The sequence below is a fragment of the Phoca vitulina genome, unplaced genomic scaffold, assembly GCF_004348235.1.
Source record: "Phoca vitulina isolate PV1807 unplaced genomic scaffold, GSC_HSeal_1.0 scaffold48, whole genome shotgun sequence".
NCBI classification, from domain to species: Eukaryota; Metazoa; Chordata; class Mammalia; order Carnivora; family Phocidae; genus Phoca; species Phoca vitulina.
In genome coordinates this window covers 881244-1003754 of record NW_022589751.1, presented here as the reverse complement: position 1 = coordinate 1003754, position 122511 = coordinate 881244, and the positions used below count along the sequence as shown (strand labels likewise).

At 43.2% G+C, this 122511-nt stretch overlaps 2 protein-coding genes across 5 annotated transcripts in view; both read left to right on the top strand.

Annotated features, from left to right (window-relative positions):
* Positions 1–876: 876 nt before the first annotated feature.
* Positions 877–72255, top strand: ERCC6 (ERCC excision repair 6, chromatin remodeling factor). 4 transcript variants are annotated; one of them, XM_032432322.1, is made up of 22 exons: positions 877–963; positions 4414–4845; positions 5373–5453; positions 6709–6829; positions 8733–8844; positions 12360–13077; positions 27816–27941; positions 32968–33126; positions 40045–40180; positions 50762–50932; positions 51299–51475; positions 56150–56266; positions 60225–60320; positions 62220–62435; positions 62879–62989; positions 63458–63577; positions 63978–64072; positions 65410–65555; positions 65640–66341; positions 67866–68070; positions 68663–68741; positions 69864–72255. In XM_032432322.1, exons 2-22 carry the CDS (start codon positions 4424–4426, stop codon positions 70281–70283), a joined length of 4530 nt encoding a protein of 1509 aa, XP_032288213.1. In that variant the 5' UTR covers positions 877–963; positions 4414–4423; the 3' UTR covers positions 70284–72255. The 4 variants fall into 4 exon arrangements, with proteins under 4 accessions (XP_032288213.1, XP_032288212.1, XP_032288214.1 ...); XM_032432321.1 differs by having other exon boundaries at positions 4410–4845; XM_032432323.1 differs by lacking the exon at positions 5373–5453 and having other exon boundaries at positions 4410–4845.
* Positions 72256–114927: 42672 nt separating this feature from the next.
* Positions 114928–122511, top strand: part of DRGX (dorsal root ganglia homeobox) — a 27043-nt gene continuing 19459 nt past the window's right edge. Inside the window, exons 1-3 of the mRNA XM_032432313.1 lie at positions 114928–114961; positions 119081–119178; positions 120075–120176. Coding sequence (XP_032288204.1) covers positions 114928–114961; positions 119081–119178; positions 120075–120176 — 234 coding nt within the window. The remainder of the gene's footprint in view (positions 114962–119080; positions 119179–120074; positions 120177–122511) is intronic.

The window sequence follows — 122511 nt, the reverse complement described above, 5'->3', positions numbered from 1 at the left end:
CCCCCCCCCCCCCCCCCCCCCCCGCAAAAAAAAAAAAATCCCACAAAGATCCTTCCCTTAGTCACTGAGGTCACTGCTACTCCTCTGGGAGGAGCACTATCTGGCGCTGGCCCTGGAAAATCCACCCTCTTACAGGGCTGGAATCCCTGGGCTGGGAAGCTGCCTTGTTTGGTAAGGCTGACACCCCTCATGGGCTACTCCTTCCTCAGGTAAACCTCAGTTTCCTCCCTTCATTCTGAACCTAGGTGTGGATATTTTGTTTCTTCAAAAGCTCCAAGCAAAAATTCTCATTTGGCTCAAAATCCTTCTTACCTCTTTGATATGAAGACAGATAGTAAATGACTCACTAATGCCATCAAGACATTCATGTAGGCCCACTACACACACACACCACCTCCACCCAGATATGTGTGTAGGAGATGGAGGGGCAACAGAGATAAATAAGGCCTCTCCCTATTCTTTGCGTGCCAACAGCCGTACCAGAGGACCAAGAGGCAGCAACAACGTCTACCGCGCGTGGCTGTTGAAATGTGACATTCAAGCCGGCTCCCTTCCCCAAGCTTATTTTCTTTGGGGTTCACGGAACACACGTACTTCTCTCTCCCTCTCTCTCTTTCTTTCTGGAAACATGTCTTTTAATTCTTATGATCGCTTTACTAAAGAGGTATTTTTTGACCAGGACTGAAGCGCGGGCCTGAAGCCGCACAGCCGGTCACCAGCCCTTAAAACACTCAACACAAATCGTAGATAGAAAGGCGGGGCTACACGCATCCCGCCAATCACGTGGTCGCGCACACTTTTCCAGGGCAGCCTGGCGCATGCGCTGTGGTCGGGTCACGCTTGGGGGCGGTGCTTACGGCGGACAAAAGACGCATGCGCCGCGGACGGCCCCGTGTCTGGGTTCCACGGCTGGTGGCGGCGGTGGAGTCTACATTTCCGTACGGGTGGCCGCGCGGCCCTGGGGTGAGTGTTCGGGCGGCCGGGCTGAACGTCGAGCAGGGGATGTCTGGGCCCCGCTCGGACTCCCAGGCGCCCACGGCCTCGCCTCGGGCATCTGGCCGCCTTGAGGAAGTCCATCCGCGGGGCTGGCCGGGAGCTGGCCCTCGAGTCGGGCGCGCGCCTTCCGTGCCGGCGCACCTGCGGCCGGAAGTGACGAAGCAGCGCGCTCTCACCTGGGGCGGCGGGCGGCACACTACAGTGCCCTCCACGAAACCTCTATTTCTGGGTTTTGTGTCGGCCCCGGAGCGCAGGATCAGCGCGGCCCTGTTTGATTTCGATTAAAAAACTGGAGTTGTTTGTTACTTGAGAGAATCGGGGTAAATACAAGTCAGGCGCTTTGGGCATTGTTATTGTCAAGTGGGAGCGTGTAAAGGAGGATTGAGCAGTCCGTATACGAATGCTGTAACATTGATTTCCTACGTAGCATCCATCTTCACCCTGTTCCAAGCTGCAGTCATTTTTCACTCGTGTGTCTCCCATCATTTCCTTGTTGTACTGTTTCCTCCAATCCGTTGTCCATACAGTAGCCCAGGTGGTCTCTTAGGAACTTGAAATAGGTCATGCCACCGTCACCGTGTTTAAAACTCTTAAAAATCATTCCATTGTAATTGGAATAAAATCCAAGTTCATGTTTTCCTAGGTCCTTTGTGATCTTGACTACCCCTCCATCTTCACTCATGCCCCACTCCCTCCCCAACTAGGCATGTTTACAGCCAAATCTGCAAACAGAATCCAGCTCCTCCCACAGAAGCCCCAGTGCTCAAAGGGGAGGACAGTGAAGATACTGTTTTTCCAGATGATTACGCCTTGCAGAGTGTTAGAAGGTATTCTGTAAGATTTATACAATGAATGGAGTCTTTATCAGCAACTTTAACTCAGTTATTCATGTAGGATAAAGTAAAAAATTCTCACTGCGTTCCATCCTTCTTTCATTTTCCCAAGTGCACCAGCTCTTACCAGCCTTAGAAATTACACGTTTCTTTGCAAAATGTTCATTCAGTTTTGGTCTTATTAATCCTTTTCATCCTTCAGATACTGGCTCAAGTATCACTTTATCAGAGAGGTCTCCCTTCTCATACCTACCTTTGCACTGTCAATTAGGTTCCTCTGTTATTTTGTCCTAAAGAATCCTGTACTTTTATAGCAGTTACCATAATTACATTTGTGGGTATAACTTATACATGAACATACATATTTAAATGTGTAAATATGTATGTATGTAATTCTTAAAATGTATGTCTTCCCCAAGAGACTCTAAGCTCTATGGTGACAGAAACTAGTTAACCTAGTACACTGTCTGGCATAATTGACTATCAAGTATTTGTTGAATGGATGATTTATTTCACTTCTGAAACTGTTTAGCTTCTGATGAGAACCTCCTGGTTTTCTGCGCTCATTCCCAGGAGACTTGCCCTTTGGTCCACCGTCATGCTCCAAGTGGCTTCTTGATGTCTCCCTCTCTCCTTCCCTCCCTTCCTATCCTAGTCCCTTCTGGCTTTTTTTTTTTTTTTAATCTATCCAGCTTGGACCCCAAGTTCAGTTACTTGAACTACTCTTCTCAGCATTTGTATCCATGCCCTTTTGTCCTTCTGTACTTCTGCCTGAAAACTCCCAACAGTGACATTTCCCCTGGGGCTGTTAATTACCAAAGGAGGAAATTGTGCAGCCTTGGGGATTGTTGGGAATCCGTGGTTTTGGGGGGCCCTCCACACCTGTCACCAGTGTTTGTTTCCCATCATTTATTCGAGATTCTCATTCTTCTCCAGCCCCTCCTTCTGCTTCCCATCTGCTTCCTTTCTGCGATTCTCATCTTTATGACTGAATTCACCAGTGATTCAGTTGTCCACATCAGATTTGTTATTTTAGACTCCTCTATGAACCTTACTTCCCTTCAGCATATATGGAGTATCTTTTATGTTATCAGACCCTGGGCCAGGGGTTGAGATCTTAGCTTGTATATGTTTCTTTAGCTCCAGACCCAAAGCATTGTCCCTTCCTCTGTTTCCAGGTGGCCTCTTGTTGGTGCCTCTTCTACAGACCTGCCCTGCTGTGTTGTTATTGACATGTTTCTTCTCCCCTAGAGAATGAGCTGCTCTGGAATGGATAGTGCAAAGTTCCTGGCATCTTTGTATCCTAGGGCTTAGTCGCCAGGACCAAAGTTTTATTTAATGAGAAATCAGTGGGGCTTATTGGGAGAACTTCTGGTATTTTTATATAAATAAAGTTGCGGTGGTGAAAGAAACCTTAGTTTATTCAGTTTAATAAAAAGCAAGGCTGCCTCTTGGTTATTGCATTGCTTTTTAATGTATTTATTGGAGTTACACAGGCAATATAGTGAACACATATTCACTATTTTCATTATTCCCCCCATTCCTTCTGCTTCCTCCTCCCCAGTGGTTGCAGGTTTAGTGTGTTTCTCCAGATCACTTTGAATGCATTCCAAACATACAGATGCAGATATATATTTTTTTATCCAACATAAATGTGTTCGTACTCTGTGATATTTTTTCAGTTTACAAGACTCTTATATCAGTGTCACTGAAAATACTTAATGCCTATACTAAACTATTGGTATGCTACAGTGAACATCCCGTATGTATGTGAGTATTTCTCTGGAATAAATATTTGGTCACGTGCATTTTAAATCTTGATAGATATTGTTAAACTGCCTTCCAAAAAAGCTTTAGTAATTTATATTGCCACCAGTATTGTGTGAGGGTGGATCTTCCTTGTCTGTATTGGATATCATCAGGCCCAACCTGTTTTTGCCAGCCTGATTGGCGAGAAATTGTATTGCACATTGAAATGGGGTTATTTTTGAGAGTACTTAATCTTTCTCAGATTCAGATTTTGGTGGTGATACTGTGTCTTGTTCAGAGTTTGTTTATTAGAGTAAATGTTCAACCTAAGTTTCTACTGGTCAGATTTGTAGAGAAGCTTGTTCCTTACTTCACAAAATTTGTGTATCACAGTTCCTCATGCCACACTGTATTGTGAATCTTTTGTGCCATAATGCAGTGAAGATGCTAACTTGGAAAGTAGTCAAATGACTTCAGTTGATTTGGAGAAGACTCTTAGGGTGTCAGTCAAGATTTTGGTTGCCAGTTTCCTTAGCTGGCACTCCAAATGTCCTTTGTTGTTGATACTGTGTTTTTTTCTTCTTGTTTGTCTTTTGTTTTTGTTTTTGTTTTTTTTGGTTAATTTTTCTTACTTATTATCAGAACTCAAGAAGATGTATAGCTTGTGCCCTTTTAAGAAAAGTAACACTTGAAACATCGAATTTATCTAATTGGAGGATTATTACTTGATGTTTCGAGAAATCAATCTTCTTTAATTATAAAAATTTTAAGGAACTATATAAATATCAACTCTTTATAACCAAAGGCTTATTACATTTTTTTTCCTTTTAGATAGTCTGTAAAGGATGCAAAATGCGAGAATCCCCCACTCAAGTCAAACTCAGGAACAAGACTGTTTGCAAAGTCAGTATGTCAGTGATAGACAAGAAATGACAAGCAAGCAAGAGAATGATGACAATGCAGAGGTGGAGGAAAGTCTCCCCTCTTGTTCCTCTGTTAATGGACCATCCACTTCTTCTGAGGGGTGTTCATCAGAAGTTCCGAGGAGAGGGCCGGCCCTGCTGCACATCGACAGACATCAGATACAGACGGTGGAGCCGAGTGCGCAGGCCCTTGAACTGCAGGGGTTGGGTGTGGATGTGTACGACCAGGACGTGCTGGAACAGGGTGTGCTTCGGCAAGTGGACAGCGCCATTCATGAGGCCAGCCGTGCGGCCCAGCTTGCAGATGCGGAGAAGGAGTATCGATCAGTCCTGGATGACCTCACGTGAGTGTAGACCGTCTTCTCTGATTGCAGAGTTTGTGTTTACATATGATGGAGAAATTCAGATAATAGCTGTGGTATTCCAGAAATCTAGGAGATTTATAGAACCTCTTATTTGGAGGATGGAGTCAATTAGGGCAGTCCTTGACCCTGTGTGTGAACCCCAGCCCTTTCCCTCAGGAGCAGCACTGAATGTCGTAGTCAGGGTCTCAGGCCAGCTCACAACAACCTGTTTATGCATGACTTCCTAGAGAGAAATAGTGTTCTGAGTACCCTAGAACTCACAAGCCTGGGCCCAGAATGGTTTTCAGGAGAAGTGAACCTAAAGGTGTGGCGTGTGCTACTTGAGATACAGGAACACATCACCCTCCCTCCCCTCACATTTTTCTCTTGTCCTATAGTTTCTTTCCAGTTTCCTGTGTCTAAACCAAGTGTCAGTGTTTTGGTAATTTTTCAGATTTGCATTTCTGGAAATAATGTGAAGCAACTCCTTACTTTTCCTTCCTTCTGTCCTACTTGTGACTCTACAGGAAAGATGAAGTCCCATGGAAACTTCATTTGTGTGTTAGAGAAGAAGCAGGCTCTGGACCTGGGCTAGAAGGCTGGGGCAGGTGAAGATTGAACTCCTTCCCTATTGCCAGCCTGCCCTGTCTTGGCCAGTGTTCTAGGCTGTGTCAGGCAAGCATGAAAGAGGAGAGTAATGAGTGGAGGAATGCTGCAGTCTCAGATGGGGGTGGCTGGGGGAGGGGAGAGGAGGGAAGAATGAGGAGCTGTTGGCTACCCTCAGCCAAGGAGACTGTGGTACAGATGGCTGTTGGAACTTAAAGGACATGTTTTCTGCCAGCAGCTTCCTGGTGTGTTCTTTTGGCTGCTTGAGTAGCAGGTATTCTGGAATACTTGTAGTATTCCAGGTGTGAGGAGCTCAACTCCTGATAAGGAGCACACTTTTACATTTGACCTTGGAAATGTGCCTACTGCTTGCATAGGTGACGTCAGAGTGCTGCAGAATTACCACGGAGATGAACACTAGATCCTTGGTGACACGTGGTTAGACTGCCAGTAACTTGCATTGATAACATCTTTTGTCCTGAAATCCACAAAGGATACAAAGAGCAGATTATACAAGTGTCAAGATTGAATTTGTCTTTTGAAAATTGGGAGTTACCATTCGTGGTGTCTGTTTTAGGAGCATTATATTAGAGATTTTTTTTTTTCCCCCTTCAAACTATAAAATATAATACTACAGCAAATAAGTCTTCAGTATTGTGAAAGAAAAATATTGTCACAGATATCTGACTTATATAAAAAAAAAATCAGCATTTTTAGTACTTTACCAAACTTTGGGTGACTTCCAAATGAGCTTTAAAAACCCATGTATGGGTTGTTGATAATGGGGGAGGGTGTATGTGTTTGGGGAAGGATATATGGGAGTCTCTGTACCTTCCTCTCAGTTTTACTGTGAACCTAAAACTGCTCTAAAAAAATAAAATCTTAAAAAAAAAAACCCAAGCCATGTGTATGCATTTTTTTCATCTAAAAGGACAGTTTATTGCACATTGTTTTAGCATAGTCTCTTGAATCTAGTACACACTTAAAATGCTTGTAGAGTGAATGAAACAGCTTACAAATGGGAATGTGCTGATTTCAATCAGCCAGATCAAAGAAAACACTAGCAGTTACCTTGAACTTCTAATAACCCTTCAAGTTGTAGATGTGGCCAACAAGAATATGCATTCTGGTTTAGTTTCTTTTATCTTTTAGTTAATAAGAGGTAAAAGGACATCTTTGTAGCATTTCTGTTTTCACATTACACTATTAAAAAAATGTTACCAGAGTGGAAAATAGACATTTTATTTTATTTTTCAGGTCATGTACAACATCCCTAAAGCAAATCAATAAAATTATTGAACAACTTAGCCCTCAAGCTGCTACCAACAGAGACATCAACAGGAAACTAGATTCTGTAAAACGACAGAAGTATAATAAGGTGATTCCAAATAACACATTAAGTATTGCATTTTTGAAAAAGTCATCAGTTCTGTTCATTTAATATTTGGGAAGTATTCTGAAAAATAGTTAAGACGTGAAGGAAATAGGTATAATAGAAAATTTTGAGTTCCTTTTTTTATGTTTAATATTTCAGCTATTTCCCTTTAATATCTTGTGTTAAAGAATATCTTTTAAAGTACACACATACACATATTTTTGAGAAAAGGTTCCCTTGTTGGCTTTGCATGCCGCCTTATTGATGTTTACGATTATGGTCTTCCTTGCTGTGCCATTTTCTTTTACCCAGCTTAGGCTCCTGTTTGGCATGCCGGCCTCTCCTCAGTCTCTGTGTGTTGTGTGAACTTACTTTTTTGCTTGGCTCTTGCTTGTCCTGATTATATACACTGTGTTTCCTTTTGCTATAGCCATCACCCCTCACACACTCATGCTCACTGTTCTTAGGTATTATGGTCATCACCTGGACACACTGATGGGTCTGCACTTAGGGTTGTACAACTTCAGGGTAGGGAATATCTGTTACTTATGACACTGTTTTTTTGAGGTTTGTAACATTTTTTAGAATTTATGCTTTATGAAAATATATCAGAGTAGACAGGAATGACTAGTTTTGATCATTTTATTTCTGCCATCCAAAATGATGAGCAGATATCCTTGTGCTGGCAATTGACCCACTGCAGTGAGTAAAGTCCTTGCATCTCTTATTTAAGCTTCACTAGTGATGTCTATAGACTCAGTGCCTCCTTTTGCTTTCCACATACCAGTCCATTATCTTCACCATCCCATCGTCTGTCCCCTACCTCCAGAATAGCAGCCCAAAGGTTAGAGCTAGCAGTGGCTTCAGGAAGCTGGGGTCTCCCCAAAGCAGAGAGAGGACATCTGGCCTCTTGTGCGAGCATGTGAATGAATGTTCAGAGACCTCTGACCTTGGGCTTCTGGTGGGCTGAGGTTTCAAGGAGCAGTGAGGACCAGACTTTGGGCCATTTTACGTACTAGTCTAAGTCAATTGTATATTCCTGTCTTTCTAAAACAGCCCTTTGATGGTTGGAGATAGACTATTCAGAGAGAAAGACTGTGTTTAGTTTTTAGAAAGGCTGTTTAAATGAGATGAAATGAGGGAAAACTGAAAGAAAAGGAATTCCAGTATAACATGGCATTTATACTCAGCATTTCTTCTCATCCCACTCTCATATTTGGTGTTCAGACATTCTTGAACTTGGAAGAAGAACCAGGTACCATAGGCCTAGTTAATTGGAGATGCCCTGGGAATGGCTGCATAGCTCAACTCTCGTGATGTAGAGGGAGATAAGACAAAGGGGGGTCTGGGGTGGGTAGGGTAAAAGGGTATATCCAAATGTATATTCCTTTTAAAGTCTAGTAATTGGGTAGAATACTATAAAAGACTATAAAGGACAATTGTAAATATGGTAGATGAGCAGAGGAGGCTTTTTCAAGTGTTTGAACATTTGTGTTTGTTTCTTATCCCTACAGCCATTGACCTCATAGCCTGTCGTTTGCTAAGGTCAGAAACAAAGTTTAATAATTTACCCAGTGTGCAGTGGGGAAAACCAAGTAGAGCAGTTCTACCACCTCTGTGGAGAGTCAGTACATGTGAACTTAAGTGCCCAGGCACATAGAAAGCTGGGCCGCCCAGCCAGGAGAGTGGGTGGGGACAGGGATGCCTGCCTGATGGAAATGCTTTTAGGCCTACATCCTGCTAGAAAAGTGGCAGTTGCTCAAATAAGGTGCTCTATAATAATAGCAACATATGGGATTTCTGTTTTATTTTGCTCTTGATTAAAGTTTTTAAATTTATCTTTTGTATTTAACAATAAAACACTCACTTCATTGTTGGTTTCTGTATTCAATATTTACCACTCAAGGAACAACAGCTAAAGAAGATCACAGCAAAACAAAAACGTCTGCAGGCCATCCTTGGAGGAGCAGAGGTACAAGTTGAACTAGATCATGCCAGTCTGGAGGAGGAGGATATAGGTGAGGATACTGGGAGCAGTGTCTCTTTGCTCTTGAATTGGTGCCTGATGCCTGTAGTGGTGGAGAGTATCTCCTCAGTCCTGGCCTGGGTTTCAAGAAAAATCCCTTTCTTTGCCTTACTGTTAAAACAAATTTAGGAAAATTTTACTCTCTACACCTGCAGAACCAAATATCTTAAGTTATGTGGCGGTTTTTGGAGAATGAAAGTAAATGCTTAACTCCATCTACTAGAGGCTGCTGGTGCACATTTGGTATTATGTTTAATAAATTAGGGAGCTTAACATTCTTGTGTAGTTAATTTTGTAGAGACAACTAACATCTTGATCAAATTACGTTTTTAAGCCCAGCATCATCAGTCAGCATTCATAGAATTGCTTTTACATATGTTTTTGGGATGTATTTGGCAGGTTTTCCAAGCATCACTTCTTCTGTTTAAGAAAAGCTATCTTCATTCAGGTTATACTATGGCTCTGATTTTGTTTTTATTACTGCCCAGGATGGGTGTCTTTTGGAAAATGTTTTGAAAAAATGCGTAAGCTCTGAAACGAAATACCTTTGTAGTCTCTGTGTGTGTATATGTAGGTGCGTGTTTAGAAATTGTTGGTAGCTGCTCAGTCATTTAATACTTGAAATATAGACTAAGGCTTCTTAGCATTTAAGCTTTCCAAGCAAGTATTTTCTACTAGCTCCTGAAGTTTATTCAGTAATACAGGAGAATTATTATGAAGAATTAATTGAGGCAATAGAAAAAAATATTAGAGAGATGGACTTTTAAATTTCAGTCTCTTCGAGTTCGTTTGGCCTGCAACCAAGACTTTCACTGCTGAGGTACCGTGTTTCTTGTTCCTGTCTGGCTGCCTAAAACCTGCTACTGCGTTTTACCTCCTCTTGCTTCATTGGTAAAACTTTGCCCAGGATTAATAGTTACTTCCCCAATTCCAGAAGCCCCTTTTCATCCTTGCTCCACTTGGCCTGTCTGTAGCAGCTGATACTTCTGTGCCTTCCAGGATCCCAGTCTCTCCTGGTTTTCCTTTTGGCCCTCTGACCGCTTCAGTAGGTTGTTTGTTTTTCTTTTTTGAAGGAGAAAGTCTGGGGTGGGAAGTATAGGGTGAGGGTGGGGGCATTAACAAGCTGATTCTAAAATTGATATAAAAATGTATTGGGCCAAGAAAAGTTAATCTTGAAGAAGAACAGAATATCAAGATGTGTTATCAAGCTATAGTAATTAAGACAGTGAGGTATGGGCACAAGGAAAAACAAATAGACCAATGGGACAGAATATAGGGTCCAGCGAACAGACCCACCCATATGTGGTCACTTGGTTTATGACAGATACGGCAGTGCAGTGCTGTGAAGAAGTATCATCTTTTCAGTAAGTGGTGCTTGGTTAATTCACACGAAGGTAAAATGAATCTTGGCCCATTACACCATGTACAAAAATAAATGACAAATAGATTTTAAATATAAATGTGAGTGGTAAAACAAAGCTTTTAGAATATAGCATAGGAAAGTATTTTCATGATCTTAGGGCAAAGACTTAATGAGACACAAAAATGCTCACTTGTAAAGGAAAAGGTTTGATAGGTGAGCTATATCACAACTAAACTTCTGTTCAAAAGATAGCATTAAGAGAGTGAAAAGGCAAGCTGCAGAGTGGGAGAAGATATTTGCAACACATGTATTAATTGAAGGACAGGAATCCAGAGTGTATTAAAGAACTCTTGGGAAAGGGCTAAAGACTTGAACATTTTCTTCAAAAGAGGCTATTCAGAAGGTCAATAAATCTATGAAGAGGTGCCCTAGTTCCTTAGTTCGTAGGGAAATACAAATTACAACCACAAAGTGGTATGGTACCATTACACACGTACCAGAATAGCTAAAATGGCAAGAATGTAGACCAGTTGAAACTCTCAAACACTGTTGGTGGAACTTAAAATTAATAGGACCATTTTGAAAAACTGTTTGGCAGTGTCTCCTAAAGCTTAACATACCCAAAGAATTCTGTAGAAACGTATTACTGAAGGATGTGTACTGGAATATTCATAGCAACATAATTCATAGTAGCTAAAACCTGGAAACTACCCAGATGTCCATTAACAGTGGAATGGAAAAATTATAGCGTAGCTATATGATAGAATACTAACAGCAATGAAAATTAACAACTGCAACTATATTCAACAATAAGGATGAATCTCAAACATAATGTTGAGCAAAATAAGCTGACACAAGTGTACAGACATTTCCACTTACATAAAGCTCAAAGCCAGGGACAGCTTGTTTGTAGTGTTAATAGTGTGGTCAGTCATTATTTTGGGGTGGGGTAGAGACTGGAAGGTGCCATGGAGGGTGCATCTGGCGGTGCTAGTAATTTCTGTTTCTTGTTCTGGATGTTGGTGTACAGGTATGTTTTTTTCTGAAAATACACTGAGCTGTACACTTAGTATTTGTGCACTTTCTGATGTGTATTTTTCTTCACTGCAAGTTCAGTGAAAAACTGGCTGCGGCATTACTGGACTACAAGAAATGTAGATTTTAGAATATGGATTCCTCGTGTAATGTTGCCAGAGATTAAGTTCAGAGATTTCTGGGTGACTTTATATTATTATGACCGAACTTCCAGTTTATGTCCTCTGTTCTGTCAGTTTGCACATCTAACACAGTGCTGTCCAGTAGACCTGTTTGCAGTGATGGAAATGCTGTCTGTGTTGTCCGTTGTGGTCGTCCTTAGCCCCACACGGCTCGTTGAGCACTTGAAATATGGCAAGTGCACCTGAGGAACTGAATTTTCAACTTAAATTTAAATAGCCACATGATGACTATTATATTGGGCAGTGCAGAGCAAACATTTAAGTTTTACCTATTTAGGTACATGTTGATTCTTTATACATTTGCAGTTTTACTGTCTCTTGAATTTTAAGTCTGTGTGGATGCTGGTATTCGAAGTGACATGGAAACTTGGGAGATTGCTTCCTTGGGGGCTATTCTTTGATAAGGAAACAGACACATTTGTCTGTATGTTACATATGAGTAGGTCTGTCTTTGGCTGCATTATTTTAGAAAAAGTTATTGAAAATTCACCTTTTTGAGTAGGAGTATATTGAATTTGGCATGATGAATGCTATAATAAATTCATTCTCTTCTTTATATACAATATGCTTTAGTACATCCATGATATGTTTTAATTTTTAAAAAATTTTAATTTATTTTTCTTAGCATGTGCGAGTGGGGGTTGGAGCAGAGGGGGAGGGAGAAGGAGGGGGAAAGAATCTTAAGCAGACTCTGCACTGAGCGTGGGGCCCGCCATGGGGCTCAATCTCACAACCCTGAAATCATGACCTGAGCTGAAACCAAGAGTTGAAGACCCAAAAGACTGAGCCACCCAGGCACCCCCATCCATGGTATGTTTTTAAAATGTGAGTTAATCGTAGGTGCTGTTTGTTGAAGAAGTGACTATTTGTGTTGTACTCTTGGAAAGGTTTACGCTAGTGCCCACTACATTGTCATCCCTCTTTCAGAACCGGGGCCGTCCTGTCTCGGCAGCATGCTCATGCCTGTCCAGGAGACAGCTTGGGAAGAGCTCATCCGCACCGGCCAGATGACACCTTTTGGAACCCAGATCCCTCAGAAACAGGAGAAAAAGCCTAGAAAGCTAATGCTCAATGAAGCATCAGGCTTTGAAAAGTATTTGGCAGATCAAGCAAAATTGTCTTTTGAAAGGAAGAAGCAAGCTTGTAATAAAAGAGCAGCTAGAAAAACCGCAGCCTCGCTCACTTCAGAACTGAGCGCAACACTCCCTGAAAACAAACCAAATGAGCGAAGCAAAGTTCTCTCAAAAACAGATAAGCGCTTGAAAAAACACATCAAGAAGCTCCAGAAAAGGGCTCTTCATTTCCAGGGGAAAGTGGGCTTGCCAAAAGGAAAGACACCTTTGGAGTCTGACATGAGGCCGAAGGCGGAGGGCGACTCCGAGGGTGACGAGTCCGAGTACTTACCCACGGAGGAGGAGCTGGAGGGGGCGGGGGGTGCCGAGCTCCTGGGAGAGGGCACGGACTATGACCTGAAGCCCGGGCTCACGCCCCGGAAACGGCAGAGAAAAGTCACGGTGCAGGAGATCGAGGATGACTTTTTTCCAAGTTCTGGGGAGGAAGCAGAAGCCGCCTGTGGAGGAGGAGGTCGGAAAGTAGTGAGATGCCGAGATGATGGAGATGAAGATTATTATAAGCAGCGGTTAAGGTCAGTCTGCAGATTGTAAACAGATTGCGCTGCTTGCTTTCTCTTAGGCCACAGGTTTATTAAATAAGAGTTCTAGATTCAGCTTAATGTATTAGACCCCCGTTTATCCAAAGGTTGGACTTCCTTTAGCCTTAGCCTCCTTGGACCAGCAGAGCCCCAGTGGAGCTAATCCCCAATGCTTCTAACTTCTGTATCTTCATTCAGATTTGGGGCAAGTCTCAGAAGAAAAGCTTAGGGGAAGGGCTGGGGCAAGAGGCCTGTGGAGGACCGAAGGCGGAGCCGTATGCCTTTATACTCAGGCCACCTGTAGCCAGGGGCAGGAAAAGGAACAGGCCGGCCTGTGTGGTGTATGCTGCGTGGTTGGTTTTTTCTTTTGAAGCAGGAAAGTAATTGTCCAGGACGTTCCTCCTGGAACGGAGCTGAAATTTAAGCTCTAGTGTATGAAAGAATAAGCTTGTTTTCTAAATTCCACCTTCCTTGTCTTGAGAAGGCGGCCCCCTGTGGAGTTACTAACTCCTGTCCTGCTGCGGGAAAGGCGGTTCACACGCACTGCCAACCCTTCCTTTTCACTCTCGGTTTTGATGCCAGGCACTGACTTTGGCTTTTCTTGCCATGACTCTCTCAGTAGATGATGCAAATAAGATGAAAGGGAAGGTGATCGTGTTCCTTCGGGAAGTTGGTTGCCACATATTTTTTGTAAGTCCTGAGAAACTGGATGCTGCAGGTACCCGGTGTGCCCACCGAGCACGACCCTGCCGCATCTCTGGCCTCCCACATGAGCTCACGCAGCACTAAGAAAGTCCAAGGGAAAGGGAATCTGTTTAACAGATTAGTTTTTAAGTATTTGCTCCCGGGATGGCTTTTTCCCAGTCCTCAACAGTTTTTTCTTGTTTTCTATGTAGGGAGACCTCATTTATTGTGTTTCTTGTAGCTTTCCACTGACCTTTGTGAATGCAGATTGTCCTGATATTTTTTCCTTCTGTTATTTAGAACTGATGACCCACATCCAGACTGTCACCTAATTCCCTAACCCTTTAAAAGCAGATGTGGCATAGTTCTTTTCACACAGAGTTTGAGGACCTGTGACCTAAACCCAGTTCTTGACCTCTTGTAGCATAGTTGAGGAGTAGCTTACATTTGTTACTTCTCATTGCAACTTTAACTTTATTTTGCACAATTAATATCAGTAGAGCTGTTTGAGGGATATCAGCGGGATACTCTTGAACCCTGAGCAGTGTCAGTCTATTTCTTAACTAACTGTAGAGAATGAAAAAAGTGTTAATCTCAACATACTGATTGTAAATGGAACAATATTTTTTTCTCATTCAATATTAAATTTATTTTAAATGTATTAGTATCTTGATCAGAAGCAGTTTATTTTGATTGAATTTTAAATACGGGTTTAATTTAAATTCATGGCAACACTTTTTTCTTAATAATCTCAAGACTGTAGAATAGTTATTTCTAAAGCCATATCAAAGTCAGTTTTTTGCTGAAGTTACAGTAGAATCTTAAATGAATTTCAGAAATATCAATAACTCTAATTGCCACCAAAATACTATAGCTCTTAAAATTTTATGGCCACAGTTATTCAGGCTGTTAAACTGCAGATAACACATTGAAATGTTTGTATTCCATCTCCTTTGGTACTCTTTGGATTGGGGGATGGTAAAAGAAAAGGCTCAGGACTGAGAAGCATTATTAAGAACATTTTAGAACTGCCAGTTGCTTTTTTTTATTTTCTTTCTTCTTGTTGCTGATCTTTGAATACAGATTGAAATTGTGATGGTATTCCCTTGAGTGAACCAAAAAAAAGACTTTAGGTTCCCTTATCTTAGCAGTAGTTTGATGATAGATGATCAGAATAAAGCCCCATAGAGTTTGCAACATAGAAAATGACTTTTTCTCTATGGTTAGAGCTTAGGAATATGTACCTAGGCCAGGCGCCTTTTATTGAACTTGTATTGGTTATAGCCCTGTGAATTATAATGCTCATTTAGACTCAGAAGTGAAAGTGAGTCACTCCTAGAGATCTCAACTCCTTTATTCTCTCAGCTGGAGCATCAGAGGTCTTTCCTTAGCTCTAGCTTAGTCCCAACTATGTATCTTTGTTTTTAGCTGTTGCCAAGTGTGGGAATTTCTTATCAAGCCTTTTCTAGAGCTTAACCTTTTCTGGAACAGGATAATAGCATTTAGGATCCTACTTTCTCTGACTTAGCCCAAGACCTCAGATCAGTCTTGGAAGTGTTACCCGTTTCTTAAAGTGCCCATATGTTTTTTTGCCTTTCCCACATTTGTATCCTGCTTCTGTCTCCGTACTAAGTTGCATTTGGAGGCTATCTCCTCAATGGTGTTCCTTGATTTTCATACCTCTGATAATGTACCAGGATGGGTGAGCCAGTTCGTAGAAGTACATACTCTTTCGGTTCTTACTCATGTCCTTAGTATGCAGATCCTAGAAAACATCCATTATTTTTTAATTTTCATTTTGTAGCAGCAGAGTTTCTATTAGGGTATTGCTTTTAGTTGTGAGGTTCAGCTTTTCTTAAAATACATTGCTGCTTTAGAAAGCTAGGGTCTGGGAGCTCCAGGAGTCAAAGCTTCTTAGGAATGACACATGTTCTGTGTTTGAGCAATAGGTGTCCCTGGTGAACACTTACGTGTCACTTATCTCATCCAGTATGTACAGCTAGGACAGGTCAGGGTGGCCCAGAAGACCTTTCATATGTGCACCTTTCCCCTCAAAGTGATCAAAGATCAGCAGTCCTTGTTACCTCAGTGTTTCTGATTGATTTCCACATGAGATAGGAGGCAGCTCGCATTGCTCCGTCTTTGCTCTCACTGCATGAATGCATGTGTGTGCTCCAGGACCAGGACTAGGGTTTCCGGCAAGGAATTTGCAGTCTTTTAGGGGACATGGGCACCAGTAGGCCCTAACCAGTGTGAAGGGAATAATGAATTCAGACAGATATTTGGGGAAGACTTTGTGGAGGAGATTCATCCGGGCATGGGGCCTTGTCTGTTGAGTAATTCAGATATGTTGAAATAGACCTTAGGGTGCAGGTTATTGAGAAGGAAAATCCTTGCTTTGCTTTGGAGGCACATCATTTCTCATTTGGATTGCCTTGGATAGTGGTGTAGTGGCTGTGGTGTGCAGAGATGCCTGGTTTCTAAGCCATCCGCTGTAGGCAGGCAGGGCACAGGCCCTTGCCTTGCCGGACAACTCTTGGGCAGTGGCCGTCTGTTCAGGGGGAGACCGAGGCCTGGTGTGGACTGTCTGGGAAGGAGTGCTGCAGTCCGTTAGTGATGTCTACCATGGGCACGGGGGCCTCGGGGAAGCAGCAGCATTCATGCCAGGTGTTTGCCAACCTTGAGATACAGCACAAACAAAAAATGTCACCAACCCTGGCCTCCTCCGGCAGCGGTTGGCACTGCTTGGGCCAGGCTTGGGCTGTAGGTCAGGTTACGTCCTGAGTGAGAGGATGCACTTCAAAATAAGTGTCGTCTCCTCCTGGCACAACTAGGGCTAGTGTTAAGACTTTGACTTAAACCCATACCCTGAAGCTCTTCTTTCTATTTCTGTTTGCCAGATGTTACTGTTTTAGTTGCTAACCTGACGGGCTGTATTTCCTTGGCAGTGAGCATAGACTAAAGCAGAGGTTCCTAGCCTATGGGCTGATTCTGCAGAATCACCTGGGAGCCCTACCATTGGAGGTGCTGATTCAAGAAGTCCAGCGTGGGGCTACCAAGCAGTAATTTTTAAAAGCTCTTCTAGGTGGTTCTGATGCACTGTCAAGTTTGGGAACTACTTGATGTGTATAAATAGATTTTATATACTCTTTTTCCTTTTGCGCTTATGGCTTTTGGCAGATTCAGTTTGTATTTGTTTCTCTAAAATCCTCTTATATATACTCCTGCACAAGTGTGTTTATATAGGGGAGGGCTTGAAAAGGAACTTTGAGGTTAGGTCATTCAGCTAGATGCTGTACATAATAGATCATCTGCTTCTTATCAGAGCATATGCTTCAGAATCACCTGGAAAGCATCTTCAGGACTCAGCCTGGAGTGTCTGAGGCAGCAGGTCAGGGGTGGGAGGAGCTGGGCACTGCGTGAGTGCTTTGACTGAGCTCCAGCTGATTCTGAGGCAAGGGTGGTGGCATCCCTCATTATTGCAGGCCCTTACTATGTTCCCACTTAGGAAACCCTGGAGGCGATTGGAAAGAACTGTGGGTAAGGATGTTGGGGTTTGAAAATCAAATGCCTTTTTTTCTCTGCTCTAGCCCAGAGTCAGCTTGGTATTGCTGCTGCAAAAAACCCCCTCCTGCATTCCACTCCCATCTCAGTGAGTGAAACACAGTAGAGTTCAGAAACAGACTCTTGAGTAGGTGGTGCCTGAGTTTCCTCAAATAATCAGGTACTCGGGGACCAAGCTGCTGAGATCACAGCCTGAAACTGATTTGAGTTGCTACCTGCCAATGGTTTGAAGGCTTTCCACACTCCCCACCTTGCACTTTTGGTAATTTCTTTTTGTTTTGTTTTTTTTTGAATAGTGCATTTATGATAACATTAAGATAAAAAAAAAACTACCTACATCTCTATTTTTCACATTATTTGTCTACATTTCATTCCAGGCTTTGATCCTATGTATACATATCTTTCAGTTATTATAATTATAGTAAGCTGTTCAAACATTTGATCATGCCCTGTTCAAGTTAATCAACTTGCCTATGATCTCACTGTTAAGAGGTAGAGCTGGGATTTTTTTTTTAAGATTTTATTTATTTATTTGAAAAAGAGAGCACAAGCAGGGGGAGCAACAGAGGGAGAGGGAGAAGCAGGCTCACCGAGCAGGGAACCCGATGCAGGGCTTGATTCCAGGACCCTGGGATCATGACCTGAGCTGAAGGCAGACGCTTAACTGACTGAGCCACCCAGGCGCCCCTAGAGCTGGGATTTGAAGCCAGGACAGGGTTGTGTAAATGTCATTTCCCTTCCATTTGTGGAATTGGGTGGAATGTGCAATATCTAGGTGTGACCACAAGGTGGCGCCAAGAATCAGCACATAGCTGCCTCCACCTAAGCCAATTGGATGGGGACTTGGGGAGATTGTAGGGAGTCTAGAAGACTTGACAGGATGGGGATAGAATTTGCCTCATGTCTTGTATAACCTGCATCTGTAGTCATGATGCCTGTTGGTGTAACTGGTTTCTAATCCATCTAATAAAGTACCTTTAAACCTTGAAGATTTTTCTTTTCTGCCTCTCCTCTCTTTTTTTACATAACTTTGAATGACTCCATTCATTATGTAAATCTTACACAGTGTCTTCACACTGCAAGGCTTAATCATCTGAGTAAACAGTATCTCCGTTGTCCTTCCCCTTGAGCACTGGGGCTGCTGTGGCCAGGGGCAAGTTGGATCCTGGTTTGGAGGGTTTGACTGTATACATGAAGAGAAAAAGAGAAAGAGACTGAGAAGAGAAAGGCTGTCAGCATTTTCAGATGCTTAGGGGGGTCAAGCCAAGTAGGATAAATGTTGAAAAAAAGTCTCTGGGTTTTGAAAATTTGGAGGCTTTGATGGCCTGAGCAAGGGTGGCGTGTGGGGGATGGAAGGAGGTTCTCTGAGAACTGAATGCATACTACTTGGCAGTGTTTCATGTCAGGTGGGCTCGTTGGTTTAATCCTCACAACCCCTGAGGAAATAGGAACTGAGAGCAGAAAGGTGACATAATTTGCCCAAGATAGCATAAATGGAGAAGGCTGGGGAAGGGGTCTGAAGGTGGATTGGGGTAGGCAGGAGTGATCTATCAGCTTGGTCAATGCAGTGGACTGAGAAGAGCATTACTTCAGCAGCAGGTTTCTGCTGTCACTTGATGGGGACCGCCTCCATACTTTTTGTGGATCCCATTCCTTGCCTGAAATGCTGTGGAAGGCCAGGCCTCCTAGAACCACTCTCCTAGCTGCCTGTCTACATCTTATTGTCCTCACAGAGCCTCTTTGTCTTGTTTTGCCCAGAGCTGGCTCCCTTTGCACTGGGATTGTCTCGTTTATTCTTCAGTTGGATCTTTGTTTGCACTGGATGACGATTCAGCACATTCGGGAAAGTTGCACATAGGAAAAGCCAAATTACATTGTAGAGCTTGTAACTTTTTTAAAAAAATCACTTGATCTCTAAAATCTGAATTTATTAGAAGTTTAACCTAGATTTGATCAAGAAACCTAAACCTAATTTGATCAAGAAATCTAATGATTTGAAGATTGTTCTTACCATCGGTTTCTGGGAGTTAATTTCTCAAAAAATAAACCTTTTTTCTCCCCCCCCCCCCCCCCCCCCCAGGAGTCTATATTTTAAAGAGAGAAGAAAAAGTTATTCCCTTAAAGAGTTTTCTTAGAGAGAATCTTGGCTTCTTTTAAATGACGAAGCTAAGACACAAATGAAGACTAATTCTGCTTCGTGCTCTGCACACACCTCTCATTCCCAGCTCCAGTGCATAATTGTCTACATCAGTCTTAATTTACTCTGTGAGATCTGGACTCCTCACTGAGGGTATTTCATCTGCTCAGATGTGCCAATTAAGTCCACCCAGATAGACCATAAAAAGGCAGATAAGAAAAGTAAAACACTGAGTATCTCAATTTAGCAAATTAGACTAATCTGTAAGGGATTCTTAGCTGTCTGAAATAGAAAACCTATCGCACTACAGAAATGCAAACTATATTAAATACCCAGCTTGGTGCCTTGAATATATTTTTAAAAATCAAATTGTACTCATTGTGCTTCTGTTGTAGAATTTCTTTCATGGATATTTTAATAAGTGGAGAATGAGCCTGAGATTGAAATTTCACCCCGTATTGAGAATGGTTTAACTGTGTGGTGTGTGACTTTTTCCTCATAGTGCAGATCCAAACTCTGGGCTTGGTGGCCCTTGCAATGTGAAAATGAAGGCAGAGAAGTTAGGTGACTTTTGAATTTCAAGCAGCTCAATATATGACTTTCTTGGAGTTTTGGAGCAGGCATGTTCATTTTATTACTAAATGACCTGAAGCTACTAATAATTGACAATTCTTATTGATCGGTATATTTTGCCTTTTTTGTGAGTTGGTATAGGCATTGGTTTGTTTGTTTATTAAATAAATGTATCCTTTGTGTTTGTTCAGCCCAGATCATCTGTAGTGAAAAGAATTGCTAAACAGATTTTACTGTTAAAAGTTGGCAGGCGTACAGTGAAGAATGAGTTTTTTTTTTTTTTAAGATTTTATTTATTTGTCAGAGAAAGAGATAGAGAGCACAAGCAGGGGGAGCGGCAAGCAGAGGGAGAAGCAGGCTCCCCGCTGAGCAAGGAGCCCAGTGTGAGACTCGATCCCAGGACCCTGGGATCATGACCTGAGCCAAAGGCAGACCTTAACCGACTGAGCCACCCAGGAGTCCCAAAGAATGAGTTTTGACTCACTCTGTGCAGTATTGAGGTAGGGAAGGACATCTTTTGAGACAAATTTGAATTGAAGCTTTAGAATTTGGTTTGTCTTGTACAGTTGTTTTCATTGTATAGTGCTTAAAGAGGTGATTATTGACTCTTTGGCTTACACTATGAGACAAGAGGTGGTTTTAGGTAGTTTGAAAAATGTTTTTGAGAGGCAAGATTATGTAACAGGAGTACGGATTCTGGGGGCCTATTATTTGGGTTTGAATCTTCATGTTGGTGATCTTGGGCAGGCTACTTCACCTCTCCCTGCCTACTTTAACTGTGAAAAAGAGATTAAAAATAGTATCTGCGTCATAGGGTTTGTAAGGAGTAAATGAATTAATACAGGTAAGTTATTTAAAACAGTGCACAGCACACAGTGAACATCGGTAGCTATTCTTGTTATTATTAGTATTTGTTTTCTGACTGTAAATTAAAAAAACATATACATAGTGTGGATGTTTGTATGTGTAATTTCAAAACACAGCTGGTCCAGAGCTAGCAAAGGTTACTCAGGAGGCGATATGTAACATAGGGTTTAGAAATCACAGACCATGGAATCGAATGCCAGAGTCTTACCTAGTAGCTGTGAGATTTTCTACATCTCTTCATCTGTGAAATGGGGATCATAGCAATACTTTCTTCAGGGATGGTATGGGGATTATAAAAGATAATATATCTAAGTTATTAGGCATATGTCAGGTACTCAATAAGTATTAGCTGTTCTTATTTGCATGCCCACTAGGTAAAACATTTACTACAGAGATTTCATCGAGCCAGTAGGAGGGTCTGTGAGAATCATGAAGAAGAGCCTATAAATATTGATACATATGAAAAGGTGTCCTCTTTCCAAAGTAAAAGGCAGTTTTACAGTTGGTATTAGTATGCATAGCCAGATCATTAGCTATTATAATACTTAAGTTTTGTTGATGTCAGGCTTTTCTCACCTCTTATACATTTTTTTATTAATATGATAAGTGATAAAATATCTGTACAAATAGGAGCACATTATCAGTAGTTGTTTGGGGAGAAATAAAAAATTATTTCTCCTTTGAATGCACTAGGGGGCACTAGACCTCTGCCCAGGGGGCATCTTCAAGCTTCACAGTCTGCTTGTCGGTTCTAAGTGTGTGTAGGTCAGGATTACACTTTGGTTCCTCATGGTTTTCTCTGTTCTCAGGTCAGTGTTCCAGATTATTCTGTTGTGTCTTGTAAGGCTTGATTTCCACACTCCTTGCTGACCTAGATGTGTAGGACATCATTCCCCAAGTGGACTGTGATAATCTTACTCTTGGCTGATGGCATGGGTGGACTAGCATGAGGGTCTTCTAGACTTGGGAGCTACATCTAACTCCTGCCTGCCCAAGATTGCAGTAGGTGTTTTCACAGTTGTTATTTTTTATTCATATTTAACCTACAATTAACTAGAATGTCTCAATTTTACTTTTTTGTATAATCTCCTGCCAATAATTAATTGTGAGATAGCGTCTGGCATGTATACAGTGTAAAAAAAAAAAGTTTCCAAAGGGTGTAGTACATATATTATCCTGTCGTGCTGTGACAACCTCTTATTTGGCTCCTTCGGTGGCCGAGGAGACAAATGCAGTGATGTTGAATGATATTTCTAAAGTTCAGATCTCCCCTTGCCAGTTATAGACCTGAAATGTAGCTCTCTGCCCACATCTGGTTTTCACTTCTCAGTGGGAATCTGAAACCTGTTTTTTACTGGGTTTTCCTCTAGTGGCTGCCACTGAAGTCTGAGGAACTGTCGGAGTTAGAAAATCTCCCCAGTGACTAACGTACTTCATTTTATTTGGTTGCAGCTGTGACTGTTACATGGGTGGATTAAAGAAAAAGACGAAGGTGGGATCATCAAAAACATTATTTCCTTTCTAGTGATGTCAGTGTAGTTTAGGGCTAGTTAAACTTTTTTCCCCCTCTGTCAGAAGATGAATTCTTTCATTAAAAAAGGTTGAATCTTTTGCCCATCCTTTTCCACCTGGTCCTAGGGAAGCTTGGACTCAAACCCAGGGCTTCTGATTCTTCCTGAGGACTGGTATACAGAAACCAGTTTTGTTGCAAAGTAAATCTGCTGGAAAACCCAAAAAACCGAACTCAGGACTTGAAAATAACTTACAAAATTTTTATTACTCAGTGTAATGAGCTTCCTCTCCTGTCCTTTTTTTTTTTCTCCTTATAAAATTAAGAATTTCTCTGATTTTGTCCTTGCCATGCCTCATTCTTTGTTGTGCACCTTAACCATGTTTGTCCAGTGGATGAATCTTGGAGTGGTACCTTAACATCATACATGTGGAAAGAGGAGGAATGCAGCAGGAGGTAGGCTGTAAATGAGCTAGAACAGGATGATTCTTGAACCCATTTTTAAATGACCTACTTTGACCATTCTCAAGCCACGCTTCTGTCCCTGGTGTCTTCCTTATCCCTAGCCCAATTCTGAACCTCATTCATTCATTCATTCATGCAGCATTTACTGAGTATCTCTGTTGAGGTGGGCCATTGTACTACTGGTCTCTAGAGGTATGAAAATGACTAAAAACAGTCACTGGCCTCAGGTGGCTCCTGGTCTAATGGGGGAGATAGATATGGTTTTCAAATGATGCTGAACACTTGGTGAGTGCTCTAGTAGAAACACCAGGTGTGCCCACGGTGCCGTGGGGTTGGGAAGGTACCTGGAGGACAGGACACCTAACTCTGGCTGGTCAGAGAAGGCTTCCTTCTCTGGAGGCACTGCTTGAGCAGACTTTGAAGGGTCCATGGAGGGTGTGGATGTGTGTGTTTGTGGGAGGGAGGTTGGGGACAGTACAGGAATGCACATGGCACAGGAAGGAGGAAACCACCAGGTCGTGGCATAAAGACAGCTAACTGTGTTTTCCTGCTTAAATATTTTGAACATCCTAGGCATTCTGGAAATTCTCCTTTGAAAAAAAAATTAAGTTTAAATCGTGGCAGCTAGCTCTCAGGTGTATTCTTAGGGTTCCATTGACAAGGTGCCCCAGCACCTGGAGGAAGTGTTGTTCCTAGTATAGTTCAACTGGTTACGCCGTGCGTTGTTGCCAGCAGCCCGGCCCTGGGTCCGAGTTGCTTCTGACAGATCCTTGTGGTCTCCGCTCCAGGCCCCACAGCCTCGGCCAGGTTCTTGTTCTTGCATGAATGTAGCAAAGCCAGGGAGCAGTTTCTCTGCCTGCATCTGACTGGAATTGTCCGTTTATGTTTATTGCTGGGTTCTTTTCTAAGTGGCTGCCGGTGGAGTTGCTAGCAGGCTGCCGGTGGCAGGGGTGTGAGGAGCTAGAAACACTGCCAGGGAACACCGGGCCCGCTTGCTTTTATGTGGCTGCAGCTGTGACTATGACATGTGCGGAGGTTTTTAAATGAGAGCATAGAAAATATGAAAAAGTTTTTTCTTTTCCAAAAATGTAAGTATTGGACTATTTACTGCCCCCTTTGACTTTCAAAATCCATTTTCTAGCTTATTTGTTGAAATAACAGAATTTAGACATTTGGGGACCATGTCTGATTTTTGTGATTTTAAATCACTGGGGTCCAGATCTTAATCTTGACCTACCCCCAAACAATTTTAAGTCATTCTGTATCTATTTTTTTGTTACTGTCACATAAAAAGCAGCCATACTTCAAACAGCTCCCTGTTTACACATCTGTTACAGAATTTTAGAAATTGAGGTATTCCAGCAGGTACCTTCTGATGGGTAGGTGTGTTTACTCATGGTGATCAGTGGTCACAGTATTGATAATTTTTTGAGCATCCATTTGATTCACAAAGGTGGTTTTTGTCCAAATGTATGTGTTCACGTAGTTCTGTTAAGCCGTTGTGGTGCATTGCATTATTGCAGGCAGATTGTATTGTGCTATATGTTGCCTCCACTTCCTTCTCTGTGCGTGAACAGAGTGACAGTGCCAGTCTCTGAGGATCGTGTCTGAGTTTGTGTGAGGATTTCAGTAAGCAGACATGATTATGTAGAACGGTGTATTTATTTGTTGAGTACTCATACTCTAGGCTCGTGCTAAGTGCTTTACATGTGACACCTCATTTAATCCTCCCTCAATCTAGGGAAGTACATGCCATTGTTCTCCCCTCCTCACACTTGAGGAAAGGTAGGTGCCACAGAAGCTAAGTGACTTGCTGAGGGTTAAAGAACTGATACAAAGCAGTCAGGATTTGATTCTAGACCGTCTGAGTGCAGACTTTTCCTGTTTTGGCCTGTGCTTATTCCATGTGTCAATCCCAGGTTATTCATAGTACAGAGGTCCTTTTACACCTCCTGGCCAGACAGATTGCTCAGCCTGCCAGGCTGCAGGACAAGCAGGTCAAGCACACAAAAGAGAGCAACTTTAAGATCCTTGGTGGCTTCTAGGATGGGCAAGGCATCTGTTTCTCTCAGTTCAGGTGACTCTGGCGCCCCTCCCCCTCCCTTTTCTGCCCTGGCGGCCTTCTCAACCGTCAGGACTTGGTGCGGCACTGCCTCAGGGGGCATTGGGTAGACGGTCAGAGGTCTGTTTTGGCTACAAGCCACCTGAGGAATTACTGCTTTCTATAACAGAAGGATGTCTTAGCCTGAGCCGCATATGCATGTGGTTTTATAACCCTGGTATTTTCTGTCTTTAATATGTGTATATGATTCTACTGGGGCGATTTGTCTTCACAGTGGTACAAATGCTTGTAGGCAATAATGATTTTTCCCTACCACCTTTAGTCATCCTTTAGCCAAACTGAATAAATGTTCGGCTCTTTTCATCTTGATGAAGCGGAAGGCACTGGAATGCAATCATTTCTGCAGTGGCTTATGTGGTTTCCTAGGTGCCGTGTTCTGTGGTGACATGATGCCTGTACATTTTAGGAGGGAGGAGAAAGAGGAAGCTGAAGCCCTGTTGACTCAGAGTGATGCAGTGGGAAATTGAACAGCCACAAAGACTTACTGGCTGAGTCTGAGGAAATAGCTATCATCTATCAATGGAGTTTAATAAGTGATACTCTTTATGTAAAGTATTTAATGACTTTATGCCAAACTTCTAAAACCAGTATCTTCTGGTGTTTTTCTTTTTCTTCCTGTAAAATTATCTTTGCGTAATTGCAAAATGGAGTATTTTTAAGTGGATATGGTAGTTTTTGTGATTCTTCTGAGTTTTGTATTATTCATAAATTTGCTAAATACAAGTATCTTTTGTTTTGCAGATATTTGGTTTTGAGTTCTGATAGTAAGGAATTTGGATACTGAGGAATATCTCATTATGTGAAATTGCTTGCTTACTAAATTTCAGATAGTAGGTAGCAAGAATCCAGATATATACACTAGGAAAATGTATGTACATCATTTTGGTTTCTGTTTCAGTAGTGGGTCTACTTATATACCAGGGTCTTTCAGCCTTGGCACTATTGACATTTAAGACCAGATAACATTTTGTTGTAGAGGACTGGCTTGTACATTGTAGGATGTTTAGCAGCATCCCTGGCCTCCACCTGCTAGATGCTAGTAGTATATCTCCCTCCCCACAGCGGTTGTAACAACCAAATATGTCTCTAGACATTGTCAAGTTACCCTGGGGGGTGGGGAGGATGGCCAGATTGCCCCTGGTCAAGAACCACTGCTGTATACCATTGCACTTAACTAAATTTGTAGATAATATGAAACTCAGAAGAATAGCAAAGACGATTATAGCCACCGAGAGGTATTTCATTTCATCAGTTGCACAGAGATAATTTTTAAGGAAGAAAAATAAAAAAGAGGAAGAGATCGCCTTTAGAAGTTAAGCACAAAAAGGTCATTAAACATTTTATATAAAAACACTACCTCATGGTTTTATGACAGCTATTTTTTAGGCTTGGCTATGTACTGCCTCTTACATTTGCTGTTCTTCTCTGGAAACTACCAATAGTGCTTATTTATAGGTACTCTTAGTACCCTGAGAAGCAGCTTCAGATCACCAGCTATCTCTTCTTACTGATCACAGTTAAACCTCAGGTATCCCTTCCTTTTGTTACTTCAAAGAGTTGACATTCTCAACAAGGCGAGACTTTATCAGAGGATGTGCTTTAGGGTCCTCCAGCAGCTGCCTCGGTGGGGTTGCCTGTTGCTCTTGTATTTGGCCTCCTGTGCTTGGTAATTGATAGTGGAAAACACCATTGGTCTAACCGGGCAGCGTGTATGATACCATCCTTCCATTTTCTCGTTTACCTTCCCCCACACATTTTCTTAGTATTCTTACATAATCAGTGGCGGTTAAATGTCATCTTACACATGTTGCTGTTCTCATTCGCTTCCTGTGAGCTTTTTACTTTGAAGGCATTTATCTGTATTGCTTTATTCCATTCCCACCATTTTGTGGAATTCACATTGTGAATATGCATACTGAGAAAGGTCATCCTTTTATTTTGGAAGTAAACAGAATGTGAGGCTATTGAGTTTTGTGTGTATGTATACACACACACACACACACGCACGTATTAACTCACGACACCGGGGTCCATTATAGAGTTATTTGGATGCAGAATTAGTCTGGTTAAATACTACACCTTCCCAACAACCTTAGTGTGTTATTAAGACTTTCGGATCTTTAGACATTTCTTCTGGTATACATACATGGCATCACCCCTCTGAAATAGAAACACTTATTTTATATCTGAAAAGCATCATATTACTAAATTTATAACTTAGATTTTATTTAGTGAACACATTTTTTTCTAAGTTGTTTACTTATCAGTCCTTTGATATTGTTGATGCCCCCATTAAGTAAACAATATGTTAATCTGATATATAGCAATTTTGACCCAAAATTTGCTTTATGTTCAAAATACTATGCTGTTTTATGCTATGACTATCGTATCTTAAGCACAGAAATAGTAATTATAAATAAAATCAATTTTTTGTTACATTGCCATTTTGGAGATAGTTATATTGAAATTTTCACTGAATCTTTTCTAGAATTAAGTTCATATATCTTAGGAAGTAGCAGAGAAATTCCCCCTTAGGGTATGCCAGAAGAGGCAGAAGTAGTTTTGATAATGAAATGGGACCTTACAGAAATATTTCTAAAGCAGCTGTAATAATTCAAATAAGAATTGAATTGAAAAGGAAGGAAAAGAGAATTTTTTTTCTTTGAATATCAGAGTTTTGGGTAATGACGGTAGCAGAAAGCTAAAAGACCATTCTAATTTCCTTCTTTTTCCTGTGCATTATGTAGAACTGTATTTTAATCTGTCTTGTAACCAAAATAATGGAAGTATGACTTTTATTTTCATGGTAGGAGATGGAATAAGCTGAGGCTGCGGGACAAAGAGAAGTGTCTGAAGCTCGAAGACGATTCTGAGGAGAGCGATGCGGAGTTCGATGATTTTAAAATGCCGGGTTTTCTGTTCAAAAAGCTTTTTAAGTATGTGCCATGTGTTCTTTTCTTTATATCTGTCGTCAAGCCATTGTGTACAAATTAATATTTTAGATATGACTCAGTAGTTACCTGTGGGCCCCTAAGGTACTTGCAGTAGTTTATTGCAAATATAGATACTGTCAAATGAAATTTTAGCCACGTGCTCCTCATTAAAGTAGATGATAATAAATTGACTAAAGTGCGCATGGGGCACGTTTGTAAGCTGGTGAATCTGTGTGGACCTGTCTCAGCCGGCTAAAAGCAACACATTTAAAAGCCATCTACATTGAATTATTTTTTTGTTCTTAGTAATTAATTCTAAGGGACCAAACCTCTAATTTCTTAAGTCAGATGAATTAAGTAAGAAGAGTAGTATATTAAAATCAATATTGAGGTTTTTTTTTTTTTACTTCTGTGTAGAAATAAAAACTATTGCGAGTAGTTTGTTTTATATTGTACCTAAGGGTATAATACTTTTGAGCTGACCAAATGTGCTTCTAAATATTTTATGTAGATGTTCTAATGTCAAAAGAGAAGATCTAGGCAAACACCTTCAGCATTAAGTTGCTATTTGAAACTGACTACGTTTCATATGTGAAGTGGCTGAGTGTTCCAGATAACTGGAAGCTGTGTGATAGATGCCTATAGCCTACATGGCCTGGGCCAGTCTCCCGTGATGAGTGTAAATACTGAGGCACATTTTCAGTCTCATCACTCCTGGGATTTACTTAACAAGATACTTTAGGAAGGCTTCTTTGATGCATATAGGAAGTTAAGCCATTAAGTAGCTACTTTCTGTTTAGTAGCATCACTTGGTAGTTGGGTGTGGGATGTAAACTTCTTTCTTTGAGATGATTATGCTTAATCTCCTTCATAGATTCGGTTGTCTGCCATGCCTTAAACTTGTGCAGGATGTCTATTTAAAAATAACATGCTTTTTATATTTCCTTTCAAAGGGCTTATATTATAGTTTTAACTTTTACCTCAATGAGGGGAGGGTGGGCAAAAGGAGTTGAGAGTAGTTATTTTATACCACTAAATGTATAGGAAAGCTGAAATCCTAAAAATGTGAAGTGTCTTGGTTGGGCTGCCGTAACTGGGCAGAAGCCAGCCTATGTAGAAATTCAAATCTGAATCGCTCTAGTGATTTTTGCAGACAAATCATTCTTAGCCCAGAGAGGTGGCTACTTTGTTTATTGCTTCTCCCAAGTGAAAATTAACTATGGAAGGGTATGTAAACAACATTTATTGACAACTCTTTTTATCTTCTCTAAAGTGATTGCTTATTAAGGAACAGTCCAAATAGTGTCAGTTTGTACTAGGAAAAGGAATACCCAAATTATAAATTAAATTGATTTAATGAAGAAGGATACTTCTGCATGTGTAGTAAATTGGTATATATCCTTAAGAGTCGAGTCGAATGTGCATTGTTGTATAAGTGTGAGATTTTCTGCTAAAGAAATTTCAGTTACTAGAACCAAACTTTGCTTACTAAGAGTATATAGGCTTCGGTGTATTGACTATTAACCCTATAGTAGTTAATGTAAATACATGTCATATTTGTTTGTTTTAATTAGTCTTCATTACACATTTCTGGAAAATATTTTGTGTTTCATTTCTCAAAAACAGGTTTTTAAATATTTCATAAGTGCTATTAAACTTCTGTTCCTTTTCTTCTGCTGTATGAAAAAAATTAATAGGATTGATAAGTTTCCATTTTTCTTTTATGATTAAATTTTAGCCAGGCCAGTTTAATTTTAAGCCATAGATATTTTTTTGCTGTATTTACTGCACTCTGTGGAATTAAATTAACAGGGTATAGTTGTACGCAAGGGAGTCAGAGGTACAATTATCCATTTAAGTGCTATTTTCTGCAAGATCATGTTTAACTTTTAAAATTCTATTTTGAAAGTTTGCCCAGCAAATGCATTCATCTGTATAATTTAGCAATCAAATGACAGACTTCAATCTTTTGACCTTACTTTTAGCCACACTAGCAAATGCAATCTTGGGTTAGTGTGACAATGCCAAGATACACCAATTATTTGTGGTTATTTTGTGATACTTCAGTCTCATGGGGGAAGCAGAGTATGGTCATTTTTTTTATTATTGTACAATAGTTTGTAAAAAATCTTTACAAGGAGTAATTTTTTATATGCTTTTCAAAGGTTCTGAAAACTGTATTCTGTAACCTGCTTTCATTTGAAGTATGTCATTGTTTATAGTGTTTATTAGGAAATCAAAGCAACAAAACCTAAGTTAGTTAGTGGCACTGCTGAAACCAGAACCGAGGTCCCCTAACTCCTCCTCATCCAGCGACACACACCCGCCAGCCAGTGTGCTGATGCGACCTGAGGGCCTTTGTAGAAAGGAAGAGCCACTCTTTGCCATCTTTGTACGATGTCCCAGTTGTTGGGGATTTCCATGTAGTGATGTGACTTATAGGGCCACCTAGTAGATATTTTTCCTTAAACCATTTCTTTAGTGTTAATCATTTTATAAACACGCAATCATATGCTCTTGGAGATTACATTTGTTGATGAAGAGACGCCCATCACACTACTCTTGCCTCTCCTGGGTCACATAGGATGCAGTTGTCTTAATGCCCTCCTAAACTCCCTTTGGGATACCGTGCAGGTTGCCACTTCCTTTCATGGTTTCTCAGGGTCTCCTCTAAGGATTTTCCCTGCCTTAAGTTGATTGGCCCCAAACAGAAAGAGGTGTTGGACCTGTGGTAGGGGGAGGCGGTGTGGTGTAGTGGCGGAACACTAGAATGATCACTGGGAGATTTTGGTCCTTACTCTGCCTGGAGGAGTTGCTCCCATATTTGTTCTCCACCTCAGTAAAAGGAGGTTGATTAACTAGTATTTAGTGCTTCTGATCATACATCAGTTTTTTGTACTACATCTTTATCCACAGCTGAGATTGGTCCAGTGTAATGGTTCACAATCAGCTTTTAGTCTAGATCAGGTGTTCTCATCCTCAGCACAACTGACATTTTGGATAGAATAATTCTTTTGTTGTAAGGACTATTCTGTGCATTGTAGGATGTTGAACAGCATTTCTAGACTCTACCTCCTAGATAACAATTGTACTTTATCAGTTTGAACGACCAAAAATGACTCCAGGGATTGCCCAGTGTCCCCTAGGGAGCAAAATAACTCCCCATCAAGAACTGCTGGTCAAGATTATCTCTAAAGTAGAGTCACTTTGGAAGGAGAGGTTCTGGATTTCAGTTCAGGCTTGCTCATTTTTTTCCTAGCAGTATGATCTTTGGCAAGTTACTTAACCTCTACGTGCTTTCATATCCGAATATAAAATGGGTTGCTCATCTTTATGTAGGGTGGTTGTGAGGCTATATCCAAACCACGTGGCCCTCTGCCTCCCCAGCAGTTGGCTTCTTAAGGAGTTGGTTAGCCATTATTCTCTAATTATGTACCATGTATTAATAGAACTCGTCCTTCTTCCTCAATTCAATGATCTTTTATCCATATAAGACTTCACCGTGTTTTGATTTTTACTCCTCTTCTTCAGGGTGCATATTCAGTGTGTATAATATCAAACTTAATAAGCAACAACATTCTCATTCAAAGTTTTCCTTATATGATAGATAGTAATAGCAACAGCTAGAGGTAAACTTCTGGAATTGATTCTAGGGGAAACTACTTCCCCTAGTAGTGATTAAGAGATGAAATAAAACTAGTTCAACAAGGACTAGAGTTCACAGTGAGATTTTAGGTAGACATACCACACAAACTGTAGTAAATATCGGGCCAGTAAACCAACAACAAAACCACCTGTGTTTAAGATGGGAAGCTCATCAGCCTTGGTATTTTCTTTGGGGAAAAAAAAATCTTTAGATTTCATGGTCTTTTTTTTTTTTTTTTTTTAAGATTTTATTTATTTGACAGAGAGACAGACAGAGAGGGAATACAAGCAGTGGGGAGTGGGAGAGGGAGAAGCAGGCTTCCCGCTGAGCAGGGAGCCTGATGTGGGACTCCATGACCTGAGCCGAAGGCAGACGCTTAACAACTGAGCCACCCAGGTGCCCCTAGATTTCATGGTCTTTTAAATATTTTTTGCCTTAGATTGGTTTTTAAACTTGGCATATAATTTTCATACCATTCTATGATGTTGTTTTTCCTTAACTCTCAAAAATTCTTCTTGCATTAATCCTTTTTTTAGCTTCATTTTTTTAGATTATAGATTGAATATGCCATTGATGGAGAAAGGAAAATACCAACTTTGTTTTTAGAGAGGAACATATTATTTTTCTTTGTCTTGTACTCCTTATTTAAAATTTTAATAGCTCTGATCTCTCTGTATTTATGATAAAGCCCTGGAATCAAGTTCTGCTTTAAAAAATTAAAAAGACTTTTTGTATTGTTGAGTCTTTAAACTGTTCTTTTTTGCATCTGCTAATAATACAAGAGAATCATCTGTCATGTACTAATTTTGTGAGCAGCCCTTTTATTCAGACTTGTTTATGGCCTTAAAATTCAATTAAATTTTTCCTATAAAAGATAATACAATTGTCAAGTGACTTTTCAACAGTATATGATGTAAATTGTGGTGTTCTGTCTCTTGCTTTTTGATGCTGTTGAGATAGAAAAAGTAAACGTTAATGCCTCTTTATTCATAGAAAAATTGTTGGAACTTTATAGAACTAAAAGTATTTGAGATTTTTTTCCGGAAAGATACTGAATAAAATATAATAAATTTATGCTTGTTTACCAAGCTATTTCTAATGTTGAAAAAGAAATGAAATAGTCCCTAACTACCCGGGTCATCTATCAGTTTAATTAGAAATGTGTTAACATGTTCTATAAAGAAAAATTTGTGATTTTATGCCTAGGTAATCAAAAATGTATGACCTTATAAATATAATACTCATGTAAAACACACATCCGGCATGTTTCTCTGACTGGTACTAGAACCTAGCCAAATGATTAATTCATGAGTACTTTCTGTTATGATCTGTATCATCCACCATTTGCCATTTTCTCTTTCTTGTTGGTGTTTGTTGTTGTAGGTACCAGCAGACAGGTGTTAGGTGGCTGTGGGAATTGCACTGCCAGCAGGCAGGAGGAATTCTGGGAGACGAAATGGGATTGGGCAAGACCATCCAGATAATTGCCTTCTTGGCAGGTCTGAGCTACAGCAAGATCAGGACTCGTGGTTCAAATTACAGGCAAGTGCTCCTCTGCAGACTGTCAGTCTGTGGAGCTCAATTAATATTTCATCAGCTGTATTGCTGTGGAGGAGGGTCTTGTGAATTATTGATGACATTTCAATTACAATATTCCTTTAATTCTTTTAGTGGGGGACATCAAAGGAAAATTTTTACGAGACAATGGAGCTGTAGGGCAGGAGAAATTAAACATGTAACGCTTTTAATGAATTCCAGGCATTGATGCTTCATTTTGCAGATGAGCCCCACTAGATATTTTGGGTCAATACAGTGTCTAAGGTTAGCTTCTACAAATGGATTGTTTACAAACTCAATTATGTTAATATCGATAGTTTACACAATATGGAATTTTAAATTGGGCATAATACCTTTAGTTCCATTTATTAAATTTTACATTAAAATATTTGTTCTGGCAGGAGACCAGGTGAGCATTACAGTAAATACAAAGTCTGTTCATGGGGAAAGTTGGAGCTTTGGAGAAGCCATTCTCCCGAATTTCTTTTATAATCAGTATGTGCGATAGCATTTACAGATAGTGGTAGTTTTTTTTTTGTTTGTTTGTTTGTTTTTTTACATGACATTGTCTGCTCACTATGGTTTCTTCTCCCTCTCCCAGTCTTCAAGAATTTTATATCAACTCTAAAGCCAAAGCCTAAATGATTGCCTAAAATGATGGAAAATTATGTTTAGATTGTGATCTTTATTCTCTTTAGGAATTTAAATGAACTATTAAAGCTGTGGTATTCAGAAAGAATCAACATTTAAACTGTGTTAGTTCAGTATGTTGGGACTGAAATATTTTATCTTGAAATACAGTGAGTATTTATTTACATACTGAAGCTGTAAATTGGCTTTATGTAAATCAGTATTGGTAAAAATAATACGAGGTGAATTATGTAGGATATTTATCTTGAACCCAGAAAATCTGAGAGCTCCTTGGATTCAAGTAGGTTTATCTAATGAGTAACAGCAAGATATTTACCAGATGGTTATGTTGTAGCAACCTCAGACACTCACTAAATAGGGTTTGGGGACACCTTTAACATAGTGCCAATGTGCCGGAAGCTAACAACTGCAGAAAGTGACTGTCCTGCACTCGGGTTTAGCCCCAGAGAAACGTTTAGTATGGAGCCAAATGCAAACCATAAACTATTGAGTAAAGAACTTTTTTTTTAATCTTAAAAATAGTGCTTTGTTTTTATTTCTTTTCCATTAATTTAACAGATCATACTTTTCATGAGGAGTATTTGAAGTTCTAGAATATTTTAGGAATATTTTATATGATGTAGGAAAGGGAAGAAACATTTAGAGATTTTAAAATACTAAATGCTTTGTTGTTATTACATGGAAGTTGTATTGAAGCAGAGGTTTTCCTTCAAATATTATAATTCTATTGCATATTTTATTTGGAACCGTGAAGACATTCCAGCCCAAGGGAAAAAGAGTTGAAAATGAGCATTTAGTGTTTTCCTATCTATGAGTGTCATTAGTTTAGCATTTGCAAAAGTGCTTTCTCTGTTTTAAATAAGCTCTTTGATTGACTTGGCTCTGCATCTCTACCTGGGTATTTTTTGTTTGTTTTTTTTTTTTTGGATAACTAGAATGCCCCAGGCTGCCCTAGATTGTTTCTAGGAGTGTCTTTCTTTCCTTAAATGATTTCTGGGATTTTCTTATTTCCCATCTCTTATCTTTCCTTCCCTTCCTGTTATCATGAAACTTGTGTGGAGTCTAATACTCTGGGCCTACGAAAACTCAAGTCATCCCTGCAGTGTAGTTTTGATCTAAAAATTAAAACATGCTCTCCAGAGTGGCGGCAGTCCTACTAGGAGTGAAGGCAGGGCTAATAATGAGCAGCAGCTGTAATCAATTAACTATCAATGCTCATATCCTTTTTTCCATAATGAAATAGTGTGGCATGTTGGACGATAGCCCAGGTTGTCTTTATTAAAATAGTATTGGTAGAAGTGGCTTCCCAGAATGCAGATGTATCAGCCAACCAGGCTCTTTATGAATAGAGGTGTGCTGGGGAGCTTGGTCCCCTCCACTTCCATGTGCCAGAGCAAATTGTATCATATTTTTCTCACAATTTTATAACCTGTCCACCTCTGCAACTAGATGAACTTGGAGTTCTTCTCTGTGTTTATGTCCTAAAGAAAAAGAGACGAATCGTCAAATGAAGTTCTCAGTGAGCTGACATGGCTCATTTTGGCTATTTACATTTTCTCGGAACCCCTGTGAGCTGTAGATTTGGGGGCCCAAACTTGAGATGGTCTTCGTGTTACAATTTTATGGTCCATGATCATTGAAACAGTGTAAGTCTCTGGGATACCAAGAAGAAACTTCATGGTAAAGAAGTTTTTTTGGTTTTGTTTTTTAATGTGTTTTGCATGTGTGTTTGTTTTTAAAATAGGGAGAAGCTTATTACATGCAGTTATAAAAATCTATACTGGTGTTTGTGCTCCCAGTTCATCATGTATATACTACTTTCTCTTCCCTTCTACTCCCTTCTCTGCCATTCATACTACAATAGGTCCCCTGAATTTCATGATGAGGAAATAAATTATTTACCTTTCAAACTTCAGTTAACACTTTAAAGCCTTGGATATCATTTAGTAAATTCCTGGTTACAAACAACATGGCCTGAACAAGTTAATGAACTTTCAAAGGTAAATATTTTACTTTGTAATTCCTCGTAATAAGTTCTAGCCTGTGGATAGCAGGATTTCCATCTTGTAGGTTGAAGTATTTGACCATTGGAGCTATTGGCTTGTCCTAAACTCATTAGATAATCAATGCTAATCAAAGATGAAAGGAATTTTAGCCAGTTTGGTAATTGATGCTAATCACTCTAGTACATTTAGCCGTTTCTTATTTTCATCTCACTGGTTTTGAGGGTTGGAAAAGGGTGGTTCAGTTGATGTGACTGTTAATGGATTTGATTGCCCCTCCTGTGGTTCAGGAACAATCTAGGTCTGCTCCTAGATTTCCACTCAGTGTGAAAACCTCTGTAGTCTTCTAATAGCGGGAGAATGGCAGAAATGAAAGGGCACCATAATGCCAGATATGTGTTCAGCTAGAATAAAATATTGGCCCTAAATGACACAGTGTGAGTCATCAGTGTAGCTGTTCGCATTAAGCATGTGGTAAAAAGAAAAAATGCTATATAGCTGAATAAAGCATGTGTATATATTTATGCTTATTTGAAAGTGACTTTGTAAATATTTTAAACAGGTTTTGATTGGTTGTTTCCTAATCCCTGCTAAGTGCATATTGATAATAACTCTTGTTCCCTATGGAGGATATAAAGAAGCTGGTGCATTTAATCCTTTTAGAAAGAAATATTGTCATGGAAGGGGCCAGAGCAGAGTCATGCCATCCCCAGGGAGCTTGAGGGGACGCCTGCATGGGACCTGCCCTTAGTGAGGAGCAGAGCCTGGCTTGGGAATTCTTTGGGAAATGGAAAGTCTGTTGTAGCTTCTACTTCTTGAGCCCTTAATATGGAGCAGAGGGGCAGGGGCAGCAGCTGTAGCTGAAGGGTGAGAGGATTTAGAAGTGGATGGAGGCAGTTTGTCACATTGGAATATAAGGGTGAGCCTCATTTCAGTTATGGCTTGTTTCTGTATTAGAACTACAGGTATTTTTGAGTTGTGTGGAAGATTATTTTTAATATTTCAAGCACTATGTGATTTACTCTGAGTGACTTACAAAAAATTTTTTTAAGTTCAGAAATTACTTACTGAGCTGTAGCAAAAAAATAAAAATTACCCATGATTCCCTAACTCAAAAATAATCTCTTTTAACATTTCAATATATTTTCTAACAACCTTTAAGAAAATGTTTTTGTTTAATAAAGCCAATATTCATTAATTACATCCCGTGGTCTCGGCATTTGAAGAAGAGGCCATTCCTACCCTCAAGGGGCTTAGGAAGGATCTAACGCACAATTACAATACGAATGATGCATGTTATGGTGGGGTTAGTATGGGGTCCTAACTAGTGTGGATATACCAAGGAAGGATGTTTAACTCATCCAGAGAGAAAAAGGAAGGCTGTAAAAGAACCTCGGGCTAAAGCACAAGTAGATGGCAGCTAGGATAAGGGGTAAGAAGGGACAAGGGGAATTTCGAGAGATCAGAGGAATACACACTTTGTAGGAACTGAAGACAGTGCTGGCAGTAGGAGTGCTGAACCACAGAGGCAGATGTTGGGGGTGGGGGCAGTGAGAGAGGTGAGGCTGAAGAGGTGAGCAGAGGTCAGTCCTTGTGGTCTCATAGGCCAGTTTAAGGTGTGTAGATTATTCAAGAGCAGTGGGCAAACATTAAAGCCTTTCAAGCAAAGGGATGAGACATTCAGATTTTGCTTTTTTGAAATGTCTGTGCTAAAAAGTGTAGTAACCTAGGTAAGAGGTGATAGTGGCCAGACCTGGAGTATCAACAGTGTAGATGGAGAGACAGGGTGCCTTTCTTGGAGGCAGACATGACATGAACTCAGTGTAGGTTGAGTAGGTAGAGAACAAGAGGGACAGATAAGTGATGAAGCATGGATTTTGAATTTGGGCACTTCGATAGTGGGTGACAGTTCTTTCCATTGGGTTTGGAAACATGGGAAGAGGGCGAGGTGGGGGAGGATGATGTGTGATGTTGTGGGGGCGTGTAAGTGGAGAGCCAGCAATTAGACATCCAAGCGTATGGTACTTTGGAGTTCAGGAAAGAGATCTGGGCTGGGGACCTAGATTTGGTGTCATCCGTGTAGAGGGGGTAATTGCAACTATAGGAATTAATGAGGTAACCTGGAGAAAGTAAGTGCAGTGTGCACCTAGCTTCAGATATTCAACATCCTTGTTGGGCTTTTAGAAAAAGGTGGGGCAGGGGGAGAGTGGCAGTGATTCTGCCCCAGAGTGAGCGAAAGGTAGGCCCCGTGGCCTCAGCGTCCTCAGTCAGTCTTGGCTCCCACTCGCCTCCTGTAGCACAAGCTGAGCATGAGTCTAGTGCTGAATTCCTGGAGATAGTCTGACTTTTGCTTAATTTTCATCTTATGTACCAACTGGTGCCTAGCTCCCAGCAGGACTGAGGAAGAAGTAGGCACAGTAATGGGACCCTTGACATAGTGGGGTATGGGCTCTGAGGCAAAGGCAAAGGGATTGGTCACACAAGAGGACGGGTACTTGTTCTACTATAATGGGGGGAAGGAAGGCAGGATGGTGCACATGCAGTTACCTGTGGTATGCAATGTATTAGGATATTTTGGCTGCAAGTAGGCAAAACCTTATGTTGAGTCAGATGTTCACAATATATGTGATACACCTAGGAACCTACAGAGGAGGTGGGCAGTAGACATAGCGTGATCCGCAGCCCAGTGATGTCATCAGGGACCCAGGGACTTCAGTTTTCTCGTAACGTCAGTTATCCTGGTGGCCATCAGATCTCCGTGCACTGTAGCCCAACTGCCCGGCAGCCACTGGGCTACACTTCCTTGTTCACATGCGGTAGGAGAGACCAGAGAGACAGCTCTCCCCCAGCCTGGAATGGAAGTCCTTCCTTCCTTACCCTGAGTGAGCCAGTCTTACCAGGCCCCGAGTGGGAGAGTGAGCAGTGCCGGGGTGTGTGTGTGTGTGGGGGTACTGTGTGCTGACAGCTGTGTATGAACCTGGGTTCCTGCTTCTCCCGTCTTTCCACCAAGCCAGGCAGTGGTCAGAATCCCATCAAGTACAAGTGTGGGAAGGAAGAGGGGACACCCGCACAAAGTCATGGTTCTGTTAGGAAGGAGAGAGGGAGAGATAGATGTTGAGATAGTGGCCACCACCACCTATCTACCAGCTCTGTGTGAAAGTGAGTTGGAGTGATTACATAAGTAGTTTTGTTTTTTAAAAGACTTCTTATGAGCATTTTTCCAGGTTTTTAAATATTCTTCAAAAGTGATTTTAATGGTTCTGTGATATTCTATCTTATTTAATAAGCCCTTACAATATTTGCTATATGGCACTGTTCTGAACACTTTATAGGTATTAATTGAATTAAATCTTCATTTAATCCTATGTGATCAGTACTATTATTACTCCCGTTTTAAGATGTGAAACTGAAGTTCAGAGAGGTTAAGTAATGTGCCCAAGATCATGCAGTTAATGTGTGCAGAACTGGGGGGTTTCAGACCCAGGCAGCGCTCCTAACGACTAGCTTGTGCTGAATTAAAGAAATGGAATGGTTTGTTCATCCCTTGTCTTTATGGACGTTTAGGCGGTGCCCACTTTTTCCACAGTGTAGATAATGCTCCAGTGGATATCCCCGTACATCAGTGTTTGTTTGGGACTGCTGGGTCAGTGGGTGACTGCTATTAAGCCTCTCGCTGTGTCGTGCTCTGCTGCTTCCCATAAGAATAGCACAGCTGCACTCTTGCTATGGGCTTTCCAGGGGAAGTGGTCACTGTGATGCGCGCCCCCCCATGCAGAAGCGAGCAAGCCGCAGCGTTCAGGAGATTGACTGTAGGCATTGCTGCGTCTGCTGGTAACCACGGTGCCTTGGGCATGCCTACCTTCAGAGCCCCCGAGCACAGCAGCATTTCTGTCCTGCTTACTTCCCACGGCTGGGAGGTTGACTGAAATCGTGTGGGTGAAAACTGCTAAGATTCTCTTAGGTTTGAAGAGATACGTAATGCTTTCCCTCACCTGGAATAGAAGAGGAAAGGAAAGTATTTTTGTTAGTAATTTTTGTTTCATTTTCTTTTACTTTACTCTAGATTTCACTTACTGGGTGTTAACCTCAACGGCTTTTTCTTTAAAGAAAATATCAATAAATTTCCATAGCTAGGCTTTTCTTTTTCAGATGGTTACCTTTCTATTTGTTTATTTTTCTTGTTTTTTGGCGGTTAATCATCCATGTATTGTCATTCATGGTTGTGTTTTCTTGGACGTTTTGGGTGCAGGTTCAAGGGGTTGGGTCCGACTATAATTGTCTGTCCAACGACAGTGATGCATCAGTGGGTGAAGGAATTTCATACATGGTGGCCTCCATTCAGAGTGGCAATTCTACATGAAACCGGCTCCTATACTCAAAAAAAGGTAACACTACAATACTTCAGTACCTGTTGGTTTGCTTGGTTTTAAACGTCTCCATTTTACATATTTGTTTTTCCTTTGATCCCTGTATTTCTCAAATATATGTTCCTGTGTTTCTTTTATGCATTACTGTTACTGATGTAATTTAGAGCTCTGTATTTTCAAAACAATTATGAATGTAGGCTTTATCATTCTAACAGTTCATAGTGGCCTTGAGACGTGTTTGTTGTCCAGCAAAACACAACTGGGCACAGACAGGGCACCCCGAGCCTGCTAGTGTGAGTGGGACCATACAGTGGGGGCTTTGAGAGCAGTTAACTAGTTGGATTTGGGCCATTAGTGGCTTTCCATAGTTTTAGGAAAGTGTAATGTAATAACTCTTCATTGGTAAATGCATTTAACATGCTTTTCAACATATTTTTAATGAATAAAAGAACAACCTGCCATTTTGAGAATTTCCTAATTTGTTGCTTTTCCTATTGCTTTTTTGTTAAATTGTGTTCTCTGAATCTGTGGTCATCATGTAAGCACAAGCACTGTATTTTGAATTTCTTCACTAATGTGTAATTTTAGTCACATGATTAAAAAGGAGGTTATTTGTGCTCAAATGGGTAGCACAGAGAGGTTGTATTATGCTTTTTTAATTCTCAGCTCTGACCATCCAGACTGTTTGCTGAATAGCTGATAATTTCCCTTCTTCACTGTGGGTTTGCAGGTTGTTTTATTGACACGAAGTGGCAGTTTGCTATGAATTCTTTCTTTCCCAAGTCTTTGGAGCTCTTGAGTGAGCTCTTGTGGACTCACACGAGAGCAGCATGCCTGAAAGAGCTACTGAATGTTTGCCTCACTGAGTTAGACACATGTGAGCTCCCGAACTCCATTGTTTCTGCAGTTTCGCCCAGTACCCCTTTCCTCCAAACTCCCGTTTTGTTCACGATCATGAGTAAGTGCAACTTTTGATAGAAGTCAATCAGGAGTATCTATAATTTGGTAGCTCAAGTTTGGTGAGATGGAATCTTGCTTATACTAGCTGCTGTTAAACCAACTGACTTTGCCCTGAATTTTAAATGATAAATGGAAAACAAACTGAGTTAAAATAATTAATGAAGTAGGGTTAATTCTGTGGACAAAACGAAACAAAAGAAAACAGTGATTTTTAACAGCATAAAAATAACCATTTAGATTGTTTTTCTAGTCAAACCAAATTGTTGTAAATACCTTTTTTGTCACCCTCCTAAAACATTTTTGATGCCTTTTTTCATTTCCATCGTCTGTTGACATTTCTTAATGTTTTGTATTGCAAAATCCAGCAGGATTCGTTACTTGATGTTTCTCTTTAAAAGGCACATTTTCCATATGTTCCCCTTTATCTCTTTTGGGCTACTGAAGGGCATATATTCACTTTCACCTTTATCATAGCTTACCTGCATTTCCTCTTTTATTATAACCTGAAGAACTATCTTCATGTAAATGAAATGTCTCTGTTGGTGCCCTGCTTCCTTGTTTGGAGGGCAGAGCTTTAGAGAATAGATATTTCACTTTTGTTTGCAGTGATTCCATCTTCTGAGGTTGTTTTGCACATACAAACACATGCATATATGTGATTGTTCATAATTTTTTTGGTGCTTTACAGTTTGCTAAGGACCTTAACTTGAAGTTTCTTATTTAACTTTTGAGGAAAAGCAGTAGACATGTGTTTTTCCTCTGACCCTTAATTAACTCTGTTTCTTTTCCATTATAAAGTATCCCCGATCCCTAAAGATGTAAGTTGGCATGCAAAAGACCAAAAAGGTGTTCGTTTGCATCTTACAAACCATACTCCTGACTTAGAAACACAGTTTATTATTTATCATTGTTAATATCAGTTTATTATTTGTGATGAGGACACATTAAAAATACATTAAGTCCTTTGCACAGACCTTGTTAGTAACACTTCCAAGATCAGAGCTCCAGCTGCTAGATTCAAACACCAAAGTGACATTTGATACCTTTGCTCCTTCCTTTTGTTATTTGTTCATGAAGATCTTTGTCACCACCCCATGCACACCTGTTGGCTTGCAGATACTGTGTTAGATTACAGTTAAATATGTTTTTTAATCATATTTCAAATATTCTGTCTGACCTCTAACCCAGCATCTAATGCTTGACTTCCTTTCTGTCCTTATCAGCTGAGATTCTTTTTCTCCATGGGGGAGCTTTCTGTGCCCACGGGCCTGTCCAGATAATGGTGCTCTGGCATAGGGACATTCAGTGCTGGAGAAAATATGGAAGAGAAGAGAATTTCTCTTTAGAAAAGTTAAAAGTACTAATTCAATAATTGTTCTGCTTATCATTCAAGTAGATTGTCTTTATTTTCCTAATGATTTGTTGTGGCTGATAGGACATAAAATTTTGAAAATTAAAAAAAATTTTCATTTAGAGCACAGGCATCAGATGGTCACTTTCTGAATGGAACGCATCCGTCATTCTTCTTCCTTACATTGCCTTTTAGCTTCCTACTTCTCTCACCATGTGACCCTGTATTATCTTTGTTAGTACTCTCTTTGATTGACAGCATAATTTAGAATTATCAAATGCAAACCCAGCAACCATGCAGAAAAATCTGTGGCTAGTATTTTCAACCAAACAATCAAATCAGATAAAGACATTTTCAGTCTTCTGGATCTTCTTTTAATGGTCAATTGAAATCTCATTTCATAGGAATCTAAGATTTTCCTTTTCTCATGTTTTATGATCCCTTTTTTCTAACATAGAGAAACTTGGTACATGAGTTGATTAACATACATTTATTGAGTAACTATAAACATGACATTGCAGGTATTTGAGGCTATTAGGGCTCCAAAATATGGATGTGATGTTTTTAACTGACCTTGAAAAACTAGCCATTTTCTTGGGGAGAGAAAATACCTGAAAAGATAATAAAAGAAGGCAGTTTTGTGGTACTTATCTCATAACTCACAGTGGGTGGTGGCATCTTTACCACTGTGTTAAACGAAGTTTATTTAATTATTAAGGACCCTTTTTTTCAATTTGTTGGAAGATGTTTAATGAGAAATTTCTTGCTTGTATTCTGAACCAGTAGTCACTTTGTCTCTCCCACCTTTTCCTGTTATATCCTACAGATATAGTAATTCTGTGGAATATTTTTGATAATTCAAAGAGTTTTATCGCATTTTGACAAACCTGTGGCATTTAGGGGCATAAGAGTGGGAAATGCAACAATAGCACAAAGGTTCCAAAGGGTAGCTTTTATCATTACCAGATCAGGGTTTGAATCTTGGATTTGCCATTTTATAGCTTTGTGACCTTGAATAAATCACTTAGCTTCTCTGAGCCTAGTTTGATCTCCAAAAAATGAGTATTTTTTGGTAATTTTGTGAAGAGTTGTTGAGGGTAATAGGTATGCATGAGAAGCTTAGTGTCGTCCATGGCGTGTAACATTTACTCAGGTAATTCTTACTGTTAGAAATAAAGAATGTCGTAGACCCATTCTTCTCGGTAGTCAAAAGAAAAGATTGCTGTTTCTGACTGATACAATATAAATACTTGCTAGCTTGAAGGTTCACACTTGCTTTATCAAACATGTTCGTGGGCATTCACGTCTAGACCTTTTTTTTTCTCACATCCAGATGCATCTGGCCCCAAATGGATACAATGAAATAGCATGCTAAAATTCTTTTTGCGAAACACAAGGTGTGACTAAAGACCAAACGACAGGAAAACATGGCTGTTTGATGAAACTGCCATCACGTGTTGTTTAAAAAGGCCCGTTTTCTGGAACACTAGTCAGAGGACTTGGCTTTTTAAAGAGCTGGAAGGGAGTCAGGCAAAAACATAGCAAATAAAAGTAGAAAAGGGCCACATGGTCCCTCAAGCATCCTAAATATTTCAGGCCCATTCCAAGTACACAAATTATAACACAAAGTGATGTAATTCCTATTAACTTGAGAGATGATGTATACACCTGATACACGAAATGATAGATGCTATATGCTTGTTCTGTGAGGTAGATTGTAGAATTATGTTGCTGGAGCCCCTTTTTTCTTCGTTGTCAGCACAAATCCTTGTTTATTAAAGATTTAGCTTGAAGGAAATTTTAATTAATTACAGGTGCCGTAAATCCTGCCCGGGAAGCCGCGCTGTGTTTCCCGTGAATGGCCTTCCTGTGCCTGTGCTGCAGCCCGCTCGCCCCGCTGCCTGACAGTGTGATTTATGGCTCTTGTTTTCTACCGGTCCGCTGTTTGCCCTCTAGGAGGGATCGGTCTCCTGAGCCTCCATAATAACAGCAGCGCTTTCACAGACGTCTTTTAATGACAACCGCACTGCATTCAGTAAGTCAGGCTAATTGCAGATGTACCCTATTAATTGCAAAAACTAGGAGAGGTTACATATTTTACAAGCTTTTAATTTGAAACCGCCCGAGATGATTTGTCTTAAGTGTTTGGATAGAGACGTCCGTAATATTCAACAATTCGCCATTATTGAAACTCCAGTCTAGGCCGTTACAGAATTCTAAGATTGAATCAGGTGAAAACAAATAGTCTTAGGTGATGTTTTTACCCAGTGGCCGTTAAGTGGAAGTTACATTGTCAATAGGGACATTAAAAAAAAAAATTCTTATGCTTCTTATGAAAGTGTCTTTTTGATTATTACTCATCATCATACATCTTTCTGAATATGGTAGAAATTGTGTATTTCTATGGCTTAACATCACAGAATTTTCCAAATCAACTTCAGTCCTTATTAAACATGCAAAAGAAGCTGACCATGGTGCCAGTGGTGCGTATTTGAGAGACTTGGCATCTCATTTGCTCAGCTATGGTGAAGTGGCGTCCAGAATCCAGTTCAGGGTGGCATTCCTTGGTGGGTGGGGGCATTAAGGGAATGGCCGTGGTGAGTCTTTGCATCCAGCAGTTGCAGGAGTTCCAGGGTCCCAAGCAAGTGGACGCACATTTGCAGGGCCTGGCTACGACCCAGTGGACATTTCATAAACGTGGGTGGTAATTTGTCCTCTGTTGGTTTTGAAGCCCCAAACATTGGTAGTTGTTTTCATCCCCCCTCATCTCTGTGTGTGCACAGAGCTCCAGGCCTAGAGGAGAGTTGGGCACGGACATTCTCGGTTTCGGTCCGCTGCCTTCTTGGGTCCTAGCTGCTTTATGACTTCTAGCAGCCACTGCTCTCCTGGCGGGGAAGATGGGGGTAGAGTTGTGGCAGCTGCCTGTCCACAGTCTCCGTGGAAAATTTAGGCGCAGAGGAGCTCTTAGCATCAGCTCTGGCTTCTGAAAGTCCCGGGACTGGTGGGATGAGGCGTGCGAGGTGGAGCAGCGCATCTTTGCACGGCCCGCTTTTCTTCATGGGCACTAGAAGCTGCATCGGGGCCTGTGGTGGTGGATTAGCAGTGTAGTCAGGGCGAAGGGGAGGGAGGCGAGTCCAGGAGAAACCTGGCTTGTGTTTGGAAAGCTGTGAGCCCTGAGGTTTTTACTGTGCATTCACCGTAAGGTACAGAGTTGGGAAATGGTTAATCAGCTGTGGTCTTCAATGTAGGACTGTGCAGGCATTGAAAACCAAAACTGTTCATGAAAACCATGAACAGGAAGACTGCAAAGTAGTGGTCATAATAATAATATAGCTCTCCCCGTTGAACCTTTAATACGTACCGGGTACTGGGTATCGTAGTTGTTCTCTAAAGCAGTTCTGTGAACTCGCAAGTTTTGAGTGGGTATTAGGACATGAGAAAGTCATTTCTCCCTCTTTGTTTTTCTCTTTCAAAATGTTTTTGGCTCTTATTACACCATTTTATACTCTGTTGAGTTAAAAAATACTCCAATCCTAGTTTATTAACATAATATTAAAATCATTTTTGAAGATGTTGAATTTTACAAAATTAGCATAATTGTGATTACATGAATGATTGCATTAGGTTTCCTGATACTTCGCTCTTCTTATATTCCTGTGATGAGCCTTATTAGGTTAATATACGGCTAGATTTTATTTATAAGTCATGGATCTCTAGTAGGGAGTACACGTGTAAGTGTGGTGTGTCTGTTAGTTTTGAAAACAGGGTTTTGCTAGCCTTATAGTAATGAATTGAAATGCGTCCTTTCTTTTCCTGCATTTTGGAATAGTTTAAACAACAGGATGGTTTCCTACATTGCTCATGAAACCCTTTGGGTCTGGTTGACTTTTGGTGAGAAGAGCATACCATCTTTTTCAGGTTCTTCAGTAATTGGTCTGATCGGTTTGTCTCATTTTTCTTGGGTCCATTTTGGTACTTTATTTTTTTTTTTAACAGTTGTCCTCTGTCAAAGTGTTCAGGGTTTTGGCATTAGCTCGCTAGGGGCAGTGGTGAGAAGACACATTTGTGTAGTATCTACATCTGGGTTGCGCTCTTTTGACCTTCTCACGCTATGCAGCTGAGTCTGTTCTTTGGGCTGACTTGACAGAGCTTTGTCTGTTTTGTTTTTTTCAGTGAGCTATTTCATGTTATGCTTTTGCAGTTCTGCCAGTTTTGTTTTTTTTATGGTCCACTAAGTTTTGTTTTTATCTTATTCTCTCATTTTCCTTTTTTAGCAGATTGCATTGACTGACTGCTCAGCTTGCTTTTAGCCTCAGTGGCGTGTGAGGAATGAGTATTCCTTGTGTGGTCAAACTCTGCTGATAGCTCTTAAAAGGAGCTCACGGATGGTGGTGCTCAGATCATTTGTATCTTAATTTTTGACCTCTTGTTTTCTTTAATCTTAACTTTCTCTCTTCTGGTCTGTCAAACTCTGGGAGGCTGCGCCTGGTCCCCTGCAGGTGTGGATGTCCTGCTTCGTCAGTGCAGCTCTGAGGGCTTTGCACCCCTGGTTTGGTGCAGGGCTTGTTGGTAGGTGAAGGTGTGTGGCTCCTCCTCCGGCACGCACTGTCGCCTTTAAAATATAAAATATCCCTCTCTGTTTCTGTTCAGTTCATTTTGTCTGCTATTTGTATTTCTAGTTCTGCCCTGTTTCTGTTTGCATTTCTTGGGTAATTCCCATATTTTCAGCTTTCAGTGCCAGGCTCGTTTTGGTCTAAGGGTTTGGCTGTATGTACCCCCTGGAAAGTCTTGCTGCTAATAACCCACTGTCATTGTGGAGACTTCTGGTATACTTAGTCTGAAACCAGCAATCGTATTTTCTGTTTATTGTATTCTCTGTTTTCCTGATTTTTTTCTATTTTCTTTTAGTTTTTTCCCCTAGAGTGGTTTGATAATTACATAGTCTAATTCTTGTATTTATGTGGAAGTAGCAGCTATGGATCAGTAGATGGGCTTGTTTTTTTTACAAATGTAATCCAACCTGTTTTTCTTTCATAGTTAAAAGGCAGACAGTGTCATAGGGGAAGGGAGGGAAAAATGAAACAAGACGAAACCAGAGAGGGAGACAAACCAGAAGAGACTCTTAATCACAGGAAACAAACAGAGGGTTGCTAGAGTGGTGGGGGGTGGGAGGGATGGGGTGGCTGGGTGATAGACATTGGGGAGGGTATGTGCTATGGTGAGCGCTGTGAATTGTGTAAGACTGATGAATCACAGACCTGTACCCCTGAAACAAATAATACATTACACGTTAATTAAAAAAAAAAAGCAGACAGTGTCTGTCACTTGTGCTCCTTTCTACCCTTGGATGGGGCAGGATTTTTAGTGTACTTTTATTTTCTCCTGTTCTTACTCTAGGTTTTGTTAAATAAGAATTATAGTGGCACTTAAAAATATATCCCTTTTTATACTTTAGATTTATTCTTAATAATATTTACTTACTGTTTTAATACAGGTTTCCCTGCTGTCCAAAAGTAGAGCATTCCTATAAAACCCGAAATGGCTTGAAGTGAAGAAGCACTTACCATTAATTTATATTGAAAAGTTCTTGAGCTTTCCTAGACCCAAACAGTAACCTCTCTTAGGCTTTTCTGATACCTTAGGACACATCTTGATAACATGCACAAAATAAATCGAGATAATGCATAGGTGTTCATAGATCCAGTTCAAAGCTACAGCGCTTGCTGCCCAGACGCTGAGTGTAGTTCCCGGGCAAGGAGCTTGGTGGCGCCACTCTCGTGCTCGGGGTGTGCGCTGCCTCTATAATGGCTCACTGCGAAACAAAGACAAAAACTCACCTTTTTTCATAAAAGTGAAAATCCTTTTTGGCTTTCTTTTGGTCGGCAAAAACAGATACTAACGTAGGTCTTTTGTAAAAGTGAAGAAGCTAACTGAACTTTGGAAAAGCAGAGAATACGTGTAATTTTTTTTAAAGAACTGGTGTATGTATTACATATAATTTTCCCTTAAATCTTTTTATTCTTTCGCGGTTAAGTATGAGGCAGCGTTGCCTAAGATTGAGTTAATACTAGCTTTGGAGTTGGCTCCCTGTCTACGTTCAAATCATGACTCCACCACTTCCCAGCTGTGTGACCTGGTGTATTATTACAGTTTCCTCCCCTGTAGACCAGGGGTTTGTAATAGGACCTCTGTCCTGTTTCAGGGGCTTGCTGGGAGTGCTCTGTCTGTGATGAGCATTCTGGGTTAGGGAGCTCCGCTGTCTGCTGTTCTGCAGGCGCTGTGCGTTCCAGGCACACTTTCTTCTGCCCTTGGAGAGGGACCGTGTTCTTTCAGTGACCATACCTCTGCCCTGGCTGGATATATAGTGTACTGTGCCTAGCCTCTCTCTGGCTGGTTTATTTTCTGTTTTTGCCTGTCTGGAGGTGGAATTTATTTTTTCTGTCAAGCATGACTGCCAGTTTGGATCAGTGCAGAATTCCAGGGTCAGAGCGTTTCCCCTAGAATTATGGAAAGATTGTCTCTTTGCTTTCTGACAGTTCAGAGAAACAGAAGAGTTATCCAGCTCAGGTGGAGTATTTTTCCTCTGAAGGGACTCTTTTCTTCTTCTGTTTTGTTCTGACTAGAAGCTACAGCATTTTCTCTTTACTTTTGGAATTCTAGTAGGTATATGCCTAGGTATAGGTCTCTTTTCATTGTTTCTGCCTGACACTTCATTAACGTTTTGCTCTATAGACTCCTGTTTCTCTTCAGAATTTTTTCCTATCTTTTAAAAAAATCATTGTTTTTATATCCTTTTGTACTCTCTCCTCCTGGAATTCCTGTTCCGTATCAGTAGAGTGCCTGGATTTGTCTTCTTGTCTCCCTGGCTTTTCTCTCATTTTCTTTTTCTGGCTTTAAAATAAAAAATCACTTCCCATCTATCTTGTTGTTTTAAGTTTAACAAGAATTGACACAAAGAATATTTTAGAAAAATAAATATTGGGTAAGTGTTTACATATGATAACTTTTTCTAGTCTTCTTTTGAGGGCCCTCCTCTTTTTTTTTTTAAATTGTTATGTTAATCACCATACATTACATCATTAGTTTTTGATGTAGTGTTCCATGATTCATTGTTTGCATATAACACCCAGTGCTCCATTCAGTACGTGCCCTCTTTAATACCCATCACCAGGCTAACCCATCCCCCCACCCCCCTCCCCTCTAGAACCCTCAGTTTGTTTCTCAGAGTCCATAGTCTTTCATGGTTCGTCTCCCCCTCCGATTTCCCCCCCTTCATTTTTCCCTTCCTGCTATCATCATCTTCTTCTTCTTCTTCTTCTTCTTCTTCTTCTTCTTCTTCTTCTTTAAAACATATAATGTATTATTTGTTTCAGAGGTACAGGTCTGTGATTCAACAGTCTTACACAATTCACAGCGCTCACCATAGCAAATACCCTCCCCAATGTCTATCACCCAGCCACCCCATCCCTCCCACCCCCCACCACTCCAGCAACCCTCAGTTTGTTTCCTGAGATTAAGAATTCCTCATATCAGTGAGATCATATGATAATGTCTTTCTCTGATTGACTTATTTCGCTCAGCATAATACCCTCCAGTTCCATCCACGTTGTTGCAAATGGCAAGACTTCATTCCTTTTGATGGCTGCATAATATTCCATTGTATATATATACCACATCTTCTTTATCCATTCGTCTGTCGATGGACGTCTTGGCTCTTTCCACAGTTTGGCTATTGTGGACATTGCTGCTATAAACATCGGGGTGCACGTACCCCTTCGGATCCCTACATTTGTATCTTTGGGGTAAATACCCAGTAGTGCAATTGCTGGGTCGTATGGTAGCTCTGTTTTCAACTTTTTGAGGAACCTCCATACTGTTTTCCAGAGTGGCTGCACCAGCTTGCATTCCCACCAACAGTGTAGGAGGGTTCCCCTTTCTCCGCATCCCCACCAACATCTGTCGTTTCCTGACTTGTTAATTTTAGCCATTCTGACTGGTATGAGGTGGTATCTCATTGAGGTTTTGATTTGGATTTCCCTGATGCCGAGAGGGCCCTCCTCCTTAATAGTAGATCTAGTAGTCCGTGTTTACCAGTTACAGATTAATGAAACATAAACTTTCAGTGCTGATAATGTATAATTGTAATCATATGTATTATGATTGTGTGCATATTTTAAAAATGCATTAGATTATATCATTGAAAGGTTGCCATTTAAAGAGTCATGCTCATTTAGTTTATTTAAATGAGCTTATTTAAAACTGGCTTTACCATTTTATCATCATTTTAGGAGAAACTAATTCGAGATATTGCTCATTGTCATGGCATTTTGATCACTTCTTACTCCTACATTCGGCTGATGCAGGATGACATTAGCAGACATGACTGGCACTATGTGATCTTGGACGAGGGGCACAAAATTCGAAATCCAAACGCTGCTGTCACCCTTGCTTGCAAACAGGTATGACCTTTTTTATAGCAAGGGAGATTTCCAGGTGGAAATAATGCAGAAAATTTTTTATTCTTGCCCATAATCATGGTTTTAAAAATTCTCATTGTTCACATTACTGACTGTCTCTCGTAGGGGTCAGTCATTAGAATGTAACCAGATCCAACTCTCATCCCTGGTATTCAGCTTGAACAATAAGAAAAATTCTTCCCTGTTTATTTTTCTATATTGCATAAAACGTATACATTTTGGAGATGATTAAAATGATACGTAAAAGTGTTAAATAACCAGGATTGTATGGGAATATTTTGGGGTGGGGATGGTGATCATCTCTGGAAAAGTGAATTTAATAAAAAAGTGTTTTCTTTCCCCAATTAGTTCCGCACCCCTCATCGCATCATCTTGTCTGGCTCACCGATGCAAAATAACCTCCGGGAGCTGTGGTCGCTCTTTGACTTCATCTTCCCAGGAAAGTTAGGCACATTGCCCGTGTTCATGGAGCAGTTCTCGGTCCCCATCACCATGGGGGGATATTCAAATGCCTCCCCGGTGCAGGTAACGTATTAGGCAGGTGACATTTCTAGGTGTTTTAATATTTAAACTGTTCCTACTTAATACTATACTTTGTAGTCAAGTCATTCGTAAGATAAGGGAAATGGCCAAGCTTATAAACTGGTACCTGCCGAAAATCACAAAATTATTTTTGCTTGACACCTCATATTTTTCCAGGTGAGTTTTAAAAAATCATGTAATATATTCAAAACCAGTCAGAAATTATGAAACAAGAATGAATCAGTTCTGGACACTATATAATTTAGTGCATCTTCTAAGATAGTGTCAAAGCTTAGCAAAGGGGAAGCCAGGGAGGATTGAGTTGTTCAGAGAGGACCCAATTCTGGGAAAACAGGCCAAGAAGAGTGGGGGCATTCTAGGTTAGGGCAGTGGTGTGAACACAGCCGTGTTGTGTGGCCACCGGCCACAGTGAAGAGACATGCCTGATTGCACTGGGATGCTTGTGGGGTAGCATGGAAGGTGTGGATGCCAGACATGGGGGCCTTGAAAGGGACGCAGAGGCTCTCAGCCAGCGAAGAGCCACCGAAGGTGTCTGAGCAGGAGGCTGCAAGAGGGCTGCTCTTGGAGGGTCCTTCAGGCTGCAAGTGGTGAGGGACCCCCAGGAATTGTTAGGGGTGAGGGTGATGAGGACCTGGACCTGGACTTGGGTGGTGGTTCTGAGAAAGAAGGTGGAGAGCAAAAGTTCCAAGTGGCATCATTTTCCGTAGAACAAACAAGATGTGGGGGCTGCTAAGATAAAGGAAATGGGGTGGAAGTGGTGAGCTTGCTACAGCTGACCCCTGAGGTTTTAGACCTGGGTGACTGGCAGAAGTTGGGGGAGGGGGTTGTCACAGACAGGAACATCAGGACGCTGACCTGAGGGCAGTCTGTGGCATGTGGAGGCAGACCTCAGCCGTGGTGAAGGGCACAAGCCCTCAGGTGGGGCCTGCACCCACCAGGTCATGACTGAACCAGAAATAAAGCCATCTACCAAAAGAGACATTTACGTGTTTAAAAATACTTAGAGAAAGAATTTTGGACCTTTAAAATTAGGGGATTGTCAAAAATCGTTTTAATACTTGAGATGGAATGACTTATAACTAACTTTTATAAGAGCCCCTCTTCTTCCACGGAATCCCTGCTGTCCTTCTCTTATACCATTCTTTTAGAAATTTTATTTTGAAATAATTTCAAACTTAACAGAAGGTTGCAAGAATTAGAAAAAAACTCCTGTGCTCTTCACTAGATTCACCAGTTGTCAGCATTTGCTAACATTTTGCCACATTTACTTTATCTTTCCTTCCTTCCCTCCCTCCTCCTTTCCTACTTCTCTGTACACGTGCACACAAATTTATACTGTTTGTTTTTCCTGACTCATCTGAGAGCAGGTTGTAGACATTATGTCCCTTTCTTCCAAGTCCTTCAGTGTGTATTTCTTAAGAACAAGGACATCCCCCTATGTAACCACAGTAAAAACATCCAAATCAGGAGGAAATTTAACACCGATACAATTCTGAGGTCTGTAGTCATTCACATCTTGCCAGTTGTTCAAGTAGTTTCCCTGTCTCTTTAATCCTCCTCTAATCTGCAACAGTTCCTCTAGTTTTGTTTTAGCTCTCGTGACTTCGATATCTTTCCAGACTATGGGCCTTGTATTTTGTAGAATGAGCCTCACTTTGGGTTTGTCTTCCATTCTCTGTGACTTGTGTTTCTCCGTGCTTCACTTCTGGAGGCACATGCTGTTGGTTTATCCTTCATGGGTGGTGACAATTGGTGGTATCTGATTACTGGGGTAAGGTGGTATTTACCAGATTTCTAAACTCTTCAAATTAACCGCTTCCTTTGGAATTAATAAATCACTTGTAGGGAGAGACTTGGAGACCCTGTAAATATGGTCTCTTTCGTCCTTATGTTAGAAGTCTGTGTACTTACCTATTTTCCCTTTGTAGGTATAAGGTCTTTGGGAGCAGAACTGTTGGGTTTTTTTATTTGTTTGTTTTGTTTTAAGATTTTATTTGTTTATTTGAGAGAGAGAGAGGGAGACAGAGCACGAGCCAGGGGGAGGAGGTAGAGGGAGAAGCAGACGTCCCACGGAGCAGGGAGCCTGACGTGGGGCTCGATCCTAGGACCCTGGGATCATGACCTGAGCTGAAGGCAGACGCTTAACTGACTGAGCCACCCATGCGCCCCAGAGCTGTTGTTTTATATTCGCTTTTTTAAGTCCATGGTTGCCGTGAGTTACTGAATCCCAAGAAGATCGTCTGTGAGCAGATATTTATTGTGTCAGGCTGGGGCTAAAATGATGAGAGGTGGCTGGCAACCAGAACCTTCCCTTGAATAGTGTTCTCAGTCCAGTGGGATTATCATAATGAGGACTGTGATCAGGGGAGATATCCAATATCAGAGCTTGTGGGAGTCAAGAAAGGCTTCTTGGCAGAGAAATGACTGTGCTAGGCTGAGGAAGGTGAGGGGGAGAAACATTAACTACCAAGAATATGGCCTGCTTCTTGGCTTTGCATGTTAAGCTTAGATTTTAGAACTGAAAAGAAAAAAATAAAGAACTGAAAGAACCTCCTCATTTCTTGCTCAAGGTTATTGAGACTCAGTGGTTTGGTGAATGGCCTAAGGTCCCTCAGCTTTGGAATAGGCAGAACTGGGGAGTAATTGTCACTCTGCCTTGTCAGGAGTAGGAAGGAAACATGGACGTGCTCAGTTGGTCTTCGTTTTACATGGCACTTCATTTTACATGGAAGTTGGGAGTGATAGTTAAGAGAAATACAGTTGGATCCCTACCATGTGTGTACTCAGAGAGACAGGGAGGCAGATGGGAAGTAAATATAGAATTAGCTTTATTGCCTAAAGCACAGGATTGCCTAGGAAAGTTGGACTGAGAACATGGCTGGACATCAAGGCTAAGATTGGGTTTCTTAGTCTTCCTTGCTCTCCCATTCCCACTACATTCTAGAGTTTTAGTTCTTCCTCTGAGGAGAGTTGGTTATGAAAAACAGACCCATCCCCAGCCACTGTGAGTTTGACCCCTGTGAGTTCACCACAGTGGGTCAGGGACAGGGAGGGGTGGTGGAAGGAGAACTCTCCAGAGGGGGTGGACAGGCAGGAGAGAGAGCAGATATGAGCTGCCAGGCCACTCACCAACCCAGCCCTGGTTTTCCAGCATTATCATCCAGCTCACTGGTGCTTCTGGAGGAGAAATATGTGAGTAGAGGTGGGGATGTGGAGATAGTTTCCTTAACATACTGTATATATTTTTAGGAAGATTTAAACAGTGTACTTGCTTCCTTGGTGGGACTGTAAAGTCATGTTAAATTTTGAAATTTATCATCTCTGTATTACAAACCATAGTACGTACCTGATCATCATCTTAAGGGTAATTTTTAATCTGTGTCTGAATGATACATTTACGAGGTTACCTGTAACTAAAAGTTGTTGATTAATCGAACTTGTTATTGTCTGCTATTCCAAGTAAATCCTGTTTTTTCTGTGTATGTACTCACACACAAGGTGAACACACATATATGTACATATGTGTATACATAGTTGAGTGAGGTATACTTAGGGTCTTTTAAAATGATTTTCACTGTGTTATTTTTTTTAAAAAAAAGATTTTATTTGAATGAGAGAGAGAGCATGAGTGGGCAGGGAGGGGCAGAGGGAAAGGGAGAAGCAGGCCCCCTGCTGAGCAGGGAACCCAGTGCAGGGCTCGATCCCAGGATCCTGGGATCATGACCTGAGCCAAAGGCAGATGCTTAGCTGAGTGAGCCACCCAGGTGCCCCTGTGTTAATTTTTTAACATGAATTTTTCTGTATGTGTTATGGTCATGCTTTTTTTATTGTCATTTATTTTGCAGCTAATTTTGTTAAACTTAGACTTTGGTTGGAATTTTTCTTGTTCCATTAAATAGTAATTTACTAGGTTGTTAAGCCTATTTAGATTTTTTTTTTAAGTATCAATAATTTATTGAATTCTTTGTTTGCCTTTAAGTGAATTGCAGAGGGTGTTTTTCCTGAGCTGTGGGTCTTTGTTTTTCTACATACAGTTAATACGCATCTCATGTGGCTATGCTCCATTACAGAACCATATGCTCCATCTCAGGCTAGAGTGACCTTTCATTTCTGGGATCATAGGGCTTTTCTTGAACTTACTCTCCTAAGTCCCCAGTGGGCAGTAATCTCTGCTTATTATCTGGTTGCTCCCATGGCTACAGCTTTCCCCCAGAGTTAGCTTTTGATCTTCAGTCTCACAGAGCAGCAGTTCCTTTGTAGCTTTTGGAGAATGCAAGATTATAAACAGAGATTCATTTGAAAGCCGTTTTTTCCCTAGAGGGTAGTCAAAGACTGAAGAAATCTCTACTTTAGGGTTTAAGAATATAATAATAATTAAAGCAAAGTATGGAGGAGGAATAGGGCACAAAATTACCAGTTCTTTTGTTGTACACTTTGGTTAATAAGTTTTTTAACTGATGATATCTTCTGAAAGGTACCACCTTCTGGAGTATATGGAACTTATCCTCATTTTTCCAAACCATTTTCCAACCATTTCCAGCCAATTTTGTATAACCATAGGTCATTAGAAAAATTTTTTTAACATTGGAATCAATTGAGAAGAACAAATGCATTTGCTAAACGTAAGTAATTATTTGCCCTTTTCTCTTATTAAAGGTTAAAACAGCTTATAAATGTGCATGTGTCTTACGAGATACCATAAATCCATACCTGCTGCGGAGAATGAAGTCAGATGTCAAAATGAGCCTTTCTTTGCCAGATAAAAATGAACAGGTCTGTAAATCCAGGAGTTACCAACCCATTCCTAATGCGTAGATATACTTGTCTGTTTATTCTGCTTTTCATATGCAGAATTGGTGAGGCTAACAGGTGTGGTTGCGGGTGTATACAGCTGGTCTCTGTATACACCTGCATGTGACAGGTGAGCTGCTGTGGCATCTGCCCTCAGCAGGACTCCTCCTCAGTCCACAGGCTTTGATCTCTCTCGTATTAACACACAGATTCCTGCGCACTTTTTGAACTTGTCCATTTTCCTCAAGCCCCCAACTCATTCATGCCACAAATCAGAGGTGCCAGGCATGTTCGTGGGAGATAGCAGTGAACAGAGCAGCTGCTTGCTCTCCTGTTGCTCACCTTCGTTCTTGAGGAGGGGAGACAGTCGTAGGCACGTACGTCACCCAGCAGGCAGCAGTCATGTGGAGGAAACCCTGAGCAGGGTCAGTGGGATGGGGCATGTAGGGCGAGGATTTGGGGAAGTGGGCTTCTTACAAGGGATGGTGAGAGGTCTCCTTTCTGATAAACAGACATTTGAGCAGAGGCCTAAAGAAGGTAAAGGAAGCGAAGCATGGGGTTTTGGGAAGAAGAGCGTTCCAGGTCAATGGAAATGGAAGGGTGTTGGTACCTCCAAGGACCAGCAAGGAGGGCAGTGTGGCCTGAGGGCAGGAAGAAGGATGAGAGCACTTGGAGGGAGAAGTCACTTAGCCGGCCAGGTCACCAGGGCCTGCTGGTCATGGTGAAGACTTCAGATTTTACTGTGAGTGAGGAGGCAGTTCACAGGGAGAGACTGAGCCAAGCAGTGATGTCATCTGACTTAGGTTGTAAAAGGGGCATCCATTTAAGGCCCATCCTGGTGTTCCATTATCTCAACAGGTAACTGCACCCTCTTTTCAACATCTAACAGTAAATACGTTGTAGATTCTCAGTGTCAAAACTATAAAGGATCTTGGAGATCTGTCACCAAGGCTGCTTTCATCCCCGCCTCTTCCCTCCCCACAAACTCATTTCCAAAGTCAGCCCTTGATCTTAGCATTCTCCTTACAGGTCTCCCTTTCCCGCCAGTGTCTCAGGCCACAGTGCTCTGTGCTATGTCTAATTCCATATCCATCAGTTGCTGTGCTGTTTCATTTGTTCTTTTTCATGCTCTCGCTTCTTTGCTCCACATCCTCGTACATTAGGGCAGCCAGTGTTGACTGCTCTCCCAGCCATTGGCACTCTCCACTCCACTCAGTATCACACAGCGTCACTGGCTTAGTTTTTCCAAGGGTTGTCTTCCTGCTGACATACCTTCATGTCCCTCTTCCGAACATCAAGAATCCTGATTTAGCTTATTTGCACCACTTTATTTTCACTATGGAGTCCCAGAATGTCTCTTCTTTGTAATCCATGTAGCAGCCAAGGCACATGGCTTGGAGACAGTTCCTGTTTTCCTGACATGTGCCACTTGTCTTTCCATTTGCATGTGATGTTCCCTCTCTCTGGAGGTTTTACCCCTCCACGGTACCCACCCACCACACCCCCAGGTTTCCCACAACAGAAGTTGTAAGATCCCACTAGGCTCTTTTTTTTTTTTTTTTAAAGATTTTATTTATTTGAGAGAGAGAGACTGAGAGAGAGCATGAGAGAGGGGGGAGGGTCGGGAGGGTCAGAGGGAGAAGCAGACTCCCTGCCGAGCAGAGAGCCCGATGCGGGACTCGATCCAGGGACTCCAGGATCATGACCTGAGCCGAAGGCAGTCGCTTAACCAACTGAGCCACCCAGGCGCCCCCCACTAGGCTCTTGACTAGAACTCCTTGAGATCAGGACTTTGTCTTACTACCCACCTTAAAGTGCCATGTAACACCTAAAACTGATTTGCAGAAACTAAGCATCTGGTGAATAATTAGTTCAGTTAACCTTGTGGTTAACAGAGGAAAGGCTTTTCTCTGTTGCCATTGTATTTAAAAGACTGAAATACAAATTTATGAAATCAGGAATTAGAAATACTCAGGTTCATATTTTCAAAAGATCACTCAGGCAGCATATGAAAGCATTGGAAGGGAAGGAAAATGGAGGCAAAGGGATGAGTTAGGTGGTCCTTCCAGAGTCCACAGAGGGCATGGGCCTGAGCCCCGGAGCGTATGGGGCTGGCAGGTGCTTCCCAGGTTTCCTGTTTAGATGCTGGGACAGATCTGCTGCCAGACACTTCAAAAGGACAGAGTGTGGAGGAGATATTTGTGAGTTGATTTGGGTCGTTTGAAGTGCTCACGGCACATCTGCCTGTCCCAAAGGCAGTTATAAATGGGCCTCAGGTTCTGAGGGGAGAGTTCTAGGCAGGGATGTAGTTGTGACCTCTGAGCAGGGAAGGCGTGAATATATGAGCAGGGATGAGGTTGCCCGAGGCGCATACACGGAACGAGGAGAGCGAAGCTGCAGCATTGTGGAGACGGTACCAGGAGGGGCTAGCTGGGAGGACAGGAGGACAGGCAGAAAGGCAGGAGGTGGGTTCGGGGAAGTGGCATCCTGAGGCCTAGAGACTCAGTGTGGCGGGCTGCTAGGAAGTCATTAGTGAGCTTGTCCACAGCACTTTCTCAGTGGCCATGCCCTCCAGGCTTGTGCTGGGACCAGAAGAGGCTGGAAGGTGAGGATGTGGGGATGGTGATTATACATAAATCCTTTTAGGGAATTTTCCCCATCACTTTTTGGAGAGTCTAAGATGGCGGAGCACTGTCCAGAGGAAGAGGAGAGGGTTTTTAGATCTGGTATGAAGGTCAAAGGGTTGCCCTCTTCCCAAACAGGGAGCTGGCTGTTCCCCTGAAAATAAAGGAAAACAAAGTGAGGTGGATAAAGTAGATAAATTTTAGGGGGTGAAAATTAGGGAATCATGACTGATAGCTTTGGTTTCTGTTTTTGATGTTTTTTCCATTTGTTGTGTGTGGTTTTTTTTTTTTTTTTTAAGATTTTTATTTATTTGAGACCGTGCACGAGCCAGGAGGGTAGGGGCAGAGGGAGAGGGAGAAGGAGACTCCTCATGGGGAGGGAGCAGGGAGCCTGATGAGGGGCTCAATTCCAGGACCGTGGGATTATGACCTGAGCCGAAGGCAGACATTTAAGGTTTTGAGCCACCCAGGTGTCCGTTTGATTTTTTTAAAGTAGAGATTGAATCAAAGGTGGGTAGGTCAGTAGGTGGCTTGGGGAGAATGAGGAGTGTTGTCACAGCCATTCTGGGTTTACAGAAGGGGCTGAGCAGGGAGTGCCTGCAGAATTCTCCCGGAGACCAGGAGCAAGACACTGCCCAGATGGGTGAGGTTCTCCAGCAGCGCTCAGCACTTAGCATAAAAGGAGTAGAAAAGGCAGGTGTTTGAGTCAGTCTTCATTTGGAAGTTTACAAGGCAGATGTAGTGGGTGGCAAAGGGATAGCTGAAGGAAAATGTCTTGGGTTTATGACTAGCCAAGGAATAGAGTGGACATGAAGAAAGAGAGGATTGAGAGGCAGAAAGTCAAGGAACATTCTGGCATGGAGTAACAGGCACAGTCGGGCTGGGAGGTTGGACAGGTCTGGTAAACTCATGGACCTGTGCTTTGGCCTCCAGGATAGGGTCTCTGGTCAGGTGTGCTGAAGTGAAGTGTGGGCGAGGGGCATGGGCGGTGAGACAGTCTGAGCACTTGGAGGCTAGGATGGAGGAGGGCTTGTGCATCTGGTCCTGAACTTTGTTGTGGGAAGGAAGCCAGTATTGGGGGACTGTTGGGATAGTAGGTGGGGACCAGGAGGTGGATGGATGGCAGAAGTGGAGGGGCTGATGAGAAGGGGTAACTGTGTCTTTGTTTAGCTCTGAGATGGGGCACCCTTTTGGCTTTTTAAAATAAGAGGTACATTGTTAAATTGTATACATTATACTTTTTTGATTAGAAAACTTTGTTGATGTTTTAATTATTTTAATTCTCTGTTGTTTTTTTTTTTTTCCTACCTCCATAGGTCTTATTTTGCCGTCTTACAGAGGAACAACATAAAGTCTACCAAAATTTTATCGATTCCAAAGAAGTTTACAGAATTCTCAATGGAGATATGCAGGTCAGAAATGAACTGTAGAGCAGGGAAGCGGGGGAGGAAAGGAAGCTAGTACTAGTCATGTTTCACAGTTACCTCTTGGAAACACTTGGGTGTGAACCATCTCTTAATTCAAAGCCAGAAGTAAGAGAACGTGCAGTTACATTTGAGCACACTTCCTTTTGTCTGCGTTGCAGCATGGTTACACTTGAACCCCACGTCACGTGGTCTAGCAGAAGAGCAGTGCTAGACACAGGGTCTGTAATGGTGAGTCCTGCACGGATGTCTGGTCCTATGCAGCACGCAGGGAAGTGGCCCCGACTGCTGGGGCAGCAGGGACATGAAGGAGGAATTATTATTATAAATGGTGTAAGTAATAACATAAAATAACATTTTATTATTAACAATAATAATAACAGCATTCTTGGCAATACTCAGCAATAGATGTTGGTAAAGGTCTGTTCGATAAGCATATGTAGTAGGTTTATATCAGCATATACTTTGAAGCTCCATATGAACTATTCAGTTTCTTTGTGCTTCAGGGTCTTAAAGTGTAAATTGTGTTCTATTTATTACACACATAGAACTTCCTTAGTCTTGGGTCTGTCCTCATGGGAGGTACAGCTGAGTAGCAAGCATCTTACTCTCTGAAACACACTTCCCTATAAACAGAGGTTGATAAAGAGATGAGTGCGGGTGGCATGGGTGCCTGTGTCCCATCATGTCTGCACGCTTTTTCTTCCAGAGGAAGTCATTTCAGTTCTTTTAGCCATGGCTCACCATTTCTTTTAGTTCTAACATCAATCATTGGCCTCTATTAGAGGTTCTTAAATCATTCACATTTATTCATCTCTCCTAAATCTGCCCTTCACGTGCCTCCAAGTTGTGAAGCCTTAGGTGGTCTAGATTAGCACTGGCCTGTAGATACAGAATGTAAGCTGCATGTGTGATTTTAAATTGTCCTAATAGTCATATTAAAAAAGGTAAAGAGAATTTTGGTAATGAATTTTATTTAACCTGCTCTATCTAAAATGTCATTTTAATACATGAGATATTGTACCTTTTTTTTTTTAAACTATGTCTCCAAAATTGGATATTTTACATTTTCAGCACATTTCAGTTTAGACTAGCCTTCTGTGGCTTGTGGCCACTGTATTGGAAGCACAGATCTAGAGGCAGACAGAGGAGTTACAGATGACTCTGGGGGAGTTCTGAAATACTCCTGATTTGTTCACATTTTTTATTATTTGTTTAACTGTTGTTTGCTAGTTAGAACTACCATACTCTTTGATTATTGGCTTAACTTACAGTTTATCTTTTCTCCTTGAGCGTTTGTACTCATGAGCTTGATTTGAGTCATACTTGGAAAGCTGTGAAGGATGCCCTCCTGCTGGGGCCTGGAGGGCAGGCACTCCCGATCTCCTGTGCCCTTCTGCGTGAACCACCCCCATATCTTTCCCATTTGTGTATTTCCCATGCAGATATGTTTTTGTTTCTAGAGAACTTAACTTATCAAGAAAAGATGAATGAAGGTTGATTTCTTCTAGCTCCTAATATGCTGAGAATAGGGAGGAAGCTAAGAAGCTGGTGAAGAATTACTTTTTTTTTTTTTTTAAAGATTTTTAAAAATACTCATTTATTTGAGAGAGAGAGAGGGAATGGGCAGGGAGAGGAGCAAAGGGAGAGGGATAAGCAGACTCCGTGCTGAGTGCAGAGCCCGTTGCAGGGTTCGTTCCCATGACCCCGAGATCATGACCTGAGCCTAAATCAGGAGTGGATGCTCAACTGACTGAGCCACCCAGGCACCCCAGGAATTACTTTTTAATCTGTGTTACATATCGAATAGCATTCTTCCCTTCCTTCCCAAGTGAATGTTATTTTACATGGCATAATCCAAATGCACGTAATTCTTTTATACCATAGATTTTCTCTGGACTTGTAGCCCTAAGAAAAATCTGCAACCACCCTGATCTCTTTTCTGGAGGCCCAAAGAATCCTAAAGGTATTCCAGATGATGAACTAGAAGAAGATCAGTTTGGATACTGGAAACGCTCTGGGAAAATGATAGTAGTTGAGTCCTTGTTGAAAATATGGCACAGGCAGGGTCAACGAGTATTGCTGTTTTCTCAGTCAAGACAAGTGAGTATACAGACCTCATACAAGAAACAATTTGGTCTTAAGACTTACAACACGTTATTAAGAAAATGGGATATAATCTAAAATAATGATTCTAAAAGCGAATTCACCTGCTGATACTGAGGTGGCAGCCTACAGATCTCTTTGGGAGCTTGGATCTTTCTCTAGAGTTGGTGCCTAGAAGTTGGCTTTTGTGAAAGGTTTACCATGTGATTCTAGGGTGTGAGCAGGTTTGGGTCTGAACTTAGATAGATGCCCTGTAAGAATTAGCAGTAGGGAAATATCAAAAATACTCCTGTAGTAGTTATATTTATCTGCCTCAAAGCAAGAAGCCCTTTTAATTTAAGCCTGTTGGGGAAGGTGTGACTGTTTAGACAAATGTGGACCTCACTGGAGGTGTGTGTTTGATTTTTAAACTCTTATCCCCTTCCCCCTCTCCCAAACAGATGTTGGACATATTTGAAGTATTCCTTAGAGCTCAAAAGTATTCTTACCTCAAGATGGATGGTACCACTGCAATAGCTTCAAGACAACCACTGATTACAAGATATAATGAGGTAACAAGTGAATTTAACAGTAAAGCCAAGTAGTGCTACTCTGTGCAGAGGAAGGAAGAAGAACAGCCTCACCCACCTGAGCCCTGCTTACATTGGGGATGGGCAGAGGGTAGAGGGAGACTTTCCTCTTTTAACTCTGGGCATTCCTGGATGGGTGTGTGTGTGTGTGTGTGTGTGTGTGTGTGTAAACAAAGAATGTATATTCCTTCTTGTGTGTGTGTGTGTGTGTGTGTGTGTAAACAAAGAATGTATATTCCTTCTTGAAAAGCCAACTCTGAGATATTGCCAATATAATTGGTATTAAAAACAGGAGCTGTGAGATGGCATCTTGACTGACCAGCGATCTCTAGGACGTAACCCATCCTTTGTATTAGAAGAGGTTTCCATGTGTAGAATATGTAAAGACAGAGGGGAAGAGCTGTCACCAGTCTTCAATGTGCATACTGAATGTTGTGCGTCTTACTCTAGGACACATCCATATTTGTGTTTCTTCTGACCACTCGGGTGGGCGGCATAGGAGTCAACCTGACGGGGGCAAACAGAGTCATCATCTATGATCCTGACTGGAACCCAAGCACAGACACACAGGTAAAGGAGCGTGCGAGTGGCAGACAGTTGAGTGGCCAGCCCTTGTGAGGGGCCTTTGGTGCCCCTGTCAGCTTCCGCATGGGCTCCCATCTTGGTTGTTGCCTCGTCCTCAGCATGGAGGAAGAATCTTCAGCAGTTTTATCTGTAGCATGCATCGCTACATCTAGGGTACAAAGAGAGTGCAAAGTTACAAACACACGTTGTTTTTCATGTAGAGGTGGCTCAATCTATCTTTGGGACCTGCCTGTTTATCTTCCTTAATGGGCCTGAGGTGTATTTAGTGTCATTAGGCAGAATTTTGGCTTTGGCAGGGGGAGGAAGCAGCCGGCTGTCTCTGTTTCTTTTCGAAAGCGCTTGTCATCGGGAAGGGCGCTTGTTGAAATGCATCTCTCTGCCGTAGGCCCGGGAGCGCGCGTGGAGGATAGGCCAGAGGAAGCAAGTGACGGTGTACAGGCTGCTGACTGCGGGGACCATTGAAGAAAAGATTTACCACCGGTCAGTACAGATGGCGGCCTGCCCCGTGACTGGAGACTGCTCTCCTGGCTGCCGCGTGTGCACGATGTAGCTGTAGAAGGACGCCGCCCGGGTTGAGCTGGGAAGGTTTTAAATGTATTGCTTTAAAAATGTGTTTTTATCTTAGAGCAATAGTTAGTGTAACTTAAAGGATATGTGAGGGGGTTTTGTTGTTTCCTTTTTGTATTTTTTCGTTCTCATTAAGCTTAGATGACTTATTGTGAGTTTTTAAAAAATGTCTTTGAACCTGATCATTTTTCTACCTTATTAAACATCAGAGACTGCTTATGTATAAACTTCATCTTACTTTTTATTTAAGAGAAATGTATATATCTTCTATAGTGTACCATCTTTTTTTCAGAAAAATTTTAAGAAGTGACAAAGTTGAAATACATGTGGGAATTTTCCCACACCATGCAGCTGTGATCAGTGTGGGTAGCCTGGTGGTCTTGGACTCAGATGCCCCCAAGGGAGAGGTTGACTAGGACACCTGTTCTTTTTCCATCTCTGTACAACGAGTAGGGGTATAGACAAGGGTCCCTTTAACAGTGGGGTGGAGATACGGCCACCTTCTCCCCCTCCTCTGCCGAAGACTTTATTCTTGAACTGCACCCTCTCTCTTAAAGGGAGGCTCCCTGCTTTCCACCATGCACTGGGCCACTCCCTGATAGGTGTGTGTTCTTCAAGGCCTTATTCTGAGAGGGCAAGAGACGAGCTGTGTCCTGTGAGGGAGAGCTTCTTCCTCTTAGACATGTTTTAGCCTTGGGGTGGGGAGGTGTGGGGGGAGGGGGAGCAGGACTGCTTTGTGGGGGCGTGTGGGCAGGAGTGACGATGGTGTGGAGCTTCAGCTAGAGTGTGAATCAGCAGGCAGAAGGTGGGTGAGATGGCTCCAAGGGAAAGCTTTGCAAAGGCCAGGTAAGAGCGTTTCCAGAATCCCATCACAGAAGGGTTCTGAGGAGGGCCGGGCAGGGGACCCTTGGTCCAGGAGTCCCGGAATCCAGCTCTTCCAGCTCAGAGAGGCTGTGAGTCACATGATTGTATGTAGAAAGGTGATTCCTGACATGTGATGGATCTTGGAGATTGAAAAAGCTCACTGGGTATAAATAAGATACTCTTTGTGATTTAAATTCTGTCAAGCTTGGGAGACCACCCGATATTTTATGTACTTTCTGAATTGTAATTTTCCAAGGCGAAAAGCTCGGGGATGATTTAGACATTTGTTCAGCTACAGTTATCGTATCTCTCATATTGTTTTAGAACTAGGATTTCGAGGTGCAGCTAAACATTGTTTTATACCAGTTTAATTTTTATCTTTTTAGACAAATTTTCAAACAGTTTCTGACAAACAGAGTGCTGAAAGATCCGAAGCAAAGGCGATTTTTCAAGTCCAATGATCTTTATGAGCTGTTCACTCTGACGAGTCCTGACGCATCCCAGAGTACTGAAACAAGTGCTATTTTTGCAGGTATTACATAAAATAAGCTCACTGAAAATAATAAAGTACAGAAGAATTATGTCATGTAACTTGAGCATGTTTTTCCCCTTTCAGGAACTGGCTCAGAAGTTCAGGCTCCCAAGCTCCATTTAAAAAGAAAACTTCCGCCGGCCTTTGGAGCAGACCCTAATGTTCAAATATGCAAAAAATTTCCTGATTCTAATGTATCCACAAACGAGGCCACATCATCTGAAGAGAAATCTACAGCTACAGGAGCTGAAGTGAATGCAGTAACTTCTGATCCATGCGATCCTTTGAAAGATGCCCCCCAAACCCCTAGGACTCCACCTGGCAGTGATGGGCCTAGAGAAGACATGAACACAGTGTCTAGACGAGAGGAATCATCCGTGATTAGTGGACATGGGGATTGTTCAGATTCTCTGAGAATCAGCAAAATGGACGGGCTGTCAAGTGAGGAAAACATCAATGAAAACCAGGGTCTTCCCGACAGAAGAGAAAGCTGCCAGGCTCAGACAGAGCCTCTTTGGGAGAATAAGCCATCGGAAAGTAATTTTTCTAAGCACAAGTCAAAAACGAAACATAGTGCACTGGAAGAAGAGCCCCTGGAGCAGCATCGGAGGCCAACGCAGAAGCCGAAGAGCCCTAAGCATCCCAGAGATGCCAAGTTTGAAGGAACTCGAATTCCACACCTTGTGAAGAAAAGGCGGTACCGGAAGCGGGACAGTGAAAACGAGAGTGAGACCAGTGAACAGAGCAATGATGATTATGTCTTGGAAAAGCTTTTCAAGAAGTCAGGTAATCTTTTTGCTGAATTTGCCGCAGGTGTGCTAGGAACAGAAGAGGAGTAGGCTGTTGCTAGCAGGGGCAGCCTTGACTCACAGGGCAGAGTGGGCTCTCAGCTGGAAGTATCTTTTCTTCTAAAGTTCAGATTTGAAATGTATCGACATTTTGAAAATCGTATTCACCTCTCTTTTTTGAAGACCTAGAGGAATTTGAAACTCTGGAGAACAACAGTGCTTGACTTACAACCACACACAGGAGGGGTGCAGTGCTTTAAGTAGGTTTGTAGTACTGAACGGTGATAGGAAGTTTTTGTACGTGGTGTATTTACCTGATTTTCCAACCACAGGAGATTAAAGTAACAGCCATGGGGGAGAGGCAGGGGCAGGCCAGGGCAGGCACTCTGGAAGTAGGAAAGCTTGCTCGCTCACATCAAGGGAGAAAACTCAGGAAGGCAGACTCAACAGTTGCTCAGAACCGGAGATGATAGGCAGTCCTGCACAGCTTTGTCATCCCTGGGGGTGTCGTCTTGTTCAGGCCTTGGCACTCACTGGGTTCACAGTGTGATGGCCCCGAGTTACCAGACATCACTGTTCGTGGTTCTTGGTGCGGGAAGGCCAGGTTTCTGTACGGCATTTCAGAAAGAGACCATCTGGGCCTGATACTTTTTTGTAAGGTAGTTTATTGGTAACTTATTTTTTCTGTTTTCCTAGGAAATGATCTCTTTTGTCTAGTTTTCAAGTTTATTTGCACAGAGGCATTGAAAATATTCTTGTAACAGGTTTTTAAAAATTTGTTTCTGTTTCAAGATAATTTCTCCCTGGTCATTTCTAATTTTGTATATTTCCTCCACCCCTTTTTTGGTCAGGTTAAGCTAGGGGTCTCTTTTGTGATTTTTCTTAAAAACATAAACCAGCATTTTAATTTATTAATTAGATCTATGGTTGTTCTCTACCTCATTAGTTTTTGCTTTTATCTTTATTACTTTCTTCTTTGTGCTTTTGTTGTTGTGTTTCGGTGAGTTTTTTTGGCTTAATTTTTGTAAGACTCTTTGACTTGGAAATTTAATTCATTTGTTTTTATTCTTTCATTTTTATTGATATATAAATATTTAAGGCTGTGAATTTTCCACTGATACCTGCATTAAATTCTGATAAGTAGCATTTTCATGATCATTAGTTTTTAAAAATTCTGTAATTCTGGTTTATATTTTCATATTTTTCCCTTCAATAAAGAATTGATTAATAAGAGGTTTTAAAATTTTCCAGATAGCAGGGATGTTGAAGTTGTGGTGACAAAGGCATTATGCTTCAATTATTATAAAACAGGGGTAGTGAGTAGTCCCTACCTTGTAGGGTAATGATGAGGGTGAGTGGCAACGGCATTTGTGAAGTTCCTGGGTCATGAGAGTCACCTTGGCAAATAGCTGAAAGTGTTCATCATTTTTTCTCTACCCACAACATACTAGACTATACAGAAGAAAAATGTAATTGTGTGCAAACTGAAACAATATGTCACGGTTTCCTGTGTTCTTGCTAGTCGGTGTGCACAGTGTCATGAAACACGATGCCATCATGGATGGAGCCAATCCGGATTATGTGCTGGTGGAGGCCGAGGCCAACCGGGTGGCCCAGGATGCCCTGAAAGCGCTGAGGCTCTCCCGCCAGCAGTGTCTGGGAGCGGCGTCGGGTGTTCCCACCTGGACGGGCCACCGGGGGGTTTCTGGCGCACCAGCAGGAACAAAGTAAGAGATCACTGCTCTGCCCTGCTTGGGAGGAGGCCATACAGTCTAGGCTAGGAGTAGAGCCAGGGCAGGCGTGGTGGGGAATCTCTCAGGGAGGGATTGGGTCGGCTAGATTGCAGGACTTGGGGAAAGACATACAATCTTACATTCTTCCTTTACATTGTCCCCTGCTTTCCGAAGCTGGGTTTTCAGGGGAAGGAGACCTGATCTGTTTTGTTTAAGAGTTGATGTTAAAAATAAAAGATACAGAATAGCGATTACACTTTAATGAGATGATTAGCTGGTATTCCGCAATCAGTAATGACTGTGCTATTTGGTGTACTGGTTTAGAATAATCTTCCTACCTAGAATTTGAGGATAGTTTCCATCGTATGTTGAACAAGATATTGAGTGGTTCTTACTTGAGATGCATCAGTTACTTCTTAGGAGAGTAAAGTAGAAAAATTGAAGGGGATGAGCGTCATGGCTATGAAAGAATAACCTTGCAGAAGAAAACTTTTCCAGGAAAAGATAAAGTTGTTGAAAGGACATTTTCATCTCTTAAGTCACAAAAGCAAACATTCTATCTACTGTGATTCTTTTCCTTACTTAGGAGTAGATTTGGTCAGAAAAGGAATTCCAGCTTCTCTGTGCAGCATCCTTCTTCAACATCTTCAAAGGAGAAATGCCAGGTACTATGATAGCCTAGCTGCTTTTCATGTCTGAGACTTGCGTGATTGAATTGCCATGAAAATTTAACCTGATTCGGATGTGAGGTAAAACACTGGCATAATGACACCTGGTATTTGTTTTGTAGGCTCTGATTAATGAAGCATTTTCATTTGAAGCTAAAAGGACCAGCCAACTTTGTAAAAGACAGAGTCTTAAACTCAAATCTGTAGCAGAATCTCTGTTTTGCCCCGAGAAAATTAACACAGGGGATAGGTGATGTGAGTTGCTGCCCATGCAGCCTGCTCCATCCAGAGGTGAAGTACCAGCTCCAGAGGGCACTACCCTCTAAAATGAAGGTTGAGAAAACCCCCTCGAATGTTGTATGTAATTTACTAGCTGCTAGAACCTTGTGCCCGTCTCTCCCTGTCCTGTGATCCCCTGGGCGCCTGAGTGCTTCACTGAGTAAAGATTAGACCAAACTCTGTTATGCAGTGCTCTCTCTTGGGTCTTTTCTGGTCAAGGGTTATGTTGCTGACAGAAGTTGAAGACTCCCAAGTTCAGACTCCTATTTTAGATTAATATGAACACATTTGGAATAGAGAACCTTTTTTGACTTCCCATGTTATGTTCTTTTAGCAGTAGGGATGTGAAAAAAAGATTTGTGTTGTTCTAGGGCAACTCATATGAGGCGTAAAGTGGGAAGAGTCAAAAGATTTAAAAGTGAAGAGAAGGAAGCACAGTTCTGCAGTTGTTCCTTGTCCTGCAGTGCCTAGATCAGGGTGGATTTGGGAGGAGGAATGGGAGAAGCCCGCAGAAGCCGCACCTCCTGGAACCTGCTCTCCCGCCAAAGGGAGGCTTGTTGCCCGCGTGTCCCCCCCCTCCCCACATACACACATAGAATGGTGATGAAGTGAAGAGTGCAGTTTGGGGGATTTGGGTGTTTTCAGAAATGTTCTTTAATGGTGGGTGGATTTCAGTGCTTCACTTGCCCCCTCCCTTTTTGTTCGGCGATCTCATTCTTTCCTGTCAGCCTCATTGCCTTGGGCTCGAGTGTTCGTTTATGGCTCCTCAGGGCTTTTGGGGAAGTAATGGGAGTGTGAACTAGAAGCTGACGTGTTACTGCAGTGGTCTTCTTTCTCCAGGATGGTGTCACAAGAAAGGATGGAAAGGATAATGCTTCTGAGCACTTCAGTGGAAAAGTGGAAGATGCAGAGTCTTCACCCGGGTCCCTCTCTTCGTCTTTACTGTTGGCTAAAATGAGAGCTAGGAACCACCTGATTCTGCCAGAGCGGCTGGAAAGTGAAAATGCGCACCAAGAGGCATCTGCTCCACCATCCTCCACCACCGAACATGATGACCTACTGGTGGAAATGAGAAACTTCATTGCTTTTCAGGCCCGTGTTGATGGACAGGCCAGCACTCGCGAGATACTGCAGGAGTTCGAATCCAAGTTATCAGCCTCACAGTCTTGTGTCTTTCGAGAACTGTTGCGAAATCTTTGCACTTTTCATAGAACTTCTAGTGGTGAAGGAATATGGAAACTTAAGCCAGAATACTGCTGATCAACATTACTTTTTAAACTTTCAATTTCCTAATGGAAATTTCTATTAATTATAGGATTAATAATCATGTTCGTCAACAGAAGTTGGCTGCATTTGATGTTTACTTTGAATGATATCTACCTCATAATTTAAAACTTTAAGGAAGAAGAAATTCATCTCTAAAACTTAAAAGTTTTAAAAATACTTGGGTTGATTTCTTTATTTTGACACTATGAATTATGTTGCAAAATCAGGGACCTAACAGTTAATCCTTGGGTCACATTTGTTCCTTTACCCAAAAGATGCCGTCAGGGAGCACATTACTGCTCATTTAGATGTTTGTAGACTAGAAATCTCAAGAATTATTTTTACTGGTGCTAAAAACATGTCTTATATTCAGTCAGACCTGTTCAATAAATTAGTTCGCCAATATCTGATAACAGATACTTATTTTTGGTGCATAGCTTTTAAACGTTTAAATTTATCACTTGCCACCCATAAAAAAATGAGACTTACTGTCTTTTGAATATATTAATTGCCTTTAAATAGTCTTCCTTTTAAGGTACTGTAAATCGGCAGGTATTTTTCATTAGTAAAGCATGAAACAGCTTGGTAATTAATGATGAGACCTGTACTTGCAGAAGGTTGTAGTGTACTCAGCTTATATTGGCTTACCTTTAAGCAAAGGGCATCTTTTCCCCCCCATGGGGACTGTTGGTTTTAGGAAAATGAAATATATTATCTTAACACAAATCTTAAGCAGAACCAAAAGTGAGTACAAATAAAACAACCAACACACACATGCACAGAAATGTCACTCCAGACCACAGCTGATACGCCATGATTACAGTGTAGTGACCACCATTGTGTCCCGCTCTCTCTGCTCTTGTGCGCTGGGAGGTGACTTTGAGCATTTCTAATTTTATTTATTGTTTGCTTTTCTAAGGATGCTGATTACTTTGTATTGGGCACCATTGTTCTCCTTATGTATTATCTTCTGTCCAGTTGTTTTCACCTCTTTTTGTCCTTTGCATTCCCTGTGACTCTCCTGTTCTAGACATTTGGTTTTCAGCTGTTTTCTGGCTGTTGCTTATGTGTTTTCAGCTGTTTTCTGGCTGTTGCTTATGTGTTTGATCCTCAGTTTGTTTTCCTAGCTTTGATTTTCTTGTTTCCTTCTCTTTGTTGTTTTATCATCTCAGCACTGAAGTCTGGTTTTCTTAAATTCATTACATTGCTTAAATTTCTTCTAGAGCTGTACAATGCAGTTTGTTTCTTGGGTTTGTTCTCTATCGCATGCTGTTTTCCTCTCTGCTTTTTCTGTGTCATGCTTGCCTTCCTCCCATGCCATTTCTTTACATCTTGCTTATGTTGCAAGTGAGCAGCTCTGTCCATATCTGTATGCTCTTCCCTGTGACCTAGAGAGAAGGGATTTGGGTTTGGGGGTTGGGAAGAGCCTCTGCCGGGCACCATGCAGCTCTGGTTGGAGGATTTGCGTTTTACCCCTCTGTTCGGAGATTTTGTTAAATAGCTCGGGCCAAAGAATCCCTCCCTGTAGGCAGGAGATGTCATAGAGTCATGATTCCCACCAGGATTTTCTGCTGCCTTTTTTTTTTGAATTCTGGCTTATTCATTTTATTCTGTTTTTAGAGTGGTTTATATATTAGAGGAAAAAGATTCTATTATTTTCTTCAGTCTGCTATCATTATCTAGAAGTCATAGAAGGGATTTTTAAACAGCTCAATAAATCCTAAACTTGAGAATTTGGCTCAGAAGGGAGTCAAAACTCATGACAGTTTTTTTTCTGGGAAGTTCTTTTTTTATTTTTATTTCTGTAATCATTAGCCTGTAAGAAAATTGCTTCCCCCTTATTCTTAGATTGAATGCAGTTCATTATCTTTCTTTCTGCAATCTGAACTCTACTGAGAGAAGTTTTTTTTTTTTAAAGATTTTATTTATTAGAGAGAGCATGAGCAGGGGAGAGGAAGAGGCAGACTCCCCACTAAGCAGGGAGCCCCATGCGGGGCTCGATTCCAGGATCCAGAGATCGTGACCTGAGCCAAAGGTAGACTTAACCGACTGAGCCACCCAGGCGCCTCAAGAGTGAGAGAAGTTGTAGCCTTCTCATCAGATAGAAAATGCCATTAAAATTATGATGCAGTAAAAGGGTGGTCCTCACTCTCGTTCTTGTCTCAGCTCTGCCACTGGCAAGCTAGGACCTTAGGCAGATCCCTGTCCTGCCCGTTTCTCAGTGTGGACATCTATGAGCATTGTCATCATGCCTCCCAGGTAGAGAGGCTTCGAGGCAGATACTCTAATATTTTTAACAATAGAGAGTAACTTACTCGTTTAGATAGAATCTACTTTTTGGAACTTTAAAAGCTTTGTACAATGTAGACAGATTTAATGTATTTACCGTTAAGTGTTATATTGGTATCAAGCTACAAAAGGATTTTAAAATTTTGTGAAATTTTAAAACTTCCTAGTTCATACGTGAATATACTATCACTGTTTAAAAAATTTCAGGCAATTACTGTCTCCTCACTGTTCTCGTTCCTATTCCAGCGATAAGGACTGTAATTAGTGTGTATTTATTCTTCCCGGCTGTTTTTCCGTGTATTTGCAAATACATGGTGGCAGAGATTGCTGCCGTCATAACATTTCCCCCTTCTTCCTTTACTGACGAGTTTCTGGAGTTTTACCTGGACGCCTGGCAGGTGAAGACCCGGCTTCCCTGCCTCCCTGATAGTTAATTGTGGCCCCGTGACTGGGCAGTGGGATGTGAGTGGAACTTCCAGATTGGGCTCTTAAATAATCTCAGCCTCTTGCTGGCTGAGATTCTGGGGGGACCTTAAGCAGTGATATGGGAGCTACAGAGGTTGTGTGTTGAGGCTGGAGAAGCTGGCCTGCCAGCCTTGAACTGCTTTCCTTCTACCTGTTACTTAAAAGCAAAATAAATTCCTGACTTGCTTAAAACCACTGTCTTTTGGAGTCTCTCTATTACAGAAGTAGCTTTGTTTTATAGGTGTGATTTAACGTGGATGGGATTATATTATCCTTACTGTTTTGCAGCTAGCTTTTCATTTAATGTTATATGCAAGACATCTTTTCATCCCTGAAATTATGGCTCTACATTCATGGAACTGCTGGATTAAAAATGACATAGATTTTTAAAAATTTAAAAAATTTTTTAATTTAAATTCAATTTAATTAGCATACACTATATTATTAGTTTCAGAGGTAGAATTCAGTGATTCATCAGTTGCATACAATGCCCAGCTTTGCCTGTTACTTCAAGTGCCCTCCTTAATGCCCGTCACCCAGTTACCTCATCCCCCCACGCCCCTCCACTCCAGCAACCCTGTTTGTTTCCTAGAGTTGAGTCTCTTATGATTTACCTACCTCTCTGTTTTCGTCTTCTTTTTCTTTCCCTTCCCCTATGTTCATCTGTTTTGTTTCTTAAATTCTACATAATTGAAAAAAATGACAGATTTTTAGTTTTAATGGATGTAGTGAAACCGCTTCCTTCCATTTACACTCTATAAGAGTACCCATTCTCCACAACCTTACCAGCAATCAGTCTCGGGAGGTTTTTGTTTTTGTTTTGTTTTTAACCAATGTTAACGGTTGAAAAGACCTTGTTTGAACTTCAGTTATCCTGATTACTTATACAACCAAACACTTCCATGTTTTTGGCCATTTGTAGATCTTGAGTGATGCCTGCTCACATCACATTTGCCTAGTTTTACAATTGGGTTATAAATCTTTTAGGGTCCCTCCCCCCAAACAAAAATGAAAAGGCGATTGCCCCCAATTATTACTGAAGCTTATCATCATTCTTTTCTCTGTTCATTCTTCTCTCCATCCATCTGAAATGCCAAGGTTATCATATGCTAAGTTGTCTCTTCCTGGACAATGGATCCAGATACCTGTTCTACCAACCACACTCTTCACTGTTGACTTTGAACTATGTTTTGGTATCTACAGGCAAGTTCCTAGTCCTTCCGGCCTCTGCCCCCATTGTCTTGTGTATTTCCTGTTCTGGGTAAATCTTAGAATCAGTTTATTGTGTCACTAAGATTGTGTTGCTCTTTTGATTGGGATTGCATTCGTTTATTCATTGATTTGAGGATAATAGACTTCTTCAAATTAATACAATTTTTCCCATTAGGATCATGATAGGTCTCATTAAAGTATTTTATATTCTTGGATAAAATTTTAATAACGTTCTTCATAAAGGTCTTGCCACATTTCATATTAGGCTTATTCCTAGGTATTTTATAGTTTTTTAGTTTTGGTTGGGGATCTTTCTTACATAAAAATGTGGAGAATTAGAACATCCATGTATCTACTTTGCATATGATGTCATTTATCATATAGAAGTTTTAAATTTAAGTATAGTCAAATTCAGTCTTTTCTATGTTTTGTTTCCTTATTTAAGAGTCCCTTTCCTAATCTGAGGTCATGATTACATTCTCATAAATTTTCTTGTAAATTCCATATGGATAGTTATTTTTCCAACACCTCTAGAAAAAATAGCCCATCCTTTCCCTCTGAATTGTGAAGCTATCTCTATGATTATATCAAACTATCATATAATTATGGAAATATTTCTGGGCTCTATATTCTGTTAAATTGGTCCACTTAGCTAACTTTGCCAATAACTCATTGTTTTAATCATTGTAGCTTTGTAATTGTTTCTCATATGGTAGAATGATTCCCCTCATCTTCCAAAAATGCCTTAGTTCCTGGTTCCATGTAACTTTGGGGATCAGGTTGTCACATTTAGATTCTTGTTTTCAAAATTGTAATGATTTATACAGATTATTTGGGGAGGATTGTTTATGATCTTGAGTTTCTCATCTATGAATAAGACATATTACTCCATTTTTAGTACATATTTATTATGAAGACATAATTCCACTATATCTTTCACTTATAATAAGGTCATGCACATCTTATATTTATGCTTAATTATCCTACGGTTTTGGTTGCTATAGTAAATGACATTAAAAAGACATTTTCTAGTTCATAAGAATACTGTTGATTTTACATATTGGTGTGTTATCTAGCAATCTTGCTAAACTATTTTACTACAGCTGATTCTCTTATATATTCTAGGTATTCTAAATATCATCTACAAATACTGTCAGGATTGTCTCTTGCTTTTCAGTACTATGACCTCTTATTTTTTTCTTAACGTAGTTCCTCTAGCCCAATGTTAGCCAGGAATGGTGAATAGTGTGGCCACCTTGTCTTGTTCCTACTTGAATGAAGAATACTTCCCATATGTCAAGCATATTTGTGCTGTTTCTGGTTGATAACTTTTATTAAGATTTTATTTATTTGAGAGAGAGAGAGAGAGCCCAAACAGGGGAGAGGGAGAAGCAGTCTCCCTGCCAAGCAGAGAGCCCAATGCAGGGCTCGAGCCCAAGACTCTGGGATCATGACCTGAGCTGGAGGCAGAGGCTTAACTGACTGAGCCACCCAGGCACTCCAGTTGATACTTTTTTTTTTTTAAGATTTTATTTATTTATTTGACAGAGCAAGAGAGCACAAGCTGGGGGAACAGTAGAGGGTGAGGGAGAAGCAGGCTCCCCGCCAAGCAGGGAGCCCGATGCGGGGCTCGATCCCAGGACCCTGGGGATCATGACCTGAGCCGAAGGCAGACGCTTAACCATCTGAGCCACCCAGGCGCCCCTGGTTGATACTTTTTAATGAGTTAAGAACTTTTATTCCTATTCCTAGCTTGCAAATTATTTTTATTAAGAATGAATGTTTAATTTTTCAATTGCATTTTCTGCATTTACTGAGATGATAATACTTTCTTTAATGTGCTAGCATTCTGAATTGGATTAGTATAGTAGATCTAGTTTTTGTTGAGTCAACTCATTCAGTCATTCCTGGGATGTTCTCAATACTAGGTTGGAGGTGGGAGATCCCTATTGAGTTGTGATGTATTTTGTGTTTAATATACTGCTGGTTTCAGCTGGCTACTACTTTGATTTTAACCTTTTGGTTCATAAAGGAATTTGTGCTATAGATTTTTTCTCTCATTTTTTGATGTGCTCTCTATGTGTGTATACTTTGTGTTTGTGTGTGTGTGTATGTGTAGGTTATTCTACTCTTGGAAAATGAATTGGGACACTCCTCACCTTGTTCTAAGAAGAGTTCGTACCACATGGGGATTATATGAACATTTGATAGAATGCTTGTAAAACTCTTTGGGTTTGGTACCTTTGGGTGAATGTTTCAGCTTGATCCTTAGGCTCATTAAATTGATTTTTAACAGTGTCAGTTCTGTTAGTCTGTCTATGCCTTGCTGTGTTTCTTTTAATTTCACAGTATATTGTTCGTCTCTAAGATTTGTCATTGGTCCTTCTTTCCTAATAGTCTATCCCTTTGTCATGGATGCATTAGGCTCTTTTATCCCTCAAGTGTGTTAATTATCTTTAATATCTCCTTACATTTCCTCTAGTCAGTTCATTTCCTTGAACTCCCGTGCTGCAGTTTGGTGTTTTGGTACTTCCTTTTTGTGGTGTTGGTTTTCCTCTTTGATGATTGATTCTTCATTATGTTTGTATGGATATGTGTGAGTTCCTCCGTTGTTCTGCTTAGAGATGCTCTTGTTTATCCTAAGCTGCCTTGAGAAGGAGGGAACTGGACTCTGCTGCTGGGGAGGAAGTTCCAAAGCAAGTCTCAGGTGCATATGGGCACCCCATTTCTCCCCACTGCTTCCAGCAGAGGGCATGGTAAAGCCCCTCTGTCCAAGTGCTTGCCCTCATGGCAGAACTGAGGGTGCGCAAAGGTGGGGAGGGTGGGCCCAACCTCTGGCTGATCCTAAGACAATGACTTACTGCTGCCTATGGGCTCAACACGCAGCCACTCCCACCTTGGCAGCCATCACCTGCTCCATGGGAGGTTGCCTTCTCATCCCATTGTGTCTGCCCTTCAGGGATGCTTCATAATTTCTGATTCACAGTGGCCCTCCTTTACTCATCTTCCAACACTCATTGATATCTATTTATCTATCTACCTATCTATCTATATCTTATACAACTATATATGACTATTTTTATATGTGTATATATATTTTGTCTGGAAGGGGTGTCAAGCATTTATGCTCAGTCTACCATTTGATTCAGTCTTCATATAATGACTCTGATTTAACTTCTTTAACCTAAGTGTATTAACACTTAATTCATGAGAGTAATTTTAGAACATATTTTTCATCTGAATCTTAATTTACTGCCCAAGTGGGAAAGGTTCTTTCGAAGTTGCATTTCACTTTCCCATTCAGTGTCCTCCACTGTTAAATCTCCGGGAACTTCATTTATGCAGAGAGGGGAGGGAAGGTAACCTCCTGATGATCCCGTCACACCAAGGGGACATTTTATACCTCCACTGGCACAAGTGTCTGAAGTGAATGCAAACGAAGTAACTGTCCACAGGTGAAGAATGTCACTAACATTTTTAGTCTATTGGATATGTTTTCATCCTCAAATTAACGGAGTATAATTTTGAAACTGTTCTTTTCTGGAGAGTAAAAATTTCATTTTGCTGAGCAAGTAGCCTGAGAGTAAAGGGAAAATATTTTTCACTAAATATAGAAATGAAATTTTGGAGGTGAAGAATCTAACAGGACTGTAATCTCAGTCCATCTTAACAGAAGAAGCTCTTCATAGTTCTATGACCACCTGTCCCCTAGCAAGACCAACCCAGCAAGAGTGCTGGAAACCCTCTGCCCCAAACCTTATGTTTTGCACATTTCCTCTTTTGTGTATTGAAGATTTCAGATTTGAAAACCTTTGTTCTCACCTATTTCCTTTACCTATATTGTGGATTTCAGATTTGAAAAAAAGGTTGGAACCCAGCTTCAATTTAGATTATTGCTTTGGATAACCCTGAGTTTAAGACAAATGCATCTTTGCAACTGTCTACTGCATCTCATTAGTATTGTCACTGTCAAGAATTTCTAAGTTGCTTGTTAGAACCCTCTGCTTCTTTGGAGAGGGAGAAAGGGCAGCACCTTAGCTCGTACCTTGGTTTGAGAAACTGTATCTGAATATTGGCCACCACCATTTATCGTTGTCTTTTGCACAATGAATTTGGTGCCCTCAACTTTGTAAGCATTACACAAGGAAGTCTACAGACTTGCTTTCTTTTTGTTTTTTCACAGCAATCAGGGTAGACCAGGCCACTCCCACTCAGCAGGGGGACTCCCACCGGGCAGGCAGAGGGAGGAGGCCTGGAGAGGGGCGTGGTCCACAGCTGGTAACCTTGACCACAGAGTTGCAAACTAGGAAAACTAGGCGTTTAACTCTTCTGTCTGGGGGATGGGCAGGAGAAAGTTGGACATTAGCAACTGTGGCTATTCACTTTAGTTTTCCCCGAGAGGTGGATACCTCCAGGGCAGCAGTCCTGTTTGGATAAAACACCCTGGAGTGGGAGAAGATCTTCCTGAAGGGGACCGAGGTGCCTTGGTTTCCCTTGCTCCCAGGAGACTTTCCGGACTTATCTCACAAGATGAAGTTTTACTTTAAATTTGGAGCACCAGCTCTCCCTCTCTTCACCTGTTCTTTCCTCATTCTCTCTCATTCGCACCTCATCTCCTTTTGGTTTTTAGTGGCTCATAACCAGTAATCAAAGTAACCAAAGCTCCATTTTTAAACCCACGAAATTGGGAAAACAGCTTTGTAAAGCTGCGCCAGAGTTGGACAGGCTGCTGGTGCTGTGGGTGGAACTCAGCCCCGGGGCACCCAGCCCCGGGGCACCTAGGGGTGGAAAATCCATGCCCTGGGTGACACTGGCAGTGCACAGAACATCCCCCCACCCCTGATGTGGGACAACGTATTTTACTGTTAAGAAATCAGGATGCAAAATTGTATACCGTGTATAATGAGTTTGTATCATGGCAAAGAGGCAAAGGAACAGGGAAAGATGTAAACAGCTGTTCTGCCTTTAAGAGGACGAAATGGGTTTAAAATTCCTTTTCATTAGTTGTACTTTTATAATAGTCACATTTTAGAATAATTTTAATTTGCATTAAAAAAGAGGTGCCCTCCTCCATTTAATAACCACAGTTTGGAACCTCGAACACTCAGAGATGTCAAGGTGGGAAGGTAATATTTTAATAGGGTTTCCTGCTGCTTCCCCCTCCCTGCTCACCTGTTTCTTCAGATATGACAGCCCCTGACCCTCAAGCTTCTCATTCTTGAGGATAAATCTTCATTTGTATGGTGCTTTTCTCTGCTGCATTTCCCCTATTTCTAAGTTACTAGTTTTCAATGAAGTACCTTTTAAGTTATGCTCTTTCATGAAGGCAGAATTAAATGATATTTTGCCCAGCTTTTGCAAATATGAAGATTATGCAAAATTTGTTTCAGATTTTTTTTTTCTTAAAGAAATAAATGTGACAGAATGAACCAACCATCTCAATTCCTTTTCACTTCTTCTCCCTGAAGTAACTAGATACCTAATGTTGACATACGTTAATCTTTTAAAGTTGACATATGTTATTCTAGGCATATTTTTATTCATTGACTATATACCTAGCCATACACTAAATAGAGTATTTTTTAGAAAAAAAAATTAAACAGGATAGTGTCATTCTGTACATACTTTTTGCAACTTACTTTTTCACATACCATATGATTTTGAGATTAGTTCTGTGTTGGTAATGCATTGCTCTTGGTTGTTCATTTTAACTGCTGTATAATATTCCACTGGGATCTAATTCCTTACTGATAGACATTTTTGCTGTTATTAGGAATAATGCTATGAACAGCTCTGTTCCAGATTCTTTGTGCACAAGTGCAAGGGCTTCTCTATGACAGACATCTAGTTCTGGGGTTGCATTTTCAGCTTCTTAGGAACTAACAAATTGCTCTCTACAATCATACTGATTTACTTGGCTGCCAACAGTTATGAGAGCTACACCCTTGCCAATATTAGATTTTGAGAACCTTTATACATTCAAAAAAGTATTTATTTGTTTTTACTTTGATATTAAAACAACATTAAAATATGTCTTAGTTTCCAGTAGAACTTTAATATGTCAAAAGCCATATTGTCTAAATGTGATTCTTAAGCAAATACCAAGTAATGTTTTTTTTCAAAGATTTTATTTATTTATTTGAGAGAGATAGAGCATAAGTGGGGGGATGAAGAGGGGCAGAGGGAAAGGGAGAAGCAGGCTCCCCACTAAGCAGGGAGCCTGTTGTGGGGCTGGATTCTGGGACCTTGGGATCATGATCTGAGCTGAAGGCAGATACTTAAGCAACTGAACCACCCAGGTGCCCCCCAAATAATGTTTTAAATTCAGAAATAGAGCTTTATGATGAACACATAGAAATGATGAATATTCTTTTTAAAGACTTTTTTTCTTTTAATCATACAGTCAGGAAATATCTTCATTTCATGGTTACAGAATGGTGATAAGTAATATCTGTCCTCTTCTCTTCTCTTCTTTCTCTTCATCTTCTCGCTCAAAGGAGATACTATTTTACTTGTTATAGCAAATGCCTAAATGAAAATTAGGCAAGTAATATCATATCTAGCCAGCTGCAACCTCTGGCCTTGACCTGTATACTCAGGGTTTCTTTGTTGTTGTGAGACTCTTGATTACGTGGCCTTGGGGTCATTTTTGCTAGTCATCAGCAAATTCACTTGTATGACATTACTGCCAAATGCAAAGGCAGTTGAATTACTGTGAGTAATTTTGTTGGAGGGTTGTGCCTTCTGTTTGTGGACATTTACCTATGTTCATTGAATTCATCTTGTTAAGTGGCAATGCATATTTAAATGTATTTTAAATGGATGGAGAGTGAAATTGTATCTCATTGTTTTATTTTCATTTCTCCAATTACTAGAAAAGTTGAACATCTTTTTATTTGCTCAAGAGACTGTTCATCATGTTCCTTTTCTGTGAATTGCCTGTTTATATCATTTGCTTATATCCATTACCCTCCCCCCCATTTTTTGTATTTATTTTAGGACTTAGGTAGTCTAGATACCAATCTTTTATCTGTATGTTGCAAAAGTTGCCTCTAAGTAGCTTGTGTTTCTACTTTGTATTAACCTGTCTCTTATCAGAGAAGTTTTCAGCCATCGGTCTCTTTATTTATGGTTTGAACATATTGTGCTATGTTTATGAAATCATTCCCTCTCCCCAATGTCATAAAGATCATCTGTATTTTAAAGTTTTATTTTTCATATTCATGTCTTCAATCTGTGTGGAATTTGTTTTTGTGAATGATGTGAGTTAGGAATCTAATTTTATCTTTTTCCATATAGATAGCTGATTGACCCAGCACTATTTATTTATTTCTCCTCTGACTTATAATTTTACCTCTGTCAGATGACGGGTTTTGCACATATACATACATATACACACACACACACAATATATGTGTATATGATTTTATATATATATATATGACATATATATTTATCATATTGTTCCAATTTCTGTAGCATTATGGTAAGATTTGATATGTGAAGTAGAAAGTCTATCATCTCAGTCTTTAGAAAAGGCTTGGCTTTTTTCTTTTCCATTGGAATTTTAAGATCAACTCTTCAGGTTCTATGAAAAATCTTGTTTGGGTTTAAATTAGAATTGCATGGAATTTATAGATTATTTTACTGAGAACTATTATATTTATGATTTGAATAGACTATTCAAACATGGTATACTCTCCATTTCTGTAGGTCTTTTATATCCTACATGAAGTTTTATACTTTTTTTTTAAGATTTTATTATTTATTCATGAAAGAGAGGCAGAGGGAGAAGCAGACTCCCCACAGAGTGCGGATCCCGATGCAGGACTCGATCCCAGGACGCTGGGATCATGACCTGAGCCAAAGGCAGAAGCTTAACTGACTGAGCCACCCCGGCATCCCTGAAGTTTTATACTTTTACAATAAAAGTTCATATATAGGGGTGCCTGGGTGGCTCAGTTGTTAAGCGTCTGCCTTCGGCTCAGGTCATGATCCCAGGGTCCTGGGATCGAGCCCCACATCCGGCTCCCTGCTCCGCGGGAAGCCTGCTTCTCCCTCTCCCACTCGCCCTGCTTGTGTTCCCTCTCTCGCTGTGTCTCTCTCTGTCAAATAAATAAATAAAAAAAAATCTTCAAAAAAAAAAAAAAAGTTCATATATATCTTTTGTTATTTAGTCAAAGATACCTATAGATTCTATTGCTATTGGGATTAATACCTTTTAAAAATTTACATTTTCTCATTATCAAGTGATTGGATCCTCTGATTAGATCTTTTAGTTTTACCTGTAAGTTCTCTTGCTTTTTCCTTAGCAGAAGATTCTTATTCCTTGTTTTAAAGGTAATAATTTAAAAGTTTCACTATTATGTATGGTATATGCATTAGGTTCTGATAGCTGGCCGTTATCAGACTAAGGAAATTTCCCTCGCTGATTTTACTAATAATCATAATCACAAATGGGTGTTAAATGTTATCAAATGCTCTTTCTACATCTATTGAGGTGATTATGATTTTATTTCTTCCTTTGATCTTTTCATGTGATGAGGCCCACTGCTCTGTTGTCATTGTGTTCCTGTGATAAATCCTACTTTGCTATTTTTTTTATTTTTATTTTTATTTTTTTTAAAGATTTTATTTATTTATTTGACAGATAGAGACACAGTGAGAGAGGGAACACAAGCAGGGGGAGTGGGAGAGGGAGAAGCAGGCTTCCCGCCGAGCAGGGAGCCCAATGCGGGCCTCGATCCCAGGACCCTGGGATCATGACCTGAGCCGAAGGCAGACACTTAACGACTGAGCCACCCAGGCGCCCCATACTTTGCTACTATTTTGGAATATACTGTTAGATTCCATTTGCCACTGTTTTATGAAGGGTAGTTGCATCTGTGTTCATAAATGAATCTGGAGTATGACTTTCTTTTTGTGTACTCTTTTTTTTTAAGATTTTATTTATTTATTTGACAGAGCAAGCACAAGCAGGGGGAGGGGCAGGCAGAGGGAGAGGGAGAAGCAGGCTCCCCGCTAAGCAGGGAGCCTAATGTGGGGCTGGATCCCAGGACCCCGGGATCATGACCTGAGCCGAAGGCAGACACTTAACCGACTGAGCCACCCAGGTGCCCCTTTTGTGTACTATTCTTGTTTAGAACATATGTTGAGTTAGGAGAGTTTTCCTGCTCTTCCAACTCTTTGGAGAAATTTGCATAAGATTATCTGTTCCTAGAAATTTTGAAAGAACCCACCTGTTTTACTGTGTATGTCTGTATTTGTGGAGGAGTTTTAATGATTGATTCTGCTTAAAGAAATAGATATGAGTCTATTCTGCATTTTCATTCCTTTTGTGTTACTTCTGTTGTTATATTTCTGTAGAAAACGTTTCATTTTATCCAGGTTTTCTAATTTATTGGCATAAACTTACTCATCTTATTTTCAAATGGTTTTCAATTTTGACTGTATCTATAATTTTGTTCCTTTATGTTTTTAAGATTGTTTTTGTGTTTTTTCCTTCTTTTATCTCAGTATCATGCTGGAGGTTTGTCTCTCTCTCTCTTTTTAAAACATTTTATTTATTTATTTGACAGAGAGAGACACAGCGAGAGAGGGAACACAAGCAGGGGGAGCGAGAGAGGGAGAAGCAGGCTGCCCGCTGAGCAGGGAGCCCGATGTGGGACTCGATCCCAGGACACTGGAATCATGACCTGAGCCGAAGGCAGACACTTAACGACTGAGCCACCCAGGCACCCCGAGGTTTGTCTCTTTTATGAGTCTCTTCGAAGAACCAGCTTTTAGGTTTTGTCATTCTATTATTTCTTTGATTACTATGTTATTAACTTTCTAATGGACCTCAGGTGCTCAGAATTGGATAAGTGAGAATTCTTGGCTCAGGATGCTCATCATTATGCTGTCATGGTCTGTTTCATTGGTTTATGTATGTAATAATAAGCATGTGGGAGCCCACTGCTCACGATGAGAGAAAGGACAACTCCAACAGTTCACACCTACCATTTATTCCTCCCCCTCCCTCAGCTTTCTCCTCCAACTGACTATCATGATTCTGGATCTTGTGCCTTTCATTTTCTTGCTTTGTGTATTTGTGTGTATTTCTGAAAGTAATTGCTTAATTTTAGGTACTCTTAAAGTAATAAAAAGGGCATTTTGTAGTACATGATATTCTGGAACTTTTTTTTTTGAGAGAGCGTGTGGGCAAGTGGTGGGGGTCAGTGGAAGGGGGAGAGGGAGAGGAAGAGAGAGAATCTTAAGTAGGTTGCATGCTCAGTGCGGAGTCCAACACAGGGCTCAATCTCATGACGCTGAGATCATGACCTGAGCCAAAATCAAGAGTTGGATGCTTAACTGACTAAGCCACCCAGGCGCCCCTGGGACTTGTTTTTTAAAGTCAATATTATGCTGCTGTGTCTCATCCATGTTGCTGCATGTAACTGTACTTCTTCAGTTTTCACCATTGTGTGATAGGCCATTTGGTGAATATTCCATAAGTTATCTATTCACTTATTGAAAGGCATTCGGTTATTTCCATGTTATTTTTGTATTATAAACACAGTGGCTGTCAACATTCTGATATATGCTCCCTGGTATTCCATGAGTAAGACCATCTCTGGGACATATTTTACTGGACATAACCAGGAATACAATTATACCAATTGTTCCAAAAATCACCCTTTCAAGCAAAGTATAAGAAATCCTGTTGATTCATATCCTTTTCAACAGCTGATGCTATTGACCTATAGTTTTTGTGGATCAAATGAATATAAAATCTCCCCCTAATCTTTTTTTTTAAGTTTTATTAAATAATCTCGACACCCCATGTATGGGGGCTCAAACTCACAACCCTGAGATCAAGAGTCATATGCTCTTCAGACTGAGCCAGCCAGGCAGCATTCTCCTCCTAATCTTAATTTGATTTTCCCTTGGTCATTGATTCAGAAATGATATTGAACATTTCTTAATATGTGTTTTCTTCTTCATTTCTTTCTCCTGTTCATTTTTATTGGGTTGTTTGTCCTTCTCATTGATTTGTAGGCGTTCTTCATATTCGTGATACTAACCTGGTGTAGGTTATACATGTTGCAAATATGCTCTCCCAGTCTATAACTTGTCTTTGCTCTTTCTTTAAGGTGTTTACTGAACATAAATTCTTAGTTTGATACAGTCAAATTTATCAAAATTTTAATGCCACTGCTTGCTGTCTCCTGTTTAAAAAATCTTTTCAGAAATTCAGAAAGATGTTTACTTCTATTTTCTACTAAAAATTTCACTTCACCATTTAAGTCCTTAATCCACCTGGAATTCATTTTTATGCACAGTGTGAGGTAGAGGTTCAATTTCATTTATTTCCCCAAATGAACATTTTTTTTAAAAATCATTTTCTTCCCTCTGTGGTATTGGAGTTTTAGCCTATTAAACTTTTAATAATGTCTTGAATTGGGCTCTTGTTTCATGATTCTTCAGTCTTCCTTGTATTTTATTTTATTTTTTTTAAAGATTTTATTTATTTGTCAGAGAATGAGCGAGAGAGAGATCACAAGCAGGGAGGAGTGGCAGGCAGAGCAGGTAGAGGGAGAAGCAGGTTCCCCGCCTAGCAGGGAGCCCAATGCAGGGCTCGATCCCAGGACCCTGAGATCATGACCTGAGCTGAAGGCAGACACTTAATGACTGAGCCACCCAGGCGTCCCTCTTCCTTGTATTTTAATACAGGCATTTAAAGCTATAAATTTCCCTTTAAATGCTTCTTTGGTGCATCCTATAGTTTCTAAGCTTATGTAGTCATCATTATTTGGTTATAATTTCTAATTTCCAATACGATTTCTTCTGCACCTCATAAACTGTTGCTAGTGTTGAACTTTCTTTCTTTTTTTTCAAGATCTCATTTATTTATTTGAGAGAGAGACAGATCATGAGCAGGAGAGGGAGGGGGAGGGGCAGAGGGAGAGGGAGAAGCAGGTTCCCCGCTGAGCAGAGAGCCTGATGCGGGACTCCATCCCAGGACCCTGGGATCATGACCTGAGCCAAAGGCAGACGCTTAACTGACTGAGCCACTCAGGAACCCCAATCAAGTGTTGAATTTTCAAATACATTTGCAAGGTTGACTCTCTTTCTTTTATTGATTTCTAATGTTATTTTACTATGGTCAGAGAAAATGGTCCACGGGGTATTGATTTTTTATATTTGTTGAAGCCAGTTTTGTTGTCCAGAAACTGGCCAGATGATGCTGATTATTAGGTGTACTGTAAATGTTTTTTAGGTCAAACCTGTAAACTGTGTTGTTTAAATGTTCTGTGTCCTTACTAATTTATTCTTTCTCTACTTTATCAATTACTTAGTAAGCTTTTATAAAATTTTCTATTATGATGTGGATTTTTAAATTTTCTTTTTATAAGTCTATTGATTTTTGCTTTATCTGTTTTCTGACTGTGTTGTTAAAAACACACAAATTTGGATTTTTTATATTTTTATGATGAATTGTTTCCATTATCTTCATGTATGATCTTATTGACTCTAATAATGCTTTTTGTCATAATGTCTATTTTGTCCAATGTAAGTAGAGCTTCAATTGCTCTTTTGATTAATATTTGCCTACTATATTTTCTCATCTTTTTACATTCATCTGTTTTTGTGTGTGTCATAGTGTTTACTACATCTCATAAAATAGCATATGGCTGGATTAAAAAAATCCCATCTGAGATTGTTGTATTTCAATGGGAAAATATAGTCAGTTTATAACTGAGATTACTAATAAATCTGTATTTACTTCTATCTTTTTTGGGTATTTGTTTTTATCATGCTTAATTTTAATCCTCAACTTCATTTTTGTCCCGTCTTCTGTGAATTGTTTTTTTCCCTTTAACTTTTTTTTTTTTGTTGTTATTCCCTATAACTTTTATTTACTTGGAAGTTATACAGTTTATCCCTATTCTTTAAAAGTTGAATATGCATTTTTAAAAATCAACATTTTTATACTTTTTCTGAAAAATAAAAGAACCACAGGACCCTTGCACTGTTTTTTTTTTTTTTTTTTTAAAGATTTTATTTTTATTTATTTGACAGACAGAGACACAGCGAGAGAGGGAACACAAGCAGGGGGAGTGGGAGAGGGAGAAGCAGGCTTCCCGCCGAGCAGGGAGACCGATGTGGGGCTCGATCCCAGGACCCTGGGATCATGACCTGAGCCGAAGGCAGATGCTTAATGACTGAGCCACCCAGGCGCCCCAGGACCCTTGCACTGTTATTGTATTGTTTCCACCAACCTGCATGCATGTTGTCTTGCCTTTAGGTCTGTCTTGCTTCCAGTGATATCTATTGATATAGTGTTGCTCCGTACAGTTTATGCTCCCTTAGATGTGCCTAGAGTTCCCTCATTTCTTTGTTCATTATTGCCGGCAACATCTCTTTCCTTACTTCTAGGTCCAGTTTCTCTGCTTTGGAAGTACATTCCTAAATAGTCCTCTCAGTGAGTGAGCAAGTGAATGAGTGTAAATGGCACACTCTACTTGCATGAAAATTACTCTATCCCACCTCTGGGATGATTCTTCAGCAGTTTATCAGGTTTATCAGGTATGTGTTTTCAATATATTGAAGATGTCCTTCTCTTGTCTTTTGGCTTCTTCTATTGCTCTTTAGACACCTGCCATCAGTCAGATGCTCATTGCCTTATAAGGTTATTGGTCTTTTCTCTCTTGTTGCTCTCTAGATTTTCTTTTTGTCTTTGCTTTTTAAATGATTTTTAGTGAGGTATAGCCATGGGTTCATTTTTTATTTTTCCTGCTCAGGACTACTTCTTCTTCCTCAATCTGAGGATTCATATTTTTTATAATTTCTTAAAAATGATGAACCTCTCAAAAATGGCCTCTCCTCCCTCTTCCTTCCAGAATGCCTATCGATGTGTGTCAGCTCATCCCATCCTAGTCTGTAGTTCTTGAACTCCTCAGAGAGTTCCTTCTGTTTCTTTCGCTGTGATGCATGCTGGGTGATTTCCTCAGACTGTCCCGCATCCCCTCACTCATTCTCCTCTCAGAGGCATTTAACTTGCTCTTTAACCTATTGACTTTTTAATTTCAGTGACTTACATCTTTAAATGTTTTGTTTTGTTTTTCTTAGCTAATCTTTTCACAGTTCCTTGTTCTTACAGGATTTCCTTTTTAAGGATTTTTATTTATTTATTTGAGAGAGAGAGAGAGAGAGACAGAGAGAGACAGAGATAGAGACAGAGAGCACAAGTGGGGAGGAGAGAGAGAAGCAGGCTCCTGCTGAGCCCCCTGTGGGGCTTGTTCCCAGGACCCAGGACCCGAAGGCAGATGCTTAACTGACTGAGCCACCCAGGCACCCCTTTTACAGGATTTCTAATCTCTTTAATCATTTAAAATAGTCTTACCTTATAGACTTTTTTTTTCCTTATAAACTTTTTCATGTTTTGCTCACTCAAGTTTGGTGGAGGTAGGAGAAGCTTGTTTGACATTCCTGCTGATTTTTACTCATCTTGTCTTATTCCCTGTATATTTTGGAATTTTTAAATTGGGACCTTCTGCATAACAGGGGTTTCATTTATTTGTTTTGAATGTGGGAATCTTTGGGCTGGGAAGTTATTCCTAAGGATTGGTTTTGCTTTTGTTTCCTCTAGGATGCCTGAGGTCTCACCCAATCATAACGAATTCTCATATTATTTTTTGCAGTTTAGGGATTTCCACATTTCCCTGATTCTGTACATGGGAACTGCAAGCCTATGTGTGATGTAAGCTTAGGTTTTCACTTTCCCTTGGACAATCCTCCCTCTTCCCCAGCCTGCTCCCCACTTCAGAGCCCTGGGCACATACCAGCTACCCTGACTTCATTTTCGCTGCTGGGCAGAATTTTCCTTGTTCCCCTTTCATGGTAGCCCCACACTGCCGCAAATCCTAGCTCTGTGCCTTGGTCTCAGTTCCAGCGCTCGGGCTTGAGTGGGCACAATGAGTTTTCTCCTGTCTCTTTTTGGGATGTTAAAGCATAGGGGTAATTATCTCTAGCCAGCAATAGAAATATTCCAAATACAAGTATGAATCTTTTTAAATATTAAATCAATGGTGACGTGAAATGTACACTCAGTCAGAATGAAGTCCTTAGGCCAGCAGCATGGGCATCACCTGCGAGAGTGTGAGAAGTGCAGGACCTCAGGCCTCAGAACCTGCATTTTGACAAGATCTCTGTGATTCATGTGCATGTTTGAGATCAGTGGTTCTGAACCTTGGGTGGGCATCACTGTGTCCTGGAGGGTTCCTTAAATCAAGAGTGCTGGGCCCCACCCCCAGAGTTCCAGAGTCAGTAGATTTAGGGTGGGGTCTAGAATCAGCTTCTCTAACAAGATCGTGGGTGGTGCTGAGGCATCTGAGGACCTCACTTTGGGAGCCACCTACTCTCTATATATTCTGTAGGATAACAACCAGATATGTCCGTAGGACCTAAATTAGGGGTCAGAGCAAAGTTCTGGGGATTAGTTATTTTGGAACTTATCTTCCAGGAGTGGGGTATTGTCTTCTTTCTGCTCCTTCATACCAGGTCCTCTGAGAGCCATTCCCAAATCCCTACTCTTTCAAATGGATTGGAGCAAAAATCCTTTGAAGGTGGACATGAAAATTACAGGAATGTGAAAAGTCTTTCCTTTGCTCAGAGATGGGAAAGAGCTTCCCAGGCTCCATTCATCATCTACCACTCACCTCTATTCTCCATTCATCATCTACCTCCACTCACCTTTATTCACCTCCATTCACCATCTACTACCACCCACCTCCATTCACCACCCACCATTTACTTCCATTCACCACCCACCATTTACCTCCATTCACCATCTACCACCACCCACCTCCATTCACCACCCACCATTTACCTCCATTCACCACCCACCATTTACCTCCATTCACCATCTACCACCACCCACCTCCATTCACCACCCACCATTTACCTCCATTCACCATCCACCATCCACTTCCATTCACCATCCACCATCCACCTCCACTTACCATCCACTACCATCCACCTCTACTCACTTTTATTTACCTCCATTTCCCATCCACCACCATCCACCTCCATTTACCTCCATTCCCTTCCATTCACCATCTGTCATCTGCCTCCACTCATCATTCTCCATTCATCATTGATGTCCCTTCACTCTCTTGGTCTTTACAACCTGCATGTAGGTTTTCTTCTTAACAGAAGGATGAAGCAGCTGAGGCGACAGGAGGTAAGTGACTCACTTAGTGTTGGGGCAGAGTGGGCATGCTTTTTTTCCCTCTTTTTAGAGGCTCCTTTCAGCAGCAGCATCAAACATTAGTGCAGCAACTTCACCCCATGCTGTCATTTCCTGTACCTTCTTCTATGATGAGTAAGAAGTTGCTGTTCCAAAGACAGAGCTGAATCCTGCCTATACCACACACCCAGGCACTTGGGTCATCAAGCAATTTGAGATCTTAAAGATGCTTGAAAGTCGTCATTCTTGGCTTTCAAAGGTGGTTATACCCACTTCTCATGTCCAGAGAAGTTAAGAAACATTCTTCAAAGCAATATAATGACTTAGAAAACGGGACCAGAGACCTCTAGTTAGAAAGTGTGGCTGAGGTCACAGCTATCTCCCTTCCTTCCTGAACCACAGTGTAGACCCACAAGGGCATGAGAACAGAAGAGGAAAGAGTGGATGAGAATACCAAAAATATTTTCAAAAGACAAAATGCCGATGAAGGAGGGTAAGTAATCTAGCAGAATAAAGCTGAAGGGGGAGGAAGACAATGTGCTGAGGAAGGCCAGAAAGCCTCAGAATTAGAAGGACAAGGGCCCGCTGGAGGCTGAATGTAGCAGAATTTCCTCCAAGTCTGGAAATGCCAGATCCCTTCTGCTACCCAGACAGTGCAGGAATGTGGACCCTCTGCAGAAATGAATTAGAGGAGCTCTGGGCTTTGGGCACCAAGCACAGCAGAGAGTAGGGGTACAGAGATGTCGGCAAGGTAGAAATCAAGTGGACATCTGTAGAGATGGTGAGAGCCAAGCCACTCTCTCCATCCTGGGCCCAGAATCCCAGTGGCCAGACTTCATCCCCTAGGTAGGAAATTGGCAGATTCTTCTGGAAAAACTGAATGACCGAGAGAAAAGACTTCATTCTTCAGGTCCTTCAAGATGGAGGGGAGTCCAAATAGTGGGGGCCCCCCAGGAAGGTCACCAAGCAGCCAGCTCTGTTCTTGCACATGGAGCTTTCACTTTTGATGCCTCTTTATGCAATAAGAACAGGCAGGGAAGGATCCAACATTTGAGGACAATGTGTATACCTGTGTAGTTCCACCTCAATCAAGGCATAGGGTACGTTTGGTTAATGACCAGCTTTAGAATAGCATTTGACTTTTAAAACATATACATATATTGTTTTGTTAAAAAATAAAAGAAAGACAAAAGAGCCCCATTGCTCTGAGGAACTTTCATCTCCTCCAATACACACATGGACTCCTTCGAGTGAGTGGCCCCAACACAGCTTCAGATCCAAGTCACATGTCCTTGGATGTGAGCTCAAAGTGAGCAGAGTATGCTTGGAGGATGGAGAAAGGATGGGGTGTCTGCAGTCCCACTTCCTGTGGCACCCGGGCTGGGTCTCATGACTTTGGCTGGGCTAGTGGTGAGGGTTGTAAGGGAAACCCAGGGCCCAGGGCTTGTTGGTTTGGTTATATTCCCAAATGAGGGCTGACAGTGCATGGAGAAGCCAAGGGAAGCCCCAGAAGATGGAATTTAAGGTACCCCAATGGTTGCTTGGTTTTCTCATCAACAGGCCCTTTCCACCTGCAGTGAGTAGGGCCTGTGCTGGGCTCTTGGGAAGAGCTGAGAGGCTGAGTGTGTTTCCCTTCCTCTGGAGCTTGTGGTGAGGTAGTTGGGTGAGGGATAGGATGGAGAGGAAGGGGCCCAGGCTGACTTCCAGGGTCCCCCTTGTGCGGCACATTAAGGCTGGGTGAGGGGATCTGTGAGGTTTTCCTTATAAAAGAGTGTGCACTGGGAACAGCCATGAGAGGAGCAAGCTGAGTAGAGCAATTATCACAGGGTGAGCAGGGTCTTTGGGGGAGCCACCCACCAGTGATAGGCTGGGAGACTGCTTCCTTCTCTGCACTGGTCCCAGTTGAGCCTGAGAGAGCATGCCTGGGAAGGGATGACCAGCCTTGGCCTGTCTGAATATACTTCCCCGAGCTCTCAGATTGCCCACAGCTGGTGGGCCCAGAGGCAGGTTGGGACTGAGGTTTCTGGTCCCAAGCCCATCTGAGGGAATGCCTTCACTCTCAGGTTGACTGGGAGGCCTGTGGGGAGATTTTGGAGTGAAAGAAGCCATGGAGGGTCTCCTGAAGGAGACAGGGTGGGCATCCTCAGCAGCAGGAATCGAGGTGGCACAGGGTGGGCACTCTGTGTTTCTGGCGTGAATTTAGCAAACCCCTAAGTGCACCTTTCATTTCCTTCCTTATACCCCCCTCTCTCCTCCTTCCTCTCATTTGGTCATGTTTATTGGGTGTCAACAGTATGTACCATTAATCCATTCTCTAAGAGTAAAGACTGTTCTCAGAGACCCTAATCCTAAGGGAGATGGGCTCTCAGTGAACTATCAAGAAGCTGGATGAAGCAACGCCTTGGTAAGAGTCTCAAGCGACAGGTGGATGGATCGCAGCAGGGATTCCAAGGGAGCTGGTGTCAAAGCTGGCGTTGTACTTGTGCAGTCCCCAGCCCTCTCTCGGACAGCATCCCTGCAGAGGTTCCTGCCGTCTGGGCTCTGAGATATGCATAGGTGCTGCTAGCCAGAAAAGGGAAGGTATTATAGAAGGGGGGCAGGGAAGGCTGTGTGGGAACGTGAGTAATCATAGAAGGCCTGGAATGAGAAGAACGGACTGGACTTTATTCCATAGGTAACAAGGAGACATTCCCTCCCTGGAAGAACTTTGGAAGTTTTGTGATGTGTAAAGAACTAGTAACAGTATCCATAATCATACTTCTCATGGGCAGCTATCACTAACTTCTAGATGAATTCACATCCAGTCTTTTTCTCTCGTGACTTTTCTTTGATGATAGATTATATTTTATAAATATATTTTTCATTTGATGTCTTCACTAAATTATTTTCCCATGTTAAGAATTCTCTTGGTCGCATAATGTTGTATCATGCAGATGAGTCATAATTAACATCACTTCCCCATTTTCTCCTGTTACAAATAATACTGATGGACATTTCCAGGCACAAACGTTTTTTTCTCCCTTCTCATTCTGGATTAGTTTCTTGGAAGGATTCCCAGGTCAGTGGCCCTTCAACTTCCCCAGAAAGGAGGCAGCCAGCTCCCTGGTGGTCAGTGCTGTGGCGTTTCTTGGCACCTGGGTCTTACTTCTTAATGGTGCCCAGGGCAGCTTTCCTCCTTCTCTTTTAGGAATGTGAGCACTGCTCACAGCGGGATGCCATATTCTCACGTGTAAGACCATGAGGGCCTGAGATCCACCCCAGAGGGGGAGCGAGGGAGCCTCCTTTCAGCCTGGGACTTGCCTCTGACACCGACTGGTGCTTGATGTCCCCTGGACAGGAAGGGGACAAGGGCCTCCACTCTCTGGGCTGGAGGGGTTTGGGGGCAAAGGAGGCAGCACTGTTGAGCGCTTACGATGTGCCGGGCCCCACTCCCACTCTTCTGTACGCATCATCTCGAATGCATCTCCCCCAGCCCTCTCCAACCTGAAGCCCAGGCTTCTCTGGTTCCAGCGCCCGGGTGGTGCGGTCAGGCTTGGGGGTCCCCGGACGCCGAACGCGGGTGCTGGACCGCAGGGTGTCTGTCGGCCACACCCTCTTTCACTCTTTTTTTTGGGAAGGGGGATCCGGATCTGAATCTGGGACCTCTTGATGTGCAGCCTCTTTTCACTCTTTCAAGGATGCCCAAAGCAGAGAATCTGGGTCAGTACATAAATACCTTTAATTTAAAAATACTTCTATTTTGAAATAATTTCCAACTAACTGAAAAGTTATGAGAATGGCAGAAAACTCCCATGTGCCTTTGACCCAGATTCACCAACTGTTTACATTTTTGCCCCATTTGCTTATGTGCGCGCGTGCGCATGCACACACACACACACACACACACACACACACACGCACACACACACATACACGCGCACACACACACTTTTGCTCCTGAACATTTGAGAGTAAGTTGCAGACTCATGCCCCTTTGCCCCTAAATATGTCCTTGTGTTTTTCCCAAGAAAAAGGAAAATCTCTCAGTTATCCGCAGTACACTTGTCAAGGTCAAGAAATTTCCTATTGATATACTACTGTCACCTGATAGAAAGTCCATCTTCAAATCTCGTCAGCTGCCCCACACTGTCCCCTGCAGCTCCCCCTGCCCACCTGTCCAGGACCACGCACTGCCTTGGGTCTGCCAGCCTTTTAATTTCCTTCAACTGGGAAATCCCGTTTTCCCTCTGCCTTCGTGATCTCCCCAGCCCAAACTCTGGAGGGATTCTCTCCGTTGGAGCCTGTGGGGTAGGTGAAGTACTGTTAGCAGAGGGGGTGTGGTGTCCCCTCAGGGCGTGGCGCGGGCAGGCACAAGGAGCCTCTGGCCCCGTGTGGTTGTGCCGACCTTGACTGCCGTGGGACGGTGGGCTCCTCCACTCTGCATTACTCTTTCTTTCCCCCTTTAGGCTCAGTAAGTAATTTGTGAAGAAATTCTTTGAGATTATGCAGCTGTTTGTCATCACACTTTTGCCCCGTATTTTTAACCTTCATTGATGCGTTTGCCTGAGTCTGTGATTACTCTGATGCTTGCCAGAAGATGTTCTAACTCTGCCCTTCCCTCTACATTTATTATTGGCATTTACTGGAAAGAAGAGCTGTCATTGCTTATGTATTTATTTTCAGCAGAACGGACTCCTAGAATTTTATTTTGTTCAGTAGATTCCATTAGTATCCTCATTTAGTTTGATGCTCAGATATTCCTAGTCTTGGCCAGGAACTGCTTTAAGTGAGCTCCTGTGGCCTTTTGACATGTTCCCACCATTTTTGGCCAATTCCTTACCTCCTGGCATAGCAAGATAGTTCAGGCTCATAGTGTACTTTCCCTGCCTGAGCTGGAATCAGCCATTTCTCTGAGGAGTTCTGCTCCTCTCTCTCTCTCTTTCTCTCTCTCTCAGCCATTTCTCTGAGGAGTTCTGCTCCTCTCTTTCTCTCTCGCGCGCGCGTGCGCGCATGAGCATGAGCAGGGCTGATGCAAGGTTCTATCTCATGACACTGAGATCATTACCTGAGCTGAAATCAAGAGTCAGACACTTAACTGACTGAGCCACTCAGGCGCCCCTCTCTTTCTCTCTTTTATTTTTTACTTTTTATTCTGAAATAACTTCAAACTTACATAAGCGTTTGCAATCTGGCTCCTGTTTTAGTTGGGAATGTTATTTAGAAACCAAGTACTATATGTGCTCATTGCTATTGGAGTATTGTTTTTATTCTGTCCTCATGACCAGAAAGATAATGGGTTTACGATAGTGTTTTAAAGTGTTCATTTAAAATAAATTTGGGGTTACCAATATGAAGCAATTTAAAAAAAAAAAGTCGATAGTAAGACCTGGATTTGTTGTACCACATTGTACAGGTGGGATATGAATCAGTGAAGTTAGGAAAGCCCCAGACCATATAGTCATGGACTTGGTTTTGAACACCAAGGGGCACTTTAAAGTACAACCCCCCAAACACTGAATACTGAGGATGCCCTGCTCATGGGAAAGTTGGGTTAGGCTAAGAAAAACAGCTCATTTATACCAAGTCATATGAGTTAATGCTCTCAGTATCTCATGAGCTTTAACGCTTACTATTGTACAGATGGAGAAACTGAGGCACAAAAGGCTACTCAGTGAGGCAGGTCTCCTTGGTGCTGTAGTAATTCAAGTCTATAATGGTGACCAGGGATGCTGATCTCTGCTTTCCTAATTTGGGATGTTGGATGTGGCACTGCATGAAACTTAAGGTCTCTTCCATTGCTCATATTCAAAGATAAAATGTTTATTGGGGTTGTCTTTCCATTAAAAACACACCCTGGCTTGGGTCTGTTTAAGCAGAAAACCATGACTTGCCCTCTCGGTTTGTCTTAAGGGGAATTGGTACATATTAAGGACTTTTTACTTGTCTCTACGTGCCTCGTAAGTCTCAGATTCTTTATATATAAAATGGGGATAAATATAGTTCTTACTTCTGAGGCTATTGGAAAGATTGGTTTCAGATAATGCACATGAAATATCAAGTGTCTGGTACATAGTAAGTTCCCAGTAAATGTTAATCATTAAAAAAAAATCACTCTGCTAATAAGGGCCAGAGTCAGAGTTTGGACCCCGGCAGTGTGGCTGAAGGACCATCCTGTTTAACCTCTCCCTACCTGTTTGGCCCCTGGCACCTGGATGTTGTCCCCTGGTGACTGTCCGGATCCAGAGGAAAGCTTCAGCCAGGAGCTCTCTGGTCCTGGCCACAAAGAATGTGGGCAAGCTGCGGGGCAGCGATGGCAAGACTGACCAGGAGGGACAGGAAAGGGAATGGGGACTCTTTGCAGGTTGTCTACACCAACAGGAGAAGGAAGAAGCCCCTCGGGGGAGACTGCCTACCCCTGCCCCTGCCGGCTGGGGAGGACGAACCACGCTCAGACTGGGTAAGCGAGAGCTCCGTTGTCAGTGCACTGGGCGTCCCGGGAACCCTCTGACAGGCAGGGGAGGCATCAGACAGGCAGGGGCCTTGGGGGGCCGGGAAGGAGGCCTGGCATCAGCGGCAGGCGGCCCCGCCATGCTGTCCGGCCGCAGTCTGTGGATGGCACCGTGCATTAACGAGGCCCTTCAAGATACCCTCTTGGGTCACACTGGCATGAAAACTCTGCCAAGAGGTGGTGCTGTGTGCATTCTACACTCTGAAACAGAGGCACCAGGCAGCCAGCCTAAGGATGCAGTGGTTAAGAATGTGGGCTCTGAAGCTTCACCGCCTGGGTGCAGATTCTAACTCTGCCATTTACCTCCTGACGATGTGGTTCATCCACTCACCCGCTCTAACCTTCATTTCCTTTTGCATAAACTGGGGTCAGGTTGGGGTCTTGTAGGGTTGAATGGGTTATTTAATTAAGCCCCCCCCCCATACCAAGTCAAATGACTTTAATGTTCCCAGCAGGCCTATGAGGTGTATGCTATTATTATTGCGATTGTATAGTGGGGGAAACTGAGGCACAAAATACCACTCAGCTAGCAAGAGCCAGAGCCAGAGTTTGAGCCCAGGGGGTGTAGCTGTAGGAAGATCCTATTTAACTCCTACCCATCTGGACCCCAGCATGTGGGTAAAACCCAGGGATCACGTCTGACACTTGACCGTGGCTCCCAACTGCCCAGCAGGCAAGACGTGGGCCAGCACCTGGGAGGCAGTAAGAGTGCTTGGTCACAGGTAAAGCCCTGCCTGTACGTACCGGCCCCTGGAGAACAGAGGGGGAGGCTGAGGCTCCGGCCGCCGCTAGGTGTGCTCGCCTCCATCGCTCTGCAGCTGCCCAGCGGCAGCCACCTTCTCGTGTCACCAGCGGCCGCCCCGGTGCCTGTGGACTGTGAGAGGCAACTCAAAGGGGCCTGTGGCCTGCCAGAAGCACCTCCTCCATGCAGACTTCCAGGATATCAGTGAGTAGCGGCTGGGTCCTCCTGCCCCCAGCTACCAGGTCAACTACCGCAAGGTACAGTGTGTCTGTCCACTGGGCCACAGGATCAATGCTTCTCATCACACCTCCTTCATGTCCTTCCCCTCCCACTATACGGGGAACCCCGACATCTCCCGCCCCTCCTGTGTCTCCAGCAAGCTCAATGCTGTCAGCTTCCTCCACGTCAAGGAGCGGAAGGCCGTCGCGCTGTGGCAGCATGCGGACACATGCGTGGAGGGCTGTGGTTGCCGGTAAGGCAGGGGTGGGTGGCAGTTCTTCCTGCAGCCTCGCCCTGGCACAAACTTGGCTCCATTGAGTAGAGGGAGCAGGAAGCGGGTATGGGAAGAAAAAATCCACTTGGAAGCCCAGAGCACCAGATCTTGTGTAAGGATGCATTGAACTTCCTTTGTGACTGACGGGGCACAGATGCTCCCTAAGCCTTGGTTTATCCATCTGCAAAGTGATGCTGAATCTTGATTGACCTCCCAGGATGAGCCGAGGACTTGGGAATGGCACTGGCTGGGGAGGAAAGGGTGGCTGGGTCCATTCTGTGGGGCTGTTATTGCTTGTGTCATCCTCTCCTGCAGGGTCACTCACTGCTGGGTCCCTGTGGACCACACAGGCTGGGCACAGAATCAGCCCTTGATAGTACTGAATCAATAATAAATGAACTGGAAGCTTCTGTAGTCACTCTTCTCACAAGGCCATGTCTGGAGGAAGCAGGAGGAAGAGTTTCATGTCTTCCCTGCCTTCCTCCATCTCCCCCACTGCTTGGGTCCTGAGTCTTAGCTTGGGGCCTTCCCCTCTCCCCGCTGGCTGGACGGTGGATGGTGGGGGCAGTCAGCCTTAGAAGGTGGGTCAGCAGGATGTTTATGAAGCTCAGGGAAGTAGGTCCCTGGCACAGCTGAGGCCTTGCATAGCCAATGAGCCAGGGGCACCGGCCTGTCCGTGCGGCTGACAGAGCAGTAAAGCAGAAGCTGTCTCTGATCCTCACTCTTCTCCCTGACATACTCACCTGAATCCCAGGCGAGATCTCCAGAGGTCTAGTGAAATCAGAACAAGAACTTTGCCTTGTTAGTAAGCTACCACTGTCAACCAGGTAGTGGAAAGAGAAGGAAGTCTTCCTCTGTGGGCCACTGTAGATGCATAGTGTTGCTTAGTGTTGCTAAAGGTGAAGCAAACAAGAAAGAAGAAACTCCTGCCAGCAAATTCTTCAGTATGTTGTCAAGGAGAAACCATTTACTTGAAAATAGGTGTGAACTAAATGTCCATCTATAGGGAACTAACTGGTGAAAGGATGACCTTCCTTCCTTCCTTCCTTCCTCCCTCTCCTTCCTTCCTTCCTTCTTCCCTCCTTCCCCCTACCTCCCTTCCTTCCTCCCTCCCTCTCCCGTCCCTCCCTTTCCTTCCTTCCTCCCTTTCTTTCTCTTTCTTTCCCCTTCCTTCCTTCCTTCCTCCCTCCTCCTCCCTCCCTTTCCTTCCTTCCTTCCTTCCTTCCTTCCTTCCTTCCTTCCTTCCTTCCTTCCTTCCTTCCTCCATCCATTCATCTTCCATCCACTTTTCTGTCTAAGGTATGGAGAAGACATTGAAGATGATGTTCATAGCAAGATGTTCACAACATCATTGGATGAAAAAAATTGCTTATAAAACTGATTAGAAAAATTGATTACACAATTGGTTCGTGAGATCTTGTGCGCTTTTTGTTTTCTTCTCACTTATGTTTTCTACCTTTTCTACAATGAAGATATTAGGAAGAGAAAAAAACAACTATTTTTAAAACAAAGCAGATGTGCTCTCTGACTTGGGCAGCATGGAACACTGACCAGGGGAGATGTGTGTCTTGGCAGGGGGAAGCAGGGAGGGCCAGGGAAACAGGGACATCTCTAGGCCTTGCCTACACACCTGTCGTGGGCTCCTGCCTGGTACAAATGAGGTTCTGGTGACCCCTGAGGCCTCTCACAACTTGGGGTTCCCAGAGCAACTTAAGATCCCATTCAAGGATTATTTCTCGGTGTCCTGCAGACTTAAAGATGAAGGCTGTCGGCTTCCAGTCCTTTGCACACTGAGAATGTGGTCAAAGTCCTATGTTTGAACCTGGCTCTGCCCCTGGCCGACTGGCTGTGTGACTTTAAGAGAGACATCCAAGTTTTCTGAATGGCAGACTCCTTAAGAGCGGGAAATGCCCCATCTCTCAGAGTTAGTGGAGTAGTAAATGCACAGTAAGAAAATAAAAAGTAAAGAGACACTCTAGTGAGGGAGACAAAATAAATACTATTCACTCAAAGGGTGGCAGAGAAAATGGTGCCGGGCCAGGCTAGGAGCATCTAGGAGAAGCTTTCACTGGACCCTCTTCTGTAGGACCAAGCCTGGTTCAGAGCTGGTGTTTGGGACTTGCTGCTACTTAATGAAGACACGGGGGAGATCATGGGGTGGAGAGGAGAAAGAGACGGGACCTATGTGTGCCTGGGGGAAGGGAGGAGTGTCAGCAGAGGGGCCATTAAGGCTGGTCCCTCTTGGCACTCAGTGACTACGTGCTGGATGAATGGATGGATGGATGAGCAAGCTGGGTCTGGACCAGGGTTTCTCGGGTACAGTACTGTTGACATTTGGGGTCAGATGGATGATTCTTGGTTGTGTGTGGGGGAGCCCTCTGCATCGCAGGAAGTTTAACAGTATCTCTGGCCTCTCCTACTAGATGCCAATAGCAAACCCTCACCCCAACAGTTTGTGACAACCAGAAACATCTCCAGATGTTTCCAAATGGCCCCTGGGGGTAAAGTTGCCCCAGTTGAAAACTACAGGTCTAGAGGGATGCAGAGGAGCTCTCAAAAGTAAGAAGGGAGTGGGTGCTGTGGAAGGAGTGCTCAGAGTCTTTCTCTGACTGCCCCCCCCCCCCCCCCGGGCTTGGTCCCTCTCCACTCTCCCAGTCACCTGCCCACCCCATCCCACGCAGTCCTGCCTGCAGGGCCTGCTGGAGACAGGGCCCAGCTCTTGAGCTGCAGAGCCAGGGTGCCAGCCCCGGCTGCTTTCCTGCCAGTCCATCGTGACGGGGCCGGGGGCCACTGGTGGTGCCTCACCCCGGCCCAGCTCAGTCTCGACACAGTCCTGTGCTTTTATCCTCCTGTCCCACCTTCTGTGAGTCTGGGGCCAACCACCAGTGTCCCTGAGCCCCCACCCCAGACGGAAGCTCCATGATCTTGCCGTGAAAGCCCAGCTGCTCAGAAGGGAGTCTTCAGGAGCACTGGCCGTTTGCAGAGCACAACAGGCACGGACTCCTTAGCAGACCTCCGGAGCCTGCTGCTGCTTTATCACACGTGCCCGGACAGCAGGACACGTCTGGGCATGTCTAGGCCCCTCTGGCCTGGTCCAGATTAGTGATTGTTAGATGGCAGCACGCACAATACCCACTGTTTTCAAATAATCCCCTGGCCATAGTTAGGAGCCAAACAAGCCCCCGACTTGGTTCTGTGCCCCTTCAAGGTTTTGTGTGCTCTGGACCAGGCCAGAGGGCTGCCCCAGGAAATCCTGTGTGAGGGGGCCTGCCCTTGCTCGTAGGACTCCAGCTCCAGGGTCGGGGTGGCTCTCTAGAACCCAGTGTCTCCTGAGGCCTCGGCTGTTTCCAAAGTTCCCCCACCTCCTCTGCAGCTGATGCCCCCCAGATCTCACCCTCAAACACTGCCCTGTGGGACAGCAAGAGCTGAAATGCGGCCGCACTCTTGCATTTGCTGACGGGCCACAGGGTGCGGAGAAGTCTTTCTGTGAGCACACACAGCGAGGGCAAGCCATCATGCAGGGTGCTTCCAGGGCTCCTGGGTGTCCTTTTTCTGGATGTTTCCTTTCCCCTTAATTCTCTCACAGAGCGGTTGGTTGGGACTGTGAGTAGACGCACCACCCGCCACTGGCTCATGATAAACCAAGAAAAATGTTTGCAAAGTGGATGTCAAACAGAAGAGTAAAATCTTAGTTGCATCTTGAGTTCTTACAAATCATTAATCCTCCAATAGAAATTATGAACCCTTCATCAGAAAAAAAGGCACGAATGAGAAAACCCCTCTATAAAGAACCTCAAAAAAATACAATACAGTATAAGCAGTATGGGTATGGTAAACTAACCCCATAAAATGATTAAAAAAGAGAGAGAGAGAGAACATAGAAAAAGACGTCTTTTGTGTGTGGCTTGTCAGACTGTCAGAAATTATTTTGAAAGTTGCTTGCTGCCTCCGTGAGTATGGGGGAACACATCCATGCACCTGGCCCGTGGGGAACTTCCATTGTCCCTTTGGTCCCTGGGTTCCCGATTGGTCTCCAAGAGGGCCGACATCCTGCTGGGGTGGCCGGCTCAGAGCCAAAGGCAAAGAGGGATGAATAAGTGATGGGTTTCTGGGCACAGGGAGGCAGCCGGGATTACAGTAAATGAGATCTGAACAGCAAGGCCCTCACTCCCCAGCAGCTCTGCACCGGCGTCTTCTCTAAATGATCTCCTTTTGTGCACCGTTGCCGTAGTTTCATTATGGCCCATTAAACAGCAATAATTAAAACAGAATATATTGGATTTGTTTATCCTGGACTTCATAAGTCTACGAGGTTTGCCACGGTGCCCGTGCAGAGCTAGGACTACAAGGGCTTATAATTAGCAGGGTAATTAAGGAGAAGTTGTCTTTGTAGCAAGAAGGTGCATTTCTCAGGGGCGACAAACTTCTGGTGGTGGAGAGTCCTGCCTGGGCGTGGCCCAGGGGACTGGGAGCTGCCGGAGGCTGGTCCACCCCCGGGGACGAAATGCTGTGTGCCAGGTACTGTTCTAAAGGTTCCATTAAGCTCGCATGCTCTCAGGGAGACGATACTAAGCACATGCCATTAAAACTTGTGGAAGGTGTTGATGGCTAAAAGAGGAAATTAAAGCAGGAGCTGGGTGGAGAGTTGGGGAGAGTGGGGCTGTGGTGGCCCTGGAAATCTTCTCTGGAAGAGATGACTTTGAGCTGAGGATGGATGAAGAGCGGCTCAGAGCCCGAAGCCTTCCCAGACAGAGAGAAGGGCAACGACAAGGGCGGGAAGACGGCTGGCCAGGCTGGGGCTGGGAGGGTTTCGGGAGGGGCTTCGCTGATGGACCAGGAAGCTACTCCGGGGTGGGTATTTCCTGCCCGAGAGGAATGAGCTCCCCCCTCTGTGGTTTGGCGCCACCTGGTGGCTGCTGTTGGCTCTGGCGGACATGGGGGGCGATTCTGGGTTAGGGGGCTCCATATGACTTCAGGACAGCAGCCGTTTCAGAAGTCACCCAGTTGCTTGGTAACTCTTTCTCAAGGAAAGCAGAAACCTGAGAAAACTGGGCTGGAAGAACTGGGGATGCAGAGACCCTCCCCATCCCCTTCCCTGCTTCCCAAGCTGGGGCTGCCTGGCTTTCCTCCACCCTCTTTCCTTCCACTTCCCCAGTATCCTTTGGGGGCACCAGGGTCTAATCTGTATTTAGATTTTCATGGAGTTTACTGGGCTGACCAGTGACCCAAGAAGTATGGTTATAAACAGAGAGCCCCATCTGCTGGTGGCAGCCCCCCCTAGGACCCACCAGAGTTGTGCAGTGGGTTTAGGGGAGGTCCTCAGGACCACCGCTAGATGAACCTGTCTTGGGGAGAAATCGGCCAGTGACCTGGGGTCTTGACTTCCCTGGTATTTGACCTTGTAAATATCTCTTGCCCCAGCCCTGGGAAAGAAAGCTCTAACTTCCTGCCTCTTCCAGGACCTGCCTCCCCAGCATTCCAGCCCACATCCCACTGTCCTTTTGCCTAGGGTTTCCTGACTGTGACCTGTGCCTCCAACCAGCCTCTTTACCTAAGAGCCTGTCCAGGGGTATCAGGGGCTCCATTCAGACTTCCATCCCCTGGCCTGGGGCTTCTCCCCAGGAGTACCTGACATTCCAGACTGTCCCTGAGACCCCGCCGCCTCCAACTTTGCCACCCCCGACTAGAGGGGGCTGATGGATGCGGTTTTCAGTGTGGGGCTATGCTCACTAATGTTTACCACCCATGCAAGCAGGTCCCCTTTTAAAGGATGGAGACCTGAAGTGTGCTCGAGGCAGAAGGGAAGCCAAAAAGCAAAATATTTAAGTGAGTATGACCTTTCACAGAAATGGGAAGAAGTGTGAATGGCTCTTATGAAACTTAAATATGCTTATTCTTTGATCAAAATAGTTTGCCTACTGAAAATTTATCTTGAGAAAATAACAATGAGTGTGGATATTCTGCAATAGTCCCCAAAGTAAGATAGTGGCAGTAATTGACAATTATCCCCCAATATCTATTCCCAATGATAGAACCTGCAATATTTTATCTGGCACATGGATGTCAAGATAAGAACTGTTTCTAAGTCTCCGATCAGTTGGGTGTGTCCTCGGTTCTGGCCAATGGGGTGAGAGCAGAGGTAACAGGTGCAACCTGCAGACCCTGGGCCTCCAGTGAAGGCTGTGTTACCTGCTCTCCTTTTCTAGCCTCCCTGGTGGCTGCACAGCCAGTGTGGGGAGGGGTCCTCCTGGGCCATGCAGACAAGGGCCACACTCAAGCGATAGTGGAGAAGGCAGATTAAGGGAAGTCTTGCTACCTCCTGGAGCACAGCTACTATTCCAGACTGGCCGTCCACATAAAAGGGAAAGAAACTCTCTTGTTTCAGCCACTATTTGGGGTCTCTATTACAGCACCTGGACATACGTCCTAACTACATATAGAACCTCTAAGAATATTGTGAAACCTTCAATGACGTGGAAAGATATTCACAACAGATTGCTAAGCGAATAAGAAACTAAAAAACCAGGTAATGGTATGATCCCATTTTTTTTCTTTAAGAAGTGTGCATACAAGAAATTCATGTAAAATATCATAAGCTATAGAATAACATGTTAATAATGGTTATCTTTAGGTTGTGAGATTATTGATGGTCTTAGTTTATTGTCTTATGTGCTAGTTAAAAAAACGTTTTAACATTTAATTTATTGATGGATTGATTTTTTCCTTTAGAAAACTTTTTCTGAAGAGCACAATAAAAGGCAAGTCAGCCATAAGCCCACTATTTTAAAAAAATCTATCCAAGGGCTGTAAATTCAGATGCCTTCAGAGGTCACGCAGAAATCATCATTGCGTGAAGAGGTGAGATGCTACAAAGGGGCAGGGTCTGGACCTTGGCCAGTTGGGTTCCATACAGTTGTTTTCACATTTTAAATAATATAAAGTGTAATATAAAATGAAGCCAATATCAGTTCTGATCAAACAGAAAAACTCTTACAGTGATAGCCAGATGGCAACCTCTACATCAAGTATGACATGAGGGTTCCCCTCCCCTAAACCCATTCTCCACCCCCATCTCCCCCCACCCCCTGCCGCCCCCCAGCCACTCTTTACTGCTCAGAGGGAAGGAGGTAGGCATCCCTTGGACGGGGCGGAGCTTAGCAGGACTTGGGGCGGGGCGGAGGCAGGAGGGAGAGGGAGGGAGTGGGAATACCCGAGCAAGGCCGGCATGCTGGGGGCTTGACAGAAGCACAGGAGGGGAGGGCTGTGACTCACTCCCCTGCGCATCCTCCTTTAGCTTTATGAAAGGGAGGCCACGAGAGCTGCCACCACCACAGCCACGGAGCACTTTACCACTTCATGACCGACTTCTCCTGAGGTGGAGGAGTCTTTTCTCTTTTGCAGATGGGGACACCGATGTTCAAAAAGGTCAGATGACTCGAGAGTTGGAAAGTAGCAGCAGGAATTTTGGACACGGAATGCCATATCCATTCTACTACTTCAGGCTGCACAGTGGGGAGGCAGAAGGCTCTAGAAGGGGGTGTGAATGAAGTTTGGCAACATAGCGTAGGAGAATGCTTTCATAGGGTTGTAGCCTTTCCTGCAAGATGGGACAGTGTGTCCGCCTTGCTCTGCAAACCGTGAGTCACTTATAACCACCTTGGAGGTGGCCCCTGTGACTGCTGAGAGGTTTGCAGCATCGTTTGGTAAGAGATATGAGAGAGAAGAGATGATTGATTGGCTCTTGATTCGTGTACTTAATTATGCCCCAACTTGTCCCAGAGAGCATCAAAGGACATAAGACTGCACTGCGGGGAAAGGCATTGATCGCCAAATGTCTGTTCATGTCTATGCCCTCTAGACTTGAGCCCACAGATCTTGCCTTATTCATTTATGCACCCAACAGATCTTTACTGCATGTCTGCTAGGTGCCTGCCATTGGGCTAAGTGCTTAGGATATCACGATGAGCCCACGCTGGCCTGCTCTCTACCTTCATGGCATCTACTTGGGGAGACAATAGTAGCAAATACAAAACAAAAGAACAGCACATGCATATATTATATTAAAAGGTTTTAAGAACGGTGAAAGAAAAGACATCTCTTTTCTCTTGCCCCTAGCATCAGACTGGCACAAACATGGTTCTCAGTGAGCATCTGTTGAAGGAATGTTGAAGGAATGTGAAGGAGAACAGGAAGCTTTGGGCTACAGGATGGACACCTGGGGGTGCTGTGCTGGGGACCACCACCTTCCCAGCAAAGGTGAGGCCTGTCCATCCCTGCTTCAGCTGCCCTTCTGCAGCTGCTGGAGCTCATTCCTTCTGGCTGGGACTTCCTGGGCCAAGCAGCTGCAGGGCTGTGGGGGCAGTCATGGACAGCTGGGGTCCTCTCCAGGGGTGCAGCCTGTCTCTGGAGACCTGGCTTTGGCAAGCTCCGCTACAATGCTTATGAGAGGCTTTCCTGACACACTAATCTCCTAGGTCTCTGGGGTCTTGTTTACAGGTGCATTCCCTGAAAGCTACTTGGCACAAAGCTGGTGCTCCATGGTTATTTGTGGAATGAATGAAGAAATGAATGACTAGACAGGTAAACAGTGAAGGCTCCCTAGTGTGTCTCAGTGCGTGGTGCTGAGCTTTGCCCCTTTCCTGGCTGCTCTGCAGGGCACTGGGGGCTACTTGGCCCCGAGGCTGAGAGGTGGAAGCTGCCGGCACCAGCCTTGCTCAGACATCGGTCAATTTCATTCAATAAATATTTATGTTGGGATTTAAGTATACTCTGAGAGCCTGCTGTTGGATGAAGCTGAGGCCAGCAAGAGAAAAGGAGGCAGTGAGTGCCTCCCTGGTGTGTGCAGAGAAGTGCACGGGTATGAACACACGTGACCTGGACATGCTAGGCAAGGTGATGGCAAGCCAAGTCACAAAGAGAGAACCAGACAGTACAAGTAGAACAGTGGGGCGGGCAGGTTGGGGGGGCAGCGTCCTGGAGGGATGGGTTCTGATCGTGGACAGGAGTGGGCTGGTTGAAAGGAAGAGGGAGGGTCCGACGAACCCTGGTTTGCAAAGGTATCACAGAGAAGTGACAGTTACGAAGTATCCACTTTGTGTGGGGGGGTGGAAGGCCGAGGAGCAGCTACTGATGGCTGGGACAGATAACTAACTGCAGGGTAGGCATTGTCAGTCCCACTTTGTAGACGAGGAAAGGGGGGCTTAGGAAGAACCCAGCTTTGACCCCCAGTCCACCTGATCGAAAACCCACTTCCCTCCCACTGGAGATGTTTACATAATTCAAAGTCTATTAGAAATTGGAAAGCTTTCATTGTGTTTACTAATCATTCATGTAGCAAACTTATTTCGTTTCTTCAATAGTCATTTCAATTAAATTCTGCACATTTACTGAGCACTTAGCATGGGCGATCGACTGTGTATTTTGTTTCAAGAGAAGCCTGTCTTATTAAAGAGAATGTAGCGACCAGCACTGGGCTTGGGCTGGGAGGGCGGCTTCCAGTCATGTTTCTGCTGGTTGCTAACTGCACGTTGTTCTCTCTCTGCTCCCACTCTTCACCTTCTACAGCTCTGTTATTTCATTCTTATGGAGAATTGTTTTGCGCCAAAGAGCTGACCTTGAAAGTTATTTTTCCTAGGTTTATTGGTGAGATAATGTAGACTTGGAGACTGAGATCATTCTTCTATTTTTGGCTGGATCTTATTTGAGATTTCCTTGGATTGATTTCATTTTCTTGTTTGCAATTCATTATTACATTTTTAATAATAGTCAGTTAGGCTTACCAAACAAATGTCTATTAAATGATTTTGCTCCAAGCCAGTGACTCCAGGAGATCCATCAGAGTAGTCCTGGATGTTGGGATCTTAGAAATGGAAACAGTAGGTGCACCTGTAGGACAAATCCCAGACTGATGTGTGATCTAGTCCCCCAAGGTTCTCACTGCAGCTGGAACTGGGAAGCAGGGGGCGGGAGGCTGATGCTGAGCCTTGTCAAGACTTCTGGGCCCCCAGAGGACAGAGGGGAGACTGTCTGTGGGCTTTGGGGAAGGAGGGCGCTTCTCCATCTAAAGCTGCATGAGGATACATGAGTGTGGGGATCCTTCCCCCAGTTTGGGGTAAGCTGTATTCTGAGAGCTGCCCTTCCAGAAAGCTTTCTAGGGCAGTGGAAAGAAGGCCCAGTGAATCCAGTGGCTTTTCCTGTGGTACCAGATAGTGCCAGATTCCTTTCTCCCTGCTGTCTCATCTCCTTTCCTAGCCAGAATCTCTGGAGGCTGGCTCCCAAGGCCAAAACCTCAGGTCTGTGTCCTCTGCGCCTAACACAGAGTAAATACTAGATATAGGTTTGTTGAATTGGACTGAATTAAACTCTGGAACTCCAGAGGCTATGGACTTTGTCTCCGCCCCCCCATCCTAACACTTGACAAGAAGTCATTATCAGTCTGAAAATCATGATAGACTCATGCAGAATTTATGTGAGGGGTAGAAAAGTCAGATGCCTGCAGGAACCAGGTGGGTCACACAAATGCAAAAAGTGACATAGAGGAAAGTTGTATGGAATAGTGGGGTTTGTGGCTCAGCAGGGTTGACATGCTCAGTCTAAGGGCAATCCATTTGAATTTCTAAAAATATTTCTGTTGGCCAAATAAAATACCTTTGTTCCAGCTTCAAGGCCCTTGGCTTAGGTTTTCTAGTCAAATAGCTGTGTACTGAGTGCAACTCAACAAACCTGACAATGAAGCATGAAGAAGGAAAAAATATAAGGAGGCAAGTGGGGCAGACTGGCAGATAGGTAGGATGAGGAGCCGCAGAGAAGCTCTCCCCAGGGTGGTGCTTCTTTGGCCCAAAGTGGGCTCATCCTGGAGATGGCCAGAAAAGTCATGTGCCATCTATAAGTAGCAGGACCGGGTAGCACCTGTCCAGGCACATGTCCCCGAGTGGGCTATTAGTAGTGGCAGGGTGGTAACAATAATGATAGTAGAACCATCACAGCTGGTGTTTACGGAGTGGTTGCTATGTGCTGGGCATTGTTTTCAGCACTATCTTTTTTTCCCTTTATTTAAAAAAATAGACTTTATTTTTTCGAGCAGTTTTCAATGCACAGCAAAACTGAGCAGAAGTGTAGAGAGTTCCCATGTACTCCTTGCCCCTACACGTGCACAGCCTCCCCGTTATCAACACCCCTCACCAGAGCTGTGTGTTGACACATCATAATTGCCCAGAGCCCATAGTTTGTATTAGGGTTCATTGTTGGTGTTGTCCATTCTATGGGTTTGACAAAAGTATAATGGCATGTACCCACCGCTGTAGTATCATTCAGGATAGTTTCACTGTCCTGAACATCATCTAGCACTGTTTTGAATCCCCTCACCAGCACTTGATATAGGCATTTTCAAACTCCTTTCTCAGAGGAAGTCAAGGAGTTTCTGAAAGAATGAGTGGCCTTCTCAAGTGCACCCTGTTTATGAAGCTAGTATGCACGGACTCTGCAGGGACTCTGCAGGTGGGGGGGCTGCATCAGGTGCCCGTGCATGCTATGCTATCTTGGGAGGATTCAGCAGCTTTGAGCTGAGCCGCAAGACTCCTGGGAACCACATGGGAATACACTTGGTCCTGTGGCCATTGCAGATGAAGCTATTGGAAGCTGGCTTGCATTTTAGTAGCTGCTATTACTTTTCCATGACAGTAAAACTAATGAATGATAGGAAATTTCCAAGATAATAAAATGCATATCTATCCCTTGTTGTATATATATTTTTTCTGTTCATAGTTCCCTGTTCATCTGGAATTTCAATTAGATGCTGTTTTTTTTTTTTTCCACATATCCTATCATGTTTAGCTAACTCAAGTGTTCTTGGCAATTTCCAAAACTACAAAATGACAATAGATGAGCTGACAAGTAGAGAATACGTGGTGTCCATACTGAGCGTGCGTATGCTTCACCTTCTGCCTTGGGACACCAGGGAGGCTTTAAAAAAAATTTAGTAACAAAACAACATCACAAATCACCCAGTCCCTTCTAAAACACATAATTAGGAATTCAGTGTGGTTTTTTTCCTCCCTGAAAATGGAAATATTGTTATGGTTTTAAACCATGTTTACTGAAATAGTTTCTGCTAAACAAAATTTTAAAAGGAAGGTTGGGAAAAATCTCTTCTGAGCACAACTGAGATGTCAAATCCAACATATGTTCATGTATCCAGGCTCAAAAGATGTTGACGGTGGTATCTTGAAATGTTTTTCCAGTTTCCCCAAAACAGAGCAAACGGTAAGACATGAATGCCACGTGGGATGGTTGAGACATCAACCTGGAGTCTCAAATCTCTACCTTTTCTAAGGATTTGGGATTCTTTTCAGGAATCAATTTAAAATAACTCATAATTCAACTGAAAGACAATTTAGGGCTTTCAGGTATAGATGCTCTAGTTTCCAGCATTTTATTGCTGCTCTCAGTGTTTTTGAGATGACGGTTTTCCCTTCACAGAACAAGCTTAAAATTAGAAAAATCAAACACCCATTAGAGAAAGTAGATTTACTCTGCTATTAATTGATGTAAAGATGTAAAACTCCCATCACCCAGGCGGGAGCCTAGCACATTGCCTGCAGACATTTTCAGGGTCCAGTGGGCCAGCAGCAGCCCACTCGGCCTAAACAGGAGCTGTCTGCCTTTAAGAGTGGAGGTTTGAATTTTCAGTGGTAGAGACGCGCTGGGAAGGGAGGAAGCCACATCTGCACACACATCTTAGGGAGTATGTGACACTCTCTACCCACTTTGTTTTATTTTTAAAAAAGTGAACAACCTTGAAAGTTGAACAATCCACCCTATTCTGGCTTCTCTCTGCTCTGCTGGACAGGAGGTAAAGTAGCTCGCCTATTTAGTAACCAGAAAATGACTCAGAGGGAAGGGAGACTCTGCGGCTGCTGTGAATTAAATAGGGAGAAGAAGGAGCGTTGAGGACCAACCACAGGATTGTCTCCTTTCAGGGGCTGGAAGCAACCCAGGTGGGGGTGGGGAGGGCCAGCCGTGTAAGAATCTGTTGAAATATGACCCGTGGTTTTAACTTTAAATAAGCATTTCCGTCCTAATAGAAACCCCATCTAATGTCTCCTGCAGCTTTGATTTTGGAACACGTCACATTCCTCATTAAAGCAATCACTGTTAAAACATAAAGCAACACAGGATTTATTTCTTCATTAAACTGATGATCCGTATATGAAGCCAATTAACATTATGAGTCTGGTGAACATCAAGTGTAAAGAGGTTAGAGAAAATTAAAAGCAGTCACCTTGGTCTTTAGATAAAGAAAGTACACTTTTAGGTTGTAAATTATCAGAGTGTCCAAGCGGGACAGATCGGTGAATTTGGTTAATTGAAAAATACATTTTACCGCACAAGAATTAAGGAAAAATAACCTTTTCGTTTCGAACGCCCTTTTTGGTGGGGGAGGGGGACCGTAGCGAATACATATTAGTCACCTTTGGAGGCCGAGTGTCAGAGACAATCGGAAGAAAAAAGGGGGGTCGCGTCATCAAAGTTTGCAGTAGGCTTTCGTTTCTACGTTACTTCGCTGTTTGTTTATTCGCTGTTTTGCCAAGAGAAAGGAGTCGGTCTCGCGGCTCAGGGAGAGGGACGTTGGGCGAGGCGAGGCGGAGTGTCCCGAGCTGACTACGCGCGAGGTGGGTGTTTTCCGGAGCCTGCTAGTTGTCCCTCTAGGGAGACGGCCGGGCTCGCGTCGGGGACGCTGGGAAGGCTAGGGTCAGGCGGCGACCTGCGGCGGGCCGCTTCCCGGCTGAAGCCGCCGGGCAGGAGCAGCGCGTGGGGCTGCGGCGCCGAGAGTTCGGTCCCTTCTCTGAGCGCGGAGCGCGCGTCCCAAGTTAACTTCCGCAGGTTTGAATCGGGATAGGATTGGGGTCAGTCCCCCAAAACCTGGGATCCGGCAGGGGGGTCCCACTGCTGCGCCTCACAGAGCCCCAGATCGGCCTTCGGGATCGGCATCTTTTCCCTCCGCAGCCCTGGACGGTCCGGTGCCGCTGTCCAGGGTTCTGACCTGCCCGGAGGCGCGGGGAGGGAGCTGCCCGCAGACTCAGGATGAGCCTGCCCAGTTCCCTGGACATCTCTGGGCCTTGATGGGAATCTGCTTCGGCGGATATGAGGGATGGAGAGCTGAGACTGGGGCTTGGACTCGTTGGCTTTTGGGGCCAATGCAGCGCCGGGCGCCTGGTGCCGCAGGTTCCCGCACGGTTACCCAGGTGCGACTGGAACATCTTGTCCAAGCCCTCCGGGATACCTTCCTCAATTCGCTTGACAGGCACCCGGCTCTTGGAGAGCACAGGGTGCGCAGGCGGGGAGCTGCCGCCTAGGGCAGATGGGAACCTGAGGGGGCTTTTGGCAAACTGGGGAACTCAAGGGTATCCTCGGGCTCTTTGAAAGGGCTCCAGAGGGCAGGGGTCCTCTGAGCGACACAGGGAGGGACACAGATAGCACGCTGAGCCTCTTGGCCTGGGTTGACACAAGGTCCGCTCTTGGGGCTCCAGCCCTCTCTGGATGAAGTGGAAACGGCGCTCTCTGCTGCCCAGCCAGCCCCTCCTGCTACCGCACCCGCCTACCAGACCTGCAGGCGTGTTCCCCGCGGCCGGCCGACTGGACTGGCAGAGTCGGTGACCCTGGCGGAGCTGGCGCCGCGGACTCTCTCCGCCCTGAACTGAGCCAGAGTTTCCAGCGGTTTCTTCCATGTGGCGTGGCCAACTCCTCACTCCGGGGCTGCCTGAACCCAGGAGGGCAGCTGAAGTGCCCTGGGCCCTAACTTGTCTCCGTTGGAGCGGTGCTGCGTCTTCCTCCCACTGGTTTTCAGAGGGTTGTCCACCGGCGGCCCAGGTCCCCGGCACTCTGCCCTTCAGCTCGACAAGCCTCGCCCGCGGCAGGTGTCCACGTGTGGGCCCGCCAGGCCTTTTGTTTCCAACACGCTGTGTCTTTAAGATCAAGGCTGGATCCCAGGCGGTGCAGGGACCGGACCCACCGCCTCGCCAGGGCTCCTGAATGCAGCATTAGAATGTTTATAAAATATTCAATTTATGCAGTCTGTCCAAGAAGCCATCGTCCCAAAATAAAATCAGCAGTCTAGACGGAACACAGACACCAGAACTTATCAACAGTTGTCTGACTTGCATCTTCTGATGCATCTTGAGTGGGTCATAATACCAACTTTATTTTCAGTGGTGCATAAATTAATTACACGCATTTAATAACCAAAATATCATTATATTCCCCCTTTAATATCATAAAGGCTTTCCGCCAGGGAAGCACTTAATAGTGCAGGGGGCCGTAACGGGCTATTATCCTGGTGTAATGCTATTACAGAACCAATTATGCGCCATTAGACTTGCTTTTTTTGCAGTTTATGTGATTTGATCCAATCCCGCGCCCCTGACTTGAAAATTTCAGCCCGGTACTTTAGAGTTTAATTTTCACCCAGGCAGAGGGAAGGGCGGTCTCTCTCCGCTGAGTGTCTGCCTCGGATGCATTTTAAAAGTAATTGCGAAGGGTCCCACCGCATATCATTTGCATCGAGAAGCGAACATAAATTCAGGGACCCCTTGCTGAGAACAAAATCAAACTTTCCTTTTGTACGGTCGCTTGGAAAGGGAAGCCGTGTGCAAAGAGTTCCCCCAAAAACCCATCCGGCGGCTACAATTAACAGCGCTTTGTCAATTTGCAACCCGGGAGTCGCCAGGCCTCTGACAAGGGCGAGCCCAAATCCAAGCTTTTACGGAGAAAGAAGGTTTGAGTCAGATGGGAAGAGGGGTGGGAGTGGGTGGAGTGTTCAGAAAATAATGCCTTTTTGGGGGGTGTTGGTAGTGGTGGTTGTTTCTATCCTCTTTTAAAAGAAGAAAAACATTTCTAATGTTTGCTGAGAAATGATGGATTTTTTTTTTTTTTTTACACCACGTGGGCCATTTGTAAGGCCCAATAGACCTATCCAAGTTACTCGCTGTAGACAGCGCTGGAAATAATCAGATTAAGGCCAATTATGCGTGAGATTATAAAGGCGAGTGCTGAGCGGCGGCGCGCGCTGTAGACAGACAGCAAGACATCTGGCCACTTCCCGAGTCACTTTCTGGTCCTGCGGGCGCCAGGCGCGCCGAGCCCCGCCCGCTTCCAGCCGAGCCCGGCGTGCGGACCGGAGGCGGTCACGCTCCGGCCTTCCTCGTCCGCAGCCCGCCGAGGTACGCGCGGCTCCCGACCCACTCACCCGGCCCCGCGCGCCCGGCCTTGGGGCTCGGCTGCCTTCCCGGCCCGGGCTGCAGCTCGCGCAGATGGCCTGGCGCGCTCGCTGGACCCGGCTGCGGTGGCCGGGGTGGCCGGGCTTGCGGCGGGGACCCCAGAGAGCCGGGAGCTAGATTGCCCGGGTTTGGTGTTGGGGCCGAGGTGGGGGCATCGCTATCTGGGAGGTGGACCCGAACCGAAGGGCTGTCCCACGGGGACCGGGCTTAAGACGGAGCTGCCGTGTCGCCTTCAATCCCCACAGTGGGCTTAGGGCATTGGGAGGGTGGTGGCTTCCGGGAGGAGGGCGCCCAGTGCGCACTAGGGCCAGTCCGGGGCGCGGGCAGAGGGAGACTTAGACTCTATCGCTGTTTGCTTTGCAGCCAGGCCGGAGATACGCGCTCCTTGTCTGTCCAGCGGTCACCCTCCCCAGGCCCCGCTGTCCAGCTGATCCGGCCGTCGGCGATGTTTTATTTCCACTGCCCGCCACAGCTAGAGGGTGAGTAAGCGCCGCGCCTGGGGCCGCTCCGAACAGCCCGGAGCTGGCCAGAAAGCTCCGGAGCGGCAGCGTGGCGGGTGGGTGGGTGGATGGGTTCCCGCTCCGCGAGGGTTGCAGCCGCCGGGGGGTGGGTACGGGTGCCCCTGGCCTCCTCCCTACATCTCACTCCAGCCTTCCGCCCTGTCGCCACCTGCCTCCCACCTCCCTCCCCGCCTGGGCCGCTTGGCCCGGGGCTATTCGCACAGCAGGGACCCGCCAGGTCCTCCCAGCACAGATGCTGGTGTCACGCCTCTAATCGGGTCTCCCGGGCCCTGGGGGCCGCATCAATCTTTCACGGTGTTTTGCAAACATCCCGAAAAACCAAGGTGGAGTAGGGAGTTGGCCCTCATCGTCCTGACACCGACCATGAGCCATGAACGACCCATGGCTAGGCTGCTCTCCCTTGGAGGGCAGGGCCCTCCTGCTCAGGGAAGCTTTAACATCTGTTCTGGGCCACTGCTGCCCTTTGGAACTAGGTGGCCCAGCCCACCACCACCCCAAGTGCCCTGGCCTGGCTCCTTCCCTGTGACTCACTGGGTTTCTTGAGCCCAGACACCAACCACTCCCCACTCCCAGGGGCAGCCCCATGGCCAGGGTTTGAGAGTTTGAGGGTCTCCAGGCCTTAGAAGACATTTTGCCTCAGGATCCCTCTTGTGTTCTCTGCCCTGGATTGTTAGGTGGGAGTAGGTTTGTAAGAAGGAGACAGCTTGGCTCTCTGGTGCCCCCACACAGGGCCTCGGGGGACCCCCTGGGTGGGCATTAGACAAATGCAAAGCCATACCTTCTGGACTTGTAACAGCATCTTCCTCAGAGCAGGATTCTCAGCCGTGAGATATTAGAACTTTTATAACTGGGAGGAATACCAGGATTTGGCTTTGACAACCTACTCCCTTGATTTATTTGTGGGGTGGGAGAATTTTGGAGGCCAGGAAATCGAGGGAGGCATGGGGGAGGGCAAAGGCGGTGAGGCACTGAGGGGCTTGAGACATCAGAGGACCTCATCCACCTTGTCTCCAGTTACCTGGAGCAGTAACTGGGCCTCCGATGGCCAACATGCCCAGGGATTTCAGAAAGTTTGTTTTTGTCTTAACCATGGACGCTTTTAAGAGTTCAGTAGAATTTTCTAAAGGAGGCTAAGGATCCGTGTTTAAGCCCTGCTAGGTCAGTCAGCATTCCTAAGAAGGGAAGACCAGACACTTGTCTGCATTTCACCTCCTTTAATCTCCAAGGACCCGTGCTGCCCAGTTTTAGGAGGTGCATCCCCCGACACTGTACCCCAGGCCTGGAGGGACATTTGCATGTGCGGAGGACACAACTTCTCTGCACTTCTGAACCTGGGGTTTGGACTGATGGGTATGGCACAGCCCACTCCTCAGGTTAAAGAGGGGAAGGTCAAGATGTGGGTATTTAGCAGGTGGTGGGCTGCTTGGATAACTTAGGGGAAAAGCCCTATCTACAGGGTGGGTTGCAGAAGTCACTTAGGGTGAGTCCTGGCCTGGCCGATCATGGCCCCAGTGCACTGAACTGTTGGCTGCTCACCTTTCCTTCCCACACCCCAGGCACATCCCACCTCAGTGCTGATTCTGAGTGCTAGGACCAGAAGAAAGGAGATGTGTCTTTAAGAACCTTGTTATCCCTCTGCAGATGTGTTTCTGAGCTAGTTTTGCAGAAAGGGGTGTTTTTTTTTTTGTCAGTTTAGTGTTGCTGGGGAGGTGATCTGCTGTGCTTTGCAGGGCTGAGAACAGACCTTTGGAATATGACATCTCCCTCAGCTTAGGAGCTTTTTAATTTTTATTCCTTATTAATCTAGAGAGGCATAAAGAAGAAAGCAAAACGTGGTTCATCATCTCACTTCTCAGATAATTTTACTAATATTGAATTAAAAAGTACTACATATACCTGCTTAGGAAATTCAAATAGAACAGAAACCTACACATTGAAAAGTGAAATCCTCCTTCCTCTCCACCTTTTTTTTAAAAAGATACTCCCTATTGTTGGTTTCTTGTGATTCCTTCAAGAAAAACACACTTTTTCTTTCTATATGTTATGCCTTTTTTATGCTGAGATCATACTTCCACATCCTTTGGGACGTTGCTTTTTTTACTTTGTAACATGTTTTGGGGATTATTCCATGTCAATATATACAGATCTACTGATTTCTTTTAAACAGCTGTGTAATATTCCATTATATGTTGTACTGGTGGGAACTTCGGCTGTTCCCAGTTCTTTTTTTTTTTCTTTTTACCGTGTTGCCAGGAATGTTCTTCTTTTTCTATTTCAGCATACTTTACCTAATTCATAGATTAAATATGTATATGTGCACTTAAATCTTTGATGAATATTGTCAAATTACCCTCTAATAAGGCTGCACCAATTAATGCTCCTACAAATGGTTAATGAAAACGCACATTTTATTACACTCTTAACTGTACTGGGTATCATTATGCACCTTATCTTTTTTTTTTTTTGTCAAAATGGTGAAAATAGTAGTTCATTGTTTTGTTTAATTATTGGCAGGGTTTAACATTTTCATATTATCAACATTTCTACTTATTTTTAAGTAAAAAGCCTCTTCTCATGTTTTCCTCTTTTCTATTTGTTCTTATTAATTCGATGGGCCATTGGTCTTTTTTAGGATTCAATTAGGCACACAATGTTTCACTTACAGATATTATGTGCACATGTTGTAGAAAAATTTCGGACCAGCAGGTATAAGTTAGAAGGCTGAGGCAGATAATGTTTGGAGCATCTCAGAGTCTGCATTCCATCCTCACCAATCAAAGAGAGACAATTTGGTTTCCTGCAAAATAATGGAAATAAGGCTGCTTTGAGGCTGTCCCTTTGAAGTTGCCAGTGAGCTGGAGAGAAATCTTTGTAACTAGGGTTTTGAGGAAGAGTGCAATTTGGACAAGAAGCTGGAGGGGAAGGCTTCAGGAGAGACTGGGGTATTGTGGCAAAGGATGGGGCACTAGAGAGCAGAATAATAAGTAGGAGGGACCCCCGTTAGTAGATAGAATTTTAAAAAGTCCAGAGGACCCTGCTTCTTTGGGACTGAGGTCTTTCTGAGGGAGGTTGCCTGTGTGGCTTGCCAGCTCCGAATGCCAAACATGCAGTGCTTCTGAGACCAGAGCCCATGGCAGGTACAGCATTCACTGGCTAATGGGAACTTGCTCATTTGTTTTTCTAAGAAGCCATTGTAGACTGTGGAGTAAATGGTGCATATTCGGAAAATGATCTGAATGCACGTTTGGGGCCAAATTCTGTTCTGGCTTTATATGAGCTTTGGAGGCTGCTGGGGAGGGTGGTGGAAAGGATGCTTTTCTTTTCAGGGAAGTGAGAGCAATGGGTCCTTTATGAGCCTGGCCAGAGGGTGGGATGCCCTTTGAGAGTGGCCCTGCCTAAGTCTCTTGGAATTCAGGACGCTGGCTATTGGTGCAGACCTCTTGTTAATTGACATCTATATAACAGATCCACTATGGTGCTGATGAGCTGTGACCAACAGTAATTAATATTCATTTATAAACTTCTTACCTCCTTGTGTCCTGAAGTTCTAGGAGAAATGTGCAGTGAAAGCGCTTGGTGTTTTTTTTCCTTCCCAACCCCCAGCCGGTCAGCCTTGTTGTTTATAGAAACAAGGGAAAGTAAACTAGCAGGTGAGCAGACAGGAACTGTGGAGGCTTCTATGAAAGAATCCGAGGTAGGGGATGAGTTCAAGGCACATTGGACGCAGGTGCAGCTGGAAACCAAAGGGCAAGTGAAGGCTCTGCCTCAAGCCGGTGATTCTTCCTGGCACAGAGTCCAGAATTTCACAAGAAAAGCGGATTTGGCCTTCTTGGGGGAGAAGGTCGCCACCTGCCCAATGAAATAAACATAGTTGGGGCCTAAAGTCAAAGGTTACTGGAGGAGAGAGAGAGCACGAGAGAGTGGAAGAGAAAGGGCCCCAATGAGAGCAGCAGAGAAAGATGCTCTGGGACAGGCAGGACTCTGCTTGGAGGTGCCTCCGAATGAGCATGTGTGTCCGGGGTCGGTGTGAGGACAGGGAGGCCCTCCGGTCAGGCTGATTCAGTTTGCTCCCTGTAGGCACGGCACCCTTTGGCAACCACTCTCCAGGAGATTTCGATGATGGGTTTCTGCGCAGAAAACAGCGCCGAAACCGGACGACGTTTACTCTTCAGCAGGTAATGACGGCGCTCCCTTTCTGAGAGTCAGCGACTTCCTGCCTCCCAAAATTTCAGAGTTTGAGCAGCTCTTCTTTGTCTTTTAAAATAAAGCCAACTATGGAAACTGGATCTTTCTGTTTTCTTGAGTGCTTTATGTGTCAAGAAATCTGTTTGGGGAGAGAATAGATGACTTGGATCTTCTGATCCCAGACAGGAAATAAAGGGACAATAGTGATCGCTCACATTTGCCCTAGGTTGGTAGTTTGGGGGAACATTTCCACATCAGCAATATCATCTGAACGTTGAGAAATGCAGGTAGGACATTCTTAATCCCGGCAGATAGATGGGAGGACTGGGGCCCAAGAAACTGACTGATTTGTAGAAGATATTGCCGTCCATAAATGGAAGGGCTACTAGTGGGACCCTCAGACTGTATTTCCTGGACCTGGGTTCTTCTTAGATCTGTGCAAACTGGAGCTGTCAGGAAGGTGGCCCAAATACCTCTTGGGAGTTTCTGGGGGCCTGACACAGTGAGGGCTTCTGCAAGTTGTTCCTGTTCTCCTATGTCCTATGGGGAAGGCTGTGTGGATTGCTCTGACTCATAAGCCCCCCTTAGAGCCTTTGATTCCTATGAATCTATTTAAATGGAAAAGCATATAAATATTTGTGCTTCTCTTCTTATTCTTATTTCTTGGGGGAGCCCCGATGTCGTTAGTGAGTCTTAGCTCCTAAGTCACCCGTGGTTAAAATTTTAATTCTGTGGGATCTTTTCAAAGAGCTTTCTTCTCCCTCTTCCTCCCCCAGTTGATCTGTGCAACTACATTCTCACTGCTCCTTGCAAATTTGAAATACGCACCTGCTTCCTCTCACCTTGCCACAGCCTCTCACCAGTAAATATGTCTTCCTTTTACTAGCTGGAAGCTCTTGAGGCAGTTTTTGCCCAAACACACTACCCCGATGTCTTCACCAGAGAAGAGCTAGCCATGAAAATAAACCTCACAGAAGCCAGAGTGCAGGTAAACCTTCTTTTTAATTATTTAACTCTCTAATATTAAAACTGGCAAACTTTTTTTTTTTGACATCATGACTGCAGAGTGCACATTTGGCCAAAGAAAGCAAATGAAGACTATCTGTCATTTTCATGATGCACTTTAATAACATCAACATAATGTGGAATATTAGATTAGGTTGATTAATCGGTCATTCATAATTAACTAGTGATAATGTTCTACACTAATTTGTCCGCGTCTCTAAGGTACTAAATTACATCAATGCACATCCATTTCCTTGCTTTGGAAAAAAAAAAAAAAGAGCTGAGATGCTATTCTCAAAGCAGCTCTGACCGCTCTGGGGTAAGGCCGCTCAATTGCAGAGAACTATGTTTTCAGATGGGAACAGGGTAGGACCTGCTTTCCAGAAATTGCATCATGTCCAACTTTTCCCCTGGACGCGGACTCTTTCAGCGAAGTGGATCCGAAGAACTTGTGCAATTTAAAAATCTTTAAAAGGCAGCAGCAAGAGGGCTGCCTCCGAGCCGAGCATGGCCCGCGGTGACTGTCTCTAAGCAGGATTTCTTTTTAGAAGCCACACGGTGATTACGTTTAAGTGCACAAACCCGTCGAGCCCGGCAGATGTGCCCGAGTGCGGGAGGAATGGATTCGCAGCGCCGCCTCTCCGGGAGAGCTATTCTTCGAGCACAATTATATATTCATTTTATTTATGGGGTTTCCTCCATGCTGTTTCTGTTCTTTTTTATGTAGGGGCTTGGGGTTAAGACTATGCAAAGATCTAATTGTAGGAAATATAATAGTTTGCTTTCGGTTCCCCTGGGTCATGTTAGTATCTCTTAAAAACCAATGGCTGAAGAGAGATAATGGAATTCTGAGCAGTAAATTGGGGGTTGTAAACAAATTATTTCCCCTATAATCAGATTATGTGATCCTGATTATTAAATCTGAACATGAATCATTGGTCATATGTGGGCAAATTAAACTGATTATTATTTGGAAATGAAAATCTCCTTTGGCCAGGATGTTGTCTATCCCTTCTTTTCTTAATGCCAGTTTGCCAATAGCTGCCTAAAGACTGAACTGCAAATTGAGATAAATGACACAATTATTGAGCATTCAGAAGTGGAAGATCATAACTTCTTCCTGAAAGGTGCAAGGGTGAGATAGGGGTGGTAACAATTAAGGCTGGGAATTGTTGGTCAGGCTGTTGTTGGCTATTATGCAAACAGACAATGGCTGTGAAGCATGTGTTCAGCGAGCCTCCGTGTGGGGACGCGGGCTTCGGTGGCGGGAAGGGAGATGTGTTTACATTTATACCCCTTGCTCATTCAAATATGATTAATGTTCTATAAAGCAGGGGCTTAATCGAAGCTGATGTTGTCAAACAATAACTAAATAGGGAAATAAACGACTCCATCATGCTCTTTCCTCAGAAGCAGGCGAACTGTCAGTGCAAAGTCATTAAAATATGATAATGAAAAATAGCTCAATTAAATGTTGTTATAGCTGTGACCTTCATTCAATTAAGACACAAGAAAGTGTCTGCATTTTGCTTTGCATTTAACTGCCCTAAATTTAGAATATAGATAAAATCATTATTCAATGGTTGCTGATATGTGCAATTAAAAGCCAACTGGATTAAAAAAGAAAGAAACCCAGTTAAAGGAGAATGAAAATTCAGAAGTGGGGTGGGCTGGTGGAGGGCTCAGCCCCGGGGACACAGGCTTTCTCCTGGGCCAGTGTGAGGTGGGAAGAGGGGAGGATGCTCCGGGTGGGGGGCTGGAGGGAGGTTGAGCCAGGCCTTTTTTGAAAGCCAGGAATTATCTCCCAGGAGAGAAGGGACGAGGTTCTGCTGGGTAAAGAGCAGCAGGATTTCACTGACCTCTGGGAACACCTTGGGCCCCGTCTGTCCGGCTGCCATGAGGCTGTCCCTCTGCAGATGCCATCCTGATTGCTAAGGCTTGCAGAATTCCACACCAGTCTCTCAGAAGGCACTTAGGGCAGGTGCATCGTAAGGCTCCTCCTAACCTGAGCATGGCAAGGGATCAGGCTGCCTGATGTTTACCGAGTGACTGATGGCTGTGTGTCGGGCAACAGTGCTCTGTGTTTTTCGTGTGTCTCTGGGCTAACAATGCTTGGGGGTGGCCACCATTATTACTCCCAAGGAGTTTGGATCTGGTCCCTAGCCAAGCCACTGGTCCTCAAATCGTGGGTCTGCCACTTACCACCTGAATGACGTTGGGCCAGTTAATTAACCTGTATGTGCTTAGTTTTCTCATCTGTAAAATGGGGGTAGACCTACCTGCCTTACAGGGTCGGGGTGGATTCTAAACCAAACCAG

Excerpts from the sequence above, each read along its gene's own strand:
- ERCC6 (XM_032432322.1), top strand. The coding sequence starts at position 4,424 with ATGCAAAATGCGAGAATCCCCCACTCAAGTCAAACTCAGGAACAAGAC. Across the intron at positions 5,454-6,708 it reads GGGCTAGAAGGCTGGGGCAG|GTCATGTACAACATCCCTAA; the intron begins GTGAAGATTGAA and ends TTTATTTTTCAG. Across the intron at positions 13,078-27,815 it reads TATTATAAGCAGCGGTTAAG|GAGATGGAATAAGCTGAGGC; the intron begins GTCAGTCTGCAG and ends TTTTCATGGTAG.